The sequence below is a fragment of the Erinaceus europaeus genome, chromosome 2 (genome assembly GCF_950295315.1).
Source record: "Erinaceus europaeus chromosome 2, mEriEur2.1, whole genome shotgun sequence".
Lineage (NCBI taxonomy): Eukaryota > Metazoa > Chordata > Mammalia > Eulipotyphla > Erinaceidae > Erinaceus > Erinaceus europaeus.
Genome location: NC_080163.1, coordinates 17,676,921 through 17,821,099, shown reverse-complemented (window position 1 = coordinate 17,821,099; position 144,179 = coordinate 17,676,921). Strand labels below are relative to the sequence as shown.

At 43.9% G+C, this 144,179-nt stretch overlaps 1 protein-coding gene and 1 pseudogene across 2 annotated transcripts; both read right to left on the bottom strand.

Annotated features, from left to right (window-relative positions):
* Positions 1-34,000: 34,000 nt before the first annotated feature.
* Positions 34,001-131,149, bottom strand: LVRN (laeverin). Of its 2 annotated transcripts, XM_007521978.2 has the most exons (20): positions 130,314-131,149; positions 97,665-97,807; positions 95,053-95,192; positions 87,734-87,860; positions 79,798-79,952; positions 77,835-77,948; positions 70,113-70,256; positions 69,137-69,202; positions 68,972-69,037; positions 68,272-68,444; positions 64,686-64,762; positions 63,902-64,041; positions 60,080-60,135; positions 55,435-55,585; positions 52,982-53,076; positions 50,849-50,956; positions 49,372-49,539; positions 47,877-48,014; positions 45,132-45,207; positions 34,001-35,519 (listed from the first exon to the last, which is right to left on the bottom strand). In XM_007521978.2, exons 1-20 carry the CDS (start codon positions 130,985-130,987, stop codon positions 35,379-35,381), a joined length of 2,952 nt encoding a protein of 983 aa, XP_007522040.2. In that variant the 5' UTR covers positions 130,988-131,149; the 3' UTR covers positions 34,001-35,378. The 2 variants fall into 2 exon arrangements, with proteins under 2 accessions (XP_007522040.2, XP_060033351.1); XM_060177368.1 differs by lacking the exons at positions 34,001-35,519; positions 45,132-45,207; positions 47,877-48,014; positions 49,372-49,539; positions 50,849-50,956 and adding an exon at positions 51,985-52,258.
* A 3,517-nt stretch (positions 131,150-134,666) lies between these two features.
* On the bottom strand, positions 134,667-135,232 carry LOC103112542 (ATP synthase subunit g, mitochondrial-like; annotated as a pseudogene).
* Between the last annotated feature and the right edge of the window lie 8,947 nt (positions 135,233-144,179).

Here is a 144,179-nt window from a genome sequence, read left to right as displayed (position 1 = left end):
AGCTTTGCCCTCTGTGCTATTGCCCAACTCCCTCTTTCTTTCTTTCTTTCTTTCTTTCTTTCTTTCTTTCTTTCTTTCTTTCTTTTTAATTTATGATTTTATTTTAACAGAGCACTGATCAGCTCTGGCTGGTGACCGGTGCAGGGGACTGAACCTGAGACTTTGGAGCCTTAGGCATCAGAATCTCATTGCATAACCATTATGCTGTCTCCCTTATCCCACCCCTTCCTTCTTGATTTCTCTTTTTACAACATATAATAAATACATGAAGTGGGGGGCGGTGGTGTGTGAATAAATAAAGGACATCCACTGATTTTCACTAACCTCTGATATCCTAGCCTCTGATATCCCCCTCCCTCTCTCCCCCTCTCCTCCCTCTCTCCCTTTCTTCACCTCTCCCTCTCTCCCCTCCCTCTCTATCCCTCCCCCTCCCTCTCTCCTTCTCCCCCCTCCCTCTCCCCCTCCCCTCCCTCTCCCCTCCCTCTCTCCTTCTCCCCCCTCCCTCTCCCCCTCCCCTCCCTCTCCCCCTCCCCTCCCTCTCCCCTCCCTCTCCCCTCCCCTCCCTCTCCCCCTCCCCTCCCTCTCCCCTCTCTCTCCCCCTCCCCTCCTTCTCCCCCTCCCCTCCCTCTCTCCCTCTACCCCTTACCTCCCTCTTTCCCTCTCCCCTCCCTCTTTCCCAATCCCTCTACCCTCCCTCTCTCTCTCCCTCTCCTCCCTCTCTCCCTTTCTTCACCTCTCCCTCTCTCCCCCTCTCCCTCCCCCTCCCTCTCTCTCCCTCTCCCCTCTCTCCCTCTCCCTCTCTCTCTCTTCCTCTCCCCTCCCACTCTCTCTCCCCTCCCTCTCTCCCTCTCCCCTCTCTCTCCCTCTCCCCTCCCTCTCTCTCTCCCTCCCCCTCTCTCTTCCCCTTTCCCTCTCTCTCTTCCTCTCCTCCTCCCCCTCCTCTCCCCCTCCCTCTCCCCCCTCTTCTCTCTCTCCTTCTCTCCCTGATCCCTCTCTTTCTCTCTTCCCCTTCCTCTCTCTCTCTCTCTTCCCCCCTCTGCCACACACCCAGTTGTAGGATTGGGTGGTGGTGAGTGAATGAGTAAAGAACACCCACTGATTTTCACTAACCTCTGATATCCATTTCCTTCTATTAGTAACGCAAGAATAAGACACCGCAATGCGACCAGCACTTGGACGTCACTAACTATAAAAGCGTAAAGCTGAGAGTCCGGCGGTAGCGCAGAGGGTTAAGCGCACATGACACAAAGTCCAAGGACCAGGCAAGGATCCCTGTTGGAGCCCGGGCCTCCTCACCTGCAGGGGAGTCGCTTCACAGGCAGTAAAGCAGGTCTGCAGGTTTCTCCCTGCCCCTGCCGAGAGACAGGGAGACCCATTGCCCTCACCTCTGTTGATCAGAATGACAAAAAACAACTTACCTCCAGTCACAGTGCTGGAATCCAGGAAATCAACTGTGTCTGTGCTTGTTAAGGGCAGAATTAGGGCAAGATGTGGACATACCTGGGCCTGGGCTTTTGATTGATTGATTTACATATATATTTAATTATATTGACTTGGCACTGTAAGGAAAAGAAGGATATCTAAAGGGCCAATGATGATTCTGGACCAGAGGTGGGCGTGGCTTAGAAAGGAAGAGGGCGGGGCCTTGGAGGACAGGACCAATAGAAGCCTCAGGTCATTTAAACAGACCAGTGAGAATTTCCTTCCAGGTCAACAGTTTGGGATGAGAAGGTCAAACTTGATCAGTTGTTCACCATTCTGTCTGAATGAGACACGTTTTCATTGACACTCAGGCACACACACACACACACACACACACACACACACACACACACACACACACACACACACACACACACACACACACACACACACACACACACACTCAGGCACACACACACACACACACCCTGTCTCTCTCTCTCTCTCTCTCCCTTTTTCTCTCTCTCTCTCCACCCCTAAATCAGACACAAATGAGATGAAATCAGTGTAACAAAGGCCCGTTTATCTTATTCAGACATTATACCTGATTGCCTGTGAAAAGTCCAAAATATGTTTAAAATAAGTGGTTAAAAATATGTTTGAAGTAATAATATGTTTATAATATGTAATATATAATTATTGTATATTATAATATATAATTAATAATAATATGTCTAAAATAAGTGGTTTCCCCCAAGTGGCAGGCACATTACAGACTCAGAGCCAGGTTGCTCAAATGGTGACCCAAGGCTGGAGCACCTAGGCCGGACCACGATGGGCTGGAGTAGTCCACTGCTGTGTGAAATACATTGCGTAGTTGTTTGCTGGTTTATTTGTTTATTTGTTTTAGCCACGAGGGTTATCCTGCAAGACGAATTCACTCCTTCCCACAGCCATTTTTTCCTCTCCTTCCCCCCCCCCTTCTCTTTTACTTAATGCCATAGAGAGAAATTGAATGGGGGTAGGAAGAAAGGGCCAGGTAAATGTCCGGGTGGTTAACTGCACCCACTACTGTGTGTCAGGACCCGGGTTCAGGCCCCTGGTTCCGCCTGCAGGAAGAAAGCTTCATGGGTGGTGAAGTAGAACTACAGGTCTCTCTCTTTTTCTCCCTCTCCTTTTATATTTATTTATTTATTTACTTATTTATTTTTGCCTCCAGGTTTATTGCTGGGGCTCAGTGCCTGCACTATGAATCCACCACTCCTGGAGGCCATTTTTTCCCGTTTTTATTGCCCTTGTTGTTGTCCTTATTGTTGCCATTGCTATTGTTGGATAAGACAGAGAGAAATGTAGAGAGGAGGGGAAGACAGAGAGAGGGAGAGAAAGATTGACATCTGCAGACCTGCTTCACCGTTTGTGAAGATACCCCCCTGCAGATGGGGAGCCAGGGGCTCAAACCAGAGTCTTTACACCGGTCCTTGAGCTTTGCGTCATGTGCTTAAGCCGGTGTGCTACAGCCCGGCACGCTATTTTTATTTATTTATTTATTTTTCTTTATTGGGGAATTAATGTTTTACATTCAACAGTAAATACAATAGTTTGTACATGCATAACATTCCCCAGTTTCCCCATATAACAATACAACCCCAACTAGGTCCTCTGTCATCCTTCTTGGACCTGTATTCTCCCCACCCACCCACCCCAGAGTCTTTTACTTTGGTGCGATACGCCAATTCCATTTCAGGTTCTACCTGTGAATTTTTTATTTTTTTTACATTTATTTATTGTATAGAGACAGGCAGACATCATGAGGGAAGGGGGTGATAGGGAGAGAGGGAGAGAGACACCTGCAGCCCTGCTTTACCACTCATAAAGCTTTTCCCTGTAGGTGGGGACCAGGGACCCAAACCCGGGTCCTTGTATATTGTAACATGTGCACTCAACCAGATGCACCACCACTTGGCCCGTCTCTCTCCCTCTTTATCTCCCACTCCCCTCTCAATTTCTCTGTCTGTCCATGGAATTAATTAATTTTTAAAAAGAAAGGGGAGTGGTCCGGCAGGTGGCGCAGTGGATAAAGCATCGGACTGTCAAGCATGAGGTCCAGAGTTCAATTCCCGGCAACACATGTACCAGGGTGATGCCTGGTTCTTTCTGTCTCCTCCTATGTTTCTCATTAATAAATAAAATATTTAAAAAAAATAATAAAATAAAATAAAATAAAATAAAAAATAAAAAATAAAAAGAAAGGGGAAGGGGTCAGGCAGTGGCTTACTGGGTTAAGCACACATAGCGAAGCTCAAGGACCAGGGCAAGGACCTGCAAGGGGGGTCGCTTCACAAGCAGTGAAACAGATCTGCAGGTGTCTATCTTTCTCCCCAGGCCCCTCTGTCTTCCCCTCCTCTCTCAATTTCTCCCTGTCCTATCCAATAAAAACAACAGCAGTAGCAACACGAACAACAACGGGGGAAAGATGGCTTCCAGGAATGGCAAATTTGTAGTACTGAGCCCCAGCGATAACCTTGGAGGCAAAAAAAAAAAAAGAAGAAGAAGAAGGAGGAGGAGGAGAAGGATAAGGATGAATGAAAAACATCTGCATTACATCAGAAAAGGTAACAGCAACAAATGCTGAAGAGGTTGTGGGGTCAAAGGAACCCTCCTGCACTGCTGGTGGGAGTGTAAATTGGTCCAACCTCTGTGGAGAACAGTCTGGAGAACTCTTAGAAGGCTAGAAGTGGACCTACCCTATGACGCTGTAATTCCTCTTCTAGGGATATATCCTAAGGAACCCAACACACCCCATCCAAAAAGATTTGTGTATACCTATGTTCTTAGCAACACAATTTGTCATAGCCAAAACCTGGAAGCAACCCAGGTGTCCCAACAACAGATGAGTAGCTGAGCAAATTGTGATATATACACAATGGAACACTACTCAACTATTAAAAATGGTGACTTCACTGTTTTCAGCTGGTCCTGGATGGAGCTTGAAGAAATCACATTTTAAGTGCACATGGCGCAAGGCGCAAGGGCCAACGTAAGGATCCCGGTTTGAGCCCCTGGCTCCCCAACTGCAGGAGGTTGCTTCGCAAGCGGTAAAGCAGGTCTGCAGATGTCTGTCTTTCTCTCCTCCTCTCTGTCTTCCCCTCCTCTCTCCATTTCTCTCTGTCTTATCGAACAACAACAACAACTATGACAATAACAACAACAAGCAGAACAACAAGGGCAATAAAATGGGAAAAATAGCCTCCAGGAGCAGTGGATTCCTAGTGCAGGCACCGAGTGCCGGCAATAACCCTGGAGGCAAAAAAAAAAAAAAAAAAAGAAAAGAAATCATGTTAAGTGAAATAAGTCAGAAACAGAAGGATGATCTCACTCTCAGGCAGAAGTTGAAAAACAAGATCAGAAGAGAAAACACAAATAGAACCTGAACTGGAGTTGGCATATTGCATCGAAGTAAAAGATTCTGGGGAGGGTGGGTAAAGGGGAGAGTACAGGTCCAAAAAGGATGGCATAGGACCTAGTGGGGGTTGTATTGTTACGTGGAAAACTGAGAAATGTTATGCATGTAAAAACTTTTTTTTATTTATTGTCAAATGTAAAACATTAATCCCCCAATAAAGAAATTTTAAAAGAAAAAGAAAAACACCTGCAGACCTGCTTTACCTCTTTCTCACAAAGCACCCCCCACACACACACACACACAGGAGAGGAGCAAAGGCTTGAACTCAGGTCCTAGTGCATGGCCACATTTGCATGTTACCAGGTGTACCATCCCACATTGGGTATTGATATGGAGCTGAGGATTTTCTTCACAGCGGCTGGGTCTTCCTGGGAAGACTGATCACTGATGTAGACTCAGCACAATTCTTTGATTCTCTGTGAACTGGGACCCTGAGGAGCACCAGGACAATGTGTCAGCTGTGACACTTATGTTCTTTGTACAGTTGGTTCAATTTTTCATTGGCAATTTTGCATGTTTACTAAATCTTTTAGTTCCTAAATAGTTCTAGGACTTCCTTTAGCCTCCAGCAGGCCTAGAACTATCAGTCAGACACAGTTAGTGCTCAATAATATCTCATGCTGCTGATGACTTGGCACTTTTGAAATCCTGCCAAGTACATCTCTAAAATTTTAGATCTAGAGACGAGGAGACAGTTCAGTCGGAAAGCACAGGATTTGCATGCCTGAGGCTCCAGGTTTAACTCCCCTACCACATGTCCTAGAGATGAGCAAAAGAGATGAGTGGTCTCTTTTGCTCATAAAAATAACTCTCTTTGAGGGAGTTGGGCAGTAGCACAGCGGGTTATGCGCCATAAGGATCCCGGTTTGAGTCCCCGGCTCCCCACCTGCAGGGGAGTCGCTTAACAGGAGGTGAAGCAGGTCTGCAGGTGTCTTTCTCTCTCCCTCTCTGTCATCTTCTCCTCTCTCCATTTCTCTCTGTCCTATCTAACAACGACGACATCAATAACAGCAACAATAATAACTACAACAACAATAAAAAACAACAAGGGCAACAAAAGGGAAGATAAATATACAAAAAAAATTTTTTTTAATAATAACTCTCTTTGAGAAAGAAAACAAAACTCTAGATCTAACACTTTGGCTAGTTCCACAACAGCACTGTGAATGGGACATTATAATCTCATCTTTAGGGATAAGGAAATTGAGGCCGGATCACATAGGCCACATAGTTAGTTCTTCCATAGTTAGTGGTAGGCTACACGGGTAGGAGTCTCCAAAGCCAGGTCCTGCTCAGGCATTCGTAATGCTTTAAGGTTGTTTTTAATAATGACACTACTTCAACTAAGGTTATTGCCAAGAGAGGGACTGTAACCAATGCCAGTCACAGAACCTTTGCTAAAAGAAGCTGGGAAGGGGGTTGGGCAGTAGAGCAGTGGGTTAAGCGCACATGGCGCCAAGCGCAAGGACCGGCTCCCCACCTGCAGGGGAGTCGCTTCACAGGTGGTGAAGCAGGTCTGCAGTTTTCTATCTTTCTCTCCCCCCTCTGTCTCCCCCTCCTTTCTCCATTTCTCTCTGTCCTATCCAACAACAATGACATCAGTAACAACAATAGTAATAACCACAACAATGGTAAAAAAAAAAAAAAAGGGTAATAAAAGGGAAAAAATGGCCTCCAGGAGCAGTGGATCTGTGGTGCAGGCACCGAACCCCGCCAGTAACCCTGGAGGCAAAAAAAAAAAAAAAGAAGCTGGGAAAGGGAGTAAAAGGGAATACATTTCAGGTAACCCCAAATATTAACAGAATCCATCGCTGTCACAGTACACATGTCAAATGGTGTTCAGACAGGGGAAAGGCTCCCATGTCAGACACTGACCTCAGGAATCCACTGGGATCAAAAGAGGAATCAAAGCTTCAAAGAGGAATGGGGGGGGTGATGGTGGTAACTCATCTGGTAGAGTGCACGCACACTATCATGTGTGAGCACCTGATTCAAGCCCCAGCTACTCACTTGTAGGGGGCTCAGTGACTGCACAACAACCCACTGCTCCTGGAGGCTATTTTTTTCCCTTTTGTTTCCCTTGTTTATTGTTGTTGTTATTGTTGTCATTGCTGCTGGACCGGACAGAGAGAAATGGAGAGAGGAGGGGAAGACAGAGAGGGGGAGAGAAAGATAGACACCTGCTGACCTGCTTCACCACTCATGAAGCGACGCCCCCTGCAGGTGGGGAGCCGGGGGCTCAAACCCGGGATCCTTACGCCGATCCTTGCGCTTGGCACCATGTACACTTAACCCGCTGCTCTATCGCCCGTCCCCCAGGGTGGAAGTTTCATGAGTGGTGGAGCAATGCTTTGGGTGCCTCTGTCTCTTGTCTCTCTCCCTCTCACACACACTGTCTCTTACCCTCTATCAAAAAGAAGGAAAAAGGAGGGGTGGGGAAAGGAGTCTCCTGCAATAGTAGAGCTGTGCAGACAGGAAGCCCCAGCGATAATTTGGGTGACCAAAATAAATAACTATATCACTTTATTATAAGACACTCTCAGGAAACCAAAATAGAAACATGTAGACAAGCACATGCTGGGGAGACAACAGAATGGTTATGCAAAAGAAATTTTCAGGCGCTGGATGGTGGCGCACCTGGTTGGGTGTACATGTTACAATGTGCAAGTGCCTGGGTTCAAGCCCCTAGTTTCCACCCACAGGGGAAAAGCTTTAAAAGCGATCAAGCAGTGCTGCAGGTGTCTCTCTATCTCTCTCTTCTTCTATATCTTCGCTTCTTCACAATTTCTGGCTGTCTCTATTCAATAAATAAATAAATATAATTAAAATGTTTTTCAGGGAGTCAGGCAGTAGTGCAGCGGGTTAAGCGCAGGTGGCATAAAGCACAAGGACCCACGTGATGATCCTGGTTCGAACCCTGGCTTCCCACCTGCAGGGGAGTTGCTTCACACGTGGTGAAGCAGGTCCGCAGGTGTCTGTCTTTCTCTCCCACTCTCTGTCTTCCCCATCTCTCTCCATTTCTCTCTGTCCTATCCAACAATGACGATATCAGCAGCAATAATAACTACAACAATAAAAACAACAAGGGCAACAAAAAGGAAAATAAATAAATATTTAAAAGAATATTTTTCATACCTGCTTGAGGCTTGGAGGTTCCAGGTTCAATTCCCAACTCCACCATTAGCCAGAGCTGCAGCTGAGCAGTGCTCTGGTATAAGATAAGATAAGATAAGATAAGATAAGATAAGATGAGAGTACACTCACATGTGCCCTAGGAAAACCCCTCCAGAACACAGCATGGGAATAGCTCTCCATAGCCAGGCATTTCCACAGTGTTGGAGCAAGTGATGGCCTCTGAGGCTGAGTATCAGATAAAGTCATTGGCTTACATGTAACTTCCATCCTGGTTCACGGTTAGCGAGATTTCCCTTCAAACCTTAGAGTCACTTGTTGGCAAATGGCCCGCCCTGTAGAGACCTCAGGAGTTGGGTGACTTGGCAGACCTCCACCTGCTTTCCCACCTTGAGGCACAGGTCACAAAGGGGGGCACAGGCAAAAGACTCGCGCTTTACCCACTGATGCCTCTCTTTGCAATGCCCTCCACTTGCCCCATGGGATTGAATTTATTTATGTTCAAGCTGTCTTGCCTAAAAGTATGTCCCCCCTCCCCCGTATTTAATTATAAGGATGCTAGCACATTCCTAATGTGCAATAAAAGCTTGGTGTAAACTCCAGCCACCAAAGTTGTTCTCTGTTCTTGCTTAGCAGCAGCAGGATAGAGTGGCTTAATTTGCTGTATCACTTTAATTTTAGAGACACTCTCTGAAAACAGAAGTAGAAATACATAGACATGCACACAGAGTGTTTAGCTGGGCAGTTGAGTGGTGGCTTGTTCAGAGGGTTTTCTTTAAAAGCCATTGCGGGGGGGGGGGGGGGGGCTGGGAGATAGCTCACCGGGTAGAGGGAAAAGTTTCCTGTAGAAAAGGTTTGAGTCCATGGCCACTGCATGGGAAAGCCATACAAAGGGGGAAACTTCACATGCAGTGGGACAGTGTTAAAGCAACACAACTCTCCTTTCTGTCTCTCATCTTCTATTGAAGAAGGGAGGAAGGAAGGCAGGAAGGAAAGAAGGAAGGGAGGAAGGAAGGGAGGGAGGGAAGGAGGGAGGAAGGAAGGAAGGAAGGAAAGAAGGGAGGGAGGGAGGGAGGGAGGGAGGAAGGAAGGAAGGAAGGAAGGAAGGAAGGAAGGAAGGAAGGAAGGAAGGAAGGAGTGGGTGGTTGGGAGGAGGATTCCCTATGTGCAAGCTAGCACAAAGCCCCAGGAAAAGTCTGTGTTAATGGGGTGGGGTGGAGGCCATCACAGTGGACAGCCAAGCTATGTTAATCTAACCTTCTCTTCCTGGAGTTCCCATACTTGTTAAAAATCACAGGTCATTGTGATTAATTGCTGAGCAGGTGAGCAATTAAGTCATTCGCCTGCTTCTCCCTCCCAGCTGATTCAGCTGTTTTCATAGCCGCAAACCCGCCCTGAAACAAAATCCCCATTGTCATTTGCCCCTAAGAATTCAAAGTAATTTTTGATCGAAGCCTTTGAAAGCCAGTGTCTTTAGCCCAGCAATGTGGTTTAGAAACAGTCTTGCCTACAATAAAGGTTCCAAGGGCTACTTCTGTATGTATCTTTCTACACACAACTTACATACTCTGCTTGACCTCCAGAGAAGACAGTGTGAAAACAAAACAGCAAAGACTCAAAAATAATTTGAAAATGTGATCATCAGAGGATTCCATGCCTGCATGCAGAGCACAATGTCCCCCACATAGCTGTTATTGCTAATCCAGAGAAAGCTGCAATCTGGCAGAGTTTCAAAACCAACCGCCCTCCAGCATCCCCATCTTCCCAACCCGCCTCCCCAACACACACACACACACACACACACACACACACACACACACACACACACACACACACACACCAGTCTGGGTTAGTTACAGATCAGAATCCACCTGGATCTCTTTCTTCAGTTTTTACTCCTAATCAGGATCTCTCCACTATTCCATTTCAGTTCTCCCTTGCAATTTTAAGAACTACAAGAAATAAAAACTCTCCTATTTCCTCTGGGAGCAGAGAAAGAAGAGAATTATTTGATTCCTTGAAGGTTGGACTGTTTTCCTAGCAAGGATATTCATTTCTTAATAAATAGATCCAGCATTAGCCCAAAGAATCTATTTTCAAAGAGCTTGTTTTACAAGTCAAAGTGTTTTTGGTTTTTTTTTTTTTCTGGACCCTTAAAGCCTTTGATGCTCTTAACTTTCCTCTTTTTCTAGTTCATACAGCAACAAAAGCACGCCAACTTCCTTCTCCTCTCAACGATGCTGTCGTGTGATATTACATAGACATCCCGAGTGAATATCCAGTGGCTTGCTTCTTTCTCTTCTCTATCAACCAGGCTCAGAGGGAGCAAGTAAAACACATTATCTTGGGGGAGGAATGCCTTCCTCAGAGCTGTCTCTCCCTGATTCAGAGGCAGAACTGCCTCATCAAGCTGAAGTGGTAGATGGTAAAGAGAAGAACACATACCTTTGAGTTGGATGGAAGAGGCGAGAATACTGGGGGGAAAAAAAAAACCCTGAAAGTGTACTGCCTTCTTTCCTTTGTTTTGCTGAGAAACCATAGAACCCTCTAGGGAAAGGCATAAGGCCTCTGAGGTGCTCCTATAATTTAACTCTTTTATAATAAATGCTGGGTGGAAGAAGAGGGAGGAAATTGGGCTGGGAAGTAGAAGTAATTGTTAGTTCTCTTTCACTTTTTGTAAAAAAGTATTTTATTTATTTTGGATAGAGACAAAGAAATCTAGAGAGAATGGGGAGGGAGAGAGAGAGAGAGAAAGACTCCTGCAGCACTGCTTCATCACTTAGGAAGCTCCTATCTGCAGGTGGAGACCGGGGACTTGAAACTAGGTTATTGTGCACTGTAATATGTGTGCTTAACTGAGTGTGCCACTGCCCAGCCTCATTAGTTTTTTTTCACAAGTGTGACCTAAACTACATGAAATCAGGCAAAGACAGTTCATCTTTTAAAAGATTTATTTGTTTTATTTTATTTTTTTTAATTTTTTAATATTTATTTTCCCTTTTGTTGCCCTTGTTGTTTTTCATTGTTGTTGTAGTTATTGTTGTTGTTAATGATGTCATCATCTTAGGACAGAGAGAAATGGAGAAAGGAGGAGAAGACAGAGAGGGGGAGAAAAAGATAGACACCTGCAGACCTGTTTCACCGCCTGTGAAGCGACTCCCCTGCAGGTGGGGAGCCGGGGCTCAAACCAGGATCCTTACACTGGTTCTTGTGCTTTGCGCCACATGTGCTTAACCTGCTGTGCTACCGCCCGACTCCTGATTTATTTGTTTATTTGTTCATTATTAATGAGAAAGTTAAAAGAAAGAACCAGACATCACTCGGGTACATGTGCTGCCAGGGATTGAACTCAAGACCTCATGCTTGAGAGCCTGATGCTTTATCCACTGGATCACCTCTCACACCACACAAAAAAAAATTAATTTGTTATTCATAGTTTGTTACAAGATTGTATGATTATAATGTATAGTTTCATACTACACCCACCACCAAAGTTCTGTATCCCCACCTTGCCTCCTCCCAAAGAGAGCCACTAGAATTTTCACAAGTCTTGCAGTTTGCTTGCTTCTGTTTTGTTAGAATTTTTTTTTTTGGCGAGTTCATGTAAATCAGATCTCTAGATTCCACATTTGAGTGAAACCATCTGGTCGTTGTCTTTCATTTCTTTACTTAATTTCACTAAGTATAAGCATGTTCAGTTCCATCCATTTTGTCCCAAAGGACACAATATTGTCTTTTTTGATTGCAGCATAGTATTCCGTGAAATATATATCCCATAACTTCTTTAGCCAGTCATCTGTTTATGGGCATTTAGGCTGCTTCTATTCTGGCTACTGTGAATAATGCAGCTCTGAACATAGGGGTGCATATGTCCCTTCGAATTAGTGCTTGAGTGTCCATTGGCTAAATGCCTAAGAGTGGTATTGCCAGGCCATAAGGTATTTCCATCTTTATTTGTTTAAGGACTCTCCATACAGTTTTCCAAAGGGGCCATACCAAGGGACAGTTCATCTTCTCACCCATCTTGTCCACTGGCAAGAAGCAATGAACACAGAGTTTGTATTTTGACTCTACAACTACGTTTCACATTTTGACTTCAACTTTTCAAGCAATATTAACACCAGTGTGCCGCGGACCACTCAGTGGATGAGCAGCAGGAGGGTCAGGGGTCTTGAAGGCAACCTCCCAGGTGGGTCAGGAGTCGGCAAGGGAGAACAGATAGACACCACACTCTATTGGAGGGTGAATCTGGACTCGTTTTAATAGTGAAACTGCATTAGCTTTTATACTTTTTTCAAGTTACATTCAGGTTACCTAAGCAACCAGCTCATAAAGAAGTAACAATAGTCTTGTGGCTTTGGCAGGCTACATGTTATTCCCCTATAACTGTAAAGAATGGGTACAATACTTTGTATCCTTCTGTTCCCAGGGGAGGTCATACCCAGAATTGTTTTAGACTTTGGCTGAGGGCTATCTCTACCATTAATCTTCTATGGGGGCATACAGATCTTTGCCTAGTCGTGGACCACTGCTCATCTAGGTCTGGTACAGTTTAACTATTAATCTTTCTTTGTTTCAATATGTCAACTTGTACCTGGGAGGCCTCAATCTCCGTATTGTTTCTATGAGGGGCAAGTCATAACATGACTTGTTTTGTCCGTCTATGTTGACCCACCTTCTCCACTTTCATAATGTAACTTTCAAATATGCTCCTGTGTAAGGGAAAGGGGGTGCTTCTGACTCTCCATTCCCACCAGGCACTGCCAAAGCACTATTAATCAATTGTGACAGTATAATTGTTTGTAGCAATAACGGGGGGAGAATGCGTCGACCCATTCCCGTCCTTCTGCCCAGCTTCTTTGAAGTCTGAATGCAGGTCCAGAGGAGATGACTTTGTCAGTCTCTCTGGTGGTCGTGACGGGGCGGCGCACCAGTGGTATTGTTAAAGTTCGAAGGCTCCATCAGGCCGGGCTAGCGTGGTGGAGGTAGACAGAGACAGAGACTCGCTGACACACGGCTGGGCTGAGAAGCTGCAGTTTAGTCTTTATTCATGAATGGGCAAATCACCACACCATGTGCTTCCCCATCATTCTCTCTCCCAGGCTACTGCTGGGACTCTGGACGTCCTTAGCATAGGGGGCAGGGAGAAAGTGGGGCACGAAACTAACAAGGGCCAAACCAATTCTCTCAGAGGTCGGCGGGAAGGGGAACAAACCAATATGAAACATACCAATAATTCCCCCTTCTGTTTTTAACTAAATGACCACAGTATCAGGGGTGTGGGGTGAACAGAAACCTATATCGTACAGGTATTTTCAAAAAAGAAACTGGCACAAACATGGAGAAACATGTAAACGGGTAACAAGAACCAGTGTGCTGCCAAGGGAAGGCCTGAGGGGGCCATTTTTTGCCTCTGTGGGCAAAACTTTATCAGCTTAAAAAAAAACATTTCCTGCCTCTGGGGGGCGTTACTTACCTCGACAGGCATTTTCTAGCATGGGGGGAGGGTGAGGCCTAGAGTCCCAAGGCATGGCTGCAGACAGTGTTTGAGAAACCCAGCAGCATAAGGGAAGCTGCTAGTTTTGTGCGAAGTATCCGAGGTGTACCAGTGAGTCTGATAGAAGTCCAAAGCAGATGTCCACCGAAGAATTGCCAGGGGGTGAATTGTTGTACGTCTGTCCCAATGTGGAATGTCAGCCATCGGAATTCTGCTTTTCTGTAGAGAACTTGACAGCTGCAATTCACTTATGAAACAAAACTTGTAGCAGGTTAGAAGTTTACCACAATTGATAACTCTATCACAATTGGAAGTCCCTTCCAGCACGATTCCAAGGCTATTTAAAGTTCCAACAATAAAATGTGGAAAGGCAAACATGAACCATAGAAAGAAAAAAGCCTCAGGCATGAGAATTATTAGCATAACCATAGCAACCTAACATTTCTAATTAAGAAGGAATTTTGAGACTTTTACATATCAACAACGCCTTTTTAACCTATTGTTACACCCATTCAAGATGGAGACACACCCTAGGTGTGCACAGGTTTTTTTTTTACCAACTTAGTTAAAATATATTGATATTTAAAATAATTTTTACCTCAGACTTTAAATGTAAGTTAATTTTATCTTTATGAGAATTACGTTGAAAACCTTTCTCATTTAACTCTGTCTGGTAAGAATATAGCCTTAAAGTTATATTTTTAACCTTAAAGTTAATGTTACCAAACTTTAAACACACACGTAAACATGGTCTTTAATACACAAGGAGAGAAACCTTTGTTGTGAAGACATGTCATTTAAAACATGAATTTAGATTTGTACTGTTTTAGTTGTTGGGGGGGGTCACCATCCGGAGGTGGCTTCCCACGCAGTTCTACTTCTAGGAATTGTAGGTTGCAATCTCTGGATGAATCTCTGCGTGTTCTAGCTTGTCTGCCTTCAGACCTGAGCTGAGGATCTCAGCCAGGGGGCCCAGTTTCAGCAGGAAACTGGGGATCCGGGATCTGTCCAGACTTCATAGCACGAGGGCGGGCGGGCCAGCCGTGCAGAAGGCGCAGGCCGAGGTGCCCTGGGGTGGCCATGATAGGCCGCCGTGGCCCTGCCCCATGGCCCTGCCATGTTTGCTGCCCTGTTCCCAGCGACTGAGCAGCGTGGAGGGAGCCCACGCCCAATGTCTGGCGCCACGCGACGGGAAGCCGGCTCATGCAGGCTGGGATTGGGCTTCTGCAGGCTGGTGTTGGGCGGAAACCACAGAGTGGTCCAGAGATAAATGTTCCAGAAACAGCGAAACAGTCTCATGAAGAAAGGGCAGAGGCCTTTGGAGATCTCTTCACAAGCAGAAGAGAAGGCCATAGTACATAGGTAGCCAAATTGTCTTCACTTATCTGAGAGATGCGCAGGTCCAGTCCACGTGGGCGCCATTTGTTGTTAAAGTTTGGGGGCTCCAGCAGGCCGGGCTAGCGTCGCGGCAGTAGGGAGAGACTTGAGGACACACAGATGGGCTGAGAAGCTGCAGTTTAGTCTTTATTCACGAACGGGCAAATCACCACACCATGTGCTTCCCCATCATTCTCTCTCCCGGGCTGCTGCTGGGACTCTGGACTTCCTTAGCATAGGGGACGGGGAGTAAGCGGGGCGCAAAACTAACAAGGGCCAAACCAATTCTCTCAGAGGTAGGGGGAAGGGGAGCAAACCAACATGAAACATACCAACAAGTGGCTCCCTGGTTATTCTCTGTGTGTGTGCCTATGAGTGTATAAAACCCTTTAAGGGGGAGTCAGGCAGTAGCGCAACAGGTTGAGCGCATGTGGCGCAAAGCACAAGGACTGAAATTAGGATCCCGGTTCGAGCCCCTGGCTCCCGACCTGCAGGGGCGTCGCTTCACAAGCAGTGAAGCAGGTCTGCAGGTGTCTATCTTTCTCTCCCCCTTTCTGTCTTCCCCCTCCTCTCTCCATTCCTCTCAGTACTATGCAACCATGACAACATCAAGAACAACAATAATAATGACAACAATAAAAAAGGGCAACAAAAGGAGATAAATAAATAAATATTTAAAAAAACATTTAAGAAAAAAAAAAGTGTGTTGTTCCCTAAGAAAAATCCCCATGTTTACAAACAGTGTCTAGAACATATATTAATCTCTAAATGACAGCCCTTTAGCCATTGTCTTCTTCCACCAGGATTCATCTTGTCTTGAGTCACTAAAGGCACGTCACTGGCAGGTGAACACCTACCCCTTCCATTCATGAATGATACAGTAAACGCCACCATTTCTTTCCTAATTACCTTTGCTGCAACGAACAAAGAAAGTAAAACATCTTCAGTCTTAGGAGCTTGCACCCCATCTGAAAACTGTGCAAAACTCGGATGTGTCACCCAAAAAGTAAGTATATTTTTCCTGGGTGGGGGTTGGGGGAGACTTGGGAGGAGAAACCCCCATTTATCCTCCAAAAGTAACTCATATGGCTGGGGACCAAGAGACATTTATTTAGGATGCTAACGCCTAGCAGACACACTGACTTGAACTTCCCAGACTATGCTAGCAAGCAAACTTCACCTTCACAGTCAGAAAGTATTCCATACAGGGGCTGGGCAGTGGCGCACCTGGTTAAGCGCACACATTACAGTGTGCAAGGACCCAAGTTCAAGCCCCTGGAGTCCCCACCTGCAGGGGAAAAACTTCACAAGTGGTGAAGCAGAGTTGCAGGTGCCTCTCTCCCTCTCTACTTCTCCTCTCTAGATGTCTCTGTGTCTCTATGCAATAATAAATAAATAAATGCGCCACCCTGTCACGAATGCCAGGGAGCCTGACAGGGTCATCTCCTCTGGACCTGCATTCAGACTTCAAGGAAGCTGGGCAGAAGGACGAGAATGGGTCCATGCATTCTCCCCCTGTTATTGCTACAAATAATTATACTGTCACAATTGATTAATAGTGCTTTGTCAGTGCCTGGTGGGAATGGAGAGTCAGAAGCACCCCCTCTCCCTTACACAGGAGCATATTTGAAAGTTACATTATGAAAGTGGAGAAGGTGGGTCAACATAGACGGACAAAAGAAGTCATGTTATGACTTGCCCCTCAAAGAAAGAATGCAGAGATTGAGGCCTCCCAGGTACAAGTTGACGTATTGAAACAAAGAAAGATTAATAGTTAAGCTGTACCAGACCTAGATGAGCAGTGGTCCATGACTAGGCAAAGATCTGTATGCCCGCCATAGACGATTAATGGTAGAGATAGCCCTCAGCAAAAGTCAGAAACAATTCTGGGTATGACCTCACCTGAGAACAGGGCGATACTAAGTATTGTACCATTCTTTACAGTTATTTGGGAGTAACATGTAGCCTGCCAAAGCCACAAGACTATGATGCTTATTGCTACTTTTTTATGAGCTAGTTGCTTAGGCAACCTGAATGTAACCTGAAAAAAGTATAAAAGCTAATGCAGTTTCACTATTAAAACAAGTCCAGATTCACCCTCCAATAGAGTGTGGTGTCTATCTGTTCTCCCTTGCGCTGACTCCTGACCCACCTGGGAGGTTGCCTTCGAGACCCCTGACCCTCCTGCTGCTCATCCACTGTGGTGGTCCGCGGCAAATAAATAAATAAATAATCTTTTTTAAAAAGTATTCCGGGGGGGTCTGGCGGTAGTGCAGCAGGTTAAGCTACGTGGCACAAAGCGTCAGGGAGGATCCTGGTTTGAGCCCCTGGCTGCCCACCTGCAGGGGAGTCGCTTCACAGGCGGTGAAGCAGGTCTGCAGGTGTTTATCTTTCTCTCACCCTCTCTGTCTTCCCTTCCTCTCTCCATTTCTCTCTGTCCTATCCAACAACGAACGATATCAATAATAACAATAATAACCACAATAAGGGCAACAAAAGGGGGAAAAAAGGTCTCCAGGCGCAGTGGATTCATGGTGTAGGCACCGAGCCCCAGTAATAATCCTGGAGGAAAAAAAAAGTATTCCATAGAATACCCCAAAGCATAGGCAAGGGCGGAGCTTTCTAGATTATTCCGCCTACCAGGCTCAAACTGTGTGTTCTGTCAGTTCCTGGAACTGGGCTCTCGATTCCTTGCAGACCTGAACCCATGTCTGTGGCAATCTAGTGTTCAGTAGCTAGTTATGACCCTTAGCACCTGGTGTCACCCAGGTCCACTTGATTCACCACAATTCACACCAAGAACCTTCGGGTCCTTGACTAGCTCTGCTGACACACACACCTCCAGTGTAGGTCTTCACAGAGGACCAAGCATAATGAGAAGGCACAGGAAATCACCCACCCTAATGGCCCTATATAAGAACCTGAAAAATCTGTTCAAATATGATAGGTACATAAGATCTCAAATCAACGATCCTACGGATGCTTGCTGAAATGAGAAGGTCATTGGAAAAGAATTTCAAGAAAGATGGAGAAAGTATGCAAAAACTCCCAGCTGAAATTATAGTGCTAAAATATATAGTAGTAAAGCTTTTTTTTTTAAAAAAAATGTATTTGATATTTTTTCTTTATTTTATTTTACTTATTTATTCACTTGCTTTATTGTTGTAGTTATTATTGTTGTTGTTCTCATTGTTGTTGGATAGGACAGAGAGAAATGGAGAGAGAAGGGGAAGACAGAGAGGGGGAGAGAAAGACAGACACCTGCAGACCTACTTCACCGCTTGTGAAGCAACTCCCCTGCAAGTGGGGAGCTGGGGGCTTGAACTGAGATCTTTATGCTGGTCCTTGCACTTTGCTCCATGTGTGCTTAACCCGCTGTGCTACCACCCGATTCCCCCCCCCCACCCTTTTTTAAATCTAATGGAAGGTCTCAAAAGCAGAAAGGCTGCATCAGTGAGTTTTATGACAGAAGAGAGGCAGCAAGCAAAACCCAAAACAAATCCACAACAAACAACCTGAAATAAATAAAACTAACTTGCAAGGCATGTGAGACAAGATCAAGAGGAATAAAATCAAATCATAGGGTTCCAGAAATAGGAGAGAGAGGAGACGGGCAGGATTGTCTTAGAAGAAATCACAGTCAAAATCTTTCCCAAACTGAGGAAGACAGACATCCAGATCCTGAAAATTCAAAGCGTTCCAAACAAAATAAGCAAACAGATGCATACAAAAACACTTTATAATTAAAATGGCCAATATAAAACGAGAATTTCAAAAGCATCTAAGTAAAGCTAGAAATAACATATAAAAGAACCTTTCATAAGACTGTCAGTCAATTTTTCTACAGAAACTCTAAAGGTCAGACAAGACTGGCATCATGTATTCATAACACCATGTATTCAACAAGTTGAAGAGGAAAGACTAAGAATATGCTACCTAGGTTGCTACTCAAATTTGAAGACATGAAAAATAATTTTTCAGACAAACATCAGTTAAAAGAATTCACTATTTCAGAACTGCAGCGAAGTTTCGGAGTCCCTGGGTGATGGGTAAATAAAAAAAGCCTTCATGAATTAAAAATAATAAAAATAAATCCATTGCACTGAACTGGCCCTACAAGAAAATTTGGCTCCTGAAACTGTACTTCTAAAACATAGTCTTGTAAACCTAATTTACTTAAATTAAAAAATTATAAATAGGGAGTCAGGCGGTAGCACAGTGGGTTGAGCACACGTGGCGTAAAGTGCAAGGATCGGTGGAAGGATCCTGGTTCAAGCCCCTGGCTCCCCACCTGTAGGGGAGTCGCTTCACAGGCAGTGAAGCAGGTCTGCAGGTGCCTATCTTTCTTTCCCCCTCTCTATCTCCTCTTCCTCATTCCATTTCTCTCTGTTCTATCCAACAACAATAGTAACTACAGCAATAAAAAGAAACAACAAGGACAACAAAAGGGAATAAATAAATAAATATAAAAAAATTATAAACAAAACAGACAGGTGGGCCAGGCGGTGGTGCACCTAGTTAAGTGCACATGATACAGTGCACAAGGAGCTCCTGCAATGGGGAAAGCTTTGCGATGGTGAAGCATGGCTGCAGGTGTCTCTCTGTCTCTCTCCCTCTCTGTCTCTCTCCCCTTCCCCTCTCAAAATCTGACTGTCGCTATTCATTATCTATTCATAATCATTTTTAAAAAGAAAAACAGGCTGGGAGAGATAGCATAATTAGTGATTCAAAAAGACTTTCATGCCTAAAGGTCCAAGGTCCCCCACATCACCTATATAGCCAGAGCTGAGTAGTGAGTGCTCTGATCTCTCTCTAAAATGAAATAAATAATAAAAAAAAATATATATATATGTATATATTTTAAAATTCCTGACAGAAAATGTGTTTTGAAGAGTCAAGTGTTCAGATACAACAGTGCCTCACAGGGTTACTAGTTATTATTTTAGGGCTGGAAAGATGATTTGCTTGGATAGGTTTACTATGCATGTGAGCCAGGTTTGAGTCTGGCTCCCTATGACTCTAGGAAACTTTGGTTCTATGGTAGTTTCCCCTCTCTGTCTCTGTCTCTCTTTTTCTACTTGAAAAAGTCATTCTGGAATGGTGAAGCTCTGTGATGACAAAAACAAAAGAAAACTACTGCTTCTCTGAGTGAAATAAGTCAGAAACAGAAGGATGAATATGGGATGATCTCACTCTCAGGCAGAAGTTGAAAAACAAGATCAGAAAAGAAAACACAAGTAGAACCTGAAATGGAATTGGCGTATTGCACCCAAGTAAAAGACTCTGGGCTGGGTGGGTGGGGAGAATACAGGTCCATGAAGGATGATGAATGACATAGTGGGGGTTGTATTGTTAAATGGGAATCTGGGGAATGTTATGCATGTACAAACTATTGTATTTACTGTTGAATGTAAAACATTAATTCCCCAATAAAGAAATAAATTTAAAAAAAAAAAAAAGAAAACTACTGCTTCTCAGGGCTAGGCGATAACGAGGCGAGGCAGACAGAACTCACGCTTCCCCTGCATGCAAGTTCAGGTTTGAACACCCCCCTCCTGTCCTCCCAACTTCACTCATAGATAAGGCTTCAGAAGCAGTGCAGATATAGCACAGTGTCTCTCCTTTTTCTTTACCTTTACCTTTACCTTTATTGGGGGATTAATGTTTTACATTTGACAGTAAATACAATAGTTTTGTACATGCATAACATTTCCCAATTTTCCACATAACAATACAGTGTCTTGTCTTTTCCTGGTTCCTTTTCTCTCACCTGTTTTTTTGTTTTGTTTTGTTTTTAAAAAAAACAACCTTTCTGTGCCTATGCACTAAAGACTAGATTGTAAATCATTAATCTCCCAATAAAAGAAAATACAGATACAATGTATAGAGTCCTTGGAGGGGGTGCAGTGAAAAGCGTTTGATTGTCAACATGTGCTGGAGTGAGTCTCTGGTTCTTCCCTTCTCTTATTAAAAAAAAAAAAAAAAAACTCGGGGGTCGGGCGGTGGCAGTGGGTTAAGCGCATGTGGCGCAAAGCGCAGGGACCAGGGCGTAGGGATCCTGTTCCAGTCCGCGGCGCCCCACCTGCAGGGGAGTCGCTTCACAGGCGGTGAAGCAGGTCTGCAGGTATCTGTCTTTCTCTCCCCCCTCTGTCTTCCCCTCCTCTCTCCATTTCTCTCTGTCCTGTCCAACAATGAACAACATCAACAATGGCAATAATAATAACCACAACGAGGCTACAACAAGGGCAACAAAAGGGGGGAAAAAATGGCCTCCAGGAGCGGTGGATTCATGGTGCAAGCACCGAGCCCAGCAATAACCCTGGAAGGGAAAAAAAAACAAAACTCATATTTCTACATAGTACTAGAATATAAAATTCTAAAATTGTCATAGAAAAACATAAATCTTGGGGGCCAGGCAGTGGCACATCCAGTTAAGCACACAGTACTGAGCGCAAGGATCCGTGCAAGGATCCAGGTTCCAGCCTCCAGCTCCCCACCTGCAGAGAGAATGTTTCATGAGTTGTGCAGCAGGTCTGCAGGTGTCTATCTTTCTCTCTCCCTCCCTATCTCCTCCTTCCTTCTCAATTTTTCTCTGTCCTATCAAGAAAAAAAAAAGCCACCAGAAGCAGTCGATTTGTATTGGTGCTGGGACCAAGCCCCAGTGATAACCCTGGAGGGGGGGAGAAAAAAAGGAAAGGAAAGGAAGAATATAAATCTTAAGAGGCCAGGTGGTGGCTCACCTGTTGAGCACACATGTTATAAGCCCAAGGACCTGAGTTCAGCACCCCCTTACCCCCTGAAGGGGGAAAGCTTCACAAGTGGTTGAGCAGGGTTACAGGTAGTCTCTCTCTCTCTTCCTCTCTATCATTCCCTTCCCTCTTGATTTCTGGCTGTCTCTATCCAATAAATAAGTTAAGATAATAAAAAAGAAAAATAGAAATTTTAATAAGACAGGAATATTAAGTAGTGTTTGTGAAATAAAAGATAAAACTGAGAAACAAAACAAAACAAAAAAGTATCTCTGGGAGTGGTGGAATCATGCAGGTGCAAAGCCCCAGCCAAAATCCCAGCAGAAAAAAAAAAAAGACTATTGCTTTTTAGTTCTTCAATTTAAAAAAAAGAAGATAAATCATATAAAATAATTACCTTGTATTAGTTCAGCATTTCTCAAGGAAAAGCTCAAAGCTTTTCACAGTAATGGCTCAACCGGAAAATCTTCAGAAGACCTGACCTGTACATCATTTTTAAAAATATATAATTTAATCTTAGATAATAAAAATTATTTTTCTCAGACTTCATAATAGCTGAATTTTCTAGTTCAGAATTTATGTCATCTTAACATAACTTTTAGCAGGAAAATATACTTGTTTTCTCGCTGGATGTTCTCAAGTCTCCCAAAGAATAAGTTGAATTTAAAATTGTTTGATTTTTTTTCAAGTGGAGAATTCACACACTGAAACACTCCTCAGTTTACCTATTAACTCCTAAATAGGAAAAGACATTAGGACAATTATTAAGTTCTTTTTACTAGTGTGTAGCTCAATGGGGGACTTCCGGAGGTGTGGCTTTGGAGTAACAGCAATGGCGATTTTTTTGCTCTCACCAGGTAACTAGGTAAAGCAATGAAATCACCCGGAAAGTCAACAGAACATGACCAAGATTTCTTTCAGAAACTCAGTAAGCCACAGGTGAATACAGACACGTAGGGCTCACAGACAAAGAAGGGGTGAAGGAGAGATTCTCAGGGCTAAAAGGCTGTACTCTGGGACCACTGGCGCCAAACTGAGGGAGCAAAGGCTGAGAGCCATGCCACTTCCAGGTCTGAGGTAACAAAGCAACTGTTAGAGAGAGAGAGAGAGAGAGAGAGAGAGAGAAGAAGAAGAAGAAGGAGGAGGAGGAGGAGGAGGAGGAAGGAAGGAAGGAAGGAAGGGAGGAAGGAAGGAAGGAAGGAAGGTAGGTAGGTAAGGAAGGAAGGAAAGGAAGAAAGAAGGAAGTCAATAAGAAAAAGAAAGAAAACCATCTAAGCTACAGGTAAGTACAGACATGTGTGGCTCGTAGATGGAAAGGGAGTGAAGAATCGATTCCCAGGACTAAAACCAGTGCCCAGGGACAGCTGGAGCCAAATTAGGAGACTGGCAGCGGAACCACACTACATCCAGGTCTGAGTTTAACTCACCAGTTTACAAGTGTGACTTCTTGAGTTACCACAGAGGCTGCAACAGCAGCAGGAAGACCCTATATTGACATCAGGACACTGCCGATTAATAATACCCTTAGTTATAGTGGGTATCTGGACTTTTTTTTTTACTTCTTATTTCACTTGCTTACAAATTTCCTATAAAACATATATTTAAATATCTTCAAAATATTAAATACTTTTTAAAGATAATGTCTGACGTTAAAAAAAAAAGTTTACAGTGTGTACAAAATGAATATTTCCAGCAGAGGGCGCCATAACCTTAATCCAGAAGAAGAAATTAGTAATGCCCTTGACTCCCCAGGATGCCCTAAGAAGGGCGTGATTTCTTTGTAACCAGGAATCGGTCAAAATGAATGTTGACTCCAGAATTTTCCTGCCCAGCACATATAATTTGTTTAACCTCTTGTACAGTCAAGGGCGAGCCCTTCCAGACATTAGAAAGGGACCTCTGAAGAGGGGATGTGTAGAATTTGCTGCAGCTACAAGCAAGATGATTTGTGCAGAAGATTCTTGAAGGATGAACAAGCTAAATGTCATCATAATATTGCTACTAGAAAAGGCTTTTCGATATCACACATTGATCCATTGTAGTAAGCATGAGTTTAATCTTTTTCTCTATATAGACCACAGTATGTAAAATCAACAAAGGTGGAGAGATTATAATTGATGAGGTAAATTGGGACAACAGCCAGGCTGGGCCTTCTCTTTAATCCAGCCCTCCCCCCTCTTCCATGGCTGTTCTAATCCACATTTCTAGAATTCACAATTATCTCCATGATGCCCTGGAGAAAAAAGAAACCTATTTTCACTTTGCAGCTGAGAAATGGACTGCTCAGAGGTGAAGCATTTCTGGTTTGTCTTGGACAGATATATAAAAAATAAATAAATAAATAAATAATTCCCTTTTAAAAATATTTTTTAAGTACACTAGAGTTTGCAGTGAGTACCTCCCTAACACTTCCTCTCCACTATTCCAAGCTTTGGGTCCATGATTGCTCAACAATTTGTTTGGCTTTGTATGTTAACTCTCTTTTCAGTCATCAGGTTCCAGATGCCACCAGGATGCCGGCCAGGCTTCCCTGGACTGAAGACCCCACCAATGTGTCCTGGAGCTCAGCTTCCCCAGAGCCCCACCCTACTAGGGAAAGAGAGAGGCAGACTGGGAGTATGGACCGACCAGTCAACGCCCATGTTCAGCGGGGAAGCAATTACAGAAGCCAGACCTTCTACCTTCTGCAACCCTCAATGACCCTGGGTCCATGCTCCCAGAGGGATAGAGAATGGGAAAGCTACTGGGGAGGGGGTGGGATATAGAGATTGGGCGGTGGGAATTGTGTGGAGTTGTACCCCTCCTACCCTATGGTTTTGTTAATTAATCCTTTCTTAAATAAAAAAATTAAAAAAAAATTTTTTAATTAATTAATTTATTTGTTATTGGATAGAGACAGAAATTGAGAGAGAAGGGGGGAGATAGAGAGGAAGAGAGACAGAAAGACGCCTGCAGACCTGCTTCACCACCTGTGAAGTAACTCCCCTGCAGGTGGGGAGCCAGGGGCTCCAACCCGGATCTTAACTGGTCCTTGTGCTTTGTGCCATGTGCTACCGACTGACTCTCAAGTCATTCCTTTTTAAAGGGAATAGTCCACATTTCAAGTTGCATCAGCAAATGCAATACTTGCGCTTGCCACAAATTTGACATCTACATCTGGAATTTATACTGAATTAAATTTCTGCTATATTAAGCTCTGGATTTCCTGAAACCCTTCTTATTCGGCTCTGCGTGGTTTTTCCAAACTACAGGAACTCAGCCTATCAGCTAAAGTTAGATGTTAGAAGTCCTATAAGCATTTTAACTGGGATGTGTAGGCTTGGTTTCTATTCATAAAATATCCTTGGGTTGTACTTCCTGTATACCCTATAATCTTAAATGCAATCACAAACCATAGCTGATTTAACAGCATAGAGCCAGTTACTTCAGAACTGGCACGCCCATAAAAACCTCTCTAAAGCTATTGGAAAACAGATGCAACATTTTTTTTTTTTTTGCCTCCAGGGTTATCACTGGGTCTCCAAGGTTAGCACTATGAATGCACTGCTCCTGGAGGCAATTTTCTCTGTTTTTATTGGATAGGCAGAGACAAATTGAGGGGAGGAAGATAGGGAGAAAGAAAGACACCTGAAGACCTGCTTCACCACTAGTGAAGCGACCCCCACCCCCGGAGTTGAGGAACCAGGGGTTCGAACTGGGATCCTTTATTTTATTTATTTTTATTCATTATTTTTTTTATTTTTTACCAGAGCACTGCTCAGCTCTGGCTTATGGTGGTGCAGGAGATTGAACCCAGGACTTTGGAGCCTCAGGCATGAGTGTCTCTATTCTATCTACCCCTGTCCCTGAACTGGGATCCTTTAACTTGGTACTATATGCGTTTAGCCTGGTGCATTACTGCCCAGCCTGGATGCAGCATTATTTTCAAATGCATTTATCTGAAGTTTTCTTTTTAATCGAATCCAAAAGTTACTTCTATAAAAATTATTCTTGGGAGTCGGGCAATAGCGTAGCGGGTTAAGTGCATGTGGCGCAAAGCACAGGACCAGAGTAAGAATCCCGGTTTGAGTCCCTGGCTCCCCACCTGCAAGGGAGTCGCTTCACAAGCGGTGAAGCAGGTCTGTAGGTGTCTGTCTTTCTCTCCTCCTCTGTCTTCCCCTCCTCTCTCCATTTCTCTCTGTCCTGTCGAACAACAACAATAACAGCAATAACAACCACAACAAGGGCCACAAAATGGGAAAAATGGCCTCCAGGAGCAGTGGATTCGTAGTGCAGACACCGAGCCCCAGCAATAACCCTGGAGGCAAAAAAAAAATATTCTTAATGTTATTACTGCCTAGTATAATAATAATAACAATACTCCCCAAAGTTATCTGCTGGAGGTCAAACACCCTGCCAATCTTATCTACAGTAGATGTGTGGATTAAACAGTTTCATAGGAGATTTTCCAGAATATTCTAAATAGTACCTTCACCACATCCCAAGTGAACAGGCAACAGAATAATAACAACAAAAATACCAAAGTGAATGGGGTTTGACAGGGGTGGTTCTTAAATTCCTGCTTCTCCTACCAACTGTGGCCTTAAGTCTTTCCTTCTGGACTATGTGAAAATGAAAATCACTGTATTTAACCCATACTGGTTATCAGTTACAAATCCTTGGGGGGGGGGGGGTGTCGTGTTAGGACTCACAAATCGCATCTCGCCTTTGCCGGCTATGCTGACAGGGGGCGCTAAGGGACGTGGGTTGGAGGGAGGGTAAAGGAGAGGCTCCTGGTTTATTTCCTGTTTCCACCCGCTTCATCCCAGAAGTGTTTCTTCCTCTTCAAAGTGGCTGTTGGATTCCATTTCTCAGGGTTCCCCCAGTCTAGGTCTCTCAGACTCAGCTTAGGGTGTCTTTCCCCTCCACCCCCCAGACAGTGGTAGCTGGTTAGAGGCCCCACCTTGGTGTGGCTCCAGCTCTGTGCTGCCCTTTCTCTGAATTTCTAAAGCAACAGCACCTGCACCTAGGTTTTAAATCACCCCACCGCTTCCTTTTGGAGCTGTTCCCCAGGGAGTGTTAGCTATTTCTTTTCTTTCTTTCTTTTTTTTTTTTTGCCTCCAGGGTTATTGCTGGGGCTCAGTGCCTGCTCCTGGAGGCCATTTTCCCCATTTTGTTGCCCTTGTTGTAGTTGTTATTGCTGTCATAGCTGTTGTTGTTGTTGGATAGGACAGAGAGAAATGGAGAGAGGAGGGGAAGACAGAGAGGGGAGAGAAAGATAGACACCTGCAGACCTGCTTCACGTCTTGCGAAGCGACCTCCTGCAGGTGGGGAGCCGGGGGCTCAACCAGAGATCCTTACTCTGGCCCTTGCAGTTTGCGCCATGTGCGCTTAACCCAACCCACTGCACTACTGCCCTACTCCTGGAGTGTTAGCTATTTCTTACAGTTTCTTCTTTTTTTTTATTTTTTAATTTCTTTATTGGGGAATTAATGTTTTACATTCGACAGTAAATACAATAGTTTGTACATGCATAACATAGTTTCTTCTCTAAGGTTATCTCAAGTGTTGTTACTTCTCCATTTTCAATACCTTATATTCAAGTTCCTTTTTTTATTCTTTTGCCTCTAGGGTTACTGCTGGGGCTCAGTGCCTGCACCATGAATTCACTGCTTCTGGAGGTTATTTTTTCCCCCTTTTGTTGCCTTTGTTATTTTACCGTTGTTGTGGTTATTATTGTGTTTATTTCGGTTGTTGTGTGGACAGGATAGAAATGGAGAGAGGAGGGAAAGACAGAGATGGGGAGAGGAAGACAGACACCCGCAGACCTGATTCACCACTTGTGAAGCAGGTGGGGAGCCGGGGGGCTCTAACCAGGATCCTTCTGAGGGGTCTTCGCGCTATATATGCGCTTAACTCGCGCTACTACCCGACCCCCTCAAGTTCCTTTTTAAAAGTTATTTATTACTAGATACAGAAATTGAGGGGGGGAGAGGGAAGATAGTGAGAAAGACAACTGCAGCCCTGCTTCACCACTCATGAAACTTCCCCTCTGCAAGTGGGGAGCAGGGGCTTGAACCCGGGTTCTTGTGCACTATAATGTATGTGCTTCATCACATGCACTACTGCCTGCCCCCACCCCCATTTCTAAAGACTTTAATTATACAGGGGCCGTGTGGTAGTGCACCTGGTTGAGCACACATGTTAGTTACAGTGCGCAAAGACTGGTTTTCAAGCCCCAGTCCACACTTGCAGGGGGCAAACTTCACCAGTGGTGAAGCAGGGCTGGAGGTGTCTGTCTCTCTCCCTATCTTCCCCTTTCTCTCAATTTCTCTGTCTCTATGCAATAATAAATAAGTAAATTTTAAAAAATATTTTATTTATTCGTGAGAAAGAGAGGAGTAGAGAGAGAAAGAACTAGACATCACTCTGGTACATGTGCTGCTGGGGATTGAACTTGGGACTTCATGCTTGAGTCCAATCTATGCTTTATCCACTGCACAACCTTCTGGACTACTTCAAGTTCCTTTTTTTTTTTTTTTTTTTTGCCTCCAGGGTTACTGCTGGGGCTCAGTGCCTGCACCATGAATCCACTGCTTCTGGAGGCTATTTTTTCCTCTTGTTGCCCTTAACTGTTTTAGTCTTGTTGTGGTTATTATTATTATTATTGTTGATGTCATTGTTGGATAGGACAGAGAGAAAAGGAGAGGAGGGGAAGAGAAAGATAGACACCTGCAGACCTGCTTCACCACCTGTGAAGTGACTTCCCTGCAGGTGAGATGGGGGCTTGAACAGGGATCCTTACTTCGGCCCTTGCGCTTTGCACCATGTGCACTTAACCCACTGCACTACCGCCCGACCCCCTTCAAGTTCCTTTTTAATAAGGTGTCTTGGTCCATAAAAGGCTGATCTGATTTTTCCTTTCCTACCTAGACCCTGACTGATGCCACAATTGTCCCAGGAAGCATATTCTCAACACTGACATTTTCAGATTCAGCTTAATGATGCCCTTGGCCTTGAACCTAGCTCCCCCATGATGCCTCAGGTAGTGAGTGGAAGCAGGTGGTTTCAGAACCCAGTGACTGCTGTGTAACCACCATAACTGTAGGGACCTGGATGGGATGATGTTTTTTTTATTATTATTTTTATTTATTCTCTTTTGTTGCCCTTGTTGTTTTATTGTTGTAGTTATTATTGTTGTCGTCGTTGTTGGATAGGACAGAGAGAAATGGAGAGAGGAGGGGAAGACAGAGAGGGGGAGAGAAAGATAGACACCTGCAGACCTGCTTCACCGCCTGTGAAGCGACTCCCCTGCAGGTGGGGAGCCGGGGTTTGAACCAGGATCCTTATGCCGGTCCTTGGGATGATGTTTTATCTGATACATAGCTGCGAACTCCCAGGACCCACTGTCTTCTTCCCTGTGCTTGTTGTCATCGAAGTGCCACACTTCTCACACTGTGGACTCTGTCACAAGCTCTAGAAGGACTCCATGCCAGTCACGAACCACTTCAGCTTCTCCTCAGCTCCCATTGGTTGGAGAAGCCCATCTTGCACTGGCTCATCTTGGAGTCTGTCTATATTCATATTCAGAACCCCACATAAACGATGAGGGCTAGAGTTCTACCCCTGTGTAGAGGAGAAAAGCAGGGGAGGGAAGGGGCGGCGGTGGTGGAAGGGCAATGGTGCACCTGGTTAAGCACACATAGCACTAAGCACAAGGACCCGTGCCTAGGATCTGGGTTTGAGCCCTCAGCTCCCCACCTGCAGAGGGATACTTTAAGAGTGGTGAAACAGGGTTGAAGGTGTCTCTCTTTCTCTTTCCCTCTCTGTCTCTCCCTCCTCTCTCCAGTTCTCTCTGTCCTATTGAACAAAATGGAAAAAATGGTCACCAGGAATAGTGGGTTCATAGTGTGGGCATTGAGAGAGAAGCATAAGATCCCAAATACCCTGTGTTTTCCCAGTTTTCTCTCTGTGGATCTTGGCACATGGGAGAGTATATATATATATATATATATATATGAGGGAGCCAAGAGTGGGAAGCCCACAAGTTCACAAGAGTCTCATCCTGAGTGCACTATCTCTCTCTTTTTTTTGTTGTGTTTCTGAATAAACCTCACCTGTAGCTTTACTTGCTGGTTGCCAGTATTGACTTGTTCATGAAAGGGAAGGAAGAGCTGGAGACTGGACTACTCCAAAATATTCTGTTGTCAGAAAAATCATGACACTTCTTTGCATAGAAAAACACAGCATGATTTTTCTGACAATCCAATAGGTGGGTTGTAAAGAATATCTTGCAGGTTGGAGTGAGGGGGAGATAGCATAATGGTCATACAAAGTGACTCTCCTTCCTGAGGCTCCAAAGTCCTAGGTTCAAATCCCCTCATCACCATAAGCGTGAACTGAGCAGTGTTGTGGTAAAAATAAAGAATATTTTGTGGAGCTAGTCGGTGGCACACCAGCTTAAGCGCACATAGTACAAAGCACAAGGACCTGCATAAGGATCCCATTGCAAGCTCCCAGTTCCCCACCTGTAAGGGGGCTCACTTTACAAGTGGTGAAGCAGATCTGCAGGTGTCTTTCTCTCTCCCTCTCTATCTCCACCTCTTCTCTCAGTTTTTGCCTGCTCTATCCAGTAAAATAGAAAAAATATATATATATATATGGCCTCTAGGAGTAGTGGATTCTTAGTGCCTGCACTGAGCCCCAACGATAACCCTGGAGGCAGAAAAAAAAGAAAAAGAATATTTTGCTAACATTGAATTAGAAGGATGAGCTGGAGGCAATTACATGTGTGGTTTTGAGTGCTGCATAATTCTCTGTGTGGAGGGAAGCAGTTAGACGTGCTTGTAATCCCTCCCAGACACTGTTCTGGACAGAGTAATCCTGCCAGGGTTGAGTGGAGGAACATGAAGGTTGGCATTCACAGCAGTAAATAGGAAAAGGAATCAGGAGCTCTTTAACATCTCATTCATTTTGTTTCTCCATTCATCCCTCAGACTAAATTGCTGTACAGATCGGCCCGAAAGCTCTAAATTAGAGAGAAGCTTGAGTCTTCAAAACCAAAGCACTCGTGATTTTATTTAAAAATCAACAACGGAAACTCACTGAACAGTGAAGAATTATAAGATTTCGAGGAAAACCTTAATTTCTAATTGCCATCTTGAAAAAAAAATCATGAATACATTGTATATCCTGTTAACTTTTTATTTATTTTTATTACCACCAGGGTTGCCTTTTTAAAATTTTATTTATTTTTGCCATCAGGGTTATTGTTGGGACTCCGTGCTTCCATGACAAATGCACTACTCCCGGTGACTCTTTTCTTTTTCTTTCTTTTCTTTTTTTTCTGACAAGACAGAGAGAAATGCAGAGGGGAGGGGGAGACAGAGGGAGAAAGAAAAACAGACACCTTTAGATCTGTTTTGCCACTTGGGAGGTGGACCCCCTGCAGGTAGGGAGCGAGGGCCCCAACCAGGATCCCTGCCCTGTGCTTGGTGAAATGTATACTTTACCTGGTGTGCTACCACCCAATACTCCCCCACCCCCCCTCCAGGATTATTTTTGAAGCTCACTTGGTGACTGCATAATGAATCACCACTCCCAGTGGCCCTTTTTTTTCTTTCTTTTTTCCTCTTTTGCTATTTGATAAGATAGAGGGACATTGAAAAGGGCTGGGGCAGGGGGTGTGTGTGGAGAAAGAGAGACACCTGCAGCCCTGCCTCGCCTCTTGTAAAGCTTCCCCCCGTAGGTAAAGACTGGGGGGCTGAAGCTGGGTGACCTGTGATCTCAACCAGGTGCAACACACAAAGCACCCTTATTAACTTTTTAAAAATAAACAATATAAGGTAAACTGATAAGAGGGGAAGAAATTATGTAGTCAGGATGCTGGTTTTATCAGTTAAGAAAGTGTTTGCAAGACTTATACCAACCTGCTTCAGTATCACTCCCCGATGACCATCATTATAATCAATCAACAATTAATTCTTCTTACACTAAGTATAAGGTATAATATACTACAGTAGAAAGTTTATCTGGACTAACTGGCTTCATTTAAGGATGAAAAAAAGTGTGCCTTCTCCAAAATTCTTTTGCCTGTTTAGAGGAAGGACTATAACCAAATATTTGGACATTCCATTTTGGGTAACACTCTAATCAATGTGTAATTCCTATAGAAGCTAAAATACAAAGAAGCTTGAATTGGCATCAAATGACCTGGAAAGTCTGTCTGTCTGTTTCTTTGCTGGGTCAGACCATTACAATACCGGGCCACTGATAAGAAGTCAGGAGTCTCTCTCTGGACATGTGACATAGTTGTCCAAAGGCAAGACTGAAGGGAGACATGGCCAAGGATTAAGCGATCCTCTGTAAATCAAAAAATATCTATAACTACTTGTTGGTATGCTTCTGGATTCTGCTTGTGAAGCCTTCTGTTTTTATCATCACAGTGGGTTCGCTTGTGTTGCTTCCTATGTGTTCTGTTTGCACGTCCACTGTTGGCTGGGCACCCCCCTGCCTCTAGGATATTGGTTTGGTCTCCACCCCCCACCCCCCACCCCCGCCTCTGGAACATTTGGTTTAGTCATCGCTGGTTCGTGCTTCTTCCTTCTCCCTGCCCCCTATCATACGTATTTCCTTTGTTCCTGACTCTTCCGCCAGAGGAGAGAGATGCAGGACAGAATTGGGTTGTGATTAGATTAGATTAGTTTGTTGAACCGCATCCCCACTAGTGAATAAAGAGTGAATTGCGTTCTCAGCTCAGCCATGAGTCTCTGGTCGTCTCTGTCTCCCGCCTCTGAAGCCAGCCCAGCAAAAACGACAACTATTGACCTTAAAATCCACCAGCTACAACTGAGACATCTGAAGCTTTAGTCACCAAGATGCAGACGCTATCATGATACCATCCTGACTTCCCTGGTCAGATGACCTCACCCATGTGTCCTGGAACATCACCTCTCCAGAACCCTCACTAGGGAAAGACAGAAACAGACTGGGGGTATGGGTTAACCTATTAACGTCCATGTCTGGCAGAGAGACAATTACAGAAGCCCGAATCCCACCTTCTGCATCCCAGAAAGTATTGTGATCCATATTCCCAGTGGAGGAGAAATGTTAGAGGGAAGGTGACCAGAGGGCTCTGAACGCCCAACTCCATCAGGACCCAGAGAAGAGGGAAAAGGAAGGGACATTTGGATGTAGTAGTAGGTGTGTGTGTCAGCGTGTGTGTGCCTTTGGAAAGGAAAAGATGAGGCCATAGAAAAAGTGGGAAGACAGAGAGTTGGGAAATAATAGTTAACCCATATATGCAGCCTTCGGAGAACTGCTGTAGCTTTCAATGGAGGGAATGGGGATTTAGAACCCCATAGGACCATGCCCTCAACTTGGATAAACAATGGTAGAGAATGTTCCATCCTCCTAAAGGAAGATGGACAACATACTCTATGCTACACCTGAGGAAGATGAGTACTGATATTGGGGCAGCTTGGAATGTTCCTACTCATGACCACAGAATATGAGCTCAGATCTACAGGGATGCAGAGGTCACATAGGCTCCTAAGCTGAATATGGGCCCCAGACTGATTCAAATTGATGGGGTTAATAGTCAACAATATTTATACCCCTTTCCCATATTAGGGAGCTACTCTCTTCCCTGATCCAGCTTTCTGTCCCTTTTCCAGCCATGACATCATCTCCCCAGACAATAACTTAGATCCACCTGCATGTCAGATTTCAGGCTCAGGGGAAAAAAAAAACTAGTATAGCCACAGGCCCTTTGGAATATAACTAAAATATGCCTGTTAGCTATCTACAAAATGGAGGACCCCCAACTCTTCATCTGCACTATTTCAGCCTTTAGGTCCATGACTGTTCAACAATTTGTTTGGCTTTGTATGTTAACTCTCTTTTCAGCCACCAAGTTCCAGATGCCAGCATGATGCTGACCAGACTTCCCTGGACAGATGACCCCACCAATGTGTCCTGGAGCTCCACTTCCCCAGAGCCCCACCATACCAGGGAAAGAGAGAGACAGGCTGGGAGTACAGTCGACCTGTCAACGGCCATGTTCAGCAGGGAAGCAATTAAGGAGCCAGACCTCCCACCTTCTGCACCCCATAGTGACCCTGGGTCCATACTCCCAGAGGGATAAAGAATAGGAAAGCTATCAGGGGAGGGGATAGGATACAGAGATCTGGTGGTGGGAATTGTATGGAGTTGTACCCCTCTTATCCTATGGTTTTGTCAATGTTTCCTTTTTATAAATAAATTAAAAAAAAAAGAACTCTGATGGTGGAAACGGTACAGAGTTGTATCCCAGTTGTCTTGTAATTTTATAAAAACTTTAAAAAGACAAAACTGATAGAAGACACAGGAAACTGCATCACATTTAACACTATGAAGATGTGAGCTGTTTTATTGCTTAAATCTGAACATTTCTAAATGTAAAATCTCTGACCTGTGACCCATGGTTGAAGGAACCTTTTCTAGTGAAGTGAATGTGAAAGTTTGCTGCCTTTCAGCTAGAGCTGTGTTAATTTACACAAGAAAGTGTATGTGTGGGGAGCAACCCCTGTTAGATCTCATTTTCCTTTAGTTTCAGGGCATATTTCAAAGCCTTTAATTGATACATCTCTTCATCTTGACACTATCACTCTGAGGTAGATGGGAGATCTGTAGCAATCTCCCCATTCTACAAAAAAGAAAATAAAAAATTAAACCACAGGATACAATCCTATATGCACTAGAGGCTGGCTAAGAGTAGGATGATTTACTTTGCTTGCCTTGACTTAACACAGGGAGGGGGGTGGGGGTGGGCAAAAATGAAGCTCATCTTACACCTCCTGAATGAAGACAACGTTTCAAGCAAAATGTCCAAATTTCAAAGAGGTTCAATTGGGCCAAAAGAAAACAGCTTCCAACTTAATCCCCAGTGCCAGACTATAAAGATAAGACTCTGGTTAGCCCTAGTTCTATTTCTTTTTGATGACTTCTCTTTCATGACGGCTCCATTTTTGCTCATAAACTTTGACTGAAAAACGTGAACATGCAAGACCTTCAGGGGGAAAAGCTTCCTTTCCACACGAGTGGTGGAAGGGCACTGTAGGCCTCCCCCCCACATCCATTTGACACCATAAAGATTAATAGCTGGGAAAGTGTGCTTTGAAGCTGTAGGTGCTTGAAGAGAGTAATGGACAGGAAAAGGGGTATTTCTTGCCTTCAGAGCACTGAATGTAGCTCTTCAAATGGTTCCCATTATTTCAAAACTTGGTTTTCTTTGGTTTTTCATGCCATCTAGTGAATATTATTATCTTGGTTTCTGTTTCTTCTTCCCCTTCCTGTTGTTTGCTTCCTACTCCTTTAAATATTGAACTAAACGGACCCTAGAGTATTGCAAACCTGCATTTCCCTCAGCAAAGAATGCGCTCATTTAGCCAAAGATGTCATCTCCTGCTGGCCTTCTTCACAGAGTAAAGCAAGACTTTCTCAGGTAAACTTGTTTCTATAAGGCACTTAGAGAAACTTCTGTGGTCTGATATCCCAAAACGAAGGGAAATCTTCTCCCAGAACTATAGCAGTGTTGGCAAAACTTTGCAATCTCTGGGCCTCGGGGCCAAATATGGCAATAAGCGAAGAAGGAGTCCAAGTGATAGAAATACAAATACCAACACATGTGGCTTTCCAGACTCCCAAGGCACTGGAGGACAAGACTGTCAGCCAAAGCGATCAGAACACTGCCCAAGGAGGACCACCGGCAGCCACTGAGTTATGTATGTTTCCGTAGCCAGGCAGCTATTCTGGCTCTGCGCTTTTTGTTTTTCAGATTTTCAGTCTTCATGGTCTGTAAGTTGGCATGAGCTGCGAGCCTCTGGTGCTCCTCCAACATGGTACTGAAAAAGCGCTGCAGCTGAAAAAGAGAAGACAGCTGGTCTGTCAGGGCAACCCGACATTTAGAACAGAAGAAGCTGGGGGGTCCAGCGGTAGCGCAGCGGGTTAAGTACACATGGTGCAAGGACAGGCATAAGGATCCCAGTTCGAGCCCCAGGCTCCCGGGGGGGGGGGGGGGCGCTTCACAAGCAGTGAAGCAGGTCTGCAGGTGTCTGTCTTTCTCCTCTCTGTCTTCCCCTCCTCTCTAGATTTCTCTCTGTCCTATCCAGCAACAGTGCCAGCAGTAACAACAACAATAATAACTACAACAATGATAAACAACAAGGGTAACAAAAGAGGAAAGAAAATAGCCTCCAGGAGCAGTGGATTAGTAGTGCAGGTACCGAGCCCCAACAATAACCTTGGAGGCAGATGAAAGAAAGAAAGAAAGAAAGAAAGGCAGAGGGAGAGAGAGAGAGAGAGAGAGAGAAAAGAAAAGAAAAGAAAAGAAAAGAAAAGAAAAGAAAAGAAAAGAAAAGAAGAAGCTGATGCTTCCAGGAGTCTTCCTTTGGTCAGATCATGCGGATAATGAGTCAGAAACCTCTCTGGAGACCTGTGACTGAGGGATCCAAAGATGAGGCTGATGATCAGAAGAAATATAGGATGAATGGGGAAGGAGACACAGGAAGCTGCTATATATACCACACACAGCAATGCTGTGAGGTCAGGGACCGTTTCATTGCTTATAATAGGCTACTGCATCTTCTTCTAAAATTTTAATTTTTTAAAAACATTTTAAAAATTATCTTTATTTATTGGATACAGACAGCCAGAAATTGAGAGGGGAAGGGGTAGTAGAGAGGGAGAGAGACAGAGAGACACCTGCAACACTGCTTCACCACTCGTTAAGCTTTCCCCTTGCAGGTAGGGACTGGGGGCTTGAACCCGGGTCCTTGTGCACTGTAATGTGTGCGCTCAACCAGGTGCGTCACCACCCAGCCCCCTTATTTAACATTTTTTTAAATGTTAATTGCAGCTAGGTTGATCACTGGGGTTCAGTGCCTACAGGATGAATCCACAACTCCCAGTAGCCTTTTTAAATATTTACTTATTCCCTTTTGTTGCCCTTATTATATTTTTTTATTGTTGTAGTTGTTATTATTGGGCAGGACAGAGAGAAATGGAGAGAGGAGGGGAAGATAGAGAGGGGGAGAGAAAGATAGACACCTGCAGACCTGCATCACCACTTGTGAAGCAACTCCTCTGCAGATGGGGAGCCGGGGGCTCGAACCAGGATCCTTACGCCGGGCCTTGAGTTTTGCACCACGTGCGCTTAACCCGCTGTGCTACCACCCAAATCCCCCAGTAGCCTTTTTAAAACCAGGTATAGGACAGAAAGAATTTCAGAGGGAAGGGCAGATGGAGAAGGAGAGAACAAGAGAGACACCTGCAGGGGCTTAAACTGGGATACTGGCATATAGGTCCTTGCACTGCATACTATGTGTGCTTAACCCCATGGGCCATTGCCTAGCCCCCTATTTATTTTTATTTTGTATTACTTCTTTCCTGGGGTTAATGGTTTATAGTGTAGTTATTGACATATGGGTAGAATTTCTCATCTCCCCATGAGAGGTTCTATATATTTTTTAAAAATTCTTTTTATATTTAATTTTCCCTTTTGTTGCCCTTATTTTTTTTTATTGCTGTTGTTATTGATGTTATCATTGTTAGATAGGGCAGAGAGAAATGGAGAGAGGAGGAGAAGACAGAGAGGGGGAGAGAAAGACACACACCTGCAGCCCTACTTCACTGCCTGTGAAGCAACTCCCCTGCAGGTGGGGAGCCGGGGGCTCAAACTAGGATCCTTACGCAGGTCCTTGAGCTTTGCACCACATGTACTTAACCCACTATGCTACTGCCCGATTCCCAAGAGGTTCTATAAAACACTGTTTGTTGTTATGTTTCATATTGGTTTGTTCCCCTTCCCCCCAACTCTGAGAGAATTGGTTTGGCCCTTGCTAGTTTCGCGCCCCTTTTTCTCCCCGCCCCCTATGCTAAGGACGTCCAGAGTCCCAGGAACACCCGCGGAAGGAGAAACATGGAGAAGCACATGGTGTGGTGATTTGCCCGGTTCGTGAATAAAGATTAAACTGCAGCTTCTCAGCCCAGCCGTGTGTCCTCGAGTCTCTGTCTCTGTCTACCGCCGCGACGCTAGCCCGGCCTGCTGGAGCTTCCCAAACTTTAACAACAAATGGCGCCCAACTCCGCCCGCCCTCCTGCTATGAAGTCTGGACAGATCCTGGAACAACCGGAGACTGCGGGCTCCCTGCCAAAACTGGGCCCCCTGGCCGAGATCCTCAGCTCGGGTCTGAAGGCAGACGAGCTAGAATACGCAGAGATTCATCCAGAGATCACAACCTACAATTCCTAGAAGTGGAGCTGCGCGGGAAGCCACCTCCGGATGGTGATTCCCCCCCCCCCAACAACTAAGACAGTACAGATCTGAATTCGTGTTTGAAATGACATGTCTTTGTAACAAAAGTTTCTCTCCTTATGTATTAAAGACCATGTTTATGTGTGTGTTTAAAGTTTGGTAAACAGTAACTTTAAAGTTAAAAATGTAACTTTAAGGCTAAATTCTTACCAGGCAAAGTTAAATGAAAAAGGCTTTCAGCGTAATTCTCATAAAGATAAAATTAACTTACATTTAAAGTCTGAGGTAAAAATTAGTTAAAAATCAATATATTTTAACTAAGTTGGTAAAAAAAAAAAAACCTGCGCACACTTAGTGTGTGTCTCCATCTTGAATGGGTGTAACAAAAGGTTAAAAAGACATTGTTGATATGTAAAAGTCTCAAATTCTTTCTCAATTAGAAACGTTAGATTGCGCTATGGTTATGCTAATAATTCTCATGCCTGAGGCCTTTTTTCTTTCTATGGTTCATGTTTGCCTTTCCACATTTTATTGTTTAAACTTTAAATAGCCTTAGAATCGTGCTGGAAGGGACTTTCAATTGTGATAGAGTTATCAATTGTGGAAAACTTCTAACCTGCTACAAGTTTTGTTTCATAAGTAAGTGAATTGCAGCTGTCAAGTTCTCAGAAAAGCAGAATTCCGATGGCTGACATTCCCCATTGAGACAGACGTACAACAATTCACCCCCTGGCAATTCTTCGGCGGACATCTGCTTTGGACTTCTATCAGACTCACTGGTACACTTCGGACACTTTGCACAAAACTAGCAGCTTCCGTTATGCTGCTCGGTTTCTCAAACACTGACTGCAGCCATGCCTCGGTTTCTCAAACACTGACTGCAGCCATGCCTTGGGACTCTAGGCCTCACCCTCTCCCCATGCTAGAAAATGCCTGTTGAGGCAAGTACGCCCCCCAGAAGCAAAAAATGGCCCCCTCAGGCCTTCCCTTGGCAGCACACTGGTTCTTGTTACTCGTTTACATGTTTCTCCATGTTTGTGCCAGTTTCTTTTTTGAAAATGCCTGTACGATATAGGTTTCCGTTCACCCCACACCCCTGATACTGTGGTCATTTAGTTAAAAACAGAAGGGGGAATTGTTGGTATGTTTTATATTGGTTTGGTCCCCTTCCCCCCAACTCTGAGAGAATTGGTTTGGCCCTTGCTAGTTTCGCGCCCTTTTTTCTCCCCGCCCCCTATGCTAAGGACGTCCAGAGTCCCAGGAACACCCGCGGAAGGAGAAACATGGGGAAGCACATGGTGTGGTGATTTGCCCGGTTCGTGAATAAAGATTAAACTGCAGCTTCTCAGCCCAGCCGTGTGTCCCCGAGTCTCTGGTCATCTCTGTCTACCGCCGCGAAGCTAGCCCGGCCTGCTGGAGCCTCCAAACTTAAACAACAACTGTTGTCCTCAACTTAGGTCCTCTTCCACCAACATACATCAGGACCCCAAACTCACCCCCTCTAGTTCAGTCCCCTCCCTGCCCTCCTGCCCCAGACTCCTTTGCTTTGGTGCAATATAACAAGTCCAGTATGAGTGTCTTTTTTTCTTTTCTTTTCTTTTTTTTTTTTTGCCTCCAGGGTTATTACTGGGGCTCGGTGATGGCACTACGAATCCACTATTCCTGTAGGCCTTTTCTTATGGATAGGACAGAGAGAAATTGAGAGAGGGGGAGACAGAAAGGGGGAGGGAAAGACAGACAGCTGCAGACTTGCTTCAATGCTTATGAAGCTTCAACTTGCAGGTGGGGAATTGGGGTTTGAACCCAAGTCCTTGCACATAATACTATGTGCACTTAGCCAGGTGCATCTCTGCCTGGCCCCCAGTTTTGCATTTTTTTAATTAAACTCATAGGCCAGAGTGGTTTTTTTGTTTTGTTTTTTTTGTTTTGTTTTTTACCACAGCACTTCTCAGCTCTGGCTTATGGTGGTGCAGGGGATTGAACCTGAGACTTCGGAGCCTCATGCATGAGAGTCTCTTTGCATAACCATTATGCTATCTACCCCTGTTTTGGCCAGAGTCTTTTAACTTGAAGGAATGCTCAATTTATACAAACACTGTATTGTCCGCCTTTAAATTTATACATTGTAATTTGCTGTGGTTTAATTTGCATTCCCCTAACAAGCTGAACTTTTTCTTGTGCTTATTTGCCATTCAGATTCAGAAATCTTCTTTGACAGAGTATTTATTAAACGTTTTCCCATTTAAAAAATTATTAAAGGGAGCCGGGCGGTTGCACAGCAGGTTAAGCGCACGTAGCACAGAGCACAAGAACCGAAGGAAGGATCCTGGTTTGAGTCCCCGGCTCCCCATCTGCAGGGGAGTCGCTTCACAAGTGGTGAAGCAGGTCTGCAGGTGTCGATCTTTCTCTCCCCCTCTGTCTTCCCCTCTTCTCTCGATTTCTCTCTGTCCTATCCAACAATGACATCAACAACAATAATGATAACCACAACAAGGCTAAAACAACAAGGGCAACAAAAGGGGGGAAAAATAGCCTCCAGGAGTAGTGGATTCACAGTGCAGGCACTGAGCCCCAGCAATAACTCTGGAGGCAAAAAATATATATATATTACAAACTTAATAACAATAACAGCAATATGACTGGGCTCTGCAGAGACAGAGGAATCGATGCACTTGAACTCACACCAACACAAGTCCGCCTGGATTCCAGGAGCTTTTACATCCCTGCCTCTGTGAGTGTGCCTCTCGCCCTCTGGTCCAGGGAACCCCGGATACATCAGTTATGACAGCTCTGCCTCCACACACAAGAATTCCTTCAGGAATAAATGCTTCTTCTTATTCCTTTTCACAGGAACAGCTAGACAACCATCCCTCTGACTTTTTTTTTTGCTTTGTTCAGGCCTGTATGATACGATCTACACATTGATTTGTGTGCTGGGACAAAGAAGGTGATATTACTTTCTTATTCACATAGGTCCTGTTGGTTAATAGTAACATGGTTTCTAGGCCATGGTGTTGATTTTATTTTACTATTAATTTTTTTTTATTTTACAAAATTACATGTCAACAGCGGTTTAAATCCATACCATTTCCACCAATAGGGTTCTGAATCTTCAGTCACCCCACTGCAGTCCACCACAGTTCCACTAAGGTTGGAAACATGGGCTGGTGTTGATTTTATACCAATATACCTTTGAAGTTTTTTTTTTCTTCTTTTTCCTATGATTTTAAATGTTTTTAAATTATTTTTATTTATTTATTTATTGGATAGAGATTGCCAGAAATCGAGAGGAATGGGGAGACGGGGGCAAGAGACAGACACCCCTGCAGCACTGTTTTCCCCACTCTATGCGGGGGCTGGGGGCTCCAATCCGGGTCCTCTCGCACTGTGATGTGTGAGCTCAACCAGGTGCACCACTGCCTGGCCCACTCTAAGATTGTTTTTATTTATTTCACATGAGACAGAGAGAGAGAGAGAAAGAGAGAGAGAGAGATGCAAGGCAGGATACCAGTCTGGTAAATGAGGTGCTAGGGATTAAAGTGGGAGCTTTAGTCAAGCAAGTCCTGAGCTCCCAAACTGAGCTGTTTCCTCAATCATTCTTTTCGGTTTCTTTTTTTTCCCTTTAAATATTTGTATTTATTTATTATTGCAGAGAGACAGAGAGAAGTTGAGGGGAAAGGAGAAAGTAGAGAGGGAAAGAGACCGAGAGATACCTGCAGCCCCGCTTCACCAATTTTGAAGCTTTCCCCTTGCAGGTGGAAACCAGGGGCTTGAACCTGGGTCATTGTGCACTGTAATGTGTGCACTTAACCAGGTGAGCCACCACCTGGCCTCTAAGTTTCTTTTTTAAAAAATATTTTATTGACTGGTTGAATAGAGACAGAAAAAAGAACTCAAGAGGGAAGGGAAAGGCAGAAAGCGAGAGAGGCACCTGCGGCACAGCTTCTCTGCTTGCAAAACTTTTATTTCTGCAGGTGGCAACTAGGAGCTTGAACCCAGGCCCTTGCAACATTGTAACGTGTGCTCAACCAGGTGTACCACCATCTGGCCCCTCTTTTAAATTTCTTAAATCAACTCTATGGAGACAGAATTTATATAGTAGACAGTGTAACTAACAGTTACAAGTTGATGGGTCTCAACTATTGTGCGTTAATCTGTGATCGATAGTACAGGTACAATCAAGAGAATATACTTCCATCTCCTACAAAGTGTCTTTATTATCTCAGGCAACCACTGAGCTGCCTTTTGTCACTAGACATCATTTTCCCTGCATGTGTCTAGTTTCTTGTACTCAGCAACATCATCTTGATTTATTTACATATGTCACACAAACTTGTCCCTTCTCCATTGCCTTCCACTGTGTGCATACCTGTTTCCCACCCATTCATCTACTCAAAGACATCTGATGGTGAATGAGAATAAAGCTGCTGTAAGAAAATCTTGTGGGGAATCAGACGGTAGCGCAGTGGGTTAAGTGCAGGTGCCACAAAGGGCAAGTGTGACTGGCAGAAGGATCCTGGTTCAAGCTCCGGGCTCCCCACCTACAGGGGAGTCACTTCACAGGAGAGCAAGCAGGTCTGCACGTGTCTGTCTTTCTGTCCCCCTTTCTGTCTTCCCCTCCTCTCTCCATTTCTCTCTGTCCTATCAAATAACGATAATAATAGCCAAGAATGGTAAAACAACCAGGGTAACAAAAGGGAAAAAATGGCCTCCAGGAGCAGTGGATTTCTGGTGCAGGCACCCAGCCCCAGCAATAACCCTGGAGGCAAAAAAAATCATCGGGAGTCGAGCAGTAGCGCAGCAGGTTAATCTAAGCGCATGTGGCACAAAGCGCAAGGACTGGTTAGGATCCCGGTTCAAGCCCCCGGCTCTCCACCTGCAGGGGAGTAGCTTCACAGGTGGTGAAGCAGGTCTGCAGGTGTCTGTCTCTCTTCCTCTTTATCTCCTCCTTCTCTCTCAATTTCTGTCTCTATCCAATAACAAAAAAAAAAATTTTTTTTAAAGAATTTTACAAAAACAAGAAAATCTTGTATGTGGAATAGTCAGAAACTTTAGAGTGGACATCGATTTTAATTTCTTTAGAGTTAAGCAGCTAAAAGCTTCCATGTTTGACATTTTATAAGACTGCTGTGCAGAGCAACTGTATTTTTGCCCCAGCCACATGAGCAGGGTGAGAGTTCTGGGTGCCTCATGTCTTGGCCAACTACTTTCAGTCATTCTACTGGCGGGTAATATTTACATTTACATTTGCTTTCATCCCTTTGCTTTACTTTCTGGTTAAAAGACCTCTTTTTTCATTTATTATTTTTTTTATATTTATTTTCCTTTTTGTTGCCCTTGTTGTTTTTCATTGTTGTTATAGTTATTATTGTTGTAGTTGATGTTGTCGTTGTTAGATAGGACAGAAAGAAATGGAGAGGAGGGGAAGACAGAGAGGGGGAGAGAAAGACAGACACCTGCAGACCTGCTTCACAGCCTGTGAAGCGACTCTCCTGCAGGTGGGGAGCCAGGGGCTCCAACCGGGATCCCCTTTTTTTTCACTTCTGAACTGCTCCTCACTAACCTCAGGGCCTGGGGATTGATTGAATGGGCAGGGTTGGCGGCAAGTCAGATCACATGACCCAACTTCAGCCAATCAGAGTATTGCATTCCTCTCAGCATGGTGATTCAGCATAAGACCCACCATAAAGGACCCACCGGAAGTCCTTTCTTCAGGGCTGGAACTTGCAGCTGGGGAAGGGAGCCTTCCTCCTGTGAGGGAGGGGGTGCTAAGGAGCATGCCTGCCTGAAGCTATACTTGGCTGCTTAACATGAAATGAAGCCCAGCTAGGGTCTAGAAACAAGCCTCATGGTATGTCGTAGGTACAGATATGATTGATAATACAATCTTAGTCCCCAGAAAGGTGTGATACACTTGCAAGAATGGACACACACACTGACTTCAGTGTAATGTGCTGAGTCAAGATAAAGACTTCCTGGGGCCAGGTGATGACGCACCTGGTTGAGTGCACAAGTTACAATTCTCAAGGACCCAGGTTCGAGCCCCCAGTCTCCACCTGCAGGGTAGTGAAGCAGTGCTGCTGGTGTCTGTCTCTCTCCCTCCCCCTTCCCTCTTGATTTCTGACTCTCTATCCAATAAATAAAAATAAAGATTAAAAAATTTTTAAAAAGATAAAAACTTTCTGAGGATGATGTCAGACAAGTGTAGATTAGGGCTTTTTTAAAAAAAGATTTTTAAAAAATTATATTTACTTCCTTTGGCTGTTTTTTATTGTTGTAGTTATTACTATTGATGTCCTTGTTGTTGGATAGGACAGAGAGAAATGGAGAGAAGAGGAGAACACAGAGAGGGTGAGAGAAAGATAGACACCTGCAGACCTGCTTCACTGTCTGTGAAGCGACTCCCTTGCAGGTGGGGAGCCAGAGGCTCAAACCAGGATCCTCATGTTGGTCCTAGGGCTTTGCGCCAAGTGCTTTGCGCCACGTGCCCTTAATTCACTGTGCTACCGCCCGACTTTCTTTTTTTTTTTTTTTTTTTTTTAAATTCCTTGAGTAGGTAGTTAGGCAGGGTCTGAAAGGATGTTCATGAATTATCCAGTCAATGACAGGCCTGGGGGTAGGCACCTCAGGCAGAGTGTTTCTGAAAATCCGGACAATGTGAAGCAACATCAAGAAAAACTCTAGGTGGTAAAGAATAGCCAGAGGAAAGTCATGGGGGTGGCGGGAGGCTCATGAGGTCTATCTCTTTTGCTTTTTTGGCATTCAGCAGTGATGTGGACAAAACTAAAGCTAGAGAGGAAGGCAAGGGCCAGAGTCTGAGGGGTTTTGTTCACTCATGAAAAAAAATTTTTTAAATGTCCTCTGCAAACGATTTTGAGCTTGGGAAACTTTAGGAGCTGGTAAAGCTTCTGGCATGAATGTGAAGGACAGGGTTCTGGGAGGCTCGGCCCGTCTGCTCCAGTCACTTGGGTGAATGGGGATGGAGTCCAGCTCCCCCTACCCCTCAACAAGGAAATTTGCTGGTTTCAGGAGCAAGACCTGACTTAAATATTCAGCCTTCACAGATTTCAGGAGCAAGGTATGACTTAAAATACCCTCCACAGTGATGAGGGCATGGATACAGAATGCAGAAGGTGATAATTCAGCCAATCATAGAATTTGAAGTGTTAGCAATTCTTCCAAAGTATCACTGTCATTCACATTCTCCAGTGGACTCACCTCTGTCAACTGTAAGTCCGTGGTTATGGTTCTCCCTAATTTATACATCAGAAAAACCAATGTTTGTGTTCCATACCTACAAAACAGTAAGAAGGCAGTCAGGGTGGGGACATGGTTTACAAGCTATAGCTACATTTAAAAGAATTATTTATTCCCTTTTGTTGCCCTAGTTGTTTTCTGGTTGTAGTTATTATTGTTGTCATCGTTGTTGGGTAGGACAGAGAGAAATGGAGAGAGGAGCAGAAGATAGAGAGAGGGAGAGAAAGATGGACACCTGCAGACCTGCTTCACCACTTGTGAAGTGACTCCCCTGCAGGTGGGGTGCCAGGGGCTCGAACAGGGATCCTTAAACCAGTTCTTGTGCTTTACGCCATATGTGCTTAAACCGCTGCGCTATCGCCCGATTCCCTTCTTGTTTTGGTAGCAGAGAGATGCTAAGATGATAGCCAATAATTAGTTGCTACCTCCAAGATCAAAGCAAACTTCATCTTCCGATGGAAAATCTATCATGCAACAATTCTACAATCAGTACATACAAGAGACCATTATAGTACTGATTCGTGTGAGAGCAATCCAAGTTTTGTTGAAATGCGCATAGTTCTTTTTCACATTGATGATGGCAACTCTCTTTTACCTTTGTAACATTGAGGTGGTTGGGATAGATAGGACGTACTTCCAATTAAGATGTTGTACGTAGATATGCAGGTTCTGTCTCTTGAAAACCAGTAGCTGATATGGGATTAATCCAGGAAACCTGACTAAAATGCCCTGCAATATAGTACATAAAGACCTTTTCTCTCTCGCCCCTCTCCTCCCTGCCCTCTTTTATGGCCACCAGATTTATTACTGGGGCTCAGTGCCTGCAAGACAAATTCACTCTTCCCAATGGCAATTTTTTCTTTTTTGGTAAAGAGAATTTGAAAAGGAAGGGGAAATAGAGCAGGAGAGAGAAAGAGAAACACCTGAAGCACTATTTTACCACTTATGAATCTTCCCCACCCTCACCACCCAGATGGGGACCAGGGGCTTGAACTTGGGTCCTTGCATATGGTAAAGTGTGTACTCTACTGGGTGTGCCACTGCCTGGCCCCAAGATTTTAATTTGTATATATATAATTTCCTTTTATTTCCCTTTTTGTTTTATTGTTGTAGTTATTATTCTTGTTATTGATGTTGTTGGATAGGACAGAGAGAAATGGAGAGAGGAGGGGAAGACAGAAAGGGTGAGAGAAAGATTGACACCTGCAGACCTGCTTAACCACCTGTGAATCGACTCCCCTGCAGGCGGGGAGCCGGGGGCTCGAACCAGGATCCTTATGTCGGTCCTTACACTTTGCGCCACGTGCGCTTAACCCACTGCGCTACCGCCCGACTCCTATTTGCATATTTTTTAAGGTGAGAGGACTCCTGTCTTCTGAGAATGTCAGAATGCTGGTGCTCAGTCATGACTAAGCAACCCCACCCCCTTCTGAAGTTCCCCTGACAGACACAGTAACAGAAATTTCCCCTCAAGTGTAGTGTTGTCTGACATTCACTGGGACCCCTCTAAAAGAAAGCCACAAAGTGTGGCTATGGAGAAAGAACTGATACATACCGGCCCAAAGTGTTGCTATGGTTAAGAAAACAAGTAAAGGCCTTTGGATGCATTTAAAAGAAAAAAAAAAAAAAAGACAGACAATTAAAATAGGACTAATACAACAGAATGAATAAGAAACCATTCAACTGCCTCGATAGCCCACACAACTGACTGATTTCAACAGTGTAATGCCTCACAAGTGTGAGAGTTATGCAGTGGCATAACATGAGTAAAGATGAGGAAAAGACAGTTCTGGTGTTGTCTTGGAGGGTTTTACCGCTCTGCTCCAGGATGACTTTTCCACATTGGAACAGAGACATGCACTCCACTGGGAACACTGTCTCTCAGTCACCCAGTTTTCTTTTTCTTTGCTGCTCGTGAAGCTCCCCCCCCCTCCTGCAGGTGGGGCCTGGGGGCTTGAACCCAGTCCTTGCACACTGTACTGTGTGCATTTTACCAGGTGCGCCACCGCTCAGCCCCCTCCCATTTGTCTTCTGCTCCACTCTCTTCTCACATTCCCTTGCCCTCCTTGCTTCCCCTGCTATACCTTATATCTTGTGGCAAACACAGCCAGACATGAACCAAACATGGCGGTCTCCAGTATCAGCTTGACCCAATGGTGGGTGATGCTTAAGGCAAAGGCATCAAGCCAGAAGCATCTCAGTTCTATCGGTTTGCTTGTGTTTCTATTTGACCCTTTCAACTCTCTTGTTCCCCATCGTATCATACAACAGAGTAGAAGAAAGGAGTGATTGTGAGTTAGAAGACTGAGTTCTGTCATATCCAGACTGATGCGTCAGTGAGCATTACTGCTTCCTAGGGATGTCTTTCACCAATGAAGGGATAATGTATGCTCAAACCAAATTAACAATAATAATTTCCTCTAATCTGAATCTCTTATGATAAGATTCCTAGTGAATACAGTGAGGAAACTAAGACCTGAGGAATTCCATGCAAATCCATTTTTTCCTACAGACAGACAGGATTTAAGAAGTGAGCTCTTGTTCATTCAAATAGTCATTTTGCAGTGAGACCAAATTCAGGGGAAAAAAAAAAAACCCTTTCACTTTTCTAAGAAAACATCCTTTTATAGCCTAGCCTGGTGAAAGATGAACTTCAAGTGACAAATGAACGAAATATACAAGAGAGATGCCACATTTGCCTCTTACCTTTCACTCACGGCTTGCCAGTTGTTTACTAAAAAGTCCTTTATGATGTACCTTCCAACTGGAGATTCTGCCACAATATCAACTATATTTGTCTCATTAAAAGTGAATGGAGATTCAATGATGGCGTACTCCAAGTATCTGCAAAAGCGCATGCGCATAAAATACCCGTCATAAGTCAATTTAAATAAATGAAAGTTCCTTACTGTTCTATGTGAACAGTGCAAAAAACACACGTCGTACTAATTATTTTATTTATTTTTCAACCAGGATTATCACAGGGGCTTGGTTCCTGCACTACATACAAATCCACTGCTCCCAGCAGCCATTTTTTTCTATTTTCTTTTTTTTTTTTTTTTTAATTTGACAGGACAGAGAGAAACTGAGAGGGGAGGGAAGATAGAGAGGGGAAGAGAAAAACAGACACCTGCAGCCCTGCTTCACTGCTCATGAAGTGTTTCTCCTGCAGTTGGACAGTGGGGCCTGGTGCCCAGGTCCTTGTGAGCTTTAACTGGGTGTACCACCACCCAGCCTCTCATTCTTTCTTTTCTAATTTGGTGCTGGGGAATGAGCTCAAGGTCTTACATTGGCATGACACTGCCAAGCCACCTACTCAGTCAAATTTTTATTCTATATTTCTGAGAGAGAAAAGGAGAGAGACACCACAGTATACTCCACCAACCATGGAGTTCCTTTGCGGCTATCCATGGATCAAACGCAGGGCCTTACACATATAAAGCCATGAGTTTTACTCATCAAGTTATCTCATGGGTGCCCATATCAATTCTTATATTAACTTACCTCTACTTTTCTCCCTTGGGGTCCATTAGCTGCATTTGTTTACTAGGCATTTTATTTTTTATTTGATTTGATAGACAGAGAGAAATTGATAGAAAAGAGGGAGAGAGAAGGAGAGAGACACCTGCATCACTGCTTCACCACTCGGGACGCTTCCTTACTGAAGGTTTGGACTGGGGGCTTGAACCTAGGTTCTTGCACTTGATAACACATGCACTTCACCAGGTGTACCACTGCCAGGCCCATACCAGACATTTGCAAAGTAAGTGGTCGGGAGTCGGGTGGTAGTGCAGCGCATTAAGAGTACGTGGCCAAAAGCACAAGGACTGGCGTAAGGATCCCGGTTTGAGCCCCTGGCTCCCCACCTGCAGGGGAGTCGCTTCACAGGCGGTGAAGCAGGTCTGCAGGTGTCTGTCTTTCTCCCCCCCTCCTTGTCTTCCCCTCCTCTCTCCATTTCTCTCTGTCCTATCTAACAATGATGACATCAATAACAACAACAACAATAATAACTACAACAACAATAAAAAACAAGGCAACACAAGGGAAAATAAATATAAAAAAATCAAAAGAAATGTATTAAAATAAGAGATAAAGAAAGAAAGGAAAGAAGGAAGGAAGGAAGGCAGGCAGGCAGGCAGGCAGGCAGGAAGGAAGGAAGGAAGGAAAGAAGGAAGAAAGGAAGAAAGAGGTCAGTAATCACCTGTTAAGTATCCATGGATCTTTACTGCAGCTCATTGCATAAGCAAGGAATATCCTTTCTTCTTCTTCTGTTTCATCATTGTAGGCATTTAACAAAAAATCCCATTCTTTATCAGTCCCCGAGGCGATGCCGTAACATAAAATCACATATTTAATCTGATAAGGTATTCTGTAAGTTATCACAGACAAGGATGGTTCTCATACTATTGAGCTATATGATGATCTAAGGCATCAAATATTTTAAAGGTCACATTTATAAAGTAACATCTGAGCTCTGAGATAGAAAGGTTCAAATGTAGGAATCTAGAAAGTTCACTGTGAAAACTGCCATTTTCTCTAGTGGTCCGAGAGGTAGCGAAGTGGCTAAGATGCTGGACTCTCAAGCATGAGGCCCTGAGTTCAATTCCTGGCAGCACATGTACCAGAGTAATATCTGGTTCTTTCTCTCTCCTCCTATTCCTCTCAGTAATACATAAATAGAATGTTTAAAAAACAAAAAAGAAAAAAAAAAAACCTGCCATTTTCTCTAAAAGACATCCCTGACTTTTATAAAAATGAAGGCATTTCAAGGGAGAAGTAAAACAGAAAAGCACACAAAGAGTGTGTATTAGTAACCGGGATGAATCTCCTCTGTTTGTATCACATTTCCTAACGTCCATTTGAGATGAGATACTAGAGGTAGGAAAAATGAGAGGGTCTTAGTCTCAGCACCCTCAGTGAGGCCGCAAACTCATGGAGAAAGAGATGCTTTAGGAAATAATGTGTATCACACTATTATTTTTGTTTGTTTGTTTCTATTTATTTCTATTTATTTATTTATCCTCCAGGGTTATTGCTGGGGCTCGGTGCCTGCACCATGAATCCACTGCTCTTGGAGGCCATTTTTCCCCCTTTTGTTACCCTTGTTGTTGTAGCCTTGTTGTGGTTATTATTGTTACTGTTGATGTCGTTCGTTGTTGGATAGGACGGAGAGAAATGGAGAGAGTAGGGGAAAACAGAGAGAGGGGGAGAAAAAGACAGACACCTGCAGACCTGCTTCACCGCCTGTGAAGCGACTCCCCTGCAGGTGGGGAGCCAGGGGCTCAAACCGGGATCTCTACGCCCGTCCTTGTGCTTTGTGCCACGTGCACTTAACCCGCTGCGCTATCGCCCGACCCCCTTATTATTTTTTTAAAATTAGCCTAAATAAGAACCAAAATAACCAAAAGGGCTGAGGAGGGGTTGCACCCACAGTCACAGTCCCCGAGTGACAATTTGATGCCAGGCTCTTCTTATACAACCTCTTCTAATTCCACAGACCTACTTGAGGTGTTTTTTTTTTTTTTTCAAACAAGATGACACTTGAAAAAAGTAGGAAAGATTAACCAAATAAACAAGATGGTCACTCCTAGAGTGAGATCATTAAGAAAAAAAAAAAGAGAGAGACATTGTTGGTGCTGCAATTGAGCAAAAACAAGGGATTACAACATCAGTCTTACTCATATTCTGGATGGCTCATCCATTTTCTGAAGAGTTCTCTTGACAGCTGAAGACAGTCTTCAAGGCCCAACCAACAGGCAGCTCCAAAAAGTTTTTCCAATGATATTCTTCAAAGAAAAGAACAGCACTTGATTGTACATGGCTATATTTATTTGTCCACCCTTATAAAAATGTGCTTCATAAAAGGATGGGTATATAACAACATCAGTAACATCATGGTTTGTTGGAACGCAGCTTTGGTAGATGGTAAATGCATTCAAGCTACAGAGGGAGATTTTTTTTTTTTTTCTGAAGGCTGTCAGGAACCGAGTAAGTTCCTAAGACTGGAATTTTTCTGTAAGAAATAAGTTAACGTCATCTGCCTCAAACGTACACGGGTGTACGCACACCACATCTGTTATCAATTCATCTTCCTTCCCTTCCATAATAATTGCCGTATGGATAAAATGACTTTAGGATATCTAATCTAATACACTTCAAATGCCTTTCTCTGTTCATGCAGAGAGGAAAAGGTTTCTTTCTCTCTTGTGACAGCACGCCTTCCTTTGCTCCAGATTCTGCTGCTTCCTCTATTCCTCCTGGCTACTATGGTCATTTCCAGAAGGGAGAGGAGGGGCAAGGAAGGAGGGAGGGAGAGAGAGAGTGGGAGACAGAGAGACATTGATTTTCACACCAATGCACAAGAACCCAGGTTCAAGCCCCTAGTCTCCACCTGCAAGGGGAAGGCTTTATAAGTGGTAAAGCAGTGCTACAGATGCTTCTCTGTCTCTTTCCTCTCTATCTCTGCCTTCCTTCTTTCTGACTGTCTATCCAATGAAGATAATAAAAAAATGGGAGGCAGGTGGTGGCACACCTGGTTTAGTACACAGTGTGCAAGGATGCAAGTTCAAGCCACTGGTCCCGACCTGCAGGGGGAAAGCGTCATGAGTGGTTAAAGCAGGCTTGCCGGTGTCTCTCTGTCTCTCTCCCTCTCCATCACTCTTAATTTCTGGCTGTCTCTATCCAATAAAGAAATAAAGATAATGAAAAATAAGAGATTTTTTCCCCTTTTGTCTTGTATCACTAGCCAACCAGTTGCAGGAATTCTACTTCAAAACAAAATAAATTCAAATGAATACAGCAAAGACCAATATTTGTATTTATTTTGGATAGAAACTGAAAAGGAGAGGGAGAGACAGGGAGACAGACACCAACAAGTGCAGCACTGCTCCACCACTCTTGTAACTGGGTGGGGCCTGGGGGCTTGAACTCGGATCCTTAACCATTGTCACGTGTGCCTGCTACAGGGTGCGCCACCACCCAGTCCCAGTCCCAGTGAAGAACAATCATAAATCTAGATTAAGCTCTGCCTTGAGGCATCCTCCACTCAATCTTGGTTTTGCAGACAGAGGCAAAGACATTCAGATCAGCTGTAAAGTTCCAGAAAACAGTGAGTCAGCTAACTCTCCAGTCCACCCTCGGTTTCAACCCAACCTGACTTGACCTTCTGATAAACATAAGTGAAATGGCCAAGGGTGGAGGTCCCGTGAGAGAGAGTGTCAGGAATTCACTTATATCACTCCCTATCCCCACCCACCACAAGCCGGCGCCGGCAAAATGTGAGCTCTCTAAAATTACAGTTTAAACCCCTCCCCGGGCCCCCCCCAAAAGATGCCAAAAAGAAGAACTGGTCTCAGGATGCTCCTCAAAACAGCTCATCGCAATTCAAGCAAGGAGAGTCAAGGATGTGTGTGGGGGAACATAGGTGCTGCGTAACTGAGCATGTGTGAGAACACTGCCAAGTAATTTTCACTCACAGGTCATAGGGAGACCAGCAGTACTACAGCTGCATTTTTGCCTTTCATTCCCTCTTCAGACCATCAAGACAATTCTCTTCACCTGTGAGTGCACATTTCTTGCAACGTTCACTCATCCTCTCAAATGATCAATACACTTTATGTATAAGCGTGTGCTTTTTAAGTTAAGATGTCAAATGATTATTTCCCACAGGATGTATGTAACTCACCGATCCCAAGCTATTGTTCTCTATTAACATACAAAATCTCAGTCAATCACATATATTCAGATTTTAGTGTATCAATCAGTGATCTACCTACTAATAATAATCATTTTACTGCTTAGCACATACTTACAGAGTTAAATACTCATCTTGTAGGGCTGCCATATTTTTACGAATTATAGTTGAATAAGTCTTCCATACTGAAGTAATTCTTGTTAATAGGTATTTCTATAAACAATGAAAATATACTGTTAGTTCTTGTTCACAAGCACTATTTCTGTTTATTTTAATGTCTGAAAAGACATTTCTAGAGAAGGGATAGATATTTATTCAGAAATGCTCTTTACTTGTAACTAAATGTGTAGAGGTTTTCTTTTTCTCTCTTTCTCTCCTTTCCTTCCTTCCTTCCTCTTCCCCCTCCCCCTCTCTTTCCTTCTTTCTTTCTTTCTTTCTTTCTTTCTTTCTTTCTTTCTTTCTTTCTTTCTTTCTTTCTTTCTTTCTTTCTTTCTTTCTTTCTTTCTTTCCCTCCAGGGTTATTGCTTGGGCTCAGTGCCTGCACCACGAATCGGATGCCTAAAGGCCCAGGACAGAGAGAAACAAGGAGGAGGGGAAGACAGAGAGGGGGACAGAAAGATAGACATCGGCAGACCTGCTTCACTGCCTGTGAAGTGACCTCCCCCTGCAGGTGGGGAGCCAGGGGATTTGAACCTGGATACTTGCGTGGATCCTTGGGCTTCGCACTATGTACACTTAATCCGGTGCGCTACTACCTGACCCCCAGGTTTAGTTTCTAATCTCCCTGGTTTTCACCAGAAAGCAATAGAAAAACAGTAAATCTTGTGCTAATATGCTACTTGGTACATACTAAGAACTCAATAATTATCATTATCTTCATTTAACATTACCTAAACACATCCTACTTGTCTTCAAAATGGAAATGTGAAAATATGAAACTATTGAACTTTCTACCATAAAACTTCCATGCCTAGAATGTATAACTCCAAGAACAGAAGGATTTAGGGGGCCGAGAGGTGGCGCACCAGGTTAAGTGCACACATTATAGTGCACAAGGATCCAGGGTCAAACCCCTGGTCCACACCTGCAGGGGGGTCACTTCACCAGCAGTGAAGCAGGTCTGCAGGTGTCTTGCTCTCTCCCTCTCTGTCTTCCCCTCCCCTCTCAATTTCTCTCTGTCCTATCAAATAAAAAATAAAAGGGAAAAGAAAAGGCCCCCAGGAGCAGTGGATTCTTAGTGCCATTACTGAATCCCAATGATAATCCTGGAAGCAAATATTAAAGATAAATAAGTAAACAAAAGAATTTATATTGCAGAAATAAAGTTTCTTCAATTGAGTCATAGCTAGTCAATAATCAAAGGGATACAGTTACCAGTACATTCCTGAGAACGCATTAGAGGCTATTCTTTGAATTTCTTTAAAAACAAACGCTAGCTTTCAATTCTTAGTGAATATTAGGATGTTAATTCAGTCAACTTGATCCCACAATTATCTGCCTTCTTCTACTGCTCATGACCTAAACACTCCAGTGCGTTCCCATCAACACTTGGGACACCAGAGTAGAGAAAGGGTGGGACTTTAATCTATTTGTGATATTGCCTTCAAACTGCCCTCTGCCCCAAACACACTTGGAGCTGTCACTTAACATTCTTGCTGGCTTTGTGTGAGCCTGACCTTTCTTGAGGACTGCTCCTAATGTTTGCTTTGATTTTTACTGGAGCCATCTTTCTTATGATCATTGCTTAAGATCTTACAATGCAGCCTTTCCCATTGTTTTATATATGTGACCTTCCCCTCTTCACTCACTCATTAAAATTCTAGTTTCTCTCCCCAACAGCAAAAGCAGCTTTTAAATATTTTCTGAAATATAGTACTCTTGATTTTTTAAGTGCCGGCTCTATAAATTAGAGGATTTCAGACATACAGACATGTTGAAAGATATTTTACTTGAATAGGAATCTTATGGAAACAGCTGCTAGAAAATACTATCCTTTATTTATTTATGTATTTATTTGCCTCCAGGGTTATTGCTGGAGCTGGGTACTGGCACTATTAATCCACTGCTCCTGGCAGATGTGTCTTCCATTTTTATTGGATAGGACAGAGAAAAATGAGAGGGGTGGGGGAGATAGAGAGGGAGAGAGAAAGAGAGACACGTCCAGACCTGCTTCACCGCTTGTGAAGTGTCCCAGCTGCAGGTGAGGAGCCCTTGCGCTTAGTACTACGTGTATTTAATCGGGTGTACCGCCTCCTGGCCCCCAATACTATCCTTTCCTATAAACAGAAAGCATGCCACTTCCATCCACTTAAGGCCATTTTTACTTACTAAGGATTAAGGACTTTCCGAACTTCTCTCAAACTGAGGCATTTTATTCTAGGAATATTCAGCCATTCCTAAGAAAATGAATGTATCTGTGTGTGTGTTTGTGTCTGTGTGCGTGCATGTGCGTGTGCACATGCATATAACAGATGATTACTTTGGGAAAGACCTGTTTCACAGATGCTGGATAGAATATGAAAAGGGGAAGAAAAAAATTTCTTAAAACCACATAGCAAAGAAAACAATTACCTTTAGTAATGGGTATACATCATAGTTGTTCACAGGGAAAAGGTCCCTGGTGATCAGGTTCATCAGGACCACATGCCAGACGACAATTTCATCTTCTTCAGCAAGGTACTTGGTTAAATCAAGCGCTGTTTCAATTTCAATATAATTGTTTCTGTTTGGTTCAAAAAAGCACACACATACTCAAAACAAAACAAAAAGACCCCCATCACTCCCTAAATGACTTGCACACTTTTCAATATTTGCTCCATTGCTTCAACACCTGACTTCAATAAGTATGCTGAAATAAACGAAAACAAACAGACAAAAAAACTCTAGAGGGCAAAGGTCTCATCTCATTGAAAAGCTGAATCCCAAACAATGTTGGCAGATTCTCCATTTCAATTACATACATTCAAGCATCCACATTCTTAGAGTTATAGCAACCAAAAATCCAGGCCAAATGTTGGGCTGATTATTGGGCAACAGACTATTTCTGCTCTCGTATGAAAGTACAATTTCTACCCAACACATACTCATTACAAGCCATTTTCTGAGACCAGGGAGATAGCTCAGCACATAAGAGCACAATACTTGAATGCCTAAAGGCCCATATTTAATCTCTGATATGCCAAAGTCAAACAGAACTCTGGTGCCTCTCTCTGCCGTTCTCTCTCTCTTCCTCTCCCTGACCCTCTCCCTGACCCTCTCTCTCCCTCTCTCTCTCTCTCTCATAAATAACAAGACATATGTGATGCCAAGAATCAAACTCAGGATCCCATGCCTAAGAATCTAACACTTTATCCAATATACCACATGATGGATTTAAAGCATTTTGGGGGGGGGGGTACAGTTTGGGAGGTGGTGCAGTGGTTGGAGCTTTGGGCTCAAGAGCATGGGATGCCAGTTTTGATTTCCCAGCACTGCATATACCAAAGTGGTGCACTAGCTCCCCCTCTCTCATTAATAAGTGAATAAAAATAAATCTTTGAAAATAAATAAAGCTTTTCTTTCTTGCCACCAAGGTTACTGCTGGGGCTCAGTGCTGGCACTGAGTCCACAGCACCTGGTGGCCATTTTTCCTCTTTTTTTTTTTTTCTTTCTATTTTATTTTTACTTGATAGAAATTGAGAGAGAGAGGGACGCTTGCAGACCTGCTTCACTACTCGTGGACTCCCTGTAGGTGGGGTGTGGGGGTGGGAACCAGGGTCCTTGCACTTGGTGATAGGTGTGCTTAATCGGGTGTATCACGGCTTGGCCACCAACAAATAAACTTTAAAAACATATTTTTTAAAAGCTATTCTCTGCTGAATGTTCTGCCAGTTACTGGTGAGAACACAAGCCAGTATGTGTGACATTACTTTTCCTACCATTGAGAAGCTGATCACTTCAGAGAGGAGCTGAGATGTGAGTACTCAGGCTGCTGAAAAAAGGCCCTAGAAAAGTAATGAATACAAGAAAGTGGCTAAGAAGGGAAATATTTACATATGCTGCAAGAGTCAGAGGAGACCTCCCTAGAGGGGAAACTTGAGAAGGACAATGCAAGACAGGCAGGAGTAAAATTGTTAAGAAGAAGAAGGACGTGTAGGACCAAAATGATTGAGAATCAGTGTGATGAACACACTAGATTAACTCAAGCAGAGAATTTCTTTGGCTTCTAGTGAGGTGAAACTAACAGGTCAGGCAGATCAAGACTGTGGAGAGCTTTAAGTGTTAGAATAAAGAGTTTGAAGGTATTTGAACAGCCAGGGTAATATCATTATGATGATGTCTAGAAATTATTTTGCAATTGTGCTGAAAAGACAAAGTAAAATTCAAAGGGAACTGAAGGCTGGAAGCTCATGCAACAGGCCAGGTGGAATGGTGACTCACACTTGTAAAATTAGCAAGATAAGAAATCCAAGACATGGAAGATGGAGAAAGAAGAGTTAAGGAATTCTCTGATTTTCCACATTTGGAGAATGGAGGAACAGTGGCACCTCTGACACAGAGAAATAAAGGGATAGCACTAGCAACTTCAGAGACAGGAATAAAGCTCACTGTTTAAAGGCATGACTTTCAACAAACGCAGGGTAAACAGAAGGATGAAGGAGACAAATAGAGATGTAGATTCAGGAGTTAAAAGGACAGCACTTCATGCTTATCACATGCCTTGTGTCTGCATACGAGAATGATGGTTGAAACCAAAGAAGTGTACCACTTAGCCAAAGGAAGCAAAAGAAGGGAATACCATAGCTATGCCTTCAGGATTGGTTTCATCTTCCAGCAGAAAAGGCAGACACATGAGAGCCAGGCTTTCAGACTGGAGTCTCCGGAAACTGAAAAAAGAAGCTTTGAGAAGGCTGTGTCAGGAGTTTCAGAGTCGTGGTGTTCTTGGAGGTTTCAAAAAAGCAGTGGGCAAGGGAATGCACCACAGGTCACAGTGGGGGAAAAGGACAGAAATTAAGGACAAAATAAGTGACATTTATTGCGGAAATAAGATGTCAAAGAAACAGAACCCACAGAACAACTGATTATGCATGCATCCTAATTCTTGTGTCTGGAACTTTAAATTTTGAACAAGCATTAATTGATTTGGCTAAAAAAACCTAGCCACATTGCTTATATTGAATAACATTTAAAAAAATTTCTTTATGGGGGATTAATCTTTTATGAATAATGTTAATAATAAAAAAGCATTAATTCTGTAACATAAAAATACAGAGCACAAAACACTACATATATATATATATATATATATATATATATATATATATATATATATGCATTTATATGTACCTATGCCCATAACACTTCATTATTAAGAAACACTTCAAAAACACTTCAAAATCTCAATGGATAATTTTATTTTTTCACACCTTTTTTTGATATAACAATGATTTTACTTCCTTAACTTTCATTTTCACAATATTAATGATAATTAACAACAAATAACTAACAATAAGTCTAGCTTCCCAGATTTATCCATTTTAATATTTAAGTCTAAAACAAAATGTGAGCCTACATGACCTGGAAATCCATCTATAATTCACTTGTATTTTACTAAGTTTTTATTCTTGACTGAGATTTAGGAAATGATGATTTCTTATACTTACTGTAATAATTTAAAAAATATTTAGACACTATTATCTCTCTCTCTCTTTTTTTTTGCCTACAGTGTTATTGCTGGGGCTTGGTGCCTGCACCACAAATCCACTGTTCCTGGCAGCCATATTTTTTCCCATTGTTGTTATAGTTGGATAGACACCTGTAGACCTGTTTCACCACCTTTGAAGTGACCTGCCCCCAAAGGTGGGGACTCAGGGGCTCAAACCAAGATCCTTGAGGGTCCTAGTGGTGGACTTAGCCCAGCGTACCACCACACATCTTCTCTACCACATCCTTTTAAAGATTTAAGCACTGAATTATCTTTGCTGTTCTTGTAAATCTATTTTAAAAGTTCTCCACAATCAGTTTAAATATTATTCTACCACAGTTCATTTGATTGATCTGTTTCTTTGGCTTTCACTTTTTTTTTAACGGAGTGGACACTACCACTCTGTGCATTACCTTAAAAATTAAGCATTTCCTAAGCGCACGTGGTGCCAAGCTCAAGGATCAGCAAAAGGATCCCGGTTCGAGCCCCCCGGCACCCCACCTGCAGGGGAGTGTTTCACAGGCGGTGAAGCAGGTCTGCAGGTGTCTAGCTTTCTGTCCCCTCTCTGTCTGTCTTCCCCTCCTCTCTACATTTCTCTCTGTCATATCCAACAACGATGACATCAGTAACAACAACAATAACTACGATAACAATAAAAAAAACAAGGGCAACAAAAGGGAAAATAAATTAATATAAAAACTTTTAAAAATTAAGCATTTCCGATGATTTTTATTATGACAAAATAAGCATGAAAAGTTAACTATTTTAAGTGCACAGTTCTGTTGTGTGACATAGATCCACAATTTGCAACTATGATCTTCGCCCTCCAACTCTTTTCATCTTGCAAAACCAAAACTATAGCCATGAAACAATATTCCTCCACGCCTCATTCCCTGACCCTGGAAAGAACCATTCTATATATATATGTCTTTATGATTTTTCTTTTTGCCTCCAGGGTTATTGTTGGGGCTTGGTGCTTGTACTACAAACTGCTCCTGGAGGCCTTTTTCCCATTTTGTTGCCCTTGTGGTTGTGCCTGTTGTAGTTGGTATTGTTGTCATTACTGTCATTGGATAGGACAGAGAGAAATTGAGAGAGCGGAGGGGAAGACAGAGAGGGGGCACAGAAAGATAAACACCTGCTTTACAGTCAGTGAAGTGACCCCCCCCCACCCTGCAGCTGGGGAGTCAGGGGCTCAAACTGGGATTCTTATGCCGGTCCTTACACCCACTAGGCTACTGCCCAGTCCCCTCTTTATGATTTCTGATTGCTTTAAGCAACTCATATAAGTGAAACCACATAGCACGGATCCTTTTGTAGCTTCCTTATTTCATTTAGCACAAAGTCCTCAAGGTTTAGCAAGTGGTTGCATAGTCCAGCAACTTGGATGTGATAAAATTCTAGTCTAACCACAAAATTTGATCCTAGCCTTAACTAGTTATGCTAAGGGACCAACTTGACAGTGATGAGGTTATTGTTCTTACAAAGTTCTCAAGGTACATTTAAAACCACAAGGCAAGAAAAGATACTCACTCAGACAAGGAAAAGGCATCCTCGATTAACTGCAGTCTATGAATAACAGGAATAGCCTGCAAATTAGGCCCAGATATGTGCATGAAATGATGAGATAATGCTTCAGTCAAAAAGGTTTTCTTTTCTTTTTTTTTTTTCTCTCAAAATAACGGGTAATAAAGAATGTGGTCACTTACAAGATATGTTCATGTGGATTATTTTGTAGGCACAGATATGGCAACTACTAAGGACAGTTCCCATGTCTACTTACTATATATTTGCTTTTGATAAATGATGCCTCTGGATATAAATCCTAAGTTTAGATGCTGCAGAAAATTTTGCCAAAATACTCTCTGAAAAACAGTGTGCTAGCAAATAAAACTGGAAGCCAACTTTCATAGACTGCCCCCAAACAGAAAATAGACATTAAATCGAATTACCATATCCAAACAATTTTCAGGAGAATTTTGGGCACAGAAGACCTAAATTTAACATTATTTAGCAACTAAACTTAACATTATTTAACACATTATTTTGGTTCTGCTTTAGTTCTATTTTAAATGCTATCTCTTCACTCACGATTTCACTGATTGACACAATACCACCCAAAGGTCTCTTAAAAAAAAACAGTACATATGTGTGTGTTAATGATGGAGGGAAAGAGAAATCAGAGCATCACTTTGGCACAGGCAGTGCAAGGAGTGTAACTTGGGACCTCATGTTTGAAACTCTAACATCTTATCCCCTGAGCCACCTTCTGGTTTTGTAAAGAGTTCCTTAATTTTTTTTTTCTTTTTCATTGTCAATGGAATTTCCCTACTCTGGGGTGACTTCTTCAAATGAGAGAGATGGAGAGAAAGACATACCATAGCACTAAAGTTTCCTCCAGGGCAGTGGGGACCAGATTTGCCATGGCAAAGCAGGCATGACTTGGCCAAGTGAACTATTTTGCTGGCTCTTTGAATCACGGGAAGGAAGGATTTGATCATTGACTAGAACGTTCTCTTTGTTTGAGCTCCCTGGCCATGCTAGGCCACCGGACACTGTGTCAGATTCAGTGACCAAGAGTGTCCAAAGCCTCCGACAGCATTCCTTCAGCACTGCTCAGAATGTCTGTGTATTTATTCCTGGATAGCTTATCTTAGCAATATCCTTTGAAGCATCTAAGCAAGCCAACTTTAATTCTTTCCTTAGTAAAAGTCTTATTTCTTTCTTGGCAAATAGAACTTTAATTTTTCTGGATTAACATTAATACTAGAAAAAAGCTGACTTATTTGTTCACCAACTATGTCTCAGTAACATTTGACCTTGGTTTTTCATTAAGTAAATCTATGAAGGTCTCAAGAAATTATTACTACAGTGGCATGACCTAGTGTTTCCATAGTACTCTCCAAAGTAAGAATGATCCCTTTGAAAAAAATATTTTAAAAAGACATATTACAACTGAGTTTTGTAAACTTTACTCAAAAGTTCAAAAAATAATTAATTTAATTATTGCCTCCAGGGTTATCACTGGAGCTTGGTGCTGGCACTATGAATCCACTGCTCCTGATGGACACTTTTCATTAATTTATTGGATAGGGCAGAGAGAAATTGAGAGGGGAGGGAGAGGCAGAGAGGGGAAGAGAAAGACAGATACCTGCAGACCTGCTCCACCGCTTGTAAAGTGACCCTCCTTGCAGGTGGGGAGCCAAAAGCTCGAACCAGGATCCTTTCACGGGTCCTTGAGCTTCGTACTATGTGCCCTTAACTTGGTGTGCCACTACCCGGGCCCCCCCCAATTAAAAAAAATTATTTATTTCCTTTTGTTGCCCTTGTTGTAGCTATTGTTGTTATTGATGTCATTGTTGGATAGGACAGAGAGAAATGGAGAGAGGAGAGGAAGACAGGGGAGACAAAGATAGACACCTGCAGACCTGCTTCATTGCTAGTGAAGCAACTCCCCTGCAGGTGGGGAGCTGGGGGCTCAAACCGGGATCTTTATACTGGTCTTTGTGCTTTGCACCACCTGCACTTAACCTGCTGCGCTACTGCCCGACTCCCCCCAAAAATAATTTTAAACTTACTGAACATCGTCTGAATGCCTGAAGTCTCTGTTAGATATAACAGATCTATACATTGTCCTATCTTGTCATTTCCACAATCCTTTAAGGGTTCGTCTATCACGCTCATTATCACCAGGCAAAGAATCTGGGCCATGATTGAGCAAGTAAGAGGTCAAAGTTCACACATCTAGTGAAAACAATCATGAAATCTACCTGACCCACAACCCAAGCTCTGGGCCAATATACTGTACTGCTGGAGAGGCTGCTAAGTGTCAGAAAGCTCTGGAAGACAGAGACTATTTTTCAGTTCAAAATTCTAGTTATTTTTTAAAACATATTTATTTATTCCATTTTGTCGCCCTTGTTTTTTTTTATTGTTGTAACTATTGATGTCGTCGTTGTTAGATAGGGCAGAGAGAAATGGAGAGAGGAGAGGAAATGGAGAGAAATGGAGAGGAGAGGGGGAGAGAAAGATAGACACCTGCAGACCTGCTTCACCGCCTGTGAAGTGACCCCCCCTCCCTGCAGGTGGGGAGCCGGGGGCTTGAACCAGGATCCTTAACCCGGGCCTTGTGCTTTGCACCACCTGCGCATAACTCGCTGCGCTACCACCCGACTCCCCAAAATTCTAGTTTTATGAATGGAGTGTTGGGGCTGGGCAGTGGCACACCTGGTAGAGCACACATGTTACCATGCTCAAAAGACCTGGGTTCAAGCCCCTGTTCCCCACTTGCAGGAAGGAAGCTTTATGAGTAGTAGAGTAGTGCTACAACTATCTCTCTCTCTCCCCTTCTCCCTATCCTCCTTCTCTATTTCTTTCTGTCTTTATGAAAAAGAAAAAGGGGGGGCAATAGCACACTGGGTTAAGCACACATGTGTGAAGTGCAAAGACCTACACAAGGGTTGGAGGCCCTGACACCCCACCTACAGGACGGTGGGTCACTTTGCAGGCAGTGAAGCAGGTCTGCAAGTGTCTATCTTTCTCTCCCCCTCTCTGGCTTCCCCTCCTCTCAATTTCTCTCTGTCCCATCCAACAACAACAATAACAGCAACAACGGAAAAAAGATCCAGGAGCAGTGGATTCGTAGTATAGGCACCAAGCTCTGATGATAACCCTGGAGGCACAAAAAATAAAATAAAAATAAAAAAAGAAAGAAAAGAAGAAAAGAAAGAAAGAAAGAAAGAAAGAAAGAAAGAAAGAAAGAAAGAAAGAAAGAAGGAAAAGAAAAAAGATGCTGGGAACAGTGGCTTTATCATGCAGGCACGGAAGCCCAGCAATAACTCTGGCAAAAAAAAAAAAATTAAATTAATGTTTTCTAGCACATGCTTGAGTATCCACTATTGGCTTAGACATTTAAACTATGTTTACACACATCCTCTCTAATTCTCCTGGGGAATATGTAAAACAACACACTTTATTTTACAATATTTTGGTTTCTAATAACATTTCATTCTCACTGCTATTCATAAAATTAAGAAATAGAAGCAGGCTATGTAAGTAAATTAGTCTAAGATCACAAGAGTCATAATAAGAAAATTTATCCTGATTGTTACCTACAGAGGTGAAATTGATGTGAAAAAAGAGTAAATGTTCAATACACAACACATTCAAGCCAAATCTTCCTTTCTAATAATAAGAAAAATAATCCAAACCAACCCGTCTGTGGGTACCAGGGGGGGAGGCAGTGGGAATGGGGTCTCCCCGCAAAAATAACCAGACAAGCTTCTAGAAACACCACTTCAATCAAGCAGGAGAGCATAACATTAATGACATTGAGGAATAAAAAAATAACATTACCTTCGGATCTTTCTCAAGCTGGTCGCTTATTTTCTTCCAGCCTAATTTATCATAGTTAACTCTATAATATCCAGTCATATTCCAATTTAAAATCACCCAGTCATGATCAGAATCTGACATTTGCATTTCAGGGAATACTTCTACAAAGGAATATGCAAAAAGTTAATGGGGTCCATTTATAAACTAGCTCAGTGCTTGTGTATGCTATATCTAAACACTGCCCCCCCAAATTATAAAACATATATCAATATAACCACAGAGTTACATTTTTCCACATATCATAACTTAAAAAAAACTTATTAATGAGAAAGACAGGCAGAGAGAGAGATGGAGGACCAGACATCACTCAGGTACATGCACTGTTATGGATCAAACTCAGGACCTCAAGCTTGAGAGACCAATGCTTTATCCATCGTACCACCTCCTGGAAAACCATACCATGACTTTTGATTTCTTTGTTTTGTACCAGAGCACTGCTCAGCTCCGGTTTGTGGTGGTGTGGGGGACTGAACCTGGGATTTTGGAGCCTTAGGCATGACCGTCTCTTTGCATAACTATTATGCTATCTCCCCCCACCCCTTAATTTAAATGTTTTTTCATTATAGTTCTTTGTTCAACAGTAAAATATCAATATCATATTTTAGCTTTAAATGAGATTGGCTTTCAAAGCCAGACATTTCAAACTTTGAATTTCTGCATATTTATATATACGTGTATAGCATTCATATATACATATATATACACATATATATATGTGACGATATTTTTAAAATTCGTTACTTACTGCTGCTTTTATCTAGCCAGACTATAGGCTGTGTAGTTCCATTTTTTATCCAAAGAATAGGGACAATCCATGTGTTACTTATTAGGGAGAAAAAAATGTAAAATTCCGTTAATTTCCACATATGAGAATATAAACTCTGAGTCAATATTGAACGGGGTGAGGAAATGGCATTCACATTAGTTTCTTCTGAACACACAGGGTGTTGCTCTTAGCGTTGTTTCCTGCTGCTTTTACAAGCCAGTTTTGCTTGGCCTCTTACTCTCTTGTGTCTTACAGATTTACTTCTCACATTGGTAGCTCCTCTGACTGTCTTATGTCTGACACTTTCAAGGCCTGTTTATTTTCCATGATAGTCACTCAAGGTCATTCACTTAGGAGTCATCGAATGCTGCAGACAGACCAAAGCCCATCTGTGCGCCAAGAGAGGCAAGGAGCAATTTAAGCAAAGAGCGCTTGATAAACATTGCAAAATCCTTTTCCCGTCAAGCTTTCTCTCCACCTGAAAAATGTTCAACAGGAGTCAGCCAGATCATTCGTCGTTACTGCATGTGACATTCTTCCCCTGTTGGTGGACGTGACTTGGATGAGGTAACTGCCCACAGGGAGGCTATTAGTCACCTAAGTAGACACCCTCCTTGGAGTGTGGGCGCTATTTTCCCATCTTGCCCACAGGCCCGGTTTCTCAGAGGCTTGGAACTATGGGCCTGTGTCTATCTGTATAACTATTGCACACCCCTTCCTATTTTTAAAGTTAGTCTCTTTTTAGATATTTTACTCACTTATTAATGAGAGAAAGAGAGAGGGAGGGACAGAAGGGAGAGAGAGCATGAGAGCATCACTCGGGCACATGAAATGACAGGAATGGAACTCTGGACCTACAACTTTCAGGCCCAATGATCTAGCCACTTAGTGCGTTTCCACGCTTCTTCTTAAAAATCACAAAGGAGGGTGAAAGAGAGCGCCTGTTACTATGCACAAGGACCCAGGTTTGAACCCCAGGTGGGAGGAAGAAGCTTTACCAGCAGGTGGAATGGTGCCATGGCATCTCTCCTGTTCTTCTGTCTTGCTCTCTCTTTCTCTCTGTATCACACCCTCTATCTAGAGGAAAGAAAAGGAACAACAACAACAAAAAGGCCAGTGGGAACAGTGGAGTCGTGTAGGCTCTGAGTCCCAGTGGTAAGCCTGGTGGAAACAAACAAAACAAAAGAAAACAAGGATACAGAATACTGCAGGAGAGGGACCTTCAGATCTTCCATGATTCTCCTGTGGGGAAGAGCAGTAAGGCCTGGATTTCTGGGTGGTGACATTTGAAAAGTAGTTGCTTATTTGTGTTGATCTTGGTGGCTATGAGTGCTGGGGGAGGGGGGGGGGGTCAAAACTTTATTGAAAACAGGTGGGAATTAACTCACACGTTAATTCAGGAGAAGGAAGAGAAGGAGGAGAAATGATGAATGCTGTATCTCCTAGTCCACATTATTTCTTTTCATTTGGACAACAACTCCCTGGGATACACAGTATTGTATTTACTTTACAGATAAGGTTACTGAAACACTGAGCTTTAAAATAAAACTTTGGGTCTGAACATTACTCATTTTTTGAAGCATATCTGAGGTCCTAGAGACCTTAAGTTGAATCCATAAGAACATCATGAGCCAGAACTTGCCTCTCTCCCTCACGAAAACAAACCTTTTTTTTTTTTTTTTGCCTCCAGGGTTGTCACTGGGTCTCGGTTGGCAACACAAATCCAGTGCTCCTAGTGGTCACTCTTTCTGTCTTGAATGGATAAGACAGAGAGAAACTGAGAGGGGTGGGGGAGGTAGAGAGGAAGAAAGAAATAAATACCTGCAGACATGCTTCACTATTTGTGAAGTAACCCTCCCCTCCTGTAGGCGGGGAACCTGCAGCTCAAACCAAGATCCTTGCGTGGGTCCTTAAGCTTAGTACTGCTCTGAACTTGGTGTGCCACCACCTGGCCCCAAAGCAAATACAGCTGTATGGTATAAAAACTTCACTAAGGTTAGAATTTTGGTGGTCAATATTTGAACCCAGGTCTAATGTAATCTAAAGGTCCTAATTCTAAGACTTCCATGGGTGTGGCTATGGAGTAGAAGCAGACTAGCTTTGCTCTCCCCAGTCAACTAGGAAAAGCAACTAAATCACCTGAAAACTCAACAAAATATGACCAAAATTTCCTCCGAGTCTCACCAAGCCACAGTGAATACATGTGGCTTGTAGACAGGAAAGGAATGAGTAAGAGGTCCCCAGAACTAAAAGGCTGTATTTCGGACGGCTGGTGCCAAGCAGGGAGATCGGCAAGCTGTGGAACAACACTTCTGAGTCTGAGTTAAAGAAATAACTAAAAACAAACAAACAAACAAACCCACAGGAAGTAAACCACCGAAGCCATTGGTGAGTACAGACACGTGTGACTTGTGGACAGAAAGGAGTTGAGAAAGCCACTCCCAGGACTGAAACAAATGGTGCTCAGGGATGACTGAAGGGGACATACCACTTCCAGATGTTTCTAAGATGTTTTTGCCTCCAGGGTTACCGCTGGAGTTCGGTGCCTGCACTATGAATCCACTGCTCCTGGCGGCCATTTTCCCCATTTTTATTGCCCTTGTTGTTGTTATTGTTATCGTTGTCATTGTTGTTGGATAGGGCATAGAGAAATTGAGAGAGGCGGGGAAGACACAGGAGGAGAGAAAGACACCTGCAGACCTACTTCACTGCTTGTGAAACGCCCCCTCTGCAGGTGGAGAGGCAGGGGCTTGAACTAGGATCCTTATGCCGGTCCTTGTGCTTTGCGCCATGCTTATCCTACTTTGCTAACCTCCCAGCCCCCCTAAACAAAAATATTTTAAAGGTCATGATTCTAATATAGATACTACTATAATTACATATGATCACACAGAGGTGAACATACATAGAATGAGTCCTCTGGGATATAATTACCATCCAATTCTGTTCCTAGAGATGAGATGACAATGTAACAGGATCTCCTTTTCTCTCTCTCTTTCTCTCCCCTCCCTTGTCCCACTCTTTTAAGATGCATTTTTATGAGAAATACATTTTATGATGGTTTTTGATGGGGCTGGGGATTGAACCTGGGGCCTTGGAGCCTCAGTTTACTAATATTGTGCTTTAATACACTGAGCTATCTCTCCCCTTATGGCCCAAATCCGACCCACCCCCAGTCCCTTCCTCCTAACTAGCAGGAGGGCATCCATGTCCTTATCTTATTTCCATCGGTTCAAAATCCCAAGTCATTCAAACTCTCTGAAAGATAAAGAGGAAGACTTAGCACCCACAGCTTTGATTCCCAGGCATGGTCCTAAAGTCCAGGAGAGAGGTGCTGCCTTGCCCATCAATGAAAATCTCTGTTCTGGCTCAAAACATCCTAGCACCACCACTACTCCCACCCTGCTCCACAGCACCCTGTGTAGAACACCAGTCACCTCCTGAGTCACGCTACTGAGGAGAACATTCTCCGCAGGGTCATGCTTCCTGGCCCACAGGCTATACTTTCCATTTGCTCAGAGCTCAGCCCCAAGGATGGAGAAGACAGAGTAGCGAATCCACTCACTTATGGGTCAGGAGAGTCTGATTTTTAACTTTTCCAAGATAGAATGGCTCCTGTTTCATGACGCCAGTGGATACATTTAAAGTGATAACTGGAAAACCACTCTGGTGTGTCCAGCTGTCCATGATGCTTTTGATAGTTGCTGGCAAAATAATTTGACTCTGCCCATCTATGGCCTGTTTCAAAAAGTCATCAGAAAAGCAGATTTGTATCACATACAAACATACATACATACACACACACACACATATATAATTACTTCCACAGTTATTACTGGGGCTAGGTGTCAGCACTATGAATCCACTATTCCTGGTAGATGCCTTTTAAAAATTATTATTATGTGATATAGGACAGAGAGAAATTATGAGGGGGAGTGGAAGATAGAGCGGAAGAGAGAAAGACACCTGCAGACCTATTTTATGGTTTCTGAAGCTTCCTCCCTGAAGGTGGGAAGTGGAGGCTTGAACCTGGGTCCTAGCACATACTATTATGTGTACTTAACTGGGTGTGCCACCACCTGGCCCCAAAAGCAGGTTTTTATCATTGAAATCTTTTGAGGTACCAATCTCCTAAAGAGAAAAATATGCTGTTTATGTATTCCTTAATTATGCAGAAGTTCCCACTGGCTTGTCAGGCCTTCTGATCTTGCTGGGCTATAGTCTATAAAACAACTCTACAATGGGACAGGAAGTATGACAGTTACCATTTGAAAGTGCCTCCAGAGGTCATCTTGCTCAGCATTTGAGTAAGAAAATGTCCCCAAATATGACTGGAAAAATAGGAGAAGTTAAGATTCAGACAAATGACACACCACAGCAATTATTTAATGGTGACTGCCTTCTGAGAGGCAATGATTTTGAATGCTCACCTTAAGTGCATTGATAAATAAGTCCTCATTCAGGAAACTGGACAACATCCTGGCCACAGATGCTCCCTAAGACAGAAGAAGCAGTCTGTTATATGAGCAAAATTCCCCAGTTTCTCTCATTTTGATAATCAATGCTCTTGACTGGTCTCCTGACAGCACTATGCCCTTCAGCTAAATTTTGGTTACCCCAAAATATACTGATAATGTAGCAGCCCATCACTAATCTATAGGACACTATGAATCCACAGCTCCTGGTGGCCATATTTTCCATTGTACTGAATAGGACAGAGAGAAATTGGAAGAGTAGAGGGAAGTAGAGGGGAGAGAGAAAGATAAGACACCCACAGACCTGCTTCACTGCTTGTGAAGTGACGCCTCTGCAGATGAGGAAGCCAGGGGCTCAAACCAAAATCCCTGTGTGTGTCCTTACGTTTTGTGCTATGAGTGTTTAACCTGGTGCACTACCTATCAGCCCCATCACACTTATTATTTTTTTTTAGACAGAAAAAGAAAGGCAGAGAGAATGAAAGTGACCACAGCACCAAAGCTTCCTTCAATCCACAGCACCAAAGCTTCCTTCAATATGGTGGGGACTAGGCTCGAACTTGGATCATGTACAAAGCAAAGTAACATGCTAACCAAGTGAGCTATTCCACTGGCCCTTACACACATTTTTAAAATTGATAAGATTCACATGGTGAAGAATAACTTCTCACCAAACAGAGTGTTTTGCCTGAAAATTTGCAAGTTATTTAAGCCTACTTGGAACGCAAAAGGTGCTGAGGCCCTAGTATGAACTTGTTTGCTAAAAGCAACTTGACTTAACCTCATTCTGCAAAATCCATTTGCTCACTAAAATTAAGACTGTTTGTGTCTCAAAAATCATACAGAAGTATTTATAATCTAAGACTCTTATCCATTTTCTGCAATTTTCTGCAAGAGGACAGGACAGAAGGAAATACATGATCGACCTCACCTTCTTATAAGTATATACGTCAAATAGCTCATTTATTTCATTCGTCTCTGTGAAATTTTCCACTTTGAGGGACACAGCTCTAGACACCAGGGCGTGATCTTCTGTGAGAGCATTGTGTAGGATGCTGAAAAAGAAGACTTCATTCTAAAAAAGAAGAGATTGGGTGGCATTAACTTCTGAGGTGTCACAGAAACAGCCAATGTTTCTAAAATCCTTCCAAAACTAACACCCAAGAGTGGGGAAGAACAAAAATTTGAGAACTGCAAATAAATTGCTGGCATGTAATTCAGAATCTCTAGAATAACAAAACTCTAGAATCCTTTCTTTCCTGTGTGTTATTCCTTTTAATTTCAAGCTAAACAAACAAACAAAAACGTTCCTGCACTGCTGGTGGCAATGTAAATTGGTCCACGCCCTGTGAGGGCTAGTCTGGAGAACTCTCAGAAATCTAGAAATGACCCTGCAATTCTTCTCCTAGGGATATATCCTAAGGAACCAAACACACCCATCCAAAAAGATCTGTGTATACTTATTATGTTCACTACAGTTTGTAACAGCCAAAACCTGGAAGTATCCTAGGTGACCAAGATAAGTGGCTGAATAAGTTGTGGTATATACACACAATGGAATATTACTCAGCTATTAAAAATGGTGAATTCATCTTCTTCACCTCATCTGGGATGGAACTTGAAGGAATTATGTTAAGTGAGATAAGCCAGAAAGAGAAGGATGAATATGGGATGATCTCACTCAAAGACAGAAGTTAAAAACAAGATCATAAAGAAAAATACTAGACAGAACTTGGACTGGAGTAGGTGTATTACACCAAAGTCAAAGACTCTGGGGTGGCGGGGAGGGTTCAGGTCTTAGAACATAATGGCAGAGGAGGATCTAGTGGGGGTTAAATTGTTATGCGGAAAACTGGGAAATATTATGCATGTACAAATTATTGTATTTCATTTTACTACTGACTATAAACTATTAATCCCCCAATAGATTTAAAAAAAAAAGAAAGAAAGAAATCAGTGGCTGTTGTTAAAATTTGGATGCTCTAGCCAGCCAGGCTAGCTTCACGGGCGGGTAACAGAGATGACCAGAGACATACGGCTGGGCAGGGAAGCTGTATTTCTTTATTCAGGAACAATGATTCATAAACTAAACCAAACTAATCACCAAACAGAACTGTGCTGCCTCTTTCTCGCGGCGGCGCCAAGCACTCTCTCCAACTCTGCAACTCTCCAACTCTGGAACTCAGAAACCCTCTAACTCTGGAACTCTCACAGGGTTCCTTCGGGGCGGGGCCAAGCGGGCCCGCGAAACTAACTGGACTGATCCAATTCTCTTGGCGGGGGAGAACTAGAACCTGATGTAAAGCATACAACAATTCCCCCTTTTCTTTTTAACTAAATGACTACAGTATCAAGGGTGTGGGGTGAACAGAAACCTATATTGTACAGGCATTTTTAAAAAAGAAACTGGCACAAGCATGGAGAAACATGTAAGCAAGTAAGAAGAACCAGTGTGTTGCCAAGAGAAGGCCTGAGGGGGCCATATCTACCTCTGTGGGCTAACCTTTATCAGCTCAAAAAAAAACATTTCTTGCCTCTGGGGGGCTACTTGCCTCGACGGGCATTTGCATGGGGGCGGGGAACGGCCTAGAGTCCCAAAGGCAGCTGGCTGCAATTTACTTACTATGAAACAAAACTTATTATTAGCATATTTCTAATAGAGAAGGAATTTGAGACTTTTACATTGCAACAACGTCTTTTAACCTTTTGTTACACCCATTCAAGATGGAGTCAGGAAAGGAAACCTCAGGCATGAGAATAATTAGCATAGCCATTGTGCGATCTACCATTTCTAATAGAGAAGGTAATCGAGAGTTTTACATATCAACAAGTCTATTTAACTTTTTGTTTAGACCAACTTAGTTAAAATATATTGATTGTTAACTAATTTTTACCTCAGACTTTAAATGTAAGTTAATTTTATCTTTATGAGAATTACGTTGAAAACCTTTTTCATTTAACTTTGACTAGTAAGGATTTAGCCTTAAAGTTACTGTTTACCAAACTTTAAACATACACATAAACATAAACATGGTCATTAATACACTAGGAGAGAAACCTTTGTTACGAAGACATGTCATTTTAAACACGAATTTAGCTATGTACTGTCTTAGTTGTTGGGGGGGGGGGGTTCACCATCCAGAGGTGGCTTCCCGCGCAGCTTCACTTCTAGGAATTGCAGGTTGTGATCTCTGCACAAATCTCTGCGTACTCCAGCTTGTCTGCCTTCAGACCGGACCGGCAGCTGGAGATCTCGTGTGCCCAGTTTCGGCAGGGAGCCCGGGGGTCTGGGAGGTCCGGGATCGTTCCAGAATTCATAGCAAGAGGGCAGGCAGGCCAGTTTTGTAGAAGGCGTGGGCCTAGGTGCCCAGGGGTGGCGGCCATGATAGGCCGCTGCGGCCCTGCCCCATGGCCCTGCCATATCTGCTGCCCTGCTCGCAGTGGCCGAGCAGCGTGGAGGGATCACGTGTCCAGTGCCCTGCTCCACGTGGTGGAGAGCCGGCTCCTGTGGGCTGGACTGCGTGCTGGCATCGGGCTCCTGTGTGCTGGCGTCAGCCTCCTGCGGGCTGTGGGGCTGCGGGGCTGCGGGGCTGCGGGCGCGGTGCGCGGGGTTGTCTGGGCGCAGCCGGCTGGCTGGCTGTTTAACCAGGTGGAAACAGCAGCTCCGCGCCTCACCTCCCGCCTGCTGGCTATTCCCGCTGGCTGTTCTGAGTTCACCCGAGCGAGTGGAAACCACAGAGTGGTCCAGAGATAAATGTTCCAGAAACAGCAAAACAGTCTCGTGAAGAAAGAGCAGAGGCCTTTGGAGATCTCTTCACAAGCAGAAGAGAAGGCCATAGTGCATAGGTAGCCAAATTGTCTTCACTTATCTGAGAGATGCGCAGGTCAGGTCCACGTGGGCGCCATTTGTTGTTAAAATTTGGATGCTCTAGCCGGCCGGGCTAGCTTCACGGGTGGGTAACAGAGACGACCAGAGATATACGGCTGGGCAGGGAAGCTGTATTTCTTTATTCAGGAACAATGATTCATAAACTAAACCAAACTAATCACCAAACAGAACTGTGCTGCCTCTTTCTCTCGGCGGCGCCAAGCACTCTCTCCAACTCTCCAACTCTGGAACTCAGGAACCCTCTAACTGTGGAACTCTCGCGGGGTTCCTTCGGGGCGGGGCCAAGCAGGCCCGCGAAACTAACTGGACTAATCCAATTCTCTTGGCGGGGGAGAACTAGAACCCAATGCAAAGCATACAACAAGTGGCCACATGGAGTCCAAGGCCACATGAAACATGCCTAAAATAGACTTCCTAGCTTCTTTCCTCATGAAGACTTCTAGTTTCATTTGTTCTGTTACTACCTTTGCGTTCCTGTTTATTGAACAGTTTACTTAATATCTTACTGCCTTTCAGCCACCTAGAACAGATGCTACCATGATGCCATCATGGCCTCTCTAGGCAGCCAACCTCACCAATGTATTCCAGAACCCCACCTCCCCAGAGCCCTACCCCACTAGGGAAAGATAGAAACAGGCTGAGAGTATGGATCGCCCTGCCAATGCCCATGTCCAACAGAGAAGCAATTACAGATGCCAGACCTCCCACCTTCTGCAACACTTAATGATCCTGGGTCCATACTCCCAACGGGATAAAGAATAAGGAAGCTTCCAATGGAAGGGATGAGACACAGAACTCTAGTGTGGGAACTGTGTGGAATTATACCCCTGTAATTTTACAATATTATTATTATTAAACCATTAATTAAAAATTTTAAAGGAAATAATATTTAAAAAGCTAAGTGACACAAAAGAGGGTAATATAACAACCACAGCTTTAAAATATCAGTGACGTTTTCATAGTTTTTTCATAGATTTGACATTTTAGTCATTTTAGTTTTATTGAGGTAGCTGACTGATGTTAAAGGTATATTATATTTAAGAACACAGAGAGTAGGTCTATGTGTTCCATTGTACTGGAATCTCTCTCCTTTTGTTATTCTAAAGCAGAGTTAATTTGGGATACAAATAGATGCTTTTGAAAACAACTATATAGATTTTGCTTTATAAAAGGGAGACAGGAACAATTTCGTAACTATAGCGTATATGGAAAGTTTTTATTCTTTTGCCTCCAGCATTATTGCCGCGGCTTGGTGCCTGCACTAGGAAGCCACTGCTCCTGGAGGACACTTTTTCCCACTTTTGTTGCCCTTGTTGTTGTTGTTGTTGTTGAACAGGACAGAGAGAAATGGAGAGAGATGGGGAAGATAGAGAGGGGGAGAGAAAGACGGACACCTGCAGATCTGCTTCACCGACTGCCAAATGACCTGCAGGTGGGAAGCCAGGGCTTGAACCGGAAGCCGGGACTTGAACAGGGATCCTTCCGCCGGTCCTTGAGCTTTGCACTATGTGTGCCTAACCCGCTGCGCTACCTCCCGACCCCTGGAAAGTATTTTTGAAGGTATCTAAGGTTTAATATACATGTAAATTGTACATAAATGAGAAGAGCTTGTAAAATGAACACACATATCCACTGGCTTCTTGAGGCCAAGGACACTCCCTAGAGTCTTCTCTGCAGAGTGCAGTGATTACATGCATGTGCTGTGCAGTCAGAGAAACTTGAAATTCCATCTTATCTCTGGTACTTCACAACTATGAGGCAGGAAGCGTGGGCTGAGATTTACTGCCAAATGCAGCCCCAAGGCCCCTGCATGAGCCTGGCCAGACCTGGTTCCTGAACCCGACCCGGATGCTGCTAGGAGGCAACCCGTATCCGTGTCTGGCCAGCACGAGATATTTAACTGATTCTGCCAACCTGATTTCCATCCAAAGACCACAAGGAAAGGTTGAAGCAGTTGAGTATGGAGCCCTTTAGTCAGGAAGAGGCCGAGAGGGCAGTGGGCATGGGTGCCTCTCTTCTCCCCCGCCCCCCAGCATCTGGCAGTGCCTACAGAAAAGTGTCCACTGAGATCCCTGAAATGGACACATCTACCTGACATGACCACAGACTGCGAGGCAGGGGAGCTTCCTGTGGATAACGATGCAAAGATGGGCTGGGAAAGACTGGGGAAAACACTTTGGCTCCTGGGTTTGGGAGCTTTCCCACCAGTAAAAGAACTGTATATATATATATATATATTCACCATTCACCTTCTTTACCTCGTCTTGGATGGAGCCTGCCATCACATGAAGTGAGATAAGCCAGAAAGAGAAGGATGAATATGTGATGATTCCACTCCTAGTCAGAAGCTGAGAAATCCGAACAGAAGGGTAAAAGACAAAGCAGAACTTGGACTGGGTTTGGCATATTGCACTAAAGTAAAAGACTCTGGAGTGTGTATGTGAGTGTGTGTGTGTGTGTGTGTGTGTGTGTGTGTGTGTGTGTAGGGGTGTTTGTGGAACATGATGGCGGAGGTGGGGGGTTAGAGTGTTTTGCACAAAACTGAGAAATGTTACACCATGTACCAACTACTGTATTTTACTGTAGACTACAGACCATTAATCCTCCCAATAAAGGAAAAAAGAAAAGTGTGAGACCCTGAAGAACTTATTTCATGCACCCATGCTTCAGTTTCCTCAATTGTAAAATGGAAAATATAATTATAGATTGCTCAAAAATTTGTTTGGCTTTGTATGTTAACTCTCTTTTCAGCCACCAGGTTCTAGATGCCATCAGGATGCCGGCCAGGCTTCCCTGGACTGAAGACCCCACCAATGTGTCCTGGAGCTCCGCTTCCCCAGAGACCCACCCTACTAGGGAAAGAGAGAGGCAGACTGGGAGTATGGACCGACCAGTCAACGTCCATGTTCAGAGGGGAAGCAATTACAGAAGCCAGACCTTCCACCTTCTGCAACCCACAAAGACCCTGGGTCCATGCTTCCAGAGGGATAGAGAATGGGAAAGCTATTGGGAAGGGGATGGGATATGGAGATTGGGTGGCAGAAATTGTGTGGAGTTGTACCCCTCCTATCCTACGGTTTTGTTAATGTCTCCTTTCTTAAATAAAAAAAGAAAAGAAAATATAATTATAGGGGCGGGGGTATATATAGCATAATGATTATGCAAAGAGACTCTCATGCATGAGGCTCCAAAGTCTCAGGTTCAATCCCCCACACCACCATAAGCCAGAGCTGAGCAGTGCTCTGGTTAAAAAGAAAAGAAAATATAATTATAGGGGGTACGGTGGTGGTGTACCTGGTTAAGCGCACATAGTATGAGGCACCAAAGACCCACACAAGGATCCCAATTTGAGCCCCAACTCGCCACCTGCAGGGGGTCACTTCACAAGCAGCGAAGCAGGTCTGCAGGTGTCTGTCTTTCTCTCTCCCTCTCCACCTCCCCCTCCTCTGTTTCTCTGTCTCTATCCAATAATAAACAAATAAATAAACTATATTAAGTCTCAACACTTAAATACCTATATAAAATTAAGTCATTTTAGCATTACCATGCCATCTTGGAAGCATTATCTAATTAGCCAAAATAAAGTACTCAAAATATAACTTAAAGTTGAAAGTAATCAGATTTACATACTGATGAAATTTTTTCTTTCTTTTTTTAATATTTTTAATTAGAGAGAGAGAGAGAAATCAAGGGGAGAGGGGGTGATAAAGAGGGAGGAAGAAAGAGAAACACGTGCAATACTACTTCACTTGTGAAGCTTTCCCCCTGCAGGCGGAAACCAGAGGCTTAGACCTGGATTCTTACACAGGGTAATGTGTGTGTTCAAGTGGGTGCCACTGCCCAGCACCAAGTTTAGTTTTCAAGATTACTATTTCTCAAGACAATCTCGAAATCTCATCTATAATATATATATAACAGCTGCTGATATGAATATAATAGCAATTACATTTGTAACGTAAGATATAGCATATTACTCATTAAGCTATAGGCTGCTAATTAAAATTGCTCGTAAATTTTTGTCTAGACTGGCAAAAGTCAAAATAACCTAAAATGGGAGTCGGGCGGTAGCGCAGCGGGTTAAGCGCACGTGGCACAAAGTGCAAGGACCGGCGTTAAGGATCCCGGTTGGAGCCCCTGGCTCCCCACCTGCAGTGGAGTCGCTTCATGAGCGGTGAAGCAGGTCTGCACGTGTCTAACTTTCTCTCCTCCTCTCTGTCTTTCCCTCCTCTCTCCATTTCTCTCTGTCCTATCCAACAATGACATCAATAACAATAATAATAATTACAACAATGGAACAAGGGCAACAAAAGGGAATAAATAAAAAAATAACCTAAAATGTAGAAAATGCAAAGATTATTCTATGAATATATGGCATTCTACCTTTCTTTTTTTTTTTTAAATGTCTTTATTGGGGAATTAATGTTTTCCATTCCACAGTAAATACAACAGTTTGTACGTGCATAACATTTCTCAATTTTCCATATAGCGATACAACCCCCACTAGGTCCTCTGAAGAACCTGTATTCTCCCCCACCACCCACTCACGCCAGAGTCTTTTACTTTGGTACAAGCATTCTATCTTTCTACGTGCATACTGGCAACAAATGAAAGTCTGGAAGGAAAAAAAAACACATTAAAAAGATAATGTTGACCATCTCTGATATTACAACTAATTGAACATTACTTCTATTTTCTTAAAATCAAACAAAAGTAATATGCATTACTTTTAATATCACAAGAAAAAAAAGTAATAAGGATACTTACTTTGGGGAGTTTAGGATTAAGGTGGTTAATTACTCCATATTCAAAATAAGACGCAAAACCCTCATTGAGCCAGATGTTGTTCCACCAATTCATGGTAACCAAGTTTCCAAACCACTTTTGGAGATGGGAGAAGAAAGAAAGTTCTAAAATTAATTTAAGTCATGCTTACTGTAACTGCATGTCAAACATAAAGTAAATGACATTAAAAAAAAAAAACCTTCATGCTATTAACAGTAACACTTGAAAACAGATCCAAACCAACACAATGGAGTTTTAACCTGAAGAGTTATCAATTACACATTTCTTTTAAATGGTTGTCTAGCATCAAATGATTGAAAACGTTTTTTTTTATTTCAAAGCTGCAGTTTTCAAAAATGACAGAAGCTAGAGCAGCATTTCTGAAATAGCCCAAAATTTACATCCAGTAGAATAATGCAGAAGTACTGAATGTTCACTTTATCCCTCCGAATCCCAGCACCTAAACAAACAGTAGAAGTTTGCCGTTAGCAGTTTTATTTATTTATTTTTATTATTATTATTATTATTTTGCCTCCAGGGTTATTGCTGGGGCTCAGCGCCTGCACCATGAATCCACTGCTCCTGGAAGCCATTTCCCTCCCTTTGGTTGCCCTTGTTGTTGTAGCCTTGTTGTGATTATTGTTGTTATTGTTGATGTCGTTCGTGTTGGATAGGACAGAGGGAAATGGAGAGAGAAGGGGAAGACAAAGAGGGGGAAAGACAGACACCTGCAGACCTGTTCCACCGCCTGTGAAGCAACTCCCCTGCAGGTGAGGAGCTGGGGGCTCAAACCGGGATCCTTACGCAGGTCCTTGCACTTTGTGCCATGTGAGCCTAACCCGCTGCGTATTGCCAGATCCCCAGTAGTAGTTTTATTTTAAAAGCGTGATTTGTTCTGCATCATGAATATATATCACTCAAGCAATGGTCTGCAACAGGGTCCAGCTATATTTATTTCCTATTTGAGCTTAAGAGAGAGTGTTGAAAGAATGATGTCCAATCAGGAAAGAAAACACAATTAATTTCTAAAACCAACAAATTGACACCCTGGTATTTAACCAAATTCTCATAACAGCTGTGATGCACTAAGAGTGAGCCTGTTTTCCAAAGCAATATGTCACTCAGGCTATAATAATACTAATAGTAAAAAAAATAATAATAGTAGTAGTAGTGGTAGTAGTAATAAATGACACTGGGTATCTGATCAAAACTTGTGAAAGTATGTGTTGACTGTGTGTGTAACCAGCTGCTGATCTATCATGGTAAACAGCTCCTTTGCAAAATGTTAGGGAACCACATAACAAGGAACTAACCATTCTATAGTTGAGATGCTTTTCCTCTAGAGAAATCTGTGTGGTTACATTGGATGTCAAGATCCTGAATCCCCATCAGACCAATCAGCTAAACCCCTGAAAGCATCAGCATGAAATCATACATTTAATAGAGTACATGTTTGTTCAGGTCATTTTTGAAGATGCAGCACAAGGACTAACAGCTGCTTATCTTGCTGACACTAATATGTTACCTCACCCTTTATCCTCTCCCTGATATAAAACAGACAATAGTGAACAAATGTGGGTAACTTTTCTGTTCCTTATTTTAAAAAGGAATGAAAAACTAAGAGCCCTAGTTCTGCAGGGTTTGCTTTTCCCAACGAAGACTTTGTGTAACAAGATTAATCTTAGGATAACTCAATCTTCAAGTGAACTTATCACCATGATATTAGTCCATCTCTGATTCATCACCAACAGTTTAAAAATTGATCCAGGATCAAATTACAAAGATCCATTCTTGTTTTTTATTCATTGTCCTGCTCTCGAGTTAACTTCTAAAAATGTGATCTACAGGGGTTAAATATGTATATATTTTTGCTATTTTTGGCAAAGTAGCTTGAAGAATATTATCATGAAGAATGTGAAATAAGAAAGAACATTTTACCACATGCCTGATGTCCAATCTCATGGGAGATAATATAAGAGATGATGCTCTTTCTTTCGGAGAGCTGATCATCTGGTTGCAGCAACAATAATGATTCATCAAATACCATCAGTCCCCAGTTTTCCATTGCACGGTCATCAAAAATGGGCAAGGCAACTATATCTAAGTGGATTTAAAGGAAGGGAAAATGAGCTCATCTTGCAAAAAAAAAAAAAAAAAAAAACAGATTTTTAGATGTAAAGATCTCATCATGAAATCATAAAATTATAGAGAAAAGTGACAAATGAATGTTTGTAGTCGGAGGGAAAAGAAAGCCTTAAAAGACCAAGATAGAAGACAGAAAAATAAATGGTGTCAAATGTATGAAAGTTACTTTTGACAAAATTTGCATCTACAATATACACAGAACACCTCAAAGCCAACAGTCAAACATCAACAGCTCATTCACAAAAATGGACAAAGATTTAAACAGGCACTTCACTAAAAAGGTAACTGTCAAATAAGAAGCTGTAAGAAGCTCAACACACTTGTCCTAGGAAACCAAAAACAAAGTGATACCGCTACACAGTTGCGACAAAGACCAAAGTCCAAAACAACACAGAATGTTGAGAATTTGTGAAGCAACCGGAACTCTCACTCATTTCTGGCAGGAGCGCAAAGCAGGTTTGGAAGGCAGTTTGGCATGTTCTTAAAATGCTGCACACAGGTATTGCAAGTGAGCTCCTAAGTACTTATCCAAGAACTGAAAATTTATTTACCGACCTTGGTGATGCACAGTGGTTACTTTCGTGCCTGAGGCTCTAAGGTCCTAGATTCAAACTCCAGAAGCACTTTGGCAACAAACAAAAAACACTTATGTCCATGCAAAAACTTACACACAAAAAAGGTTTATAGTATCTTTAATGCTCACTGCCCAAACTTAGAAGAAATTGGCATGTTCTTTGATAGGTGAATGGATAAGCAGACTATGGTACATCCATAGAATGGAATATTATTCAGTGATAGAAAAATAAACTATCAAGCTATTAAAGGACATGAAGGAGGTTAAAATGCATAGAACCAAGTAAAAGAAGAAGCTAATCTGGACAAGCTTCACATGGTATAATTCCAACTGTACAACATAATGGAAAAGCTGAAACCATAGAGACACTGAAAACATTTGTGACAGGGCCAGGGAGGTAACAGCCTGTCAGTGCATCAGCTTGCATGTCTAAGGCCAAAGGTTCAACCCTGGCTACCATCTTATGCCAGAACTAAACAGAACAGTACTCTGGTTCATTTGTATCTCTCTCTCTCTTTCTCTTTCTCTCTTTCTCTTTCTCTTTCTGTCTTCTCTGTCTCATAAGAAATAAATCTTTTAAAAAAATATTTATTTATTCCCTTTTGTTGCCCTTGTTTTGTTGTTGTAGCTATTATTGTTGTTGTTATTGATGTCATTGTTGTTGGATAGGACAGAGAGAAATGGAGAGAGGAGGGGAAGACAGAGAGGGGGAGAGAAAGATAGACACCTGCAGACCTGCTTCACCACCTGTGAAGTGACTCCCCCTGCAGGTGGGGAGCTGGGGGCTCGAGAATCGGGATCCTTCGTGCTATATGTGTTTAACCTGCTGCGCTCCTGCCCAACCCCCTAAATAAATCTTAAACACAAAGATCAGTGGTTGTCAGGAACTTGAGGGCAAGGGGGAACAGGGGTAGGTGGAACATGTGGGATTTATGTCAGTGAAACGATTCTGTACGGTACTTTAGCGGCTTATACTTGAGTCAACATTTGCTAAAACTCACAGAACAAAACAGCACTAACAGTGAAGCCCAGTGGAAACTACTGACTTCAGTTAATATTAATGTCAACACTGGCTCGTCAGCTTTCACAAGTGGAGCCCACTACTAATGCAAGATGTTATTAACAGGCAAAAGGGTGAAAGGAAGACAGAGCATATGAGAATTGTACACACTTTTCTTGTAAAGCTGAAATGTGTTCTAAAAAGATATTAAGTCTATTTGAAAGTATTTTACTTTATTTTATTTTTGCCTCCAGGGTTATTGCTAGGGTTCGGTGCCTGCACTACGAATCACCACCGCTCCTGGAAGCTATTTTTCCCATTTTGTTGCCCTTGTTGTTGTGCTTGTTGTAGTTGTTATTTGTTGTCATAGCTGTTGTTGTTGTTGGATAGGACAGAGAGAAATGCAGAGAGGAGGGGAAGACAGAGAGGAGGAGAGAAAGACAGACACCTGCAGACCTGCTTCACCTCTTTCGAAGCGACCTTCTGCAGGTGGGGAGCCGGGAACTCGAACCGGGATCCTTACGCCGGCCCTTGCGCTTCGCCACTTGTGCTTAACCCGCTGAGCTACCGCCAGACTCCCTGAAAGTATTTTAGTCCCTGGGGGCTGGGTGGTGGCATTCCCGGGTAAGCAAGCACACATAGTACTAAGCGTAAGGACCCACGTAAGGATCCGGGTTCGATTCATCTAGTTCCCCACCTGCAATGGGGGACACTTCACAGGTGGTGAAACAGGTCTGCAGGTGTCTATCTTTCTCTCCCCTCTCTTTCTCTCCTCTCTCAATTTCTCTCTACCCTATCCAATAAATTGGGGAAAATGGCCACCAGGAGCAGTGGATTTGTAGTGTCTACACAGAGTCCTGCAATAACCCTCAAGGCAAAAAAAAAAAAAAAAGAAAAAAAGAAAAGAGAACAAGAAGTATTTTTAGTTTTCCTAAATCCCATAAATAAATTTGGAGGCCCATCACCACTGGGTAAAGCACTTGTAGTATATTTCACAAACCACAGGGAGTACTTTATTATTATTATTATTATTCAAGAAAAAAAAAGACAAATCTGGGGCTGGATTGTGATGCCCTTGGTTGAGTGCACTTGTTCCAGTGCACAAGGACCCAGATTTAAACCCCCCACCCCTTTGCCGACTGCAGGGGGAAAGCTTCACCAGTGGTAAGGCAGGGCTGCAGGTGTCACTCTGCTTCTCTTCCTCTTTATCTCCCCTTCTCTCAATTTCTGACTGTCTCTATCCAATGAGTAAATACAGTAATTTAAAAAATTGACAAATAAAGAGACAAGTACAAACTATTCACTAGAAAAATAATTCAAACAGCCAAAAATACTATTCAAAATATTCAACAGGGCTACAGAAATAGCTCAGTTCGCTAGTGCAGTGCTTTGTCTTATATGTGACTCAGCAATAAAGGAAGCTTGGTGCTGTTTCCTCTCTCTCTCTCCTTTCTCTTTAATTTTTATTTATTTATTATTATTGAACAGAGACAGAAATTGAGAAGGGATGGGGAGTTAGAGAGGGAAAGAGACAGAGAGACATCTGCAGCCTTGCTTTACCACTTGTGAAGCTTTCCTTCTGCAGGTGGGGATCCGGGGCTTGAACCGAGGTCCCTGCACACTGTCATATGTGGGATTAACCAGGTGTGCCACCGCCTGGCCCTTGCCTCCCTCTCTGTCTGTCTCTATCTCTAAAATAAGATAAACTAAAATAAAAAATACTCAATTTAATTATAAAAAAGCAAAACTGTTATACAACTTAATCTTTAAATGTATAAGAACATGAATGTCCAGGACTGTTTCATGTTCATATTAACCATCAATTCTAGGAAAACTGGCAGTGACCTCTTGGTAGGTATGTGGATTGCTACAATCTTTCTGGAGCAATTCAGCCAAATATTTCAAATTCTTTAAAAAAAAAAAAAAAAGGCTCTACCCTTTGACCAAGTTGTTCAACATATGGAATGTATACTAAGACAAATAGCATGGATATTTGTAAATATTTCCCGATGTTTCCCTTAGTACTGTTTAAAAGTGGTTTTTAAAGTGCTTTCGAGGATTTTACAGCCTTTAAAGGGTGAAATCAATCCAAATGTCCAGTCACAAAGGATTAAATGGACTGTTTGGCCAAAGTAATCCATAAGTTTTTATATCTTGAAAATCACTGTGAAGTATTTACTTATCGACTATGTTGTGTTAATCTTATGGTACATTTTTGTTAAATATCAAAGAAAAACAGATATGGAAACTGAGAAAGATACTGAGGCAGAGGGCTGTGGACATACATTACCATGTACAAGGACCCAGGTTTGAGTCCTCAGTCCCCACCTACAGAAGGGAAACGTCATAAGCAGTGAAGCAGTGCTGTAGGTCAGTCTCTCTCTCTCTCTCTCCTTTTCCCTCTCCATCTCCCTTTCTCTCTCCTCTCCAGGGTTATCACTGGGGCTCAGTGCCAGCACGATGAATCTACTACTCCTTGGCCATTTGTTTCAAATTTTTTTGGATAGGACAGAGAGAAATTGAGAGGGGAGGGGAAGATAGAGAGAGAGAAAGACATACCTGCAGACCTGCCTCACCACTTATGAAGTGATTCCCCCCCTGCAGGTGGGGAGGCGAGGGCTCAAACTGGGATCCTTGTGCGGGTTCTCATGCTTCGTACTATGTGCGCTTAACCTGGTGCACCACCCCTCCCCTCCACCTTCTCCTTCCCTCTCAATTTCTTTCTGTCATATCTAACATTAGAGGAAAAAGAAAAGGAAAAAAAGGCTTCTAGGGGTGATGGGTTCATTGTGCATACACTAAACTCCAGTGAACCCTGGTGGCAATAAAAATAGTGTACAATTAAAGAAAAAAGAAAGCATGGGAGCTGGGCGGTAGCGCAGCGGGTTAAGCGCACATGGCACAAAGCGCAAGGACCAGCATAAGGATCCGGGTTTGAGCCTCCAGCTCCCCACCTGCAGGGGGAGTCGCTTCACAGGTGGTGAAACAGAACCACAGGTGTCTATCTTTCTCTCCCCTCTCTGTCTTCCCCTCCTCTCTCCATTTCTCTCTGTGCTATCCAGCAACAACAGCTATGACAACAATAACAATAACAACTATAACAAGCGCAACAAGGAGGGAAACAAAATGGAAAAAAATGGCCTCCAGGAGCAGTGGATTCGTAGTGCAGGCACCAAGCCCCAGCGATAACCCTGGAGGCAAAAAGAAAGAAAGAAAGAAAGAAAATAAAAAGAAAAAAGAGCTGTTGGGGGAAAATATCCCAATGAATTAGCAGCTCTTAGTGGTAGCATTACAAGATATTTTTCTTTGTATTTTTTTTTGAGTTTTTCTTTATTTTCCCAAATTTTCTACAGCATGTCACTTGTTTCTTTTACTCCTAGAACAGTCAACATTGACTCTGTTTTATTGTGTTGATGGAGGAAATAGGTCCTTTGTTCATGCTTCACTTGTGTAACCAACACGTTCCTTGCTGTGCTTGGCCAATAATTTAGGTTGACTTTACACATGGTTGAAGCTAATATCGTGTTACTTGATAAACCATCATTAGTGGCTCACACATGACCATGTTTCATTTTATTTTGATGACTAGCTCACTGTTTGCAAACAACAAATAATATGAACATTCATGAAGCCGCAATTTACTCTGTAGAACAGGGGCTGGCAACCCGCTCCTGCAGAGGACTAGAGAGTATTTTTGGTTTTGTGGGCTGTGTGTTTTCTTTTGTGCATTTAACTCTGGCACTGAAGAGCTAAAGCAACCACAGACACTATGTCACTAACTCATTATTTCACTGCTTACGGTTTAACTTCTACTAGACTTTACTGCTGCTACAACAACAACAACAAAAATCTGTTGGTATGCTTCTAAATTCTGCTTCTAAGACCCCTTCTGTTTCAGTGGTTTAATCCCCCCGCTTAACACTGTATTCTATTTACATAACCACTGTTAACTAAGCACCGCCCTGCCTCTAGGGCATTGGTTTAATCCTCACTGTTTTGCACGTTTTTCTTTCTCCCCACCCCCTATCCTACGTACATCCTCTTTGGACCTGACACTTTCACCTCAGGATATATAAGGACAGGACTGTGATTAGAGATAGCTTAGATTGTGCTGTGTTCCACATGAATAAAGACTGAACTGCGTACCACTCTCTACCGCCCGTGAAGCTAGCCCAGCCTGGCAAATGGCACCTGAACAGGGACTGGCAAAAATCACTTCTAGGATGGAATATGTGTGTGTGTGTGTGTGTGTGTGTGTGTGTGTGTGTGTGTGTTTATAGATTCCATTACTATTACAGATTAAGAGCACAACCATGACTTAAATGAGAAGTTATCAGTTTTTAAATGTCTACATTATAAAGATCCATATTTCTTTCTAAATGCACCCATGCCACTTTTCCCTTGAAAACCTAGAACAACCCCCATGCCCAACTGTGGTCTTGCAATAGTTCAGTGTTTCAGTTCACTTCTGACTCTACACAGAGTGTGGTAAGTGGATAGCAACATCAGAGGGAAAATGCTGTTTTATTAAGTGGACACATCAATACAAATCATATTGTCCTTGACTCCATAGCTTTAATAATGCTGATTAAGCTACAGGAAGATAAGCTCATAAGACACGGGATAAAGAAGCCAAACGGTTTCTCCTCTGACTCACTGGAAGTAAGATTCTAGCTTATGAAGGAAATGATAGTAGATAAAGGTCTTACTTTTTTAATTATTTTGTTTTTTAGAGACTCAAATAAGAGTTGGAGCAATAAAAAAAATATTATTTTCTCTCTCCCTTAAAGATCCTGGGTTTTAACCATCTTTCTATAAAAAGGCAATGCTTTTTTTTTTTTTTTTTTTTGCCACCAGGGCTCAGTGCCTGCATTACAAATCCACTGCTCCCACCAGCCATATTTTTTTCTTTATTTTCTATTTTTATTTGACAGGACAGAGCGAAATTGAATAAAGCAGGTGGTCTGACCTGAGGATCAAGGCTAACTGTGGGCCTCTCCTAAACTAGCTCATGCCGTAAATTTTGCTCTCCCAGACCAGGGTTACCCTAAGCTTCTACCGACACAGAAGTACCCTGGATTTGGCCTCCAGGCCCAGGCTCTGCTGCCTCTGAATTCCTAGCTCACAAACATTGCCTCCAGGGGGTTCCTAATGAGTGAAGGCTGGTTTATGCTCCAATGGCAGAGCCCTTAGCTACCCACTGCTCAGGAGACTTGAGACCAGCCCCCCTCCTCCAAATGTCATCTGCCTATCTTCCTTTTTCCCACCATGTGCCAGGCAAAGAAAATACATTTATAGGAAACCCTCAACTCAGGAAGAAAGACACCAAAGCCAGACCTTCCACCCACAATGACCCTGGGTCCATACTCCCAGAGGGATAGAGAATGGGAAAGCTATCAGGGGAGGGGATGGGATATGGAGATCAGGTGGTGGGAATTGTATGGAGTTGTAAGCCTCCTATCCTACGGTTTTGTTAATGTCTCCTTTCTTAAATTAAAAAAAAAAAGTAAAGACACCAAACGACTTTCTGGGCTGAGTGGCATTGTCCCTGGCTCTCCATACAAATCCATGGGAGAGAAAAATGTTTACATATTTCCTCCAGGATCACATTATGCTCACACATGCTTCCAATTTCATACAACAAAAATTCACATATGGGGAATTACCCCAAAGTCCTAATCCAATAACTGACTACTGAAGCACATTTAAAAAAAAAAGAAGAAAGAAAGAAAGAAAGAAAGAAAGAAAGAAAGAAAGAAAGGAAGAATTACTTTCTAAATGGTCCTGGAAAATAATTCATGTAGGCCTCCTAAAAGGATTCAGGGCACTGAGCTGAACGCTTACTTGTTCTTGAAGGAAACAGTGCAGAAAGTGAGAGAGAAAGCAGGGGCTGGAGAGGAGAGGCTGCCAGTGGGGGCATGGAAGCTGGAGAGCTCTCAGAAAAACCCACAGAGCACTTGGCACAAGACAGAGAAAGAGCAGTTGAGAAGCTATGCGTGAGAAAGGAGACAGGAGGCCAGTGCCACATACTCCAAATCTAGCAGCCATGATGACCAAGGGTGCACGGTGTGCGGCGACTCCACTGGGTGACCTCAACCCAGGGCATCCTGGGAACTGAGTACATTGGAAAGGAAGACAGCTCCCCCGTTGTTGGCTGCTCACCTGTTTTTGGAAGAGGGTAATTGATATTAAATAGATCCTCCAGGAAGGAGAAGATGGGGCCTGTGATGTTCAAAGCAAAGTCAGCCTCTCCCCTGGCGATGGCTTCTTTCCGGGCCCAGATGCGGATCTAAAGCAGAATAATGACACAGCAGTTAGGAAAAGCTGGGACGACTATGGAAAGTGTGTGTATGGGGGGGGGGGGGGCGTTGGGAGAAGTACTGCTTGTTCCCATTCCCTGATGTGCTAGACCCAGCGCCTCATCTTTTCAGAGACGTTTAAATGGATATATGCAGGCCAGCAAAATAGCTCCGATAATATGCTTTTTTGCCATGTGCGTGATTCAGGTTCAAGTCCAGCCCTCGTTACGTTGACGGAAGCTTTTGGGGACCGGGTGGTGGCACATCTGGTTGAGTGCATATTATAAAATGCAAGAACCCAAGTTTGAGCCCCAGGTCCCCATCTGCAGGGGGGGAAAGCTTTAGGAGTGGTGAAGCAGTGCTACAGGTTTCTCTCTGTCTCACTGTCTCTCTCCCTCTCTATTTCCCCCTTTCTTCTCCATTTCTGGCTGTCTCTAGCCAATAAATAAAAAAGGAAGCTTGGATGTTGTGCTCCCTTTCACTCTCTCTAAAAAAAAGAAATAATAACAATAAAATAAAAACAAATGCATACTTGCTCTGAGAAAAGCTTTCCCTAGAACTATCCACTAAGTAATGAAGTGCCCCCCAAAAAAAGTATGCAACTTCTGTCTCTTTAAAAAAAATTTTTTTATATACTATTCCCTTTTGTTGCCCTTGTTGTTTTACTGTTGTAGCTATTATTGTTGTCGTTGTTGTTGGATAGGACAGAGAGAAATGGAGAGAGGAGGGGAAGACAGAAAGGGGGAGAGAATGATAGACACCTGCAGACCTGTTTCACCACCTGTGAAACGACTCCCCTGCAGGTGGGGAGCTTGGGGCTCCAACCAGGATCCTTGTGCTTTGAGCCACATGCGCTTAACCTGCTGCGCTACCGCCCGACTCCCAACTTCTGTCTCTTATGATAGGCTGTGTCACTTTCATAGTGCAAAAGCTACATACCCCCCACAGAAAATATAGACGCTATGTGAGGGCAAAATGCCACTTGGACCTTGCTTCTCTTTTCGGGACAGATTTCCAGCCATCCGAAACAGAATTGTGTAGTCATGGGAGATACAGTCTGGTATATATTAGATTTGAATCATCATGCACATAGAGAATGGCTTACTTATTAAAACAGTCATGGTTCCCCCTTATTTTATTTATTTTTATTTTATTGCCTGCTGGCTTATCACTGGGGCTCGGTGTCTGCACTACGAATCCATTGCTCCTGGCGGCCATCTTTTTTTCATTGTTGTTGCTGCTGTTATTGTTGGATAGGACAGAGAGAAAGTGGAGAGGGGAGGGGAAGACAGAGAGGGAGAGAAAGACAGACACATGCAGATCTGCTTCACTTCTTGTGAAGCGGCCCCCCTGAAGGCGGAGAGCTGGGGACTCAAGCTGAGACCCTTACAGGAGTCCTTGAGCTTCGCACTATGTGCACTTAACCTGCTATGCTACCACCCAGCTTCTGGTTCCCCTTCTTTTTAAAGCCAGTTTAATTCTCCTAGTTTTTTTTTTTAAGCTTATTAAAAAGTCTTATGATCAGGGAGTCGGGCGGTAGCGCAGCGGGTTAAGTGCACGTGGCGCAAAGTGCAAGGGCCGGCTAAGGATCCCAGTTCGAGCCCCCACAAGCAGTGAAGCAGGTCTGCAGATGTCTATAATTCTCTCCCCCTCTCTGTCTTCCCCTCCTTTCTCCATTTCTCTCTGTCCTATCCAACAACGATGACGTCAATAATGACAATAATAACTACAACTATAAAAACAAGAGCAACAAAAGGGAAAATAAAAATAAATACTTTTAAAAAAGTCTTATGATCTGATACTTGTTACTTTTTAAAGTTTTTTTTTATTACCTTTATTTATTTATTGGATAAAGACAGCCAGAAATCGAGAGTGATAGGGATGGTAGGGAGAGAGACAGAGAGACACCCTAAGCACTGCTTCACCACTCACAAAGCTTTCCCCCTGCAGGTAGGGAGACTCGTACCTGAGGGGTCTTTACACATTGTAATCTGTGCACTCAACCAGGTGTGCCACCATCCAGCCCCATGAAATGATACTTGTTAGAACAAGTACATTTCTACCTCAGTTTATGGCTCAGCCATTTTTGTAGGTAACAAAGTAATCCCTGCCCGCCTTTGTCGCTTTAATGTGACCATATTGTTGTCTGGGAACCTATCTGGATGACTCATTTGCTGGTGTCAGTTTTTTTTTTTTTGCCTCCAGGATTCTTGCTGGGGCTCAGGGCCTGCACCATGAATCCACTGCTCCTGGAGGCCATTTTTTCCCCCTTTTGTTGCCCTTTTTGTTGTAGCCTTGTTATGGTTATTGCTGTTGTTGTTGATGTCGTTCATTGTTGGGTAGGACAGAGAGAAATGGAGAGAGGAGAGAAAGACAGAGAAAGAAAGGACCTGCAGACCTGCTTCACTGCCTGTGAAGCGACTCCCTTGCAGGTGGGGACTGGGATCCTTATGCCACAGGTCCTTGCGCTTTGCGCCAGCCACATGTGCTTAACCCGCTGTGCTACCGCCCGACCCCTGCCGGTTTCTTAACAGTCATTATTATTCCATCATGAAGCCACTTTAAACTCTACAATACCAGCCAAGCATTTTTTTAAAAATGGAATCCCTAGTGTTGACATGGAAAACTCACTACCCTTGAAGACAAGTCAGAGATGTGGAACTTCATTATCCTGATGTGAGTATAGTTGATTTCAGAAACAACTCTGCAAAAAAACGTCACAGAATATGCTAACGAAACAAAGCAGCACAAGATTTGGATTTTCTGCACCCCAAGAACACATTCACTTGCCTCTGCTTGTAGGTCAGCTAGAAATATTGCCCTGAGTTAGGTGAATTATGAGTGGCATGACATCTATAGGAACATTCCCTTTCACACAACTCCATGACCTGCTTTTGAAGGCCTGCTTTGACTCCCTCTACCTTTTACAAATATTTTATTTATTTATTTATTTATTTATTAGATAGAGACAGAGGGAAACTGAGAGGGGAGGGAAAGAGACAGAGAGACACCTGCAGTCCTGCTTCCCCACTTGTGAAGCTTCCCCGCTACAGGTGTGAACCGGGGCTTGGGCATTATAATGTGAGAGCTTAACCAGGGGTGTCTCCACCTGGTCCTCCTCAGTCTTTTCAGTCTCCTCGAAGGCCTCTGAGCTGATGATCACCCATGGAAGCTGGGGCCCAAAACTCAGTCCTGGCCCCCAAAACTTAACTCTCCCTATTCCAGTTTAGCTCTTGAGGCAACCATTAAAAGGTCTCTACAACCAAAGCCCACACTATTCTGTGGAAATAATGGTTGGGGCTCCCTCACTTTGAAGAAGAAGTGTGCATTTTTTTTTTTTTTTGCCTCCAGGGTTATTGCCAAGGCTCAGTGCCTGCACCACGAATCCACTGCTCCTGGAGGCCATTTTTCCCCTTTTGTTGCCCTTGTGTTTTATCACTGTTGTGGTTATTATTATTGTTGTTGTTGTCACTGTCATTGGATAGGACAGAGAGAAATTGAGAGAGGAGGGGAGACAGAGAGGGAGAGAGAAAGATAGACACCTGCAGACCTGCTTCACTGCCAGTGAAGTGACTCCCCTGCAGGTGGGGAGCCAGGGACTCGAACCGGGATCCTTACACCAGTCCTTGGGCTTTGCGCCATGTGCGCTTAACCCGTTGCGCTACTGCCCGACTCCCTGAGGTGTGCATTTTAACCGTAGTCTTTCTGGAAAATAACACCAAGCACAACTAATGCCTACATGTTAATTTCCGGTTTCTCTATTGTTTGCTATTTTACTTATACACTTATTGGATAGAAACAGAGAAACCAAGATGGAAAGGGTAGATAAGAGAAAAAGAGAGACACCTGCAGTACTTGCTTCACCAATTGTGAAGCTTCCCCATCACAGATAGGAACCAGGTGCTTGAACCCAGGCCCTTGTGCACCAGAACATGTGCACTTAACTGAGTGAGCCACCACCCCAACGCCTTAATTTCTAGTTTCTAAAGATCCCTCCCCCAAACTGCCATTCTCTAAGGCCAAAGTCAGGCAAAAACAACAGAAATTTCAAACTGGAGGATGGGGGCGGGCGCAGGGGGGTTGGAGGGATGAAGGGTGACCCTTGGAGGGTAGCAAGGGGTATTTTGGAGATATATCCATTAAAAATCTCTTCAACACACTAGTCTCCTGGTGTGTTCTGACAACCTCCTGGAAAGAATTCATATCCACACAGAAGAATTCAACATCTAATACAGGAACATCTTAACACATGTTCCCATGTGCTAAAGCCTACTCAAAATATCTTCTCTCCATCCTGATTCAAACATATCTTCTGCTTATCCTCATGCCACCCATTAAGCAGATTTTCAGTTTCACTGACTTTTTTTTTCTCTCTTACTTAATGAGCGATTTTTGGTACAGGCTAGACAACCAGCCCCCCCCCCCCCAAACTCCATTCTGGCTCCTGTGTAGACTACATGGTGGACGCCTTCATTTCCTAGAGCTGAGCCACTGCCAAGTGCAACATTCCACTGATAAACTCATCCCGAAATCGCAGATGTTCTGCTGAAGAGTGTGACTTTGGTAAGCACATTCACTTCTGCTTCTGTAACAGCTGGCTTTCTGGGGTAATCTTTGATGAAGAAACAGAGGGGGGTCCTTTCATAAGCTTTACTTCCTATACAGCAGCACTGAGAGAGGTAGATGCTGATGGACCAGCTGGGGTCACATCTCAGCTTATGGGGTACACTCCTTCTTGCCAGATCTGAAGCAGCGTGTACTTCAGCTCATGCCTGAGCAGCCTTATTGATACACGCCATTGATGTCTGACTTGGCCTCTGTTGTACCTGTGATTGTCAAGGACTTGCTGGTGGTTAGTCAACGAGGCAGGCTGGACTCAGCAGCTGAGAACACGAATGAGCTGACATCTTCATAGTGTTCTTAATCCATTGCCAGGTTAGGAGGGAGAGTGGAGAAAGTGGCCCTGAGGCATTCTTCCACTGGTGACAGGCTTGGCTCCCTTGGAAGGTCTCAGGCCCCAGAGTGAACTTTATTCAGCTGTGGTGCCTTTGTCTCTTCAGCCCCACAAAGTCAGTGTGACTAGAAAAAACTGGGTCTGATCATCCCAGATAATACTTTTCTTAGTCCACCTGCATGTTAGCTATCAAGCTCAGGCAAAAATTAACTAAAGTCAAGGGCCACATGGACCATACTTGAAATAGACTTCCTAGCTTCTTCTCACACAAAGACCCTAGTTTCATTTGCTCTATTCCTACATTTGGGTTCCTGTTTATTGAACAATTTGTTTTATATCTTACTGCCTTTCAGCCACCAAGTTTCAGATGCCACCATGATGCCACCCTGACTTCTCTGGGTAGATGACCTCACCAATGTGTCCCAGAACCCCACCTCTCCAGAGCCCTGCCCCACTGGGGAAAGATGGAAACAGGCTGGGGATATGGATGCACCTGCTAATGTCCATGTCCAGAGAAGAAGCAATTACAGAAGCCAGACCTTCTACATTTTGCACCCCATGAAGAATTTTGGTCCATACTCTCAGACAGAGATAAAGAATAGAGAAGTTTCCATTGGAGGAGATGGGACATGGCACTCTAGTTGTGGGAACTGGGTGTAATTATACCCCTGCTATCTTACAAACTCGTTAATAATTACTAAATCATTAACAATTTTTTAAAAATTTTATTTATTTATTCCCTTTTGTTGCCCTTGTTGTTTTATGGCTGTAGTTATTGTTGTTGTTATTGATGTCGTTGCTGTTGGATATGGCAGAGAGAAATGGAGAGAGGAGGGGAAGACAGAGAAGGGGAGAGAAAGACAGACACCTGCAGACCTGCTTCACCACTTGTGAAGCAACTCCCCTGCAGGTGGGGAGCCAGGGCTCAAACCCTTGCTCTTTGTGCCGCCTGCGCTTAACCCACTGTGCCTGACTCCCCATTAATTTTTTTTCTTAAAAAGAAAGAACTCGTGGTCCGGTAGGTGGCACAGTGGATAAAGCATTGGACTCCCAAGCATGAGGTCCTGAGTTTAATCCCCAGCAGTACATGTATCAGAGTAATATCTGGTTCTTTCTTTCTCCTCCTATCTTTCTCATGAATAAATACATAAAATATTTTTTTTTAAAAAAGAAAGAATTCAGTCTGAGAAACTGGCTTTATTTACCTACACACTCACCTGTCAGTCAGTGAATCAGCACAGAAAGTGTTGTCATAACCACCTGGATATCTTCTGAAAGGGTTACTAAATATTGGAGGATATAATTGGATGGAAATTCGGTGTTCCAGACAAGGCACAACCTGGGTAAGTATTGCATGCTCCAGAACTGAGGGCGTCTGCAGCTCTGCATCCACACAGGGCTGATAATTAACAATGTATGCACTCTCTCAGCCACGAGATTTGTTCCTGGACAGTGTCTAGCTGGGTTGGTCAGTACACCTGTCATTTAAGTTTTTCAGTGCTGTGTCCTCCCAGCTTCAAGACTGCACAGACACTACAGGGCTAATTAGGCAACAGGTCAACCAGGGTTCTCTGGTGCTGAGAGGGCAGCTGTCTCTAACCTCCCTAGAAGGCAGCAACAGGCTGGGAAGAAAGGGGCCCAGAACCCGTCTCCGAGAGTGGGCTTCATGTGCGGTTTCCACAGCAACCCTTCTGCAGAGCAATAGTGGGATAGTCGTGTCCTGTTCTGCAAAGTCACACCAAACAGCCTTCACAGGGTGTAGGAGACACAGGAGAGAACCAGGAGGTGACAGTGGGAGGTATGGGTAGAATCTCCAGGCAAAATGGATATACACTATCTGTTGGCAGTATCCCTACCTGAACAAATGTCTTTTTTTTTCTTTTTTAATGGACTCCATGGTTATCACTCAGGCTCAGTGCCGGAACTATAAATCCACCACTCCCAGTGGCCATATTATCTCTCTCTCTCTCTCTCTCTCTCTCTCTCTCTCTCTCCCTCTCCCTCTCTCTCTTTCTCTCCCTTATTCAATAAAGAGAAATTGAGAAGACAGAGGTAGATAGAGAGGGAGAGAAAGATAGATACCTGCCCACCTGCTTCACCGCTTGTGAAACACCCCCACTGCAGGTGGGGAGCTAGGGGCTTGAACCCGGTTCCTTGCTCAGGTCCTTCCACATGTGCGTTTAATCAGGTGTACCACCATCTGGCCCCCAAGAACCTTCTTCACTCACCTCCTTGCCCCTTTCGGTCCTGTTAACATGATCATAATCACAGACAGCAAATGCGACTAAGTAAGTTGGCATTGGAGGCGTGGTGTGAAAGGTGGTGACAGTCCATTTGCTTCCATTCACATCTTCCTTGTCAGACTGACCTGGAAAATTGATTTTTAGTCTGAATCACTAGAAACCTAAGCAACCTTGAAATTATAACCCCAAGTTGCCTTGAAATAAGTATTCTTCATAGTCTCATAGTTAAGATTTCTCAGCTATCAAGACCCATTTAGTGAGGACTGGACAGTGGTGCACCCCATTAAACATACACATAACCATGTACAGGGACCCAGGTTCAAGACCCCACTCTCCATCTGCGGGGGGAGGTACACTTCATGAGCGGTGAAACATATCTACATCTACAGGTGTCTCTCTTTCTCTCTCCTTCTCTCTGTCCTATCAAATAAAATAGAAAAAATACTATTATTGTTATTTTATTGCCACCAGGGTTATTGCTGGAGCTTGGTGTGTGCTCAACGAATCCATTACTCCTGGCAGCTGATCCATCCACCTCCGTTTTTTAAAAAATATTTATTTAATTTATTTATTCCCTTTTGTTGCCCTTGTTGTTATTACTATTGTCGTCATTGTTGGATAAGACAGAGAGAAATGGAGAGAGGAGGGGGAAGACAGAGAGGGGAAGAGAAAGACAGACACCTGCAGACCTGCTTCACCGCCTGTGAAGCGACTCCCCTGCAGGTGGGGAGCCGGGGCTTGAACCGGGATCCTTGTGCTTTGCGCCACCTGTACTAAACCCCCTGCGCTATAGTCCGACTCCCCACCTCCTTGCTTTTTGTTTTTGTTTTTTATTAGATAAGATGGAGAGGAACTGAGAAGGAAAGGGGAGATACAAAGGCGAGACAGAAAGACACCTTCGGTACTTGCTTCACCACTTGTGAAGCCTCCCCTGTACACGTGGGAAGCAGGGACTTGAACCTGGAATCCTGCTCATGGTAATGTGTGCACTTAATGGTGTGTGCCATCATCACCCCCCCAAAAAAAAAAACCCTTTTTTAGGGGGCCAGGTGGTGGCACACCCGCTTAAGTGTACACTTTACTGTGTGCAAGGATCTGGGTTGGAGCCCCCACTTCACACCTGTGGGGGCAACATGTCATGAGCAGTGTAGCAGGTCTGCAAGTGTCTCTCCTTTTCCCTATCTTCCCCTCCCCTCTCAATTTCTCTCTGTCCTATCAAATAAAATAGAAGGAAAAAAAATGGTTGCCAGGAGTTGTGGATTCATATTGCTAGCACCAAGCCCCAGATATAAACCTTGGAAAAAAGAAAACAAAACTTTTTTTGAAGGAAAAAAAATATATGGCCAACAAGAGCGGTGGACTCACAGTGCTATCCCTGGTGGCAATTAGGGGAAGGGAAAAAAAAGGCCTATCAGGAAGATCTTAGGACACCATCTTGGTCCTGAAGTAGTATCTTGGGTAATATATTCTTCACTGAGGGCCAACTGAGCACTGCAGCTCAGGCTTATTGGTCTTTTCTATACATGTCTACTATTTAATACTTCAGCCCTTACTTACCCCAGAGCTTTACAGGTCAACAATTCTAGCTTTCATGTTTCAACTAAGTCTTTAGAGGAGGCAGACTGAAGCTTTCAAAACTACAAGCTCAAACCTATGTCTCTCTCTCCCCCCACCAGGGCCAGATAATGCCGATGGGAGAGAACCATGAAAAGACAGAGCGGCCAGGCCTGGAGGGGGCAGTCTCTGCTCAGATGTAGCTAACCATGCCACGTGGCACTGGCGAGCTGATGGAATGAGGGCTTTTCATGGAAGTAAGAATCTTGACTTCTGTGGGAATCTTGGGCTTTTTCAAAGTTTGGAACTGATTCAACTGGAAGGAAAAAGACATATGATCCAAGTAAGACACAGCTGTGTGCCAGATTCAGACTAAATCCACGAGCTTGGGATCAAGTTAAAAGGCAGAAAGAGAGACTATCATCTGTTCTTTTGTTGTTCTTACTGTTTGTTTGTTTGTTGCCTTCAGGGTTATTGCTGGGGCTCAGTGCCAGCACTACAAATGCTGCTGGCGGGCGTTTCCCCTGGCCCCATTTTACTGGATAGTACAGAAACAAATTGAGAGAGGAGGAGGAGGAGATAGAGAGGGAGAAAGACAACTGCAGTCCCGCTTCACTGTTGGTGAAGTGTCCTCCCCCTCCCCTGCACGTGGGGAGCTGGAGGATCAAACCTGGATCCTTGTGCAGGTCCTTGCACTTAGTACTATGTGTGCTTAGCCAGGTACACCACTTCCAGCCCCTCCCCCCCCCAGCCCCCGGATTATCATCTGTAAGAACATTATCATGTCCTCCTGCTTCCAATACAGAGTCTAAGATACCATCTCCAGGATGTGGGTATTGACATACGCCTCTGGCGAATTCCCTCAATAATTAGAATCCACTGCCCACACATTGCCCAGACAAGCTATTGATAGAAAGCTTATGAAAGAGCCCCATGTATGATCGATATCGAAAAGTGTGTGTGTTGTGTGTGTGAGAGAGAGAGAGAGGGAGGGAGGGAGGGGGAGAAAGAGAGAGAAGGAGGTGGCAAGAAGAATTACTCACCTAGCACTGGCATGTTGGAAAGGGCCACAAAACCAGGGTCATGAATAAGTGTGATATTAAAAGTTGCCTTCAGAGCTGGTTCATCAAAACAAGGGAAAACATTCCTGGCAAATGTTGGTTCCATCTGAGAAGCTAGGAGTGTCCTGAAACACAATGGGGAGGGAGGCAGATGAAATCTGATTATTTGAACCTTAATCTATGGATGCAACCAAAAAAAAATTTTTTTTTTTAATGGCTTCTAAGTCTAAGTAAGGAGTTAAAATGCTTCCCTCTCATCTCCAATGTCTTCTCCAGAATACACTCCAATTGTCCCTATGTCCCCAGAATTCCTGTAAGAGTGTGTAGTTCATAAAACACAAATGACTTGCTTTTCATCCTCAAAATGATATTTACTTAGCGATGTCACTCACCTTTAAAAACCCTTCTACAAACAACATTGGAACAAATGTAGCAATTATGGAATGCTAGGCTTTTGCAAAAACCAAGTATTTTGAAAGCCCGGATTACTTCTTCAGAAATAACTCTTTCCTTTTTAGCCTCCACCCAAGTGCAAGTCAGCTGAAGAACATCTACATTTTTGCACATGTTCCTTCTTTTTCCTGGTTGGAAATGTATAAGAAGTTTTACTTTGCACACCTTTAAAAATGTTTTTGATTTTGTTATTGTTGTTGCCAGGGCTTCACCATCCAGAATCTTTTTTTTTTTTTTCAGATGAAAAGAGAAACAGACAGAGATAGAAGGAAAGGAGGGGGGAGTCGGGCAGTAGTACAGCGGGCAGTAGTACAGCGTGTTAAGCACACATGGCACAAAGCACAAGGACCGGCGTGAGGATCCCGGTTCGAGTCCCCAGCTCCCCACCTGCAGGGGAGTCACTTCACAGGCAGTGAAGCAGGTCTGCAGGTGTCTATCTTTCTCTTCCCCTCTCTGTCTTCCCCTCCTCTCTCCATTTCTCTCTGTCCTATCCAACAACATGACATCAACAGCAATAATAACTACAACAACAATAAAAATAATAAGGGCAACAAAAAGGAAATAAATACATAAATATTTTTTAAATCTTTAATAAAAAAAAAGGAAAGGAGGGAAAGCATTACAGCTTCTCCCAGTGCACTGGGGCTGAGCTTGAACCTGGGTTGTGTGAGAGACCGAGCAGGTGCACTGTCTAGGTATGCTATCCTGCTGGCCACAGTTTGCACATTCTTGGGAGTAAGCAAGATAGATACATGTAAACTGAAGGAAATGAATTTCATGTACATGTGGGTCCATTTACCAAATCCTTCAGCTGCTTCCCCCATCTCCAAGGGAAAATAGAAAAAGGTGGCACTCTAGTGCTATGCACAGAGATTCAAATTTGCCCAAATGGGCATTTTCCTCCCAGTATGTATGTTCATGCCTTTAGATTCCTGACTAGTCAACAATTTGTTCTGCTTTATATAGTAACTGTTTTTCAGCCACCAGGTTCCAGGCGATACCATGATGCCAACCTGACTTCCTTGGGCAAACGGCTCCACCATGTGTCTTGAAGCTCCGTTTTTCCAGACCCCTGTCCCACTAGGGAAAGAGAGTATGTATGTATGTACCTGTGTGTATGTATGTGTGCGTATGTGTGCATATGTGTGTGTGCGTGTGTGTATATGTATGTATGTCGCCACCAGGAGTTATCACCAGGGCTTGGTGCCTGCACTACAAATCCATAGCTCCATGTGGCCATCAGTCCTTGCGCTTTGCACCAAGTGTGCTTAACCCGCGGCACTTCCGCCTGACTCCCCTGGTGGCCATTTTTTCCCTTCATTTTTCTTTCTTTTGGTTGAGACAAAGAAGAATCAAGAGGAAAAGGGGAGATAGAGAAAGAGAAAAAGAAACACCTGCGGCACTGCTTCACCACTCACGAAGCTTGCCCCCTGCAAGTGGGGACCTGGGTCCTTGTGCAAGACGAAGTGTGTATTCTGCCAGGTAGATGGTATTCCACCATCCATACCTCTTCCTCCAATTTATTATACTCTGGCTTACCTGGGCAGAAAGGAGATCCCCAAGCTCTAACTCAAGCCACATAGGTTACAAGACTTTGCCCATCTGTGATCAACTAATAGTGACTCCAGAGTCACTGTGCCTGAGGCCCTGGGTTCAATTCTTGCCACAAAATGGGAACACCATGGACACCACCGGGGGGATTTCTGTGGATGGCATAGGAGTGGTGAGGTGTCTCTTCCTCTCCTTTCACTTTTTCTACCTGTTACTCTCCCATTCTACCTCTCTGTAAGGATAGAAAAGGGAAATTGGATAAGGGAGACCCTTCAGCAGAATCATGCATGCACAAGACTCTCAGCTTATTCCCTGGCATTATGTTAAAAAAAACTTAATTTACTGGGGCCGGGTGGTGGCATACCTGATTGAGTGCATGTTACAATGTACAAGGACCCAGGTTCGAGCCTCTGAACCCCACCTGCAGGGGGAAAGCTTCACAAGTGGTGAAGCAGGACTGCAGTTGTCTCTATGTCTCTCTTCCTCTCTGTCACCCCTTCCCTCTTGATTTCTGGCTATCTCTATCCAATAAATAAATAAAGATAATAAAAAATTATTTAGAAATTAATTTACTGGACTGGGGAGCTAGCAGGATGGTTATTGAAACAGGCCCTCATGCCCAAGTCTTTGGCCATCTCAGGTTCATTCCCCATACTCCAGAATTGAGCAATGCTCTGGGGGAAAAAACAAAGCTTAGTTTACTGATAAATGATTTTTTTTTTTTTTAGTTTGCTTGTATTTCTTCCAATCTCACAAAGTTTTCTTGTTGTTGTCAATGGTGCTTCACTGCTCGGGCATGACTTTTTCAGTTAGAAAGCAAGAAACAGAGACAGGGAGATGGGAGATATCACAGTTCTACAGCTTCCTCTAATGTGGTGGGAGCCAGGCCCAAACCTGGGTCATGTGTGGTAAAGCCAGTGTCCTCTCTACATGAGCTTTTTGCTGGCTCAGAAATCATTTGTAGTATAGACAAACTTTAAACAAATTCAAGGAGGGGGTCGGGCGGCAGCATAGCAGGTTAAGCACACACGGCACAAAGTGCAAGGACCAGCTCAAGCATCCTGGTTCTAGCCCCTGGCTCCCCAATTGCATGGGTGGGGGGTTGCTTCATGAGTGGTGAAGCAGGTCTGCAGGTGTCTTTCTCTTTCCCTGTCTCCCCCTCCTCTCTCCATTTCTCTCAGTCCTATCCTACAACAACAATAGCAATGACAATAATAATAAGGATGAACAATAAGGGCAACAAAAGGGGGAAAATGCCTCTAGGAGCAGTGGACTCGTAGTGCAGGCACCGAGTCCCAGCCATAAACCTGGAGGCAAAAAAAAAATCAAGGATGGGTTAAGTTACACAGATGTCTTAAAAGGGAGCTGGGTGGTGGCACATGTTACAATGCTCAAGGACCAGATTTGGAGCACCCAGTCCCCACCTGCAGGGGGAAGGCTTTGCGAGTGGTGAAGCAGGGCTGCCGGTGTCTCTCTGTCGCCTCTCTTTTGTCCCCTTTTCTCTCGATTTCTAGCTGTCTCTAATCAATCAATAAATAAAGATAATAAAAAATTTTTAAATGGCTTAAAAGAAGAAGACACACACATACACACACAGAGAGACAGGCCCAAGAAGTAGACATGACTGGATCATCATCTATGGTTAAGAGAAGCAGTTCTCTTGGAAGCTCCACAGTCTTCAGGACTTCTACAAGTCCCCTGAAGTTGTAATAGTTTATCTAAGCAGCACTGAACTACATGAAAAAGAACAAGAGTCAGGTAGAGGGAAAAATTACACCCAGGGACGTGATGCATATACAGGCTAACCGAGAAAGTCAACAAGTGCCCGGCTTCCTAAAACACATGAATTCCAAGGAGAGTGCAAAGTGGGAAGGAGGAGAAAAGTAGACTCTTTAAACTTTTTTTTTAATATTTATTCCCTTTTGTTGCCCTTGTTGTTGTCGTTATTGTTGTAGTTATTATTGTTGTTGATGTCACAGTTGTTGGATAGGACAGAGAGAAATGGAGAGAGGAGGGGAAGAGAGAGAGGGGGGAGAGAAAGATAGACACCTGCAGACCTGCTTCACCGCTTGTGAAGCGACTCTCCTGCAGGTGGGGAGCCGGGGGCTCGAACCAGGATCCTCACGCGGGTCCTTGTGCTTTGCGCCACGTGCGCTTAACCCACAATGCTACTGCCCGACTCCCCCATCCTTACCTTCTATCTCTCTGTTTGTCTTTTCATCTAAAAAAAAAAAAGATTCTGGATGGTGAAACCCTGGCAACAACACTGTTGTTGGATAGGACAGAGAAATGGAGAGAGATGGGAAGACAGAGAGGGGGAGAGAAAGACAGACACCTGCAGACCGGCTTCACTACCTGTGAAGCGACTCCCCTGCAGGTGAGGAGCTGGGGGCTTGAACTGGGATCCTTCGCCGATCCTTGTGCTTTGCACCACCTGCACTTAACCCGCTGCGCTACCACCCAACTCCCAAAAGTAGACTCTTTAAGGGAAGGTTTTATATTCATTAAAAGGCTCCACAAGTTCAAAAAGACTAAGAAGCAGCTGGAAGAATCACCACTTGAGCAAATCAACCATCAAGCAAGTAAGTGTCCTCCTATTTCATGATTTAGGTCTCCAGAGAAATAAAATTCAAGAATTTCTCTTGGATTTTGCTCAACTATTTCCCTCCCTGGCTTCACACAAACAAACCAGAAAGGGGGGAGGGTGGCGGTTAGGGGAGAAACCCTCACAACACACACATTTTTCTGGCTCTCAATCTTAAATGGAAAAGTCAAGGCCAACCAGCAGCACATACAATCTAGTTGTGACATGTGGGGCTAAATGCTGGTGTGTATTTCCTCCCTCCGCCTTCTCTCTGAGTTGGGCTCAAGCACCCCTACAAGGACATCCTGTCTCAGAAAGTCAAACCACCTCCCACCCTCTCCACCCTGAGACATACTATTATGGTGCCCAACAAATCTGAGTTTAAAAAATTCAGCTGGAGAAGGAGTTAATATGGGAGCATTTGTCTCTGGTCCAGCACTGCAAAGCTACATTCTTACCCTCCTGCATGGCTGGATAATCATGAACTCATCACTTTCCTTGTGCTGGAAGAGGTCTTGGTGGTCGACACCACATGCTACCCTTGGGGAGTCTGTCTACCACCACATGAAGCATGTCTGCTCAGTAAAGCATTTCATTCCAAATTATTTTATGAAGTCAGCATGCCTACAGCTCTAACAAGTGGTAAATAATATGTCTGGTCAAGGATTGAATGACTCTTTGGAGAGTTAGTACTACAGTTTTTTTTTTTTTTTTTTAACACACTCAGAAATCAAATGTTTAGTAAAGACAGATGTTACCCTACTAGACTGTGGTTCAAGGACTGGCCCATGAATCATATTTGTTTATTACTTGTGTAATAGGATCTTAAAACTGACATTTCCACCCCCACCCCCCCAAAAAAAAAACCCACAGTAGATGTGATTTTTTTCTCTTTTTGCCAGAGCACTGCTCAATTCTGGCATATGATAGTGCAGGGGATTGAACCCGGGACCTGGAAGCCTCAGGCATGAGAAACTGTTTATATAACCATTATGCTATCTCTCCCCCCAGATGTGAAATTTCAATGAAAGATACTGAACTGTGTTGTAAAGATATTGAGAGCAATGGGTTTCAAGAAACTTGGGTTGGTCTCTTTAGTTTACATGATGAGCACCAATGATGGTAAGAACTATAACGCCAACCTGACTTCCCTGGGCAGATGACCTCACCAATGTGTCCTGGAACCCCACCTACCCAGATCCCGACCCTACTAAGGAAAGACAGAAACAGGGTGGGAGTACAGATTGACCTGTCAACACCCATGTCCAGAGGAGAAGCAATTATAGAATTCCCACCTTCTGCTCCCCATAAAGATCTTTGATCTATAATCCCAGAGGGATAAAGAATAGGAAAGTTTCCAATGGAGGGATGGGATAGGGGACTTTGGTGGTGGGAGCTGTACCCCTTTGTCCCACAATCTTGTTGATCATTATTAAATCACTAACAAACACCTCATCGCCGACCCCTGCAAGCGTCAACCCGGCTTTGACCTGCACGTTATGATTGGGCCCTCCTCAATCGCTATCGAACAGGCCAAGGCTGGTGTGCCGCTATGTTCCATCGCTGGGGAACCAGAAACGACCCGAACTGCTCCTGCGGCTACAGACAGACTATGACCCACATAGTCAACAACTGCCACCTCTCCAGATTCAAAGGAGGTCTCGAAACTTGACATCAGGCTCAACCTGACGCTGTTGACTGGCTACGGAAGAAGAGCAAACGCTAGAAGAAGAAGAAGAAGAAGAAGAAGAAGAAGAAGAAGAAGAAGAAGAAGAAGAAGAAGAAGAAGAAGAAGAAGAAGAAGAAGAAGAAGAAGAAGAAGAAGAAGAAGAAGAAGAAGAAGAAGAAGAAGAAGAAGAAGAAATCACTAATATTAATATTAATAAAACAAAACAAAAGATGGTCTAGAAACTCAGGGAAGAGGCTTTCTCAGCAGTGGGCAGATATCTTTTTTTTCCTTTTTTAATTTTCTTTATTGGGGAATTAATGTTTTATATTCAATTGTAAATACAATAGTTTGTACATGCATAACATTTCTCAGCTTTCCATATAACAGTACAACCCCCATTAGGTCCTCTGTCATCCTTCTTGGACCTGTATCCCCACCCCACCCCACCTCACACACACACCCCAGGGTGGGAAGATTTCTTACACTCAAGAGTGTTGTGTGGAGTTGTAACCTTCCAAAGATGAACTGGGAGAGAAGGCTTCTTAGAGAGGAGTACAAGTGTTTCTTCAGAGTGAAAGTATCAGAGGCTGGTGCCCATGTCACTCTTGAGAGAGCTAACTTCACCGGCAGGTGGAGTTCAACTCCTTGCAGGTGGAGATCTGAGAGGTGAGAGAACTGACTGCTTTGGAGGCAGAACCGCAGAACATCGCTGCCTTGGGACCCACATGAGAGCCAGGAAAGGGATATGTGAGTGTTCCTTGGAAGAGCTGTGGACTCTGAGATGCAGAATGACTCACTGTGGGGACTGTCTTGGGTGCTGTCCACTAGAGCCAGCTGCGGTGGGGCGGGGTGGGAGTGGGGTAGGGGGGTGGGGGAGCTTGAGGATGTACAAGCAGGTGTCTGGGGCCTGAGGAAGGACCCATAAGTGACCATCAGAACAGAGCTAAGTACGAAGAGCATTAAGATAAAGGGAAGTATAGGAGGAAAGCAGCAGTTTGAAAAGTCTAGAGAGCTCAAGAAAATGCTATCTGGAAGGGAAAAAGATATCTCTGAGACTAACGTGGGGCGAGATGACAAGAGTAATGGTTCAAGGAGAACGAACAACCCTGTAGACACCTGTCCCTGTCTCTGCTTCAGGTGGGGGTGAGATAGCAGCTCTTAAGCTGGAAGGAAAAGACTAGAAACACGAGGCGAAGAAATGGAAGGACTACTGCCCTAACTTTCTACACAGCTTATTATCCTGAAGCCAATCCACAGTCAGGGGAGCGGGGCGGGGAGGAAGAGAGGGAGACTGAACAGTACATGTAAGTTCAGAGTTTGGAGTAGCACATAAGACTGGGGTTTCCACTATTGCACGCTTCAAGGAGAACAGCCCTGGAGTGAACGAGGGTTGTGACGTCTAGATCACAGAGCACCTGTCAGCTAAGAGTTGGTAGGGCAGTATAGACTTCTAGAAGAGTCACATTAGAGATGAAATTACAAAAGGAAGGGAAGCACAGCACAATTATCATTCTTCCCCAATTATGAGGTGTGACTTTGCAATCCACTAATTACACCTCCCATAAAATAAAATAATAAAATAAAATAAAATAAACGAGGCCTAAGGCTTTTGATGAGTATAAGCTTTTCCTTTTTTTTCTCCAGTTGCTGGAGCTCCGTGCCAGCACTACAAATTCACTGTTGCTGGCGGCCATTTTTCTTTTTATTTGATAGGACAGGAAGAAACTGAGATGGGAGGAGGAGACAGAGAGGAAGAGATAAAGATAGATACCTGCAGACCTGCTTCACCACTTGTGAAGTGACCCCCCCCAAAGGTGGGGAGTTGGGGGCTCAAACCAGGATCCTTGTGCCGGTCCTTGAGCTTTGTATTACGTGCACTTAACCCAGTGTACTACCGCCTGGCCCCCTCTATTTTTACTCCTCTAAATTCTTCCCTTATTTTTTTTCCCCTTTGTGAAAGAACAGGCATACTCAGAAATGCAAGAAGTGTCACTGAATGTGTCACTGAAAGAACACATTCTCTCTTTCAGGACATTTCAGAAATGGAAGAGACCCTGGGGGAGACCCGCTCTCTCAGCTCACAGAGGTGCTGAGGCTCAGGAGTTTATGCAACTAGCTAGTAAGTGGCAGAGGTATTCCCAGAACTGCAGCTCCAGTTCCCAAACCTTCGGTCCCTCCCAGTACATTATGTCCTGCTTTGAAGGACATAATGTAACAAATACTAATAGAAAAGCAAATGGGGGGAGTCGGGCGTTAGCACAACAGGTTAAGTGTACGTGGCGACAAGCACAAGGACCAGCATAAGGATACCAGTTCAAGCCCCCGGCTCCCCACCTGTGGGAGAGTCGCTTCTCAAGCCAGAATATAGAAATGCTAGACTAAATGGATTTTTCAACAGCCCAATAAATAGCCCCTAAAAAATGATGTCAGAGCTATTCTTAAGGACTTTAAACACCAACCTTTAAAAGATCTAACATAGTGTCAAGAGAGTCACCAAATAACTATATAATCACCAAAAAATTATATAATGCCAGGGGTTGGGCGGTGGCGCAGTGGGTTAAGCGCACGTGGCGCAATGCGCAGGGACCAGCGTAAGGATCCCAGTTCGAGCCCCCGGCTCCCCACCTGCAGGGGAGTCGCTTCACAGGCGGTGAAGCAGGTCTGCAGGTGTCTATCTTTCTCTCCCCCTCTCTCTCTGTCTTCCCCTCCTCTCTCCATTTCTCTCTGTCCTATCCAACAACAAAGCAACATCAACAATGGCAATAATAATAACAGCAACGAGGCTGCAACAACTAGGGCAACAAAAAGGGGAGAAAATGGCCTCCAGGAGCGGTGGATTCATGGTGCAGGCACCGAGCCCAGCAATAACCCTGGAGGAAAAAAAAAATTATATAATGCCAATCCCCACCAGCACCCCCCAAAGAGGCCAGTTTTCATTACAGCATAAAGCATATAAGAAAATTTTAATTCAAAATGTCAGGGGGGCCAGGTGGTGGCTCACCTGGTTGAGGGCACAGGTAACAATGTGCAAAGACCTGAGTTTGAGCCCCTGGTCCCCACTTGCAGGGGGAAAGCTTTCCAAGTGGTGAAGCAGTGCTGCAGGTGTCCCTCTTTCTCTCTATCACCTCCTTCCCTCTCAATTTCTGGCTGTCTCTAGCCAATAAATAAAAAAAGATAATAAGAAAAACATTAAAAAGTCAGGCAACATAAAATTTAAAATATCAGGATTTGATTAAAAGTCAGTGGCATTCTTGTATGCGAATTGTAAGCCAGAAGAAGAAGAAATCCAGAAATCAGTCTCATTCACTGTAGTATCAAAAACAATAAAATATCTAGAAAGAAACCAAACCAGAATAAGTGAAAGACTTGTATACTGAAGACTATGAGTCACACTATTCAAGGAAATAGAAAAAGATACAGCGCAATACCAAAGGAGACCACCTGGGACCTCAACAAGACAGGACTAGAACGACTTCAGGAACCCACCAAATCACCAGTGACTGCAAACATGTGTGGCTCGTGGACACAGAGGAGCCTAGGGAGAGATTAAGTGGCTGGTGACAGTCCAGCAGTTTACCAGTTGAGACATCTCCTCCAGTCTGTTTCACCAACAAAAAGATAGCCAAAGGAAGGAGAGGACTCTCCTGAGACTCACCAAATGCAGCTGTGAGTCTCCATTGCTACTGCCCTCAGAATCTGGAACAGCAGAGGGGAGGCCCTGTGCTGACACCAAGGGACAGAGAACTAACCAGGAAACTCAGGAGAAGATCTATATCTCGGTGGCCTAGTGGTGGGGCTGTGAAAATCTCTTTGCATAACCACTGGACTACCTCTGCCACACCCTGCTTTATCTCTTGGTCAGGAGTCAGTGATTAAGCTAAGAAGCCTACTTATAATTTAAAAGCCCTCAGGCTCCCATAACCTACAGGGAATAAAAAGAACAAAAGAAGCTTTTAAGCCATTAAGCTCCAACTCAGGGATTAAAATACTATTGAAACAACTGTGAAATTCCACAACTGTGAACCCTTTAATTACCTTACTTAGATACAAGTCAATAAAGGCAAGAGTGATCAGTAATTTGAAAAGTACTGAGAGAGGAACCTCATAAGATACTATAGAAAATGGCTAAACCAACAAGAAGAACTATTGGAGAAATGAACCAGGACAAGAGTCCAGCTAAAAGCCCCCCAAAGGGGGAAGCACAAAATAATGAGATCAACATGCAAACACTAGTTAAGGAAATAGTAACAGGAGTGAGTATATAATTTGAAAGAATTGTCATCAGAAATGAAGAAACAACAAATGAATGTTTTCTGGAAGAAAACACTAATTATCTCAAGGTTATCAGAGAGCTGAAAGTTGAAATAGCTGAGCTAAAAACACAACTAGATGAACAAGCCAAAACAGTATCAGGACAGGGTAACAAAATAGATGAGCTCCAGAAAACTGTAGAGGGGAGAGAGAATAGAATAAATGAGGCTGAAGGCAGAATTAGCAAGATCAAGAACAAATTAGAGAAAACTAAAAAAGAAGTAAAAGATGTCAAAAAGATACTGAAAACAACAACAGAGATCTTTGGGATGACGTCAAAAGAAATAATATACGCATTATTGGCTTACCAGAGGAAGAAAGAGAGAGAGGGGAAGAAAGCATTCTTCAGGACATAATAGTTGAGAACTTCTCTAGTCTAGACAACATAAAGGTTGAGACATAAAGGTTCAAGAAGCCCAGAGGGTCTTGAACAAACAGAATTAAGCCAGACTTAAAGACACCAAGACACATCATATTAAGAATGGAAAGGAATAAGGATAAAGAAAGGATCCTGAAGGCTTCATGAGAAAAACAAAGCATCACTTACAGAGGAAAACCTGTAAGATTAACAGTAGACTCCTCCACACAAACACTACAGGCCAGAAGAGAATGGCAAGGTATCTATCAAGTGTGCTCAATGAGAAAGGCTTTCAACCAAGACTACTATATCCTGCTAGACTGTCATTCAGACTAGATGGAGGCAAAAATAAATAAATAAATAAAACCTGCAAAGACAAGCAGTTGAAAGAATCAACTATCACCAAGCCTGCCCTTAAAGAATTTCTGAAAGATCTCCTATAAACAGTCAGACCACCATAAATATATTAACACTCTAAAACTCTACAGAAATGGTGTTAAAATATCTTCAATCTTTGATGTCAATAAATGTCAATGGCCTGAATTCACCTATTAAAAGGCACAGAGTAGGAAGGTGGATCAGAAAACACAACCCAATGATTTGCTGTCTACAGGAAACCCACCTAATTCAAAAAGACAAACACACACTCAAAGTGAAAGGATGGAAAACTATCATAAAAGCCAATGGTGCACAAAAAATGGCAGATACAGCTATTCTAATATCTGATATGATAGACTTTAAAATAAATAAAGTTTTAAAAGGACAGACACTACTTAATGCTCAGTGGATCAGTCAATCAAGAGGACTTAACAGTTATTAACATCTATGCACCCAATGAGAAGCCATCTAAATACACCAAACATCTGCTGAAAGAGCTACAGTGATATGTTAACAGCAACATAGTCATAGTAGAAGACTTCAACACCCCACTCTCTCAACTTGACAGATGATTCAGGCAGAAAATCAATAAAGACATGAGGGAGCTAAATGAGGAGATAGATAAACTAGAACTATTGGACATTTTCAGAGTCATTCATCCCAAGAAACTGGAATACACATTTTACTCAAGTCCACATGGGTCATTCTCAAGGATAGACCATATGTTAGGCCACAAAGACAGCATCAGCAAATTCAAGAGCATTGAAATCATCCTAAACATCTTCTCAGACCACAATGGAATTAAACTAACACTTAACAATCAACAAAAGATTAATAATAGTCCCAAAATATGGAAGCTCAACAGTACACTCCTTAACAACTACTGGGTAAGAGAGGAAATAAAGGAAGAAATCAAAATGTTTCGAGAGTTCAATGAAAATGAAGACACAAGCTATCAAAATATTTGGGACACAGCTAAGGCAATACTGAGAGGAAAGTTCATAGCCATACAAGCACACATTAGGAAACAAGAAAAAGCGCAAATAAACAACCTGATTGCACATCTTAAAGATCTAAAAGAAGAACAAAGGAAACCTAAAGCAACCATAAAGACAGAAATCACTAAAGTTAGGGCAGAAATCAATAACATTGAAAAAAAGAAAACCATACAAAAGATCAACAAAAGTTGGTTATTCGAAAGAGTGAAGAAAATTGACAAACCTTTTGCCAGACTCACAGAACAAAAAAGGGATAAGACCCAAATAAATCAGATCATAAATGAAAGAGGAGATATAACAACAGACACCACAGAAATTCAACATATCATGCAAGGTTACTATGAACAACTATATGCCACCAAGCTAGAGAACCTGGAAAAAATGGACAATTTTCTAGATACCTAGGGACTTCCAAAACTAAGTAAAGAGGAACCAGATAACATGAACAGGCCCATCACAGCTAATGAAATTGAAACAGTTATCAAAAACCTTCCCAAGAATAAAGTCCTGGGCCAGATGGTTTTACAAATGAATTCTACAAAACCTTGAAAGAAGAACTAATACCTTTGCTTTTAAAAGTCTTCCAAGATTGAAGACACTGGAATACTCCCTTCCAGCTTCAATGAAGCCAGCATCACTCTGATACCAAAAGCAGACCGGGATACAACCAAAAAAGAAAACTAAGACCATTATCTCTGATGAACATAGATGCTAAAATATTGAACAAAATTCTAGCCAACCAGATACAGCAGTATATTAAAAAGATCGTTCATCATAACCAAGTGGGGTTTATCCCAGGGATGCAAGGTTGGTTTAATATATGTAAATCAACCAACATGATCCACCACATCAACAAAAGCAAGACCAAAAACCACATGGTCATATCAATAGATGCAGAGAAAGCCTTTGACAAAATACAACATACCTTTATGATCAAAACATTATAAAAATGGGAATAGATGGAAAATTCCTGAAGATAGTGGAGTCTATCTATAGGAAAGCTACAGCCAACGTCATACTCAATGGGGAAAAATTGGGAGCATTTCCCCTCAGATCAGGTTCTAGACAAGGGGTGCCCACTATCACCATTATTATTCAACACAGTGTTGGAAGTTCTTGCCATAGCAATCAGCCAAGAGCAAGGAATTAAAGGGATATACATTGGAAGAGAAGAAGTCAAACTCTCCCTATTTGCAGATGACATGATACACAGAAAAACCTAAGGAATCCAGGCAGAATCTTTTGGAAATCATCAGACAATACAGTAAGGTGTCAAGCTATAAAATTAACATTCAAAAGTCAGTGGCATTCTCTATGCAAACACTAAGTTAGAAGAAGTTGAAATCCAGAAATCAATTCCTTTTACTATAGCAACAAAACCAATAAAATATCTAGGAATTAACCTAACCAAAAAAGGGAAAGACTTGTATACTGAAAATTATGAGTCACTACTCAAGGAAATTGAAAGACACAAAGAAGTGGAAAGATATTCCATGTTAATGGGTTGGAAGAATTAACATCATCAAAATGAATATACTACCCAGAGCCATCTACAAATTGAATGCTATCCCCATCAAGATCCCAACCACATTTTCTAGGAGAATAGAACAAATGCTACAAATGTTTATCTGGAACCAGAAAAGACCTAGAATTGCAAAACCAATCTTGAGAAGAAAGAACAGAACTGGAGGCATCACACTCCCAGATCTCAAATCGTATTATAGGGCCACTGTCATCAAAACTGCTTGGTACTGGAACATGAATAGACACACTGACCAGTGGAATAGAATTGAGAGCCCAGAAGTAAGTCCCCACACTTATGGACATCTAATCTTTGATAAAGGTGTCCAGACTATTAAATGGGGAAAGCAGAGTCTCTTCAACAAATGGTGTTGGAAAAAAATGGGTTGAAACATGCAGAAGAATGAAACTGAACCACTATATTTCACCAAACACAAAAGTAAATTCCAAATGGATCAAGGACTTGGATGTTACAACAGAAACTATCAGATACTTAGAGGAAAATATTGGCAGAACTCTTTTCCGCATAAATTTTAAAGACATCTTCAATGAAATGAATCCAATTACAAAGAAGACTAAGGCAAGCATGAATCTATGGGACTACATCAAATTAAAAAGCTTCTGCACAGCAAAAGAAACCACTACCCAAACCAAGAGACCCCTCACAGAATGGGAGAAGATCTTTATGTGCCATATGTCAGAAATAACCAAAATATAATAATAACCAAAATATCTAAATAACCAAATATCTTAATAACCAAAATATCTAAAGAGCTTGCCAAAAGCAACAACAAGAAAACAAATAACCCCATCCAAAAGTATGGATAGGACATGGACAGAATATTCACAGAAGAGATCCAAAAGGCTGAGAAACAAATGGAAAAATGCTCCAAGTCTATGATTGTCAGAGAAATGCAAATAAGGACAACAATGAGTTATCACTTCACTCCTGTGAGAATGTTATACATCAGAAAAGGTAACAGCAGCAAATGCTGGAGAGGTTGCGGGGTCAATGGAACCCTCCTGCACTGCTGGTGGGAATGTAAATTGGTCCAACCTCTGTGGAGAACAGTCTGGAGAACTCTCAGAAGGCTAGAAATGGACCTACCCTATGATCCTGCAATTCCTCTCCTGGGGATATATCCCAAGGAACCCGACACATCCATCCAAAAAGATCTGTGTACATATATGTTCTTAGCAGCACAATTTGTAATAACCAAAACCTGGAAGCAACCCAGGTGTCCAACAACAGATGAGTGGCTGAGCAAGTTGTGGTATATATACACAATGGAATACTACTAAGCTATAAAAAATGGTGAATATTCTACCCCAATTTAATACAATACTCATAAAGGTCCCACCAACTTTTTTTTTAAGAGAACAGAACAAAAGCTACAAAAATTTATCTGGAACCAGAAAACACCAAGAATTGCCAAAACAACCTAGAGGAAAAAAAAAAAAACCCAGAATTGGAGACATCACATTCCCAGATCTGTAATCAAAGCTGCCTGGTTTGGGACAAAAAAAAAAAGGCACACTGACCAGTGAAACTAAATTGAGAGGCCAGAAGTAAGCCAACCCCCCACAGAGCTATAGTCATCTAGTTTTTGACAAAGTATTAAATGGAGAAAAGGTAGTCTCTTCAACAAATGCATTGGCAAAATTGGGTTGAAACAGGCAGAAGAATGAAACTGAACCACTATATTTCACCAAACACAAAGTAAATTCTAAATTGATCAAGGACTTGGATGTTAGACTAGAACCTATCAAATACTTAGAGGAAAAATATCGGCAGAACTCTTTTCCAACTAAATTTTAAAGGCGTCTTCAATCATATAACTACAATTACAAAGAAAACTAAAACAAAAATAAACCAATGGGACTACATCAAATTAAAAAGCTTCTGTTCAGAAGAGAAAACACTAAACAGAACTTGGAGTTGGTATACTTCCCCAAAGTAAAAGACTCTGGGGTGGGCAGGTGGGAGGGTTCAGGTCCTGGAACTTGATAGCAGAGAGAAAAAGATGAATATGGGATGATCTGACTCATAGAATTTTGGTTTTTTGTTTTTAGATAGAGGCAGAGAGGTGAGAGGTAGAAGGGGACTGAAAGACCATAACACCAAAGCTTCCTTCAATATGTGGGGGCCAGGTTCAAAGCAGGCTTGAACTCGTGAGAAAAAAATCAAATGAGCAACATTTGGAATGAGGGGGAAAAAATGACACCACTAAATTCTACAGGTATTAAAATAATAATGATAGACTAGTTTTCTTTTCTTTCTTTCTTTCTCCCTCTCCCCCTTTTTTTTTGCCTCCAGGGTTATTGCTGGGCTTGGCACAGGCAGTTTGAATCCACAGCAGCTTCTGGTGGCCACTTTTTTCATTTTATTGGTTAGGACAGAGAGAAATGGAGAGGGGAGGTGAGATTGAGAATAAGAAGAAGACAACTTTAGAACTGCTTTGCACCACTTGTGAAGCTTCCCCCCTGCAGGTGGGAAGCCTGGGGCTTGAATCCAGATCCTTGCATGGGCCCTTGTGCTTTGTACTACGTGTGTTTAACTCGGTACACCACCACCAGGCCCCCTAGAGTAGTATTTTAGGCAAGTGTATACTTATAAATTTGACAGTTTCTACCAAGAGGACTAAAACTATCAAAGTTCACTCATAAAAAGACAATCTTAAAATAGGCCTATATATACTAGAGAAATAAATGTAGTAGGAATTAAAAAAAAAAAAAAGTATGAAAAAGATCCAGACCTCTGAGGCAGGACTGATGAAGCCAAAGCAAGTAAGCAAGCAAGAAAAGAAAACTCAGTTCTGTGTAAGTGAATTCAACCCCCCTGTGGTCTTTCATTGACCATCTAACCACTGGGCTTCAACACATGTTGATTTAAGAGGGTTACATTGTAACAATGTTACTTATTGTAACGGAATGAACATGCAAAAAGATTTGTGCATGGAACCTGGTGTTTAAGCCCCAGCACCACATGGGAGCATTAAGGATGACACTGAGAATGGTGAAGCAGTAGTGTGGTATCTCTCCTATTTTTCTTACTCTTTCTAAAACATAAAAACCAAAAAGTTGGAGCTGGGGAGTTCCTCAGTGATATTATACATTTGTAGCTATTTCCTGGTGTTACATGAAGGAGAAGGGGGGGAGTGGGATAGGAGGAGGAAATGAAGGAGAGAAGAAGGGGGCTGGGCAAGAGTGCATCAGGTTAAACACATAGTACAAAGTACAAGGACCCATGCAAGGAACCCGGTTTGGACCCCCACCTCCCCACCTGCATGGGGGTTGCTTCACAAGTGGTGAAGCAGGTCTGTAGGTGTCTCTCTGTTTCTCTCCCTCTTTATCTCACTCTCCCCTCTCAATTGCTCTCTGCCCTATCCAATGAAAGTGAAAAATCGCCACCAGGAGCAGTGGATTTGGAGTGCTGGCACTGAACCCCAGAGATAACCCTGGAGGCAAACAAAAAAAAATTGCCCTGCTTTATATTTTACCACTTTTCAGCCACCAAATTGCAGATGCGGCCATGACACCATGCTGACTTTCCAGGGCAACCTCACCAATGTGTCTTGGAGTATCACCTCCCCAGAGCCCTACCCCCCTAGGGAAAGAAACTGGCTGGGAATATGGATCAACCTGCCAAATGTCCAAGCTCAGCAGAGAAATAACTGCAGAAGCCAGACCATCAGCCTTTGCACCCCATAAAGAATTTGGTCTATACTCCCAGAGGGATTAAAAAAAAGTAGGGGAAGTCGGGCGGTAGCTCACCGGGTTAAGTGCACATGGCGCAAAGCGCAAGGACCAGGATCTGGGTTCGAGCCCCCGGCTCCCCACCTGCAGGGGAGTCACTTCACAGGCGGTGAAGCAGGTCTGCAGGTGTCTATCTTTCTCTCCCCCTCTCTGTCTTCCCCTCCTCTCTCCATTTCTCTCTTGTCCTATCTAACAACGACATCATCAATAACAATAGTAATAACTACAACAACAATGAAAAACAACAAGGGCAACAAAAAGGGATAATAAACAAATAAAATTTTTAAAATGTAAGGAAACTTCCATTGGAGGGGAATTCTGGTGATGGTATATGCAACTCTGGTGGTGGGAATTCTGTGTGTGGAATGTTATCCCTCTTGTCCTACTGTCTTGTTGATTATTATTAAATCACTAATTTAAAAAAAAAAAAAGGAAAGCAAAGAGATAGACAAAAATCTTTTAAATAATAATGGCACAGTATCATCCAAATGAAAGGGACCTCAAGGGCCCCTATTTATTTATTGAGATTACTGCTGTGGGTCTCAAAGAGTCAAGTTCATCTACAAGGGGGAATTAAGTGGATATGACTATTTCAGCTTCTCAGTACCAGCCGAACCAATCGTACTCTCTATCAAATATTTGAGAAGAGGCTTTCTGTTTCTTTTCTTTCTTTCCTTTTTCTTTTTAGCTATATTTACTTATTTATTGGGTAGAGATCAAGAGGGAGAGAGGGGGTGACAGAGAGGGAGAGAGACAGCTGCAACACTGCCTCACCACTCGAAAAGCTTTCCCCCCTGCAGGTAGGGACTAGGGACTTGAATCCATGTCCTTGCACACTGTAACATGTGCACTCAACCTGATGCGCCACCACCCGGCCCCTCTTTCTATTTTCTTTTTTAAGTTTTTTTATTTAGTTAGTACTGGATAGAGACAGAAATTGAGAGGGGAAAGGGGAGACAGAGAGGGAAAGAAACAGAGAGACACCTGCAGCACTGCCTCACCACTCGTGAAGCTTTCCCCCTGCAGGTGGGATCCAGGGGCTTAAACCTGGGTCCTTGCTCATTGTAATACGTGTGCTTAACCAGGTGTACCACTGCCAGAAAAGGCTTTCTTACGTCTTCAAACTAGTCCACAACAGCTTGTTAACCAGTTTGTAGGCCATAGCCATTTAAATGTCTTGTACATAATAAAGAAAAGAAACAGATCCCTAGGCCTCCCCATGCGCCGCTACACCCACCCCCCACCCACCCCCCACCCCTGTGCCTACCCTGGGGCATCTGGTCCCAGATGACTAAGTGATTCACAACAAGTTGAGTAACTGACCTTTAGCCTAAGTGTCCCCTACAATGAGTTCCAAATGTCTGAAGCAACTGATACAAAATACAACTTTTAAACACAACGGTTTCTGGATCCCTGATAATGGTTTGGAACCCTTAAGTGGATCATAATGACAAATACTCTACTTCTTTGTATCTGATGAAATAGCTACATTTCAAGGACAGAATCATTTTTCAAACTTGACACATAACCTAGTTCTAGACAGAACTCAGATCCACAGAGCACACGGTCTTATAACTTAAGTCCTCCTACTCTGAAACATGCTCTTACTGCTGGCAGAGGGGAGAAACTGAAGCTTGCCAACCAAAGATTATCCATTGAGTCCTAGGCCTTCTAGTTAAAGGGATTCAGTGTTTGGAAAGGGGATTCAACTAAGTCCAAATTCTCCTTCCTCCCTCCCTCCCTCCCTCCCTTCCTTCCTTTCTTCCTTCCTTTCTTCCTGTCTTTTTTGTTGTTGTTGTTGTTCTTTCTTTTTATTGCCACCAGGCTTATCACCTGAGCTCGATCTCAGCACCATGAATCCACTGCTCCTAGTGGCCATTTCTCCCCTTTGTTTTTCTCTTCTCTCACTATTTTCTTTTTACTTTATTCAATAGGACAGGGAGACATTCGGAAAGGAGGGAGAGACAGGGAGAGAGAAAGATACATCACACACACACACACACACATATATATATGAAGACCTGCTTCACCCTTGGATGAAGCATCCTCCCTGCAGGTGGAGGGACTGAGAGCTGGAAACGGAACCCTGTGCATGATAATGTAAATGTGTGCGTTCAAACAGACTTGCCATCACCCACCCCCTCCAAATTCCCTTTCAAGGGGTCTTCTTGATTTCCTTACTATCCCCTCTACCCAGATGCCAAACTGGGAAAGACAGGGAAGGAGGAGACCCCTTGAAAGGAGAGGACTTCTTGGCTTTGCCAGATTGCTATGATTACACTGTCTTAACTAATGTGGCTTATGAACCATCTCATCCTTACAGTCAAGACTCCAGGAACCTCACTGGGAACATGGCCCCCCACATAGGCTCCAGTTCACCGGCTGGCTTGCAGACAACCATTCCATCACATTCACTGTGATGGAGACCTTGACCCCTGGCATCGTGGTCAGAGGGCAAAGCAAATGCCTTCCCAAGTGAGCAATCTCAGCGACACTAAGGACTTTTTTAGGGGGTGCTGGGTGGTGGCGCACCCGGACAACTGCACACAGAATTATGTGCAAGGACCAAGGTTCGAGCCCCTTCACAAGTGGTGAAGCAGGTCTGCAGGTGTCTATTTTTCTCTCCCTCTCTCTCTCTCTCTCTCTCTCTCTCTCTGCTCCTCTCAATTTCTATCCTATCGTGTAAAATGGAAGAAAAGAAAAAAGGCCACCAGAAAATGTGGCCCCTGGAAGCTTAAAAAAGAAAGAAAGAAAGAAAGAACTATTTAAGAACAAGTTTATCTTTTCAAAGTTAACCCAATTACCAAATAATGTGATGATAACATTAACTATCGATTGTCTTTTTGAACCCTAAGACAGCAGGAACCTCACATCTCCACTATAGAGCCCCTACTTCCCCCAGTCCTGGAACCCTTGGACAGGGCCCACTTTCCCGTATGCGTCTCCCAATCCAAACCAATTAATATTGCATCCGCCGATCACAACCTAACCAACGCAACGATTGCCACCTCAACATGCTTCACCTCAGACTGTGTCCAGAGACTTCACGTGTGAAATGACAACCCTTCAGCTTCATTACTCGGGTGAGACCTTTCCTTTTATAGTACACTCTAATTTCATCTCAGGTAGTTCACTTTCTAACAAAGTCCCATAACCTAGATATACACCAGTTTCTGTGAGAGAGAGCTTATGTTCACACATATCCATAAACTACTGCAAAATATATACCTGAAAGCAGAAGTACATTAGAGTTTGCAGTGAGTACCTCCCTAACACTTCCTCTCCACTATTCCAAGCTTGGGATCCATGATTGCTCAACAAATTGTTTGGCTTCATATGTTAACTCTCTTTTCAATCACCAGGTTCCAGATGCCACCAGGATGCTGGCCGGGCTTCCCTGGATTGAAGACCCCACCAATGTGTCCTGGAGCTCAGCTTCCCCAGAGACACACCTTACTAGGGAAAGAGAGAGGCAGACTGGGAGTATGGACCGACCAGTCAACGCCCATGTTCAGCGGGGAAGCAAATACAGAAGCCAGACCTTCTACCTTCTGCAACCCACAATGACCCTGGGTCCATGCTCCCAGAGGGCTAGAGAATGGGAAAGCTAACATGGGAGGGGGTGGGTTATGGGGATTGGGTGGTGGGAATTGTGTGGAGTTGTACCCCTCCTACCTTATGTTTTTGTTCATTAATCCTTTCTTAAATAAAAAATTAAAAAATAATAATAAAAAAAGAACAAGTTTATCCACTAGGGAGGTGGTTCAGCAGGTAGAACGATGAACATGGCATGAAACACTTATCCACACAGGAAGAATGCTCAACAGAGAGTGAGCCCTGAGGAGACTCTGGTGATTATGTTCTCTTCATGGTGTGACTGCTCACTGCTTTTTAAATGATGAACAACAGTCGATTGTCTGAATATACCAGAATTTACCTGTTCACCTACCGAAGGATATCCTGGTTGCTTCTAAGTTTGGGCAGTTATGGGAAAAAAAAAGCTGCTGGGGGGTGCCGGGCGTTGGTGCACCAGGTTAAGTGCGCACAGTACCAAGCACAAGGACCCAAGCAAGGATACACTGGTTCCCCACCTGCAGGGGGAAGGGTCGCTTCACAAGTGATGAAGCAGGCCTGTAGATATCTTTCTCTCCCTCTCTACCTCCCTCCACCCCTCTCAATTTTTCTCTGTCCTATCCAAAAAAAAAAAAAAAACCAGAAAAAAAAATGGCCACAGGAGCCGTGGATTCATAGTGCAGGCACTGAGCTCTACCAATAATCCTGGAGGTTAGAAAAAAAGAGAAAAGATGAAGAAAAAAAAGTGCTGTCAACTCTGATGGATGCTTTTATGTAGATGCAGATTTTCAACTCCTCTGAGAGCTAGTAAACTATAAACAGACACGACACGGAAGAACTTTAAATGCATTCTGTGAAGTGAATCAAGTCAACCTGAAATGGTTACGAACCACATGATCCAAACCCCCATTGCATGTGAAGAAGTCAAAACCATGGCGAATTTTCCAGACTGCTCTCCACAGAGGCTGTACCAATTTACATTCCCACCAGCAATGTAAAAGGGTTCCTCTGTCCTCACAGCCTCTCCAGCATTTGTTGCTGCTGTCCTTTTTGATGTATGCCATTCTTACAGGAGGTGGTATCTTAGTGTTGTCTTAATTTGCATTTCTCTGACAATCAGTGACCTAGAGCAGTTTTTCATATGTTTGTTAGCCTTTTGGATCTCCTCTGAGGTGAATGTTTTGTTCATATCCTGTGCCCATTTTTGGATGGGGTCATTTGCTTTTTTGTTGCTAAGTTTGCTGAGCTCTTTATATATTGATTAGTTTCTTGTCTGATGTATGGCATGTGAAGATCTTCTCCCATTCTGTGAGGGGTCTCTTTGTTTCTTTAATAGTTTCTTTGGATGTGCAGAAGCTTTTCAAAGCAACCAGAATATATACCTGAAAGCAGAAGTACACTAGAGTCTGCAGTGAGTACCCCCCCTAACACTTCCTCTCCACTATTCCAAGCTTTGGGTCCATGATTGCTCAACAATTTGTTTGGCTTTGTATGTTAACTCTCTTTTCAGTCACCAGGTTCCAAATGCCATCAGGATGCCAGCCAGGCTTCCCTGGACTGAAGACGCCACCAATGTGTCCTGGAGCTCAGCTTCCCCAGAGCCCCACCCTACTAGGGAAAGAGAGAGGCAGGCTGGGAGTATGGACCGACCAGTCAATGTCCATGTTCAGCGGGGAAGCAGTTACAGAAGCCAGACCATCTACCTTCTGCAACCCACAAGAACCCTGGGTCCATGCTCCCAGAGGGATAGAGAATGGGAAAGCTATCAGGGGAGGGGGTGGGATATGGAGATTGGGTGGTGGGAATTGTGTGGAGTTGTACCCCTCCTACCCTATGAATTTGTTAATTTATCCTTTCTTAAATAAAAAAATAAAAAACCATGGCGAAAACAGGCCACACAAAGACTCATTCAGTTTAATGCTGGCATTACTTACTATGCATGGGGATTGTTGTGACCCAAAAGGAATTTGTTACTATTAGCATACAAACACCCTGAGGAGGTGCTTCAGAATGTGTAAAATAAAGAAGGGAATGTATAAAAGCAAGGGATTTTGAGCACATTGCTCTCTCTTTGGCTGCGGTTTCTTCTCCTGGTGAGAGGTATCTTGGCGGAGGTGTGCCAGGTATCCCGCCATGGCTACTTCTCCTGGGAACTGAACTTGTGTGACTCTGCTAGCTGGTAAACTTTTAAACCCCTCTACAGCCATGAGCAACCAGAGCTGATAATTATTTATCTTACGGGACTAAACTTTTGATAACTATACTCAGACCTTATGGACCTAGTATACTCTTAACCCTTGATGATAAGTGCTTAATTTGCCTTTTACCTGTTTCACCCTAATAAACCTTGTATTGTTCCAACCAGTTCCCAGCTCCCACTGGGAATCCTTTCACAGGCCTCAAGCAGGCCCTGCTCCTAACCTCCTTTTGAGTTGAATAACAGCAGCAATGGCGGCAGTCAGGCAGCAGGGGGCAGTGATGGCAGAAGCTGCCAAGTAGGTCCCTGTTAACCACTGCCAGCAGAGCCATTGCTGCCGCTCATTGCATATCCCAGCCTTTGCTTCCTTCCTGGCTGGGCTATTTCTACTACTGCCACCCAGCCCACCCCAACTCACCCATACAATCTCCATTACAACTCTGTATCCACAACTTGATAATACTGGGAGACAGAGAAAGAAAAAGAGGGAAACAAAAGTGATAAACCACATAACAATTACAGGCAGTTGAGCTTAGCCATTATGAAACTCCATCCCCATAGCAACAAGATCCTGGGGGGGGGGGGATGGATCTACAGTAAAAAAAAACTATAAGGAAAGCCAGGTGGTGGCACACCCAGTTAAGCACTCACACCACAGTATGCAAGGACCCAGGTTCAAGCTCCTGGTCGCCATCAGCAGGGGGGAAAGCTTCAGGAGTGGTGAAAAGTAAGGCTGCAGGTATCTCTCTATCTCTCTCTTTCTCTATCTTCCCTTCCCCCTCTCAATTTCTCTCTGTCACTATCTGATAACAAACAAATGAGAGAAAAGACCCCATAGGTGTAGACTGCCGGAAACCTTCTGAAGCAGCCCATCACAGCTGGGATATTTGATGATCTCAGACTGAACCTATACTTAACCCCTAACAGTACCTGAGGAGATTTGGGCCCGGTAAACTATCTGCTTTGTTCCTCAAGCATAGATGGGATTGAAGAGCAGAAGCTCTCAGTAAGTCACAGCACCTGGACTGTTAGTCCTTAGCCCCTGGTATGTGAGAGAAGAATAGCTCATGGAGGCACAATAGATCCAGAGATGCTGAGAGGAGATCTAGAATGTGTAAGACTTAATTACTACCTCCTCAAATCAAACATCAAAAGATGTTTGCTCGCGCTGGCACTATTTGTCCTGCTTCCTGCCTGAATCCACTTCTTTGAAACCTAGAATTCCTGATGGATTGCAAAAGTTGCTATACTAGGGGGCTTGGCCCTTAAGGGGGTGCTCCACTGTTTGTCCCCCTTTATTTATTTATTTATTTATTCCCTTTTGTCACCCTTGTTTTATTGTTGTAGTTATTATTGTTGTTGTTACTGATGTCGTCGTTGCTGGATAAGACAAAGAGAAATGGAGAGAGGAGAGGAAGACAGAGAGGGGGAAAGAAAGATAGACACCTGCAGACCTGCTTCACCACTTGTGAAGTGACTCCCCTGTAGGTGGGAAGTTGGGGGCTCGAATCAGGATCCTTACCAGCCCTTGGCTTTGCGCCATGTACACTTAATCCGCTGCGCTACCACCCGACTCCCCTGTCCCCCTTCTTTAGGGGTACACATTCAATGGAGATACCGTCAAAGTCTCAGTCAAACATATACTTATGTCTCTCTGAGCAATCTTTGGGGTTCATGCGTCACCCTGTCCTATGGGTGGACAACTTGACAACCTGCCACCTGCAAAAATTTCTAGTTTTGTAGAACCCTGGCAATAGTCTTAAGTAGGGTCCTATGACTGTGAATCTTTTGTCACTATCCAGACCTGCCCAACGACAGACACTGGTCTTCATGTAGACTCATAATGGGGAAGACCAAGGAAAACTACACTGAGGAACCCTGACAGCTAAGAAAACCTCAAGTCAAAAGAGCTAAACAGACATGCTAATGAAAACTTCAAAGCCATGGCCACAAGATGATCAGTGAATAGTCACTATTATGGAGGAGGATGGCATAAATCTTAAAAAAAAAAAAATGTATAACGCTGCTCAGAAGAGTGAGTAGTACATTGAGAAATTAAAAAAACGGGGGAGGGGGGGTGCAGTCCTGCACCGGGTTAAGCACATAGTGTGAAGCACAAGGACCGGTGGTTCAAGCCCCTGGCTCTCCACCTGCAGGGGGGTCGCTTCACAAGTGTTGAAGTAAGTTTGCAGATGTCTATCTTTCTTTCCCCTTCTTCCCTTCCTCTCTCAGTTTCTCTGTCCTATCCAGTAGCAACAGCAGCAGCAAAAACAACAATGGGAGAAAAAAGACGGCCAAATCGTAGTGCAGGCACCGAGCCCCAGTGATAACTCTGGAAGCCAAAAAAAGAGAAAAAAAAAAAGTAAGAAAGAAAAACTACAACACCTGAAGGAAGACAAATGTCAAAGGGCCAAAGGTCAAAGTGAGGAGGAGATAAAGTAGAGGAAGCCACCCACCTCTCTACTTCCCCCAACACACACACACAATGAGCAAAAAAGAAAAGTACTTCTCAAAGCAAGGACTGCAAAAGCTGAATAAGGGCAAGAGACTAGCACACTTTAACGATGACTCTTTAGTCACTTATCAGGCCACCCCATCAGCTGGGGCCCTACTCGGGGAGTCCTGAGATTCCCAAACAGACATGATGGGCCTAGACCTCAAATAAATCCCTCTCTCAATTGTCACGTCATCTCTATCAGAAACAACAAAATAGACCCCTTTGTGGGCCCCCATAGGTCTTTGCCCTCAACTTGGATCAACAAAGGTAGAGAATGTTCCATCCTTTGAAGGGAGGATGGATAACATACTCTATGCTATACCTGAGGAAGATGAATCCATATTTAGGCATCTTGGAATGTACCTACTCATGACCACAGAATGTGAGCTCAGATCTACAGGGATGCAGAGGTCACATAGGCTCCTAAGCTGAATATGGGCCCCAGATCACATCAAATCAATAGGGTTTACAGTCAACAATATTTATACCCCTTTCCCATATTAGGGAGCTACTCTCTTCCCTGATGCAGCTTTCTGGTCCTTTTTCTAGCCATGATACCATCTCCCCAGACAATAACTTGGATGCACCTGCATATCAGATTTCTGGTTCAGAGAAAAAAAAAAAACTAGTATAGCTACAGGCCCTTTGAAATATAACTAAAATATGCCTGTTAGCTATCTACAAAATGGAGGATTACCCCACCCCCAACTCTTCACCTGCATTATTCCAGCCTTTAGGTCCATGATTGGTCAACAATTTGTTTGGCTTTGTATGTTAACTCTCTTTTCAGCCACCAGGTTCCAGATGCTAGCATGATGCTGACCTGACTTCCCTGGACACACAACCCCACCGATGTGTCCTGGAGCTCTGCTTCCCCAGAGCCCTTCCCCACTAGAGAAAGAGAGAGACAGACTGGGAGTATGGATCAACCAGCCAATGCCCATTTTCAGCAGGGAAGCAATTACAGAAGCCAGACCTTCCACCTTCTGCATCCCACAATGACCTTGGGTCCACACTTCCAGAGGGATAAAGAATAGGAAAGCTATCAGGGAAGGGGATGGGATATGGAGATCTGGTGGTAGGAACTGCGTGGAGTTGTACCCCTCTTATCCTATGGTTTTGTTAATGTCTCCTTTTTTAAATAAATAAAAAAGAAAGAAAGAAAAGCACTTCTATTTCTATAAAAAGAAAAAGAATTTCAATTTGTACACTGTATTACCAACAAAAATCCATATTAAAATAAAATACTATAAATGTTTAAAAAAAAACATAAGAGATTTACAAGATAATACCAAGAAGAACAACATTTGCATTGTTAGGGATACAAGATGGAGAAGAGGGGGGGAGAGAGAAAAGTGACCAAATTCACATTTCAAGAAATATAGCTGAGATTCCCCCCCCCCCCAAGTAAAAGAGGAGCTAGACCTCTGGACCTAGGAAGCTCAAAGGCATCCAAGAAAAAACAAAATGAATCAAATGCTAAGTTCACCAGGGCACATAATCGTTAAAATAGCAAAGACAAAGAGGGGATTCTGAAAGTTGCCAGAGAAAAAGAAAGCATTGCCTACTAGAGAAATGCCATGAATTGATTTATTTACAGAAGTTCTAACACCTAGAATGGACTAGCAGGATGGGCTCCTCAAGTTTTTGAATGGAAGAGACCTCCGCCCAAGTACTGACACTTTACCTTGTTAGGTTCTTGATCAGGTAATGGAATTCATTACCACTGCACCAGACATACAAGAAATGAGAGGGGTTTCTATAAAATGACAATACATAGTAACCTAAGCTATGGGGGGAGTATCAACAAACAAACTAAGTGAACAAGTGAAACAAGAAAAACCTAACAAAAACTTTGGACTGAAACTGCAGAACTGAGGTTAACAAAAGAGATGGTGGTGCACCTGACTGAGTATACACGTTACAAAGCAGAAGGACTCAGGTTCAAGCCTCCTGTCCCACTTGCAGGGGAGGCAGCTTCCCTAAGCTATGAAGCAGGGATGCAAGTATCTCTATTTTTCTTTTTCTTTTCTTTCTTTCTTCTTCTTTTTTTTTTAACCAGAGCACTGCTTATGGTGATTTAAGGGATTGAACCTGGGACTTTGAAGCCCCAGGCATGAGAGTCTCTTTGCATAACTACCATACTATTTACCCCTGCCCTGCAGATGTCTCTCTTTGTCTCTCCCTATCTCCCCTTTCCTTCTCAATTTCTGTGTCTATATAAAATAAGTAAGTCAAATATGAAAAAAAGGGAAGTTTCAGAAGTGTTACTGTGGTGTCTCTCCTTCACTCTCTTTAGCTAAAAATAAATAAATAAATAAATAAATAAAATCAATAAGAACAAAGGATGATGGGAGTTCTAGGGGTTCAAGGAAGGGGTCCGATGGACTTTTGTAGAGGAGGTAGGATACAGTATTTCTACAACATTTATGGGCTGATAAACCAAGGTTACCACACAAAAAAAAACTATACTGCATAACTATATGAATATGGCAAAACCTGAAGCAGTGATATACCAGTGAGTGAACTGGGGAATGAATGCTGACTGGAAGAGGATGTTAACATTTAGATCTTGCTCTCGACTCACCACGCATGGAAGGAAGGATGAAGACACAGAGAAGCACATGTCCAGAGCACCCAGAAGAAGGTTCCTGTAGAACCTGTGGTACCTGATGGTGGGCTGGGGAATCCTAAGAATATGACAGAACAATCAGAGGTAGAAAGTTGTGACCAGGCTGGTTGGCAACACAGCGGGTTAAGAACACATGGAGGTGTAAGGATCCCGGTTGGAGCCCCGGCACCCTACCTGCAGGGGGTAGTTGCTTCACAAGCGATGAGGCAGGTCTGCAGGTGTCTGTCTTCTCTCCCCCTCTCTGTCTTCCCCTCCTCTCTCCATTTCTCTCTGTCGTATCAACTACAACAACAGCAATGACAACAATAACAATAATAACAATAAGGGCAATAAAAATGGGAAAGAAAAAAAAAGAGAAAGTTGAGACCTAAAGCTTAGCTTGTTGGGAGTGTGCTAAAGGATCATCAGAGAAAAGGGGAAAACAGGGTTAGGAGATAGCATACCCAGCAGTGTGCACACCAGATCACGGGTGAGGACCTAGGCACGAGCTCCTGGCCACTACATGGGTGCAGCATGCAAATGAGAGCTTCAGGAGTGCTGGAGTGGCCAGTGATGAAACAAGGCTGCAGGTGTCTCTTTGTCTGTCTCCCTCTCCACCTCCCCCTCCCTTCTCAATTTCTCTCTGTTTCTATCCAATAATAAACATTTTTTTTAAAAAAAACAATGTTGGAGTGGTGCTGTGGTATCTCTCCTCTCTTGTCTCTTTCTTTTTTTAAAGCTTTTTTTTTCTTATTATCATTATTTATTTTTGCCTCAAGGGTTATTGCTGGGGCTCAGTGCCTGCACCATGAATCCACTGCTCCTGGAGGCCATTTTTTCCCCTTTTGTTGTCCTTGTTGTTGTAGCCTTGTTGTGATTATTACTGTCTTTGTTGATGTCATTTGTTGTTGGATAGGACAGAGAGAAATGGAGAGAAGAGGGGAAGACAAAGGGGGGAGAGAAAGATAGACACCTGTAGACCTGCTTCACCACCTGTGAAGTGACTCCCCTGCAGGTGGGGAGTTGAGGGCTCGAACTGGGATCCTTACACCAGTCCTTGTGCTTTGCGCCACGTGAGCTTAACCCACCGTGCTACTGCCTGACCCCCATCTTTATTTATTTATTGGAATATAGACAAACAAAAATTGAGAGGGAAGGGGACAGAGAGACACCTGCAACACTGCTTCCCCGCTTGCAAAACTCTTCCCCTGCAGATAGGGACTGGGGGCTTGAACCTGTGTCCTTACACACTGTAATGTGCGCTCAACCAGGTGTGCCACCACCTGGCCCCTCTATCTCTCACTTTCTATCTTGAAGGAAAAAAAAACTGGCCAACAGTGGTGGAAATGTAAGGCCAGAGACACACACACCCTTGGGATGGGGGGGGGGAACCCTAGTGGCAGAACACCACCACCAACAACAATAAATAATAAAGCTTTATTTTGGAAGGATGAATAGGAGGAGGAGGAAGAGGCAGTAACAGAGTAGGAGGAAGAGGGGGGAAAGTTCTAACCACTACAATAGGAAGTAGAGAGGGACACACTAAGAAAAATATGAAAAGATAAGTCAGTTTCTTTCCATCTGGGAATCTCTTTAGACTCTTAGCAGCTATGAATATGACAGGTTCCATGTTTAGATGACAGGAGGCTGCTTCAGCACAGCTGATGACAGCAGTTAGTGCACAGGTTGTCGATTCCTCCCATCACTGAACTCTCACTGACACTATTACTGGTTCTTCTTCCCTGAATAAGGCAGAATACTCAGGTGTAGAGACCAACCACCTCAGTCACAAGAGTTTAAGTTAAACTCAGGTCTGTGGGGCTCCCCAAACCCACCTCCTCACCAAGCATTTCTCCAGGTTCTTGGTGATCTTGACCTCAAACTCACTGGTGGGTTTCTTTGCCTGCTGGTTTCAGAAACACAGACACAGGCTTTTCTAGCTCCTCTAGGATGCCCCACTCCCTGAGCTCTGTCTTGGTCTGCAAACATCTGGAGGGCTTTATTCTGATTCCTGCTTGCTTGAATTCTTATGGTTTCCAGTTACCACCCAGAGTTGGCAGCACAAGAGAAATATAGAAGGGGACTTTCCTCTTCTCTATTTGCTAAGGCAGCTTGCCTAGCCCATCTTCCCAGTAAAGGGAAGGAAGGAAGGACAGGACAGGAGGAAGGAAAGGAGAGATGCTTGAACAGATGAAAATTTATAGACTGATAGCAAAAAATAAATAAATAAATAAAATCAGACATGTGGACTTTGAGTATCTTTTGCCTTTTTCTTTAAGTCCTGTATCCCTAACAACACAGTTACTCTAACAAGTTCCCAGTACCCACAAATCTGGCACTCAACGGAATGAGAAATTTCTCAAAACTATTTTTTCAAGTGTTGATGCTTTTTTTTCTTTTTTGAGGGAGAGGAAAGAAACAAAACAAACAAACAAACAAAACATTCCAGGCCTACTGCTTACACAGTCACTAAGGCAACTTATTAAACTCATTCGAAAAGCCTTTAAGTTCTTAAAAGGAGTGTTGAAGATGATTGGGGAAGGATGTAATTTAGTGGATTTCTTGTCCTCAGAGCACATCTGAGAACGTTTCCTTTAATAATAAAGAGCAACGTACACGCGTGGTTGTTCAAGCCACAGGCAAGCGTTGGAGTGAAGGAGGTCCCCAGTTTTGGAGTGGGGGTGGGTGGGAGGGAGGAGAGTGGGGGCTTCTTGATACCTCCCTCACAAACCATTTCCCCCTGCAGAGCATGGAAGCAGATTCAGTGCTGTAGCCTGGAACACTCCGTGTGGGACGCATTATCTCCAGCGAGTGTAAAGAGAACACATGTCCACTACGTGAGCTTGCTAGCTCAGAGGGAAAGCGTCTTGTCATCTCCTTCCCCGCGCCCCCCTTCTTCCCCCCCCCCCCCCCCCCCCCGTCTGTCTTCTCCTCCCCCAGCCATGGAATCCCGAAAGCCTGTGTCCTGACATTCTGCAGAGCAGTATAAACTGCAGAAGGAGTCCCGGGTTGCAGCTACTCGCCAGCAAAACCAGACCCTTGGCAGCACTGGGGCGAGGATTAAAGGGGAGCTCGAAGTTGTGGAGTACAGCAGCAGCAGTAATAATATTAATATTAATGATAATACTAATATTAATAATTTGTGCAGTATGATTATAAAGTGAATGCACAGGTACTGCAGGGCCCGGTTGTTGGTGCACTAGGTTGAGCGCACAAGTTAAAAATGCTTAATGACCCAGGTTCAAGCCCCAGGTCCCCGGGTATCTGCACTAGGAGTGAGAAGCAGTGCTGCAGCTGGCTCTCTTTCTCTCTCCCCCTCCCTCACTCCCTCCTATCTGCTCTTCCCCCTCTCGATTTCTTTCTGTCCCTATCCAATAAGTAATACATAAATATAATATTAGAAACTGAATGGCCGCTGATCTCGGAGACAGCTCAGTGGGTGAACACGGGACTCGCATGCTTGGGGCTTCTAAAAGTCTCAGGTTCAGTCCCCGCACCACCCTATACAGATGTGAACAATTCTCTTCTATCTGGATAAAATAAAGTACGGACTCGACTTGGGTTCCTTTGCTTCGGGAGCGAAGCCGCGAAGAAAGACACGGAACCCTGAGCGGAGTGCACAGGCTGGCGGGGCGGCGGCTGCTTGAGTCCTGAGTTCGACGCTCGAGAATCTCCCGAGATTCTTAAAAAGAAGCCGAGTCTCCGGGATCGATAGGATGATGGATGGACCAGACTCTGCACCTCCAGCCAGCTCCCTAGAAGTTCCCGCCGCCGCGGGTCTGCGGACCACACTCAAGAGTAGCCAGTGATCTGCCCTCGGAGGTCGGGGCAGACATCTCGGACTACTGGCAAAAGGGACTTTCGGGGAAGAGAAGCAGGGGGAGGGAAGGGGACATGGGATAGGGGTAACAGTGACCCCAAAGGGAAGGGGTACAGAGACAAGCCGGAGACGCAGGGAGCTGGCCAGAGAGCAGGGAGCGGCGTCCCAGCTTCCCAGCAGATTTTGGAAGGGAGGAACCGGAGTTGGGACGCGCCGCGGGCACCCAGGGCGCACGGCTGCGCACCTGGAGGCAGGCGCCCGGGGAGAAACGTCCCCAGCCCTCGGGAATGGGGAGGTGGGGTAGGGGCGCCAAGGTGCGAGGTCTGGGGTGTGGGTGTGGAGGGTTGCCCTTACCTACTCTCACCCTGGTCCTCGTAGACGTTGACGAAGAGTCCCTCGCGGATGTCCCGGCTGGCGCGCCCCGAGAAGCTGAGCTGCAGCTCGTAGAGGCCGCCGGCGCGCAGGGACTCGCCGAGCTCCAGCACCAGGTAGTGCATGTCCGGGGCGGCCCAGACCTTGTCCACGGGCACGCGCGCCCTGGGGGCGCCCCCCGCGCCGGAGCCCAGGGGCCCGCGCACGCCGGCGCGCTCGCACTCCAGGGCGGCGCTGTGCAGCAGGAGGCGCGCGGTGGGTGCAGCGCAGCGCACCGTGATGTTCACGCGGCCGGAGAAGCGTACTGCAGCCCGGTCGGGCGCCTCGTGGCGCAGGCGCGGCCACAGCTCCAGCTCGTAGTGCAGCGGCACCAGCCAGGGCGGCAGGCGCAGCTCATCCCAGGGCCCCGCGGGGTGGCGCGGGCGGGCGGGCAGCGGGCCGGAGGGCTCCCCGGTCGGCCTGGGCGGCGGGGCGGCGGGCGGCGGGGCGCGCTCTCCGGGCGAGTCTCCGCGGCCCGGCAGGTCCGACGGCGGGGCGTGCGCGCAGCGGCCCAGCAACGCGGCCAGCACGGCCAGCGCCAGCAGCAGCGCGGCGGCGACCCCGGCCAGCAGCACGGCCACCAAGCGGCTCACGTAGAAGCCCGACGGGGGGCCCATGGCGGACACCGGGCAGCTCAGCGCCCTGAGCTCAGGCACCTCCTCCGACTCCTCCAGGGGAGCCTGTGAGCCTGAGGTGGGGACCACGCTTCCCCCATCCCGACTAATCAGATCCAGGTCCCGGCCCACCCCCACACACACCCCCAGCGCACCCCGGCGCTCCGCCCCGCCTGAGCGCGGGCAGGAGGCGGACCCGCCGCCCCATCGGGTCGCAGAGCGCGGACCTCGCCGGGGGAGGCGGTTCCCGGGTGCGCTTGGGGGGAGAGGCGGGCGTGCTGGGGTGAGCCCTGGGGCGCCCCAGGCCGGTTTCCGGGGTCCTTGACAAAGGAGCCACCGCAGCTCCCTGGCTGCCAGGAAGATTCCAGCAACTCACCTGCTGGACCCCACGGGGGCCTCTGAGCACCGGGGAGTGGCTAGGAAGGGGGGTGGGGTGGCGAGGACCAGGACTTTAGGGGTGTGCTGTTTTTTGTTTGTTTGTTTTTTGCCTCCAGGGTTATTGCTGGGGCTCAGTGCCTGCACCATGAATCCACCTCTACTGGAGGCCACTTTCCCCCCTATTGTTGCCCTTGTTGTTGTAGCCTTGTTGTGGTTATTATTGATGTTGTTTGTTGTTGGATAGGACAGAGAGAAATGGAGAGAGATGGGGAAGACAAAGGCGGGGAGAGAAAGATATCTGACACCTGCAGACCTGCTTCACCGCCTGTAAAGGGACTCCCCTGCAGGTGGGAAGCTGGGGGCTCGAACCAGGATCCTTCCGAGGGCCTTTGCGCTTTGCACCACAGGCGCTTAACCCGCTGCGCTACCGCCCTACCCCCGGGGTGTGCTGTTTGAAGCAGGTCTGCAGGTGTCTGCTTTTCTCTCCCCCTCTCTGTCCTTCCCTCCTCTCTCCATTTCTCTCTGTCCTATCCAACAATGATGATATCATCAACAACAATAATAGCTACAACAATAAAACAACAAGGGCAACAAAAAGGAATAAATAAAAAATATTTAAATAATGATTTAATATTGATTTACAAAATTATAACAGGGGCGCAAGGATCGGAGTAAGGATCCCGGTTTGAGGCCGTGGCTCCCCACCTTCAGGGGAGTCGCTTCACAGGTAGTGAAGCAGGTCTGCAGGTGTCTGTCTTTCTCTCCCCATGTCTTCCCCTCCTCTCTCCATTTTTCTCTGTCCTATCTAACAATGACGACATCAGTAACTACTACAACAGTAAAAAACAAGGGCAACAAAAGGAAAAATAAATATTTTTTTTAATTTTAAAAAATGTAACAGGGATAGAATTCTGCACCGTCCTCACCACCAGAGAGTTCTATGTCCCCATTCCCTCCACTGGAAACTGCATTAGTTCTCCCAACATCACAGATATGAGTTGACTGTTGTTTGTATTTCTTTTTTTTTTTTTCCTCCAGGGTTATTGCTGGGCTAGGTGCCTGCACCATGAATCCACCGCTCCTGGAGGCCATTTTTTTCCCCTTTTGTTGCCCTTGTTATCGTAGCCTCATTGTGGTTACCACTATTGCCATTGTTGATGCTGTTCGCTGTTGGACAGGACAGAGAGAAATGGAGAGAGGAGGGGAAGACAGAGAAGGGGAGAGAAAGACAGACACCTGCAGACCTGCTTCACTGCTTGTGAAGCAACTCCCCTGCTGGTGGGGAGCCGGGGGCTCGAACCGGGATCCCCATGCGGGTCCCTGTGCCTTGCGCCACATGCGCTTAACCCACTGCGCCACCACCCGACCCCCTATTGTTTCTATTTCTATATATTATATATGCTCCCCCGCTTTTCCCTATGATCCTGCCTTAATAAGTCACATCTACCACCCTTCCCCCTCCCTTCTCTCTTGATGGAATTGGAGTCCCGAGCCCTCTGGTCATTTTTTCCTAACACTTCTCCCCCTCTGGGAGGTAAGGACCAAGATTCTTTATTGGGGTTGGCAGGGGTGGGGGGTGTTTCTAAAAGGACTGATTAGGTGATGCATAGTTGCTCCTGAACTAAGACCTCGATTCAACTCGCTAGCTCTGACAGTTACCCTTCTCCTTGCCAGCAGTTGTGGAAGCTACTGAGAGGCAGGGATGGATGTCAGTTTGGGGAGCTGGGTGAGTGGCATCTGCTGATGGAGAGGGTGCCTCGAGGAGGGAGGGGCCTCCAGGAGGGAGGGAGCAGCTGCCTTTGCACATCCCCCAGACCCGGGGGACAGTGGGCTCCCCACTTTCAGAAGGGGCTGGTGTGCACCAAGGAGGATCTGATTGTGGATTGGAAGCTGCCAGGCTGGAACCACCTCTGCTCAGCGCCCAGTGGCCTGTGCCAGTCTTGTGTAGGGGAGCACCCCCCAACCCCCAGCCGGCCCACCTAGTCTTTCTTTCTTCCTTTATCGCTGGGGATGCGTGCCTGCACTATGAACCCACTACTCCAGGTGGTTATCATTTTTTCCCCATTGTTGTTATTTCCGCTGCTGTTGTGGTTGTTGCTGCTGCTGCTGTTGTGTAGGACAGAAAGAATTTGAGAGAGAAGGGAAAAGACAGAGAGGGGAAGAGAAAGACACCTGTAGACCTGCTTCACCGCTTGCGAAGGGCAGCCCCCTACCCCCCCCCCCACCCCTCGCAGGTGCCTCGAATGGTAATCCTTGTGCTTTGACTATGTACACTTAACCAGGTACGCTAAGGGCCGCTTCCCTGTTTTCTCTTTCTGCCCCCCCAAAAGAGAGAGAGAGATATTCAATACCTGTTAACCACCAACACCCGAGCTATAAAGCCATCTTCTTGGCTTTCCTGTCTTAAAGGATGTCTCCCTTTTTCTTTTTCCCTTGGCAGCACAATTTATAATAGCCTGGAATATATAAAATATAAAAACCTGGAAGCAACCCAGGTGTCCAACAACAGATGAGTGGCTGAGCAAATTGTCTATATACACAATGGAATACTACTCAGCCATGAAAAATGATGATTTCATCTTCTTCACCTTATCCTGGATGGAACTTGAAGGAATCATCTTAAGTCAATCCGTCAGTCAGAAAGAGAAGGATGAACATGGGATGATACCAGTCATAGACAGAAGTTGAAACCTTAGACTGGATATGGTGTGTTGCATCAAAGTAAAAGATTCTGGGGTGATGAGTGTTCAAGTCCTGGAATATGATGGTGGAGGAGGACCTAGGTGGTAGGCTAGAGTGTTATTGAGAAAAATTACACATATACCAGCTAATGTATGTTACTGTTGCCTATAAATAGTCCCCCAAAAGAGAAAAATAAATAAGCAAAAGTAATATCTAGAAAAATTGTGACTGTCCATGTAGTGTTTATAGAGAAAACATTGAGTTTGGTATTGTCTTATTTTATTCAGATACCAGTCTGATTACACACTGCTGGGCCAGGCTAGCTTCACGGGTGGGAGAGAGACAACCAGGGACTCATGGCTGAGGTGGGCCCAGTTCAATCTTTATTGATGAGGAATGCAGTGTGATCTAGCTATCTCTAATCACAATCCTGTCCTATATATATCTCCTGAGGCAGAAGTGTCAGGTTGGAAGAGGATGTACGTAGGATAAGGGGTGGGGAACCAGTGGGGATTAAACCAATGCCCTGCAGGCAGAGCAGTTCACAGGTAACATAGTGATTATGTAAATAGACCACAGCATAAGCAGTGCAACAGAAGAGGTTTTAGAAGCAGAATTTAGAAGCAGACCAACAACACATAGCCCAGGAACACTCAAATAAGAAATCAGATATAACCAGATGTTAAAGATTGGTCTTCAAACATTATAGCACCAGTGAGGCCACGCTTGCCTATGATCTCGCGGACATAAAACCACATCCACACCTCTGTGGCCACCAAACCATTCAGCACAGCTTCCCTAACTGTGAGATGTTTGAAGCTACCAGTTTTAGCACTATTGACTATTTTTTTTTCCAAGCTCTGAATAGCTGTAGGGATCTCAGCAGGGGTTGGAAGAACCAGCCCAACCTTGGCATACTGCCAAAATGTGGCCAATTGAGGCTTGGAGTAAGTCACAGCAGCGTTTATCAGCGTCTGGCCTTCTCAGTGAGGTTATGGACAAACTGAGCCATGACTGCACGATGGAAAGTCCGTCGCCCTGAACCTGGGTGCCTCCCTTTTTTTTTTTTTTAAGTTTTTTAATATTTATTTATTTATTTCCCTCTTGTTGCCCTTGTTTTTTTTCTTAATTGTTCTTGTAGGTATTATTGTTGATGTTGTCGTTGTTGGATAGAACAGAGAGAAATGGAGAGAGGAGAATGGGGGGGGGGAGACAGACACCTGCAGACCTGCTTCACCGCCTGGGAAGTGACTCCCCTGCAAGTGGGGAGCCGGAGGGCTCCAACCAGGATCCTCAAGCTGGTCCTTGTGCTTTGCTCCACCCGCGCTTAACCCACTGCGCCTCCACGGGACTCCCGGGTGTCTCCCTTCTAAGGAGCAAACTCTTCCACCTGCGTCCAGAGCCCACGTTTTATATCACAGCGGTTCTCCTGTGGAGACTGGAACTCCCCAGCTCCTCCGAGAGAAAGGGCTCATGGTAACAGAAAGGATAACAAAGGAAGTTTCCCATATAAAAAATAAATAAAAAGTTTCCCCTAACAGGGCGAGGAGGAAGAGGAGGAGGAGGGAAAAGGAGACTTGACAGCACACTTACCCAGATGGCTGTGCTGTCATCTGCGGACTGGGCTCCTGGCTGCATGTTTGGTTTGCTTTCTTGGGAGATAGCTCGCCACTGGGGCCACCACTTTTTTCCTTTTCTTATTAGATTTTTACTTTCACTTTTTTTCTATATATTTATTTATTATTCCCTTTGGTTGCCCTTGTTTTATTGTTGTATTATGACTGATGTCATTGTTGTTGAATAGGACAGAGAGGGGGAGAGAAAGACAGACACCTGCGGACCTGCTTCACCGCTTGTGAAGCGACTCCCCAGCAGGTGGGGAGCTGGGGGCCGGAACCGGGATACCTCTGCTGGTCCTTGTGGGTTGCGCCACCTGCGCCCAACCTGGTGCGGTACCCCCATTCCCTACTTTCACTTTTTAATCTTTTATTTATCTACTATTGGATAGGCAGATAAATTAAGAGGGGAAGGGGAGATTGAGAGGGAGAGAGAGACAGACACACACCTGCAGCCCTGCTTCACCCCTTGTGAAGCTTTCCCCCTGCAGGTGGGGACCAGGGGCTTGAATCCAGGTTCTTGTGTACTGTAATGCGTGCGCTTAACCAGGTGTGCCACTGCCTGGTCCCCTAGAGCCAACTCTTACCATCTTCCATCCTTGGTTCAAATCCCACACCCCCAACAACTGCCATATGGGAGCACGGTGGGCAGTACTGGAGAGGTGTCTCTCTTCTCATGTCTTTTACCTCCCTCTAAGTTAAAAATGAAAAAGAATGGGCCCCAGAGGTTGCTCAGTAGTCAGTCTCTGTCTACCCCTCTCTCTGTCTCTGTTTCACTCATACATTCCTGACTTCATGCCTCAGAAGCACATTATATAACTAACTAAACAGCCATTTGCAATTCACAAATGAGAAGAAATCATTTGTCTTTTTAAAATAGTTTTTTTATTATCTTTATTAACTGGATAGAAACAGCCAGAAATCAAGAGGGAAGGGGAAGAGAGAGAGGGAGAGAGAGACCAAGAGACACCTGCAGCCCTGCTTCACCACTCACAAAGCTTTGCCCCTGCAGGTGGGGACAGGGGCCTCAAACCTAGATCCTTATGCACTGTAACATGTGCTTTCAACCAGGTGCACCACCACCCAGCTCCAATCATTTGTCTTCTTTAAATGTGTGTGATAGAGGGGCTGGGAGATGGCTGAGTAGACAAAGCACATGATTTACCACTCTACTGGGTTCAGTCTCTGGCACCACACAGGAACACTCTGCACAACACCAGAGGCAAATAAATGCCAAGTATGGGTGAGTCATACAGGTGTCCTCTGCCTCTCCCTTGTTATTTCTATATAGAACTAGCTGGGAGGGGGGCAGGGGTGCTCAGTGGTGAAACTCCATTTGCAGGTTCTACCCCCCGCCCCTCCCCTCAGCACCACATCGAGAAAGGGAGAAAGGACAAATTACTTAAAAATAACTATGGGCAGGGCTGGCAAAATAACTCATATGGACAGTGTGTTGCTTTTCCACGGGCATGCCCCAAGTTCAAGGCTGGCCCCCACTATGTAGAATGAAGCTCTGGTCCTGTGGTCTCTTTCACTCTCTCTGCCTCTGTATCTAAAATGAACTTAATAGTTACAGGGGCCAGTTGATGGCTCACTTGGTAGAGTTCACACATCTCCCTGGTGAAGAACTGGGGTTCAAGTCCCTGGTCCGTATCTGCATGAGAGAGGAAGGCTTCACAACCGATGAAGTAGTACTGCAGGTATCTCTCTGTATCCTTCTCTTTCCCCTTCTCCCTATCTTTCATTCATTTCTTGTATTATTTATTTATTGGATAGAGACAGTGAAATCGAGAGGGAAGGGGAAGAGAGACAGACACCTGCAGCATTGCTTCACCATTCACGAAGTTTTTCCATGCAGATGGGGACTGAGGGCTTGAACCTCCATCCTTGCACATTGTAACATGTGCGCCCAACCAGGTGCACCACTGCCCAGCCCCCCTCTTTCATTCCTTATTAAACGAAGGAAAAAAAGAAAGGAAGAAAGGAAGGGAGACTGCTAGACACAGTGGAACACCACGGCACTACATCTCAGCAATAACCCTCATGACAAAAAAAAAATGTGCATATGCGTGCCTTCACTCTCAGAAGCTCCTGGGTAGATCTATTTTTTTTTTCTCCAGATAAACTGTTGCAAATCAAGCTGCCAAAGCAGAGAAACTGGATATAGAGGAATCTCTGGATTAAGGTCCTTTGATCATTGTCATATACAGATTGTCATATATATGGAGCTAGTTATGTCATATATATGGAGCTAGTTAATTATTATTCTTACCAACCCCTGGACAATTTCTTGAAAGTTTTTAGATTTCTATGGGAAGATTAAAAGAAAAAAGGATCAATAACAATTTTATATAAGAATTTCTCCGGAAAAGTGTGTGTCTTAAGTATTTAATTCCTTTTCCACATCATTGAAGTAGTAGAGATTAGCTACCACAAAAAAAAAAAATTAGAAGTTAGGGGCCCAGTGGTGGTGCACATGGTTAAGTGCAAGGATCCAGGTTTGAGCCCCCAGCTCCCTACCTGCATGGGGACACTTCAAAAGCGGTGAAGCACATCTGCAGGTATCTATCATTCTCTCTCCCTTTCTTTTTTTGTTTTTAATTTCTATTTATAAAATGGAAATGTTGACAAGACCATAGGATAAGAAAGGTACAACTCCACACAATTCCCACCCGCAGAGGTCTATATCCAATCCCCTCCCTTGATAGCTTCCCTGTTCTTTATCCCTCTGGGAACATGAACCCAGGATCATTGTGGGGTGCAGAAGGTGGAAGGTCTGACTTCTGTAATTGCTTCTCCACTGAACATGGATGTTGGCAAGCAAAGAGACTTTCATTCCTGAGGGTTTGATGTCTGAGGTTCAGTCCCCAGCTGTCGGCTTTCTGGCAGGGTGATCTCCAGTCGGAAGGCAACTGACCGGTTCTCTTTTGCTCGCTCAAGGGATGAAATGAAAAACAGACACCGGGGAGACTGAAGCATGCTTAGATCTCATTTATTAGCAGGTAGGCAAGAGTTTAAATAGAAAACCAGACAAAGAACATATTTCAAACATGTCAGGAATTACAGGTTTCTTAAAGGTCAGCTTGCCCCTATGGTAGGGGGCTGGTATGACAGGAATTGATGAGATACATAAAGGTCAAGATAATTATTCTCCATGATGCAAGCAACTTAATTATCCAAAGGTATTTGAGAGAAGCATAGGGGTTAAACCAGTAGGGTGAGACAGAGAGAAGATGGATACCAAAAGGCCATATAGTTTGGAATTTCTCGTCTGGGGTCTGAGGTGTATGATGGAGTGTGTGATAAGGTGTGTTCTCCTCTGTGATCAGAAGGTGAGGTGAACTTTGAGTAAATGAATCTTAAAGTAGGCGGCCATGTGGCCTGCAGTAAATGGAAAGGTGTATTGAGGTTTCTGTGGGCTTGAGAGTCAAGAAGGGAAGAACTTAGTCTGAGAGACGGTTTCTCCCCTTTGCTCACCTTGGTTGAGAGAGACTAACAAGAGGGTATCTTCTCAGACCTCCATCCAAGGATGGGGGGGAGTTCTCCCTAAGCTCTATCAAGCTTACACATAGCCCCACACACAGCACCACAATAATGCAGAGTTGAGCAGTGCTCTCTGGCCTCTCTCCTCTCTTTATATCTCCCTCACTAAAAATAAGTAGGATAATTAAGTAGTTTTATAAACTGGCATAAATGAAAACTAATTGTCACAATATTTTATATAATCATCAGGTCTGTATAAGTGTGGCAAATAAACATTGTTAAAAGCTAATTCTTGGTGTAGTGCACCAAAGTGAAAAACTCTGGGTTGGGAGGGGGTAGGGTTCAGGTCCTGGAACATGATGGCAGAAGAGGACCTAGTGGGGGTTGAATTGTTATGTGGAAAACTGGGAAATGTTATGCATGTACAAATTATTGTATTTACTGTTGACCGTAAAGCATGAATCTCTCTCCCTTTCTATCTTCCCTTCCTCCCTCAATTTCTCTCTGTCCTATCCATGTAAAAAATGGTCGCCAGGAGCAGTGGATTCGTAGTGTTGGCACCGAGGCCCAGCAATAACCCTGGAGGCAATAACTTGCATATTAGATGTCAGACTCAGGCAAAAACTAATAAAGTCATGGGCCCCTTGGAATATACCTAAAATAGACCTACTAGCTATTTACAAAACAGAGACCCCTAAATCTTCATCTGCAACATTCATGCCTTTAGGTTCATGATTAGTCATCAAGTTGTATGGCTTTATATGTTAATTCTTTTTCAGCCACCAGGTTCTAGATGCTACCATGATGTCAACCAGATTTTACTGGGCAGACAAACCCACCAATGTGTCCTGGAGCCCCACTTCCCCAGAGCTCTGCTCCACTAGGGAAAGAGAGAGACAGGCTGGGAGTATGGATCCACCTGTCAAAGCCCATGTTCAGCAGGGAAGCAATTACAGAAGCCAGACCTTCCACCTTCTGCATCCCATAATAACTTTGGGTCCATACTCCCAGAGGGATAAAGAATAGGAAAGCTATCAGGGGAGGGGATGGGATACAGAGTTCTTGTGGTGGGAATTGTGTGCAGTTGTACCCCTCTTATCCTATGGTCTTGTCAGTGTTTAAATTTTATAAATAAAATTAAAAAGAAAAAATTCAGAGTAATAAAAACCTAACCAATGAGTCAGCGATCTGAATATCTTACTGGAAGGGGAAATATTTCTGACAAACCTTCAATGTTACACAAAATAATCTGCAACATAATATAGTGATGGAGTCACATGACAATAAAGACTGGGGAAAATCCTGTTATGTGAAATATTTAACGTCTTGATGAAAGAGTAGTTCTGGGACATTGATCAACTGCCAAGGAAACAGCCACCAGAGTTTTCTGCTTAAAGAATTATTTAAGGAGGTCAGGCATTGGCACACCTGATTAAGCACACACATTATAGTGCACAAGGACCCAGGTTCAAGCCCCTGGCCCCCCACCAGCAGGGGAAAAGCTTTGCAAGTGGTGAAGCAGGGCTGCAGGTATCTCTCTGTCCCTTACCCTCTTTCCCCCTCCTCTCTTAATTTCTCTGTCTCTATTTAGTAATAAATAAATATATTTTTTTAAAAAGAATTATTTAATGAGCAGCTAAGGAAACCTATTTACTATTCCGATCAGCCAAAATTAGGTTTCCCAATTGGGGGTGCTTTTGTCGCCATCCCTCTCCTGAACACTTGGCAACGTTGAGAGACAATTTCTGTTGTCATAACTGTGTGTAGGGTGCTACTTGTATGTTGTGGGTTGAAACCACAGATGGCACACACATCCAAGAATACACGGACTACAGTTGAGAAACACATAGCAGAGGGCAGGGGAAATATCTTAGTGGCCATGCAAAGAGTCTTATTTTGAGGCTCCAAAGTCCTAGGTTCAATCCTCTGCACCACCATAAACCAGAGCTAAGTAGTGTTTCTTGAAAACCAAAGAAACATACAAGCAAATGAAACAAAAGACAACTCAGAAACTAATGGCTGAAACAATAATCCAGGCCTTTTAGATGTTACCCCAGGTGAAAATTCACCTGTGTATCATGCGTTACTGTTTATGCTTGCTATATTTGTTTGTACTTTGGCATGTCTCTTATTTTTTCTTTCTTTTTTTTTTAATATTTATTTATTTCCTTTTGTTGCCCTTGGTTTTTATTGTTGTAGTTATTATTATTGTTGTCGTCATTGTTGGATAGGACAGAGAGAAATGGAGAGAGGAGGGGAAGACAGAGAGGGGGAGAGAAGGACAGACACCTGCAGACCTGCTTCACCGCCTGTGAAGCGACTCCCCTGCAGTTGGGGAGCCGGGGGCTTGAACTGGGATCCTTGAGCTTTGTGCCACATGCGCTTAACCCACTGTGCTACCGCCAGACCCCTGTCTCTTATTTTTTCATCTTAATTTCTTGGTACATTTCATGGACATGTATATTACTTATTTATCTTGTTGGGGCATGTCAGGTAATGCTTCTTTCCATTTATTCTTCTCTTACTTAGGGTGTGTGTATGTGTGTGTGTTTTGAATAGGTTAATGACTTTTCACCTTGCTTTTTTTTTTTTTTTTCATTTAACACTATTTCCTGGCTATTTTTCTTATCAGCCCACTGATAGCTTTCATATCCTTCCTCACAGTTGCATGACATTATATTGGAAAACTATAACATTGCAGAGTTCCCCCCCCCTCCAGGGTGGTTCTTTCAAAGGATTTATCATAATCCACAGGGTGTATTCACTGAGATTTCTTCTTAAAGCAAAGGTGATGGTGCAGCACAAGACAGAGGATACAAGTAAGTTTTGGTGGCCAAGAGAAACACCCCATGTACAGGGTCCCTTAATACGTACGTCGTGTTTGTGTAAAGGCACTCTTGTCACCAGTCCGAATCACCAAGTTCCAGAAAGAGCACAGTGAAGAGGCAGGTCTTTCAAACCCATACATCCAGGTGCAAATCATTAGTAAAGGAACACCCAAGAAGTTTTCAGGGAGAATTTCAGATCTAATCTAGGCACATCATAAATTGATTAAGGATCAGCTATTCAGAAGTGAAGTAGAATAATGACCACTAGAATTCCTCTTGTCCACAAAGACAATTTAAATAATGAAAAAAAAAAAACTATCAAGATTAACTATTTCAAAACTCTAAGAGGGAGCCAAATCTTGTAGTAATCCAGGAAGTATTTGTTCAAGAGGGGAAAATAAATAAATAAATAAATAAATAAAATCCTGATTCCAGTAAAACAAAACAAAATAAAATGATCAGAGTTAAGGTATTTTGATTTGCACTATTCTAATTTTCCTCTTTTCAGTTATGCAGAAACTATAAAAATGATCAACAGCCTAGCAATACCACTCCTAGGCATATATCCAGTGAACATGGAAACAATCATCTGAAAAGATATATGCATGTCTATGTTCAGAGCTACAGTATTCACAGCACTCAAAGTGTGGAAGCTCATGACGCAAAGCACAAGCACCAGTGCAAAGCTCAAGGACCAGCTTAATGATCTCAGTTCGAGACCCCGGCTCTACATCTACAGGGAAGGGGTTAGCTTCACAAGCAGTGAAGCAGATCTGCAGCTGTCTTTCTCTCCCCCTCTCTTGTTGTTAAAATTTTGAAGGCTCTTGCCGGCAGGTTGTTTGTTGTTAAAATTCGGGAAGGCTCTTGCCGGGCGGTTTAGCTTCACGGCAGGTAACAGAGACGCGGAGACAACGGCTGGGCAGGGAAGCTGTATTTCTTTATTCAGGAACAACGATTCACAAACTAACACAAACTAATCACCAAACAGAACTCGGCTGTCTCTTTGCGGCGGCGCAAGCACTCTTTCTTTTTCTCTGGAACTCAGGAACCCTCTCTCTCCCTTACTCTCAAACTCATGAACTCTCTCTTACTCTGGAACTCTGGAACTCTCGTACTTGGGCACCCTCTGAAACTCTGGCACACTGGAACTCTTATTCTGTAACCCTGAAACTCTCGAACTCAGGAACTCAGGAACTCTGGCACTCTCGAACTCAGGAACCCTCTCCCGGGGTTCCTTGGGGCGGGGCCAAGCAGGCCCGCGAAATTAGCAGGCCTGATCCAATTCTCTTGGCGGGGGGAGGGCTAGAACAAACCAATGTAAAGCATACGACACTCTCTGTCTTCCCCTCCTCTCTTGATTTCTCTCCATCCTATCCAACAACAACAATAGCAACAACAACATGGGGAGAAAAAAAAGATGGCCACCAGGAGCGGTGGACTTGTAGTGCAGGCAAGGAGCCCCAGCGATAACCCTGGAGATAAAAAAAAAAAAAGTATGAAATGTCCATTGAGAAATGATGGGATAAAGAAATTATGGACTATATATTTAATGCAACACTGCAAAAAAAAAATGATGAGAATGGCAGTCGGGCAGTAGCGCAGTGGGTTAAACGCATGTGGCTCAAACACAAGGACCAACGTATGGATCCCGGTTCGAGTCCCCGGCTCCCCACCTGCAGGGGGCGTCCCTTCACAGGTGGTGAAGCAGGTCTGCAGGTGTCTATCTTTTCTCTCTCCGTCTTCCCCTCCTCTCTCCATTTCTTTCTGTCCTATCCAACAACGACAACAATAATAACCACAACAACAAAACAACAAGGGCAACAAAAGATAAATAAATATTTTTTTAAAAGGCGAGATTGTATCACTTGGAATAAACAGGATGGAAATGGAGGTGGTTATATTAAGTGACTAAGTGAAATAAGTAAAGAGGTGAAGGACAGCTACCAGATAGTTTGGCTCAAATGTGAAATACAGATAGCCAAAACAAGTGACTAGGGATAAAAAATAAAAAAAAAAAAGGAAAGGGGAAAAATGAAGAGAAAAGAAAAGAAGAGAAAAGAAAAAAGAACCAAAGTGTCTCTTGGCCTCTGTGAGAGCTGTGGTGGTTATGGAGGGGTATGGTTGGGCACAGAACCTGAGTGGAAGGTGTGGTGACTTAGACACCTTTGTGTGGGTGTGAAAGTACATATATATAACAAATAATTTTTC

Bases quoted from the DNA above. Each gene is read 5' to 3' on its own strand.
- LVRN (XM_007521978.2), bottom strand. From the start codon at position 130,987: ATGGGCCCCCCGTCGGGCTTCTACGTGAGCCGCTTGGTGGCCGTGCTG. The intron at 55,586-60,079 runs GTGAGTATCTTT...TGAACCAAACAG, and splicing joins GATGCCTTTTCCTTGTCTGA to AAACAATTATATTGAAATTG. The intron at 48,015-49,371 runs GTGATTACTGAC...GCGCTTTTGCAG, and splicing joins GATCCATGGATACTTAACAG to ATACTTGGAGTACGCCATCA.